This window comes from Saccostrea echinata, unplaced genomic scaffold (genome assembly GCF_033153115.1).
Source record: "Saccostrea echinata isolate AGI-Se365-2 ecotype Australia unplaced genomic scaffold, CSIRO_AGI_Sech_v1 ptg000030l, whole genome shotgun sequence".
Classification (NCBI taxonomy): domain Eukaryota; kingdom Metazoa; phylum Mollusca; class Bivalvia; order Ostreida; family Ostreidae; genus Saccostrea; species Saccostrea echinata.
In genome coordinates, this window is record NW_026889779.1 from 34,593,847 (window position 1) to 34,738,025 (window position 144,179).

The window sequence follows — 144,179 nt, forward strand, 5'->3', positions numbered from 1 at the left end:
AATCTTTAAAAATTCTTATCATTAAAAATCTATTTTCTATTTTCAAGAGAATAAAATTGTTATTGGTTTGGACTTTGACATGAACATAATAAGAGATGCTTTTCTGAATCAGAAAACTCCAAGTTGTTGCCATCATGGATCCAAGTGCAAAATGGCTGTCCTAATCAATTATAAAACCTTTTCATTAACAGCTGATAATAAGAAACTTTCAGACTTAATGGTAAAGTGGACGATTTCATTTATTGTCATCAGGACTTTATTAAGATCATACATGTGATATGTACAGGCGGTACGCAAAATGTACCGTTTTTTCGAGCCCATTCATCGTGTACCGGCAGGACACCAAAATTCACGGAATATGAAAATTTGTACAGTATTTTGAATTTCTCGCTAAATGCCACCATTTTCCTCTCATTCTCACACTCGAGACACTGGAAAACGTCACCTGTGTTTGACACTTGACCTTCTGATAACTGTGTAGTGTACACAAACCATCGCGTGTGAAGGCGTGAACTGCCAATTGGGATAATTATCTTTAGGTAGCTTTATTTTTAAAGGGGTACTTAATTATAACTGTTAATGTTTCGTAACTTGATTGAAAAAAATTAAGCCAACTTCTAAAGTTGATATACATGACTTAATATACATGAATCTGACCCAGATCTCCGTAGGTATAAAATATACGATGTTTATTACCATGATTACGATGAAATAAAGGATATGGTTTTTATGTGCTGAAATTTATGTATGATTGTATTTACTGCTGTTATTTAGCATTGCTGATGTATATATCAGTAATATGAACAAGATGTAAATTGGAGACATTGACTCTCACGTTAATACTATATAAAGCTGGCAAACAAACTATCATCTAAACTAGCTTAATTTATAGTTGATTCATAAGAACATTGTGATTATACAACACAATATATGAAATTTTAAAGCATTCAAATCTCCATTACAACTTTTAAAATAAGACATTTGCACCAATATATATTTGTTGGTTTAGAAATAAGGTGCCTTATCATCAGAATTTAAGCGATATTTTATACCATTTATTGTACCGTTTTTTGATAGGCAGTGTACAGTTTTTTCACCCAAATTCCAGTTTTTTTTTATGGCTGCTGTACAGTTTTGTGGTCTTTGACTTATCACATGTATGAATGATATACAGTCAAACCTCGTTATCTCAAACTCGAAGGACCTAGAAAATACTTCGAGATAACCAAGGATTCGAGATATCCAGGGTAAAATACTTAAGGAATAAGCAGCTGGAACTTCAAAATGACTTTGTCATATCAATGGTATTTGAGATAATCACGTTTAAGATACCAAAGCTCGACTGTAGTTTACCAGTTTTCGTATTTGGGGAGCGGTGTGAGGACTCCCCTCTCTATCAGTTTGTGTGTGATCTCCTCAGCTTCTGCATGGGACCCGTCACAGATATACAGCGCTCGGGGTTTACATTTATACACCTACAACAGAGAAACAATATTTAGCGCTCGTAGTTTACATTTATAAATCTACAGCAGATAAACAATCTACAGCTCTCAGGGTTTACATTTATACACCTACAGAAGAGAAACAATATACAGCGCTCAAGGTTTACATTTATACACCAATATACAGTGCTCGGGGTTTACATTTATACACCTACAACAGAGAAACAATATACAGCGCTCGGGGTTTACATTAAGATACCTACAACAGAGAAACAATATACAGTGCTCGTAGTTTACATTTATAAACGTACAGAAACAAAATAATATACAGAGCTTGGGGTTTACATTAATACGCCTACAGCAGAGAAACAATATACAGTGCTCATAGTTTACATTTATACACCTACAACAGAGAAACAATATACAGTGCTCGGGGCTTACATTTAGACACCAATATACAGCGCTCGGGGTTTACATTTATATACCTACAGAAGAGAAACAATATACAGTGCTCGGGGTTTACATTTATATACCTACAGAAGAGAAACAACATACAGCGCTCGGGGCTTACATTTATACACCAATATACAACGCTCGGGGTTTGCATTTATACACCTACAGAAGAGAAACAATATACAGCGCTCGGGGTTTACATTTATACACCTACAACAGAGAAACAATATACAGTGCTCGTAGTTTACATTTATAAACGTACAGAAACAAAATAATATACAGAGCTTGGGGTTTACATTAATACGCCTACAGCAGAGAAACAATATACAATGCTCGGGGTTTACATGTGCATTTATAATCCTACAGCAGAGAAACAATATACAGCACTCATAGTTTACAGAAACAAAACAATATCCAGTGCTCATGGCTTACATTTATAAACTCGCATAATAAATACAACGCTCAAGGCTTACATTTATAAAAACAAAACAGTGCTATGTTTCACCTATTCAATAATTGGTTTGTATTGGCAGATTTTTTTATTACAACATGGAAGGATTTTAAGATCACTGTTGAACATCACACTAAGTGAAGCAGACAAAACATCTCATCAAGTACAAAAGAAGCACCATTAATTAATTGGTTTGTAGCTGTCACTGAATGTTACCATGGTTACAAAAGAAGGAGTGATAATTAAACAGCTTGCATTTCTCAACATGAGACTTCTTTATCTAATGATTGTGATATTAAAGGATGAAGGAATGATTCTGTTAATACTCACCCATTTCGCTATAAACTTCTGAACTTTTTTGGGGAGCATGTGGAAGTCCCCCTTGACAATGGGGACATGGCCAAGCTTCTGGATTACTATTTCATGGACCTCAATGAATTCTGGTGCGTCATCCTCCATTGTCAAACCAGTGGGAATTAATCAACCTGTTAATTAATAAATCTCTCTGATATACAACATTTTCTATCTTACTCAAACCTTCGCTATTGATTTCCTGGTTAAAAATAAAGGTTACATAATGTATCTCACAGCTACAGACAAGATTTAGAGGCTTTCCATGTCTTTTCAGGATTACCTGTTCTAACCAACATAAATCTGACGGAATGTCTCGGGAAAAATGGGTTATAGAGTCCTGGTAATACTGAGCAAATACCTACTGCACGTCAAAAAGTACTTATATTCTTTATGGTATGCAGTCATTCAATAGCTCAGAATTGCAATCTACAAAGTTGTAACCACAGAAATGTCAATTGTTTTTCTCGCTGCCGGGATTTCAGAGAGAACCAACTGTAATCACAGTCAACAGGAATTCCCTGATATCAACACGTTTCCCTTTTTATTCTTCCTATATCAAATGTCTCCTTTTTATACTATTTGTACATGGATAAGAAAAATACTTCCCTTTATAAACAATTCCTTTTTTGTATAAATCCCCAACAGGAAAATAAACACAGTAATCATTTTTAAGTCACAACTAGCTGTGTAGGTCTAAAAACACTACCTTAACCTTACCATGTTTAAAAAAATATTTTTGAAACAAACAGAATTAAAATCATTTACAAGTATACGATCAATAGATGGTTGCTGTATCAGGTACATGTAGAAAAACTGAATTAAAAATGTTTTTGTGTGGAGGGAAAGAAAACTTCACATGCAACATGGGCGGATCTAGAGGGGGATGGGGTTTTTTTTTTTGGCTTGTCAAGAAATTTTTGGGTTGGAATTTTTTTTTTTGACTGGGGTGGACCCCCCTGGAAAAAGTTCCTGGATCCGCACCTGTGCAATACAATAAAGATAAGTAAAACATATTTCACAGTGGTTTGACTTTCATCAATGATACAGCAGCAGTTATATTTCAATTAGCATTAAAATTTATACAATACACTCAGATACTCTATACATGAATTTACATTCCACAAATATTTTGCTTACAAGTTTGTGGAAAGCTTTGGCATTCAAATCACCTTAACACGGATGATGAGGTCAAAAAGTTACAACTTTTTAGATCACAAACATTGAATGCTGTGCAAGTGCAATGTCACTGCATTATGCCATTATAGGCAGGGAAATTCCCCGGCCCCTTGGTCTTAGGGACAACTATTATTTAGCCTAATTTTGCAAAATAAATGACAAGAAATCCTCAGTGAATTCACCTGTGTGCAAAACGAATTCATAACTCTCTAATGCGCGTTACTGTTTTTGCACACACCATTACAATAACTCGCTAATATGCGTTAACTCAATTCGTGCACACCAATGCAGTTAAGAGATCAGTGCTTATATTTACATATTTTAACTCCCTACCTTGTTTGCAAACATGATTTACTAGTATATTTCAAAATCCCTGTATTATTCTTCAGGTAAGTTACAATTAATGGAAGGGCCATTGCAACAGCTAACAGACATTAAAGCCATACTGTTAAATATGAAATTATTTTTGATTTTCGCTCACAGTGGTTATTCTGGTATTCCCCTCAAACCCCTCTTAGGCATGTTAGGGATAGGAACCTCAGACCCCCTTCTACTTTGTTAATTCCCCTGCTATTTCAATTCTTAGGTACATCTCTGCTATCAGTACTGTAATGCCCTACAACATATACTATATATATATTAATCGAGTAATTCTTTGTCATATAGTAATATAAAATATTGATATGACGCATTTCCCCTAGTGTTTCTTTCAATTACACCTAAATTATACGTTTGTGTCATATACAAGTGAAGATAGACAGCCTACAGCTGGTCTACACGCAGTGTCCTGGCCTTGAACTACCCCCAATATTGTAGTCCAGATAAATCACCCAGTGAGAGGCGGGTCATTTAAGGTCACGATGATCTTCCTTGCTGGATCGCCATAATCTCCATTTTAGAAATCTACGCCTAATTTTTTCATTATGCAATAATTAAAACTGCTAGATATAATGCAAGAGAATTATGCAAATCGACATAAAAATTTGCAGACACAGCTTTATCATATTTCTCCGGCGGAAACTGGGTCATTACTTTCCTGTATATTTTTCCACAGTTCGCAATTACAATATTTATGATTATTTAGATATAATGACAGTGTATTACATTACCTCTTTTCTTTTGAAATCGGAAATAAATGACAGTGACACCTACCTATACAGCAGAATTACGATGGAGCAGCTTAAACTGACGCCGGTCGGTTGAAAAATGTTTTGATCAATGACAGCTTTCCTCTGGATTTTTCATATAGAATGTACTGGAAGGCGAGGTTTTACGATAAACACCGAAGTGGTAAACAAGAAGATAGGACAAACAAGGTTAAAATAAAGAGCTATTTTCTCACTGTGATGTTCTTTGGAACATTATCGGAAGATAATTTACAGTGGAATTCAGCTTACTACGTAGAATATTTTTATGAACTTGAAGGAACAAAGCATGCCGAGGACAAATCGGATAAATATAATTTTCATGTGCGAAAATGCACGTATAATTAAAAAATATATATTAACCATGTCACGGACATCCCTAATTAAACTGTTAAATTGATCAATACCCATACAAAATCAGTGATCTTTTTTGCTCAGTTCAGTTGGTACACTTAGCAAATGTCATTATCTACAGATCTACATTTAGCATAGACCTAAAGCAGTCTATAAAACACGCTAATTTATTTCAAACTCCGATTCAAATGTGTGAGTACCATGATTATTTTTCATGGGTGCATTTTTCTAATTCACATTCAATCCGTTATCTTAGAACAATTAAATAATGATAAGAAAAATAATTGGTAAAGCGTAAAATTAGTTCAAAATAAGATTTGACAGTTTTGATACTCCTCCCAGACAGACAGACAGACAGACAATGTATTAATAATGATCTAGAGTAATTTTTTACAATATGTTTCTGTCAATATGCACTCTGTAGAAACTTTTCGCAAGAGTGTTGAGGGGTTCGACGCGTTACAAGTAGTCATTAGTTTCACGAGTGGACTGCTACAAAAACTTCGTACTGCAATTGTCCTGTAACTTATAAATTTCTTTAACGAGTGCACAGATAGAATAGAAAAAAGGCTTTTCTTCGAACAATAAGGGACTTTAATTTCGAATGCATTTAGAATTTACCAAGACACGCTCAGAAAAAAAGAAAAGAAAAAAAAAATGAAATTACAAGACGAAATTTTCAACAACAAAAAAAACAAACAAACAAAAAAACAAAAAAAAAACAAAAAAAACAAACAAACAAACAAACAAAAAAAAAGAACACTTCAGTATTACTTTCCCACCTTTCTTTTATATTTTGCTCTTCGTGTAATTACGAAACACTGGAATAATTTAAGGGGGCGATCATTTGATTCTAAGGGGAGGGGGCTCGCAATTTTTTTTTTATTTTCAAGATGATCGTGGGCAGATTTGTAACAAAATAGCTCAAACAATATAGATTAATTTTCTTATTCACGGAAAAATGCCCCCTCTTTAAAACTCTATTTCGTGGGGTGGGTGGGGGAAGGTAGCACTTATTTATTTTCAACATTTTCGAGGACAAATTACTTATTTCCAAAATCAGCCAGAATCCCCCCCCCCCTTCAGATTTTAATGGTCGTCCCCTAAAGAGATAAAATCTTAAATTGATGCATCGATGACGAGTAAGAAGCATATTTTGTTATGTTAAAAGGTTAACAACCTCGCGTTGACCAAAAAAAAAAAAAAAATAAAGAAAAATAATAATAATAAAATAAAATAAAATAAAATACCAGTACATTCTATATAAAATACATTCACTCATACTTTCGACTCGACAAATCGAATGTAACTGTATTGCAAAACCATATTGCGATCAATATTGTTAGGAAAAACAAAGTCAAATTTCATGATATCTCAAAACTTGCGAATTAACGCAAGAAATCTTACGAGGGTAAAATTAGTGAATCATTCACGATACACAACGGGACAATTAAAGGAATGACCAGGCCAGGGGTCTGTACTGCGGTTGGTAGTGGCGATTTTCTGATTGATAACGAGGTCGAACTAAAGAAAAAAAATTCGAGTAAAAGTTTTATTTATGCATCGAAACTCGTGTTGCTTAGCCCTATATTATTTTTATCTGAATCGTTTTGTGATGCCAGCAAAAATATATTTCTCCTTTACTACCAAGTGTACAATTGTTGTATATTTGTTTTTATTTGTCTACCGAAAATTATTCTCCCATGATGACTTTCTTTTTCCTTCTCAAAAAAAATATTAAAAAAAAAAAAACAAGGTCGTACACATTAGTCACAAAGGGCTAAAAGTTAAGTTTAGAACTTAGAGAAATCAGAGAACCCCGATGTTATTATCTCTCATCGTACAAATCTCGTAAATCATGATATACTAATTAGAAAACATAAATGCTATCACTTTGATCCAGTATCAATTAAATGGTTTCAATCATATTTATATGATCGAACTCAAAGTGTAAAAATTGGTGCATACACATCTGAATTACTGCCAGTCATAGCAGGTGTGCCACAGGGCTCTATTTTAGGCCCTTTATTGTCAATGATTTCCCATTATCTGTTGAACATTGTAATATTGACATGTTTGCTGAAAGCACTACAATGCATTTTCATGGTAACGATATTTCACGTATTAGTATCAGGAATTCCCAATCCCTAGAGCAATATTTAAAAGTAGTGTTGAAAATTTTTTACTTGCGAAACTGGCTCTACATTAAAATATGTTCCCCCCCCCCCTTCCTTTCCTCCTTTTAATGATTTTTGATGTTTTATTTATTGTGTTGTATTATAATGTTTATATTTTATTGTCTCCAATTGTGATTTGTGTTTATTGTATATATACATTGTATATGTGTTATAAAGAAGGCCCTGAGGAAGACTAATGCTTGCACTAATCGAGTTACCTTCTATAAATTATAAAGTATTTTATTATTATAAATCAAAGTAGACAGTGTATAAATTCAGACGAAAGAGTAGAATAGGATAAATTTCTCTTACAAATTGCATTATTTTGATTTCAGTTATTAGGTTCTTGTGATCGCTTAAGCAGATTTTAATGAACCCATCTACGTGTAAATTTACCAACCATGTATTTTGACTACTCAGACAGTATTTTACATCTATTTGGGAAAAAACACCAATTTTATCTTTTGGCAGTTTCTATCGGTACCATTCATTTGTTCACCTACTACTCAGTTCCTCCAACAATTCTGCCTCTCGATTCCCAGAAAAAAAAAACAAAATAAGGTCATATTCTTTTTAAATAAAATTGTATTTCTTTAAATTGTAGTTCCCTCTCTTGGGCAATTCTGCCCTAAAATATTGCTAAAACATGTTTTAATCAGCTGTTTGACAAGAATTTACACATAATAACAGTATGCCACCGGCAGTGAACAATATAACTTCCCATCACATCTTGTGAATTTCTAGTCTAACATATACATAATCAAATAAATGGCAATTTATCACAGTCATATTTTTTTGTGCATACCAATATGCCACTAAATGGTTTTACAATCTTTGTGTGAATGTCCCATGAATGAATATGATTCAGTATACAGAGAGGATGATAGAAGCATGTGATTCGTTTTGTTTAAACCCAGCAAATATAAGACTACAACTGCCATCTTACATGCAACATAATAACAGCAGTGTACAAAAACAGGAAACAGAGAGTGAGATCATATCAGCTCGACATGAAGAAATGCTTATTATACAAAAAAATTCAAGAATGATAATGTCCATTGCACTTTCTCTTCTGTTAAGCATGAATAAAAAGAGTCATTAATAAATCACATATTTCATTAAGATAATACAAAATAAATTACACATTTCATTAGTAAAATAATACACGATTGACAAAGGTTACAGAGATCATATGAATCATAACAATGAAAAACTCCCTCTGAAATACCTGTAAAAAAATGGCTAAATTTTCTAAAAATGAACTTAAAAATCTTAATCTCCTTACATAGTAAGTAAATAAATGTAAATCATTGAAAAATATGGCAGCAAATTATTCTCCCTGTAGCTGAACAGTCTACTTTTAAGTGTAACGGAAGTGACTGTAAGTTACAAGGCATTCACACGGGCCTCTAGTCCTCTCAGTTCTTTCATTATCTCAGGAGGTAAATCCTCGTGCACTTGCTCGTCAAAGTATTTCCCAATGTCCCTGACTTCCTGCTGCCAATAGTCTTTTGGAATACTGAACAAAGCGTCCATGTCAACATTGTCCTGGAGTCCCTCCAGATTCAGAGATCCTTTCTTGGGAAGATTTCCAATAGCGGAAGGGACAGCGCATTCCTCGCCATCCACCCGCCTGAAGATCCAGTCTAAGACACGGGCATTCTCTCCAAATCCAGGCCACATGAAACGACCATTTTTATCCTTCCTGAACCAGTTGACATGGTAAATTTTTGGCAATTTATTACTTTCTTTTTCTTGGAAACTTAACCAATGTTTCAAGTAATGCCCAAAGTTGTAGCCAAAGAATGGACGCATTGCAAAAGGGTCATGCATGATCACTTTCCCTGCAAATAGTAAATCGATGATTAGTTACTCCTAAAAGTAGTCATTCATGGAAAAAAAAAAGAAGACAAAAATCTTTTTACTGAGGAATTGCGTTGTTTAAATAATACCTTTATGCTCTGCTGCTGCTGTTGCTTCAGACCTCATAGAGGCCCCCATATATACTCCATGCTGCCAGTTAAAGGCTTCATAGACCAGAGGAATACCTACAACACACAACAGAATATTAACCATAATGCAAGAGAGATAACTCCTGACTAAAACTCATCAGTGAATATAATCCATTTTTTAAACAGTGTTAAAATTTACCTTCAGGTCTACGTCCCCCAAAGATAATGGCCTCAATAGGGACACCTTCTGGGTCCTGCCATTTCTCGTCCATGATAGGACACTGAGCAGCTGGAGTACAAAATCTGTAAACAACAGAACATGAAAATCAATCACCAGAGACACAAAATAATGTGTCAGCTTAAAGTCTATAATTTAACAAAGCCCACATGTTACAAGTCATTAAAGGATTTCTCCTTACTAAACAAAATCACGATTGATTTATGACATGATTAGAGGTCTTTACCTTGAATTGGGGTGAGCTGCCTGTTTTCCCTGTTCTGGGTGCCAGTCTTCCACTCCCAACCAAGACTTGATTTTTGTGGTTCTTGGGATTTCTCCCTCCAAACCTTCCCAGAAGACACCACCATCAGACGTCTCCGCCACATTGGTAAAGACGGTGTTTCTAGAAATAGTTTCCATAGCCATGGGATTCGTTTTCATTGATGTACCTAAAATGTAACAATAACAATGTCAAAATGGTTATAACCTCATCAATTTAATAAAATTTCACACAGTGAGCAATGAGCATTTTTAGCTCACCTGGTGCTACGCCAAAGAACCCAGCTTCTGGATTAATAGCCCTGAGTTTTCCATCTTTATCGAATCTCATCCACGCAATATCGTCTCCTACACAGGTGATCTTGTACTCGGGAAGAGCAGATTTCATCATTGCCAAATTCGTTTTCCCACAGGCACTTGGAAAGGCAGCTACAAAGTATTTCTTAATGCCTTTGGAATTTTCAATGCCCAAGATCTACAATGAAAAAAAAAACATTCAGTTTAAAAAGTTTGTATTTCAATCAAAGAAAATAAAAAAAGTTCAATTTGATGCTTAACAGTTAAAAAAAATTCAATTTGGTGCTTGATAAAATTCTGAACTGAACATACCAGCATGTGTTCTGCTAACCAACCCTCTCTTCTCCCCAGAATTGATCCGATCCTGAGGGCAAAGCATTTCTTTCCCAGGAGTGAGTTTCCACCATAACCACTTCCATACGAGCAGATTTCATTTCTCTCTGGCAAGTGTGCAATAATGGTGTCCTTGGGGTTGCAAGGCCAGTTGCTAATCAATGGTTCTGAAAGGTAATACACATTATTACAAGCACTCTTCCTTTTTGTGTGACTGAAAGTTCAAGGTAAGTCTCCATGAAACATATGAAATTAACAAACCTTTAAGAGGTAGTGGTGCTCCAACAGAATGCAGACACTTAACAAAGTCTCCATTTCCCAAAGTTTTCAGCACTTTGGTCCCAACCCTGGTCATTATTCTCATGCTAGCTGCTACATATGCAGAGTCTGTGAGCTCGATGCCAATCTTAGAAAGAGCTGAGCCAACCGGCCCCATACTGAATGGTATCACGTACATGGTTCTGCCCTTCATACAACCAGGGAACCTCATGTTGAGTTCCGTGTCCATATCGTCAGGGGACATCCAGTTTCCCAGTGTTCCTGTTACTCCATTTTTTACGACTGGAATTGTATCCCTCATTTCCTCTGTGGCAATGAAGGTCCGACTCTCTACCCTAGCTACATCTTTGGGATCTGTTCTGGCTAACCAACTGAAAACATATTGAAAAAAAAATCAGATTATTTCCACCTTAAAATCAATGTCCTGCTTCTTGATTAAGTAATTATTTTCAAACAAGTAAAAAAATTATATTTGAACTTTTGAATTTTTTTTATTATTCTTAAAATCATAAATTCTTACTTTCCGACCTGATCCTTAAAATGTAAATTACAAAGAGCTAGAATTACCATTTGTTTTATTTTGAATTCTCACCAGTTGTCCATCTTTGGCAGAGGTTTAATCATGCCATCCCTCTGCAAAAGGTACAACAACAATTCATTCTCGCGATCCGAGCCATCGCAGATGTGGATTGTATCTGGCTTGCACAATTTAACATTGTCCTCAACATAATGCCGGACTTTCTTTGGTAGGTCATTCAATCGTCCGTACAGAACCTGTGATGCAATGCTCTGATAGGGCCGGTTGAAGGCATTGTTACCTATGATCTCCTGTGAAATCCGACTGGAAAAGTTTGGCCTGCAAAATGTAAATTAGAGAGACATTTACCAATCTGCTTGACAAAAATAAACACATTGATTTGTGTCTGCCCATTGACTTCAAAACATCCATAACAGGATCATAAACTGCTATTATTATCCCATATCCCAATATTAGGACGGAGTGTGTCAATGACCTTGTCTACAGTTTGTCGCCGAGTTATCTTTTCGATTAAGTCCTACTGACTCCTCAAGATCAGACTGTCTTATCAACTCTGCAATACGCCTTATCACAAAGCCTTGTTTGTCCACCATATATTCTTATTATTATTTAGGTTGAATTGACATAATATTAACCATGACTTTTTCTATTACATATTTTGGAGAAGAAGAAAAAATTCTCCTGTTTCTCACGATCGTTCATTATTTTAAATACAATGGCTTGACGGCCCTTTATCGATGCCGTACATCCGGCGATCAGCTGTTCGCTTCACGTGGGAAGCGGAGAAGCGGATCATATATTGAGCGTCACGCCCTGTAATCTAAGCCTTTCGTGATATTTCTATCCTGTCTACACATTCTCGTACAAAATATTGAAAAACTACGTCTTTTATTACAGATGCAGTATGGACTTTTGTCTCTATAACACGGTCTTTCTCTATAACACGGTCTTCCAAGACTTTTTTTTTTAAATAGAATCGAAAGTGCAGGGTTTCAAATAGTGAGATGATTAAAGTACTTACTTTAAATGGCCACACTGCCTCACTAACTTTGTTAAAGTATACATTGTTTTAAACTCTTCTTAATCCCTGTCAAATAAAGTCCATCACACAACTAATCCGGCGCAATTGACAAAGCTGACCCCGTGAGCACTTTGAAATATTGACCTTGCGTATGAATATCAAGTATGGTTGAGAATTATTCACACTGTACAATATATTTCTTGCAAGTGGCAATAATTAATCTTTCCCTGTGGGTATGATTAACCAACTATGTCCCTTTTGTTGAACACCCGAAGACTTTATAGAGGGACTACTTTCTTATATACAGTCACACCATGCTTGAAGGCGTTTCCTAATGCTGCATTCTGATTGGCTAATACGGACAACGCCTTCGTGGCATCAGGAACAAACACATACTCTATTCAAAAATATCGATTTTATCCTTTTTCTGGAACTATAACGGATGGGAAAGAAATACACACATTTTCATACATTCCTTTCCCACAATTTTCCAGCAACAAGACAAAAACTTTCATTCAAAATAGTGGTAAAACCCTTGCTCAAATGTTTGGTGACATTTCTACCTCACCAAAAAAAGTTACCCAATTTTTCAGAAAAACGAGAATCGCAGGATGGTTTACTGAATATTCTGAATATTTTCACCTATACACAATTTTTAAGTGTTTCAAAATTATCACAAAACCAAATACTAGTAAAACTTCTGACAATATAGAATTAAACAAAAAAAATAAACTCACCCATCTAACTCCTTCAGTTTTCCCTCTACTGACAATCTTTTGGTTTTGATATCTAACGACCCCATCTTCACTGATACAAGACGTTGTGTATGTATTTAAACAGTAAGCACACAAATACATTTGTTGGAACCTCTCATCAACTCTCAGCTGTAGTATGAAAAAAGATGACGAAACGTGGGTATATTTATACTAGCTAAGGCGCAAATTCGTCATGCGCATTGACGTTCGAAGTGTCTAGTATATGGCAAGATCAAGCTGCGTAATACTGGGTAATACTGATTTCAGTCTGGAACAGGGGTGATTGACCTAAAGTCATGAAAGGCACTGTATATCAGAGGCACTGATGCATGAAATTAATCTGGAGAGGTATCAAAAAGCCGATTTTTCACAACTGAATATAATTTCATAATTTTTGGAACTTCTATGATATGTTCAATCACGCCACTGGTCAAACAAATCTTATCATTAAAAAAAAAAAAACTTATGTAAATCTTATTTAATTACAATTAATTTATTAATCCCCTTTAAAATGCTTTATTATATATATTGTGAAACAATTTAAGTGTGCGTTATGAAATACAATCAGAATAGATTCTACCTAAGTTCAACCAGGAGGCTGAATTGCAATAAAAATGTGAGCACATGTATACAGAACTACTGAACGGATGATTTCCAAAGCCTTTCTCATACTAGGTGCGCCAACTGAACTGAATATGTATACATTTTCTGTAGCAAATGTAGACTTGCCTTGAGATTATAGTATATGAATGCATCATAATGGAAACAGAATTGTTGAAATATTTATAAAAGGGCATTTTTCATGAGAACTAGTGTATTGTGGAAAAAAAATTATATTTTGGGTTCATTTTATTCCTCTTTCATACGTGGCATACATACATCATAGGCTACTTGCAGCGGCCATGAAAAATAAATTGATTTTCTTTTTCTGCAAGACCGAAAAATACACTGTTGCACCAAGCAATCATAATGAAACCAAATTACAGACATATTAATTAATTGAAAAATACACATATAATCGGTGAACATTATATAATAAATCTTAGATTTCAATGAGATCAGATCCGTACACACGTTAGTATAGATTTACGTGGTCAGCGTTCGTCAACCAGGAAATTCAGCTGGGAAAGGAAAAAACACGAGCTATATAGATGAGTCAGTGTGCTATTCAGTACATTCACGTTAGACAATAATTGACAGTATATAAGAAAAATCAACATTACTATGCGTTTTTTTTTAGATAGAAATTTAATTAAATTCAAAAATGGAAAGCTTCCTTTTTGGCTCTGTCAGTTGAATTGTCATTTTCATTTTTTATTGCAGCAGTAATTAATGTCAAACTATTCATATTTCGAACAATGTAGTAAAATTCTGGGGATACTTATAACTTCGCAAAATTTAAAGTTTAAGCAAGCAATTAGTCGTGTAAAACTTTTATAAATTGAAATATATTGAACTCGACAGGCTATAAGCTAAATATATACTTGTCCTATATCTGGGCTTTTAATTATGGCGCAGTGTTTTTTATGCTGGGATGAAAAATAAACCCCATTTGTGTTTTTTTTTTCAATTGTTTACCACATATTTCTCAGCTGAGAACGTGATGCAATCTTTCGTCAACAAAAACAAATGTCAAGGTTACCCTGTGGGTGTGTGAGAACAACGCAATTTGATTGGATGATAGGGACAACGCCAAATAACACTAACCACGTTGCTTATGGGCCGACTAGTAAACAACTCAATAATTATAGCATTTCTAGATTAATCTCTAGGGCAAAGTACAATAGAGAAACAACACATGAAAGCACAATAGCCTAAAAACTTGCAAATTTAAGCATGTACATTAATTATTACTTATTCTAAAGCGTATAAGTAGTTAAATATGTCAAAACAAGTTATGCGTTGTGTATAAACCGGTTTAGCCTTCAAAGAGGATACGATCCATAATTCAATCAATAAAGTTCTCCATGCTTAAATCTTGCGTAAGTCTAGTAAGAGAATCTAACTAAAATCAATATTATCATGTTTCTCAAAAAAACTTCTTTTTTTGGTTTTGACTGGTGATAATTTAAAAATTTGGACGATTCACCCCCCTCCCTTCTCTTTCTTTATTATACGAGAGTTTTATTTAAGGGGGTGCAATCCCGCTCAACACCGCTCGTGTATTCGTTGGTAGAGAATTTACCACCAAGAAATATTTGATAAAGGATTCATATGAACAATAAAAAATAAGCCATACAGGAAATTATTATCATTCCATTACATCCTGAAGGCATTTTTAAAAAGGCCGCACTTAAATATATCTTTCATCATTCAAAATTGATTTGAACAGTAGACTCATAGTCTACAACGCTCAATGGGAGAATCAGACAGAAATCCAAACTAGAATAGTCTTTTTAAAAATGCTGTTGTTTTAATTTGTAAATTTTCATTTAGACGGTGCATGCCAACCCACCCCCTGTTTTGTTGCTGTTACGTGGAACTCTGACAAATTCCCGCATTAAAAAGAAATACCGAAAAGTTGAAGAAAGATATCACCCACGAAATAGGATTTGAGATTTTGGGCAGTTTACGCCTTTAAAGGGGGGGGGGGGCTTGTCAATTTTTTGGGAAGTTACCCCGTATTACCCTTCGAAGTATCTTATATAAATATTGCATGTAGTTGAGTGTAACATTGAAAATTTTCACCCCAAGAAAACCATTGTCAACCGAGGCGCAGCCGAGGTTGACAATGGTTTTCGAGGGGTGAAAATTTCTAATGTTACACTTAACTACATGCAATATTTATTATATTATACTGAATGTTTTATACAAATACATATAACAGTGAACCTTGCGCGCATAAATTCTGCACAGTCACTATATTTTGGAATATCACCCGTCGTCAAGCAATGTTGCCTGTTGCTACGCTGGAGGGCGTTGCTTCATCATTCAGCGGGTAATAGTATACACTTATCCACTGGTGGTGAGTGGGATAGCTCTTTTATCAAACCCGCGACAGGAACTTATTCCCCGAGGGCTTTCCCGAGGGGAATAGTTCCTGTCAAGGATTTGAGGAGAGAGCTATCCCACGCACCACCAGTGGATAAGCGTTTTATTATACTGATGTATATCACAATTTCTGAGGGTTGAATTACCTGATGCTACGTTTCATAGGCGAAACATGAAAACTTCAAAAGAATAGTTATAAAAGTTTTGAGCAAGCATTTGGAGTAAGATTATAACACTACAAGAATGAGCCTGAAATCCTGATGACGTCACAATGCTACTGAAGTCATAATGACATTATCAGTCTATAGATTGACTACAGGAAATCAAAATTGGCGGCAAAAAGTGCATGGACATTTTCTGAGGGGTGGATAGCACAAACTATACCCCGGGGTATAGCTTTGCTATGCGTGGACATTTTCAGACTATAAAAGATAGTTATTTTACCTTCTTAACTTTATGTAGGAAACATTTTAACAGAAGTATAATAATATACATTTATTGACTGGGTTCGAGGGCAACATGCGTTTTGTCGGACCCAAGAACCAAACTGTTTGCCTGAGGCCGTTAGGCCCGAGAACACAGTCAATAAATGTTTTGTTATGCCTTTTATTTATTTATTTATTTATTTTGACATACATGGATGTCGAACACCAACGAATGCAAATGAGATTTAGCTGACCCCGCCCATTATGTGACGTAAGCGGTCCAACATCTCATCGACAGGTCCAATATCTCACTCCGCGGTCGAACATCGATTTTTTTATGCCCGCTCAGTAAAACATTGGAAATGTTAGACTTTTGTTACTATTGATCTATATAGGAACAATTTTTTAAAGGTATAACAATTATTACTTTCAACCGCTCAGTAAAACATTGGAAATGTTAGACTTATTTAGTGTAGATTTCTATAGGAAACAGATTTTAAAGGTATAACAATATATTATGTATTCGTTGTGTATGTTAGCTAAAGGTATTTCCACCCTTACGAATTTATGGGTTCAAAATAGACAAGAGGCCCATGGGCCACATCGCTCACCTGAGTAACTTTGGCCATTCATTACCAGACTTCCCCTCTTGTAATACCTATTGTGGCCCCGCCCTACCCCCGGGGGCCATGATTTGAACAATTTAGAATCTACACTACTCCAGGATGCTTCCACATAAGTTTCAATTTTTCTGGTCCAGTGGTTCTTGAGAAGTTTTTAAAGATTTTTCCTATATATTTCAATGTTTCCCTATTGTGGCCCCGCCCTACCCCCGGGTCATGATTTGAACAATTTACAATCTACACTACACCAGGATGCTTCCACATAAGTTTCAGCTTTTCTGGCTCAGTGGTTCTTGAGAAGAAGATTTTTAAAGATTCTTCCTATATATTTCAATGTAAAACTTGGATTCCCTATTGTGGCCCCGCCCTACCCCTGGGGGTCATGATTTGAACAATTTAGAATCTACACTATCCCAATATGCTTCCACATAAGTGTTTCAGCTTTTCTGGCTCAGTGGTTCTTGAGAAGAAGATTTTTAAAGATTTTTCCTATATATTTCAATGTAAAACTTGGATTCCCTATTGTGGCCCGCCCTACCCCCGGGGGTCATGATTTGAACAATTTAGAATCTACACTATCCCAGGATGCTTCTACATAAGTTTCAGCTTTTCTGGCCCAGTGATTCTTGAGAAGAAGATTTTTTAATGACCCCATCCTATTTTTGTCTTCTCTTGACTATCTTCCCTTGTAAGGGGACTTGGCCCTTTATTTTAACAAATTAAACTCCCCTTCACCCAAGGGTACTTTGTACCAAGTTTGGTTAAAATTGGCCCAGTGGTTCTTGAGAAGAAGTTGAAAATGTGAAAAGTTTACAGACGGACGGACAGACAGACGGACGGACGACGGACAACGGGTGATCAGAAAAGCTCACTTGAGCTTTCAGCTCAGGTGAGCTAAAAACTGCATTTATTTTCACTGAATATAGTTTAAATTAATTAATAATCACCAAAAATGTACAGTTTGCCATATTTTTTCAGACGTAAGACATACATTAACAAGAAGTATATGTCAGCATTAAAAAATTGTACATATTAGTAAACAATATTACAAAACTTATGTAAAAACTGGTTCAAATACATAATTTTGATGCTGAAAGTTCCAAAATAATTGTTATTTTATTAATATGTTTGAATTGTAGTTATCAGGGAAACCATTTTACATTAAAAGTACAATATAGAAAATGCCTGAATGAGGATACATCAGCAGGAGTTACTGCCCTTAGCAACCTTTTTTTAAGGATTAAATAATTGATTAAATAAATATTCATTTTTTAAAAACTTTTTTACTTTACAATATTTTTTATTACACCCATTGAAAAACATTCTTTTGAAAGATATTTTTCTATTGGGTATGAATTTAAATTAATAACGGTTTTTGCTTAAACCTATGACATCACAAGAGGGTGGAATTTCCTAAACTCTGCTAATATGTCGTTAAAACAATTTCCTTTAGATTTTCAGATTATAACAGCGTGTTTGATAAAATGTTCATACGTCGGTATAGTGTAGTTATTCAACGTAATTTGTGTGACAGGATCTTTCTGTTAAAATACATGTAAGGTTTTCAAAGGAACATCAGATGTACAACTAGAACTGTCCAAAAGGGACAAATACCCCCGCAGCATTTTCAGAGAAGGTGTCAAGTCACTAATACTAGTATTTGATAGATCGAAGAGGTGTTCACAATTTGTTTAAATATTTAGAGTGAAAATTTACTGGTAATTGCTCATTAAATCTTTTTAATGAATGAAACTAAGGCGCAGCCTAATAAAACATCAATACTAATAAAAGTCTTACATTTTCAATGTCTTCCTGAGTGGGCATAAAAAAATCAAATTTGACCGCGGAGTGAGATATTGGACCTGTCGATGAGATGTTGGACCATTTACATCACATAATGGGCGGGGTCAGCTAAATCTCATTTGCATTCGTTGGCCTTCGACATACATGTACGTCAAAAAAAAGGGATAAAATATATAAATAAAAGGTAAAACAAAACATTTATTGACTGTGTTCTTGGGCAAAATGCGTTTTGTCGACCCCTCGAACCAAACTGTTTGCCTTCGGCCTAACGGCCTCAGGCAAACAGTTTGGTTCTTGGGTCCGACAAAATGCATGTTGCCCTCGAACCCAGTCAATAAAAGTATAATATTGCAATACACTAAAACTTGTACGTATCGCGTGACAACACCATATATTTCAAACAATTTATGTTATTTTTTTTCAGTTTAACCAAATATAAGTGCTTTTCTTTATTTACTTATGCTGTTTTTTTTTGTGTGTGTTAAGAGTTTATTAAACATTGTATAATATATACGTTAATTTGATAAAATAATTCACAACTTTCCATTGAATGTGTAATAGATGTTTATTCATTTCAGAACAGAGACACAGAAATTATGTTAAAAATATGAAGGGTGAAATATCGTGATAAGTGTCATGATACAGTCCCATACATGATAGCATCATGATACATTTTAGCTGTATCGTTACACCCCTAATTTTTAATGTATGACAAACTCATCCCTGCATTTTGGCCAAGGGGACGAATTTCACAACTTTGGTGGAGGGATAGCAGCTCATTATAATCATGTCAAAAACATGGCCCTGACATGAATTATACATCTTTTCAGTCACTCACATTAAACTTGCCCAAATAACCTGGGTCAAGGTCATAACACACTCTCATGTCAAATGCAATCTTTGTGTCAAGTAGGAGCTTCAAATGCTCACTATTACAAAATATAGACAAGAATTATACATTTTTCATGCAACTGTCACCTTGACAAAATATCCTTGGGTCAGTCTTGACACACCCTCGTCATAAGTAATCTTTCTTTATATTAAGGTCAGACAGCACGTTCCTCGATAATATATTATTTTTTCCAAGAATTTGTCATTGAAGTATAAAATTCCTCATAAAAAATGAGGTACCTTACCAAACATTTCTGCAAGATACCAGATGTTATATTTGCTATATAATCCATTGGAAATAACTACCACTGCCAATATTACAAATTTTGGGTGTCTTTATCTACTAAGCCATTTTGAACCACAAGATAATGATAATTATAATTTATTTGAACCACAAGATAATGATAATTATGATTTATCATCCTCACAATGTCAAGGTTTTGTGATTTCGGAACTCCACACAAACCTTTGACATAAGTCGTTATTTAAAAGTTGGGCTAGAAAGCTACCATTTCATTTATTCCTGATCTTGGACTGGAACCAATCAGAAAACAGCTTTTATTGTAGGTAAGTTTTGTAAACATATATGACTTGTCTTTCAAATGGAAATTGTCGATATTGTAGAATTTGTGACTATTTACATTAATTGAAACATCGGGGATTAATTTTTGGAAGATCGTCCTCCTAACAGTCACAAAAGATATGCTGTGGAGTTGGATCATTTGAAAACGACGGATTTGAAAAATATATTCTCATTGGTTAGTTTATAATTACCCATTACGCCATGTGTAACCACAAACCCAACTTTTAAATAACGACTTATGTCAAGGGTTTGTGTGGAGTTCCGAAATCACAAAACCTTGACATTGTGAGGATGATGATTTATTTGTTATATAGAGTTTCCAATGTTTTTTCATTAAAAAGTTGTGGTCCAGATATGATTGCAACAGATGGATGGACAAAGTATTCCTATCCTCCCTCCCTTAGGGAAAAAAATTCTTTGCCCAAGGAGGATGTCTTGTTAAAAAGACTATGAAAATTGCATGAATTTGGGGGGGGGGGGGGCTAAAACAACAGAATTCAATTCACAATTCTTGTTTTCCTTTGCCCATATACATATTAAAAATTGGTTAAGCAACTTAGAGAAGATGCTGGAAAGTTAATGAATGATGCCAAGTGAAGGATGAGAACCTATAGCAATAGATCACCTGATTAAATCTCTATTTAGTGTTTGCATTACAGCTATGTTATCTGATCAATATTACATTATGTAAATTCTTTAAAAATTGTAATATTACAAATCTAAAAATTCCATATTTTGAGTAAGTGAGCTACAATATTTGGAGCTGTTATGATTCAGTGTCATAAATGACAATCTGCTGACTTGGATGATTTTGTAAGAATGTTAGGCAGGGACCACTGCATATCAAGTAGTTGATCAGGATTGAATTACTCTGGTACAAAGTCCAAGGTGAACAAAGCTGAGTCATTCTTCACATATCTCTTTTATTAAAATTTCTACGTATAACAATTTTATATCCCTTTGTGTCATGCAGTAACATACACTTCAATCATTCTCTAATAAATACCTATACACACACAATCATTAGTTAGAATAGAGTTATGCACTTTTTTAAAGAATTCACTATTGAAATGTTATAAAATAGGAAAAGACATCTATATCAATACATGTCTTCTAAATACTACATAACTGATATTTAACTTATTGAATTCAATAAAAATGATTAAGGTTTTTGGACAAGCACAGAACTCACAATTCCTAACTCATATAAGTAATACTTACAAATAAACTTGGAATCACATAATCTTACTCTAAACCCCCCCCCCCCCCCCCAACTGCTCCCCCTCTCAAAGAAATTGTACTCCTGGATTATTGTTCATCAAACATATCAGTAATGCACAGAAAATCAGTCATTTAGCTGATATATTCCCAACTTTTCACAGATTAACAAAAATGATGCCCATCAGCCCCTGAAATCTACATCTCTTTTTTAATGCCATTTAAAGGGATATTGTAGAACAGATACGTTGTTATTACATGTATATCAGAAAAGCTGTCTTATGGGAGCTGTAACAATGTATTCTAGTTCAGTCCATATTGTTTCTAAAAATAGCCATTGATCATATGTGACTGGTGCAATATCTTGACAAAACCAGATTAAACAAGGGATGGTTTTACAGGATTACTTAAAACAAGTGAAGAAAAAAACAGTAAATTATACATCAATTGTAAAGCAATTTTACACTGTCAAATATAACGGATGACCAATAAATTGGTTTAAAGTTATAACACACCATCTGACCTTAGAGTTAAATTTGTATCATTTATAATTGTAAACTTCTACAACCTGTATGTTATTAACTTATGATCCAGACAAAACTTTAATATTTTCATTAACTTAAAGAAAAAAAATAGGACTAGAACTATTCATAATCAGCTAGCAAGCCATAGCACCATTGAGCCATGGTGAACCAGCAAACCACAATGATCCAGATATGCCTGTGGCTCCAGATGGATAAGGCAAACCACTTCTGGAATTTTCCCATCAATAAGCATATATGTGGAGCTTTGTCATCATTAACAAACCGATTTTATTTGAGCTCCATTATGGGTAACCAGTTGTAGGTATGTTAGTCGTGGCCCCGGGGATACAAAACTTAAATGAGCTCAGTTTTGACCCCAATGTCACCTTTCTACTATCCAGCTATCCAGTTTAAATAGATTCGATTACAGCTCGGCCATAGCTCTGGTCAGACATGAGTTCTGTCAAGGTTATTACTGGGTAAGTTTAAATCAGATCTGACTGGAGCTCAGCCATGGCTCTGGTCAGTCGTTTCACCCTGTCCTCCATTGCTTTTTTATTGGCCTGAGTTTCTTGAAGAAGTTCCCTCATTTCATCCTCAACTGCTGCAATCTGCAAAAATGAATTTTTCTTATTTGATATATGTTCACTACCTTTAATATACTGAGAACACCCTGTAAATATGTGATATACAAAAGTGCACTAAAAACTCATATCATGTAAAGCCCAGAAGTCAACAGAGAAACAAATATATTACAACGGGAATTAGATCTCTCCTCCCTCATAATGTACTACATGTTTCTTCTCTGCAGTACAAATTATACATAAAACTGACATCATCTCTATATTTAGAATCATAATTTGACAATAATTACACATTAAATGCAATTGTTATTCCTTTCAAAATCTGAACATTGTCCGTGAACTTCTTACATAATAAAGTAATGTCAAAATAATAACCTCGTTTGAAGTTGTTAAACAAGGAGACACTAGAATTGATAACTAAGGACATTTAAACTGAAAGTTTCTTGCATTATACTTAGCTATGAATAATTTAAACTTGCATGCATTTTGATCAAGTATAAAAGAAGGAATCTGAAAACTCTCTTATCTTTGGAAATACAATGTTTTATCACATCTTATAATTGACTATTTTTGGTTCTGCCTGATAATGTTAAAATGGCTTCAACCTTAGGCTTTTTCTAACCATGCTGTATGAAGTGAAAAAGCTTTAGAGATTATTAATTAAAAAAAATTCCTTCAAACCTTACTTTAGGAGATGGAAAATATGCATGGTCATTAATCCACAATAGATTCCTTGATAAAATCTTGTATATTTTCTTTGTATTTAGGAGGGAGAGGGGGATTGTTACATGTATATGTATAAACAAATTAACTAGTTACAAATTAGTCTTCAGTTTCAAGCATCTGTTTGTTTCACACTTTATTCTATAACTAGAAATATGTCCATAGGACATGAATGCCCCGCCGAGGGTATATTAGTAATGCAACATTTTAACACAAATTGAGAAAAGTGAGGTCAAGGTCAAAGGAAAGGTCTAGGTGAAAAAATATTGATGCAGTTGAATAGCTTACATCAGTATGTATCAGCATATGAAGTTTGACACTAATTTAAGAAAAGTGAGGTCAAGGTCAAAGGAAAGGTCAAGGTCAAAAAATGTTGATGCAGTTGAAAAGGTTATATCAGTATGTATTAGCATATGAAGTTTGATAAAAATATTGTGAATGGTTTCTTTAAAACTGAGCTAAACACTAATTTAAGAAAAGTAAGGTCAAGGTCAAAAGAAAGGTCAAGGTCAAAAAATATTGATGCAGTTGAATAGTTCTCATCAGTATGTATCAGCATATGAAGTTTGACACTGATTTAAGAAAAGTGAGGTCAAGGTCAAAGGAAAGGTCAAGGTCAAAAAATGTTGATGCAGTTGAATAGCTCTCATCAGTATGTATCAGCATATGAAGTTTGATAACACTATCTTGAATGGTATCTTTAAAACTGAGCTAAAACTTATTTCAGAAAAGTGAGGTCAAGGTCAAAGGAAAGGTCAAGGTAAAAAATATTGATGCAGTTGAATAGCTCTCATCATTATGTATCAGCATATGAAGTTTGTTAAAAATATCTTGAATGCTTTCATTAAAACTGAGCTAAACACTAATTTAAGAAAAGTGAGGTTAAGGTCAAAAGAAAGGTCAAGGTCAAAAAACGTTGATGCAGTTGAATAGCTTACATCAGTATGTATCAACAAATGAAGTTTGATTACATTATCTTGAATGGTATCTTTAAAACTGAGCTAAACACTAATTTAAGAAAAGTGAAGTCAAGGTCAAAAGAAAGGTCAAGGTCAAAAAATGTTGATGCAGTTGAATAGCTTACATCAGTATGCATCAACATATGAAGTTTGATTACACTACCTTGAATGGTATCTTTAAAACTGAGCTAAACACTAATTTAAGAAAAGTGAGGTCAAGGTCAAAGGAAAGGTCAAGGTCAAAAAATGTTGATGCAGTTGCATAGCTCTCATCAATATCTATCAGCATATGAAGTTTGATAAAAATATCTTGAATGGTATCTTTGAAACTGAGCTTTGAACAGAGCTAAACGCAAAGTGTGACGGAAGGACAGACGGAAGGACAGAAGGACGGAAGGACGGAAGACGGACATGACAAACACTATATGCCCCGGCCATATTCATGGCGGGGCATAAAAATGGGGGGGGGGGGGGTGTTACAAAAATTGTTGTAGAAAATGATGGATGATAGAGAAGTCTGATCCTCAGATTCCAGCACCTGTAAGTATCACACTTTATACTTACTGCTTATGGATGATTTCAGATTTTAAAGTGTGAAATTGTTAAGTCATTGTCAAATCATTCCCTTTAGTATGTGTAGCTCTTTGATTTACAGAAATGACACATTCACTGATATGCCTTATCTGAATCAGCATAGCTAATGAACAAGTTCAAATTAAGTTTAATGATTTGGTAAAATTCCTTCTCAAACCAATTAACCTATAAGATCAGTTGTAAAATGTGCCTGTAACTTCCATCTCATCACTCAATGACTTATTAACACCAGAACTATTTCAATCAGCTCTTGTTGTAAGTGATGACACAGAGGCATGTGAATTGTACTACAACATACTACGGTCACCAACAGGACAGCACATGTACTACCTGTCATTGAAACATAAAGCACTGACTATATCACTCAGCAAATATGCTGAAAAAATAATCAATGTCGAATACACATAATCGTAATTAATTAAAAAACCATACTTCAACTGTAAGTGAATTAATGAATGTTTTGGAATATATTACAATTTGGGCATGTTGGGTGTACAGATAGAATTCCATGTAATAAGAGCTCATACTTCATTGTACACCAGGATTTATCTCTGAATACAAAAATAAAAGTATCTGGAATGAAAAGAACCACTAGTGTGTATTAATATATGTCATGTTCAGAATTACCACCAAAATACAAAGAAAGAAGTGATTTAAATATCAATTCAAGGACAAATACATTTATCAACACCAAGTGCACAGTAATGCTTCTTTTGAGGGACACTCCTGAACTTTGAAATGCTTGTCATTATATTCACAGTCCTTTAAAATTCATTTTTCTACCTTCTTTTTTTTATTTTTTGAAAGGAATTAATCACCTGGCAAGTAAAATGATTCAGCTTGAACATGTTGAAACTCAAAAACATATATATTTTGTCACTTCCTTTTAAATACATTATATATACTTCCTTTTCTTGAATATATTAGCAAAAATTAGTTATTTTTACAAAAAGTTAACTTTATAGTTTCTTATATTAAAATACAGTAACATTTTAAATAATATTTTCAGTTAGGTACTTTATTGTTGACATTATTGTTAAATTGAAAATCTCTTGAACAACTTATTATACATATTAAAGTTCTCCCAAATATCTAAACAAGCTAAATAAAATGCAAAATATTTTAGCAACCTCACGGAGACTTTTTAAAACTTCTTTGATATTCGAGAACCGGAAATATTGAAACAGTGATTTTGTTTTAATTGATTCTTTTATTTTTAAATTTTTACCCTAATGAATGATTCTTTTAATTCTGAATTCTCTTCCCAATTTAGCTTGTCTCTAAAATGAAATTCTGATTGGCTGATTAATTTCCTACCCTTTGATTGGCTGATTAATTTCCTACCCTTTGATTGGCCTGTTCTAGTTCCATCTGTTTTTCCTCTTCCAGTTGAGCCATATCCTCTCTGTGTTTCATTTCTTTACTCTCAAGCTGGTGCCTGAAGGCATCATCCACTGTCTTCAGCTTCTCTATAGCAATACTGGAAAATAAGTCAAACTTCATAGAATGCCAGTTTATAAATACAGAGAAAACTGCCTTAACTAACACCTGTGCAAGCCGTTTCACTGTGAATTTCAACCTTCGTTTTGATTGCCATTTTACTGTTTTCAATGTTCTTTTCACAGTGTAAACAGAAATCCTGTCTATTTTGAAACAAAATTGGTTCCCAGTGCATGTTGGATTATACAGGTTTCACTGTAATTAAGGAATAACTGCCTAATTTTTTGGATTCATGATGTGATCAATTGAGTGGCTTGCGTGATAATTTGCATAAACGCCGAAGGCAATTATGCATAAAATTATCACGCAAGCCAATCGATTGATCATCGTCATGAATCCAAAAAATCTGACAGTTATTCCTTATATTTACATGCTCCTGATTCTGCAAATTCCCATGCTAATAGCCCCGCTTCTGTCTCTATTTGTCCCTCCCCGCACATGATTTTTTTTTAACCGCGCCTATCGATGAACCAGTAGATTTACGTAGAAATAAAGTATTTTTACAATTTGTAATTTTATCTCGGACAAAGACATTGGAAATGTAAATATTACCACATACAGTAAAACACAGTTATAATGAACTAGCTTATAGCGTTTTTTTACAAATTCACTTTGTTCCCAATACAGGTATAAACAACCTCGATTATAAGGAAGCAAAATTTTAGAACCCAGTGCCTAAATGGCCTGTTTAAGGTAAATGTGCTTAACTTCTTGTATTTATAAAATTCAAACTAGAGCTACACACTTTGAAGTCTTTCAGGCTTTATCATTTTTTCAAAAAAATGTCCGTACAACTGTACTACACTAACACTACATACTTAGTTACCTGTATTGGCTGCCTGTTTAGATTTGTTAACACTAACACTACATACTTAGTTACCTGTATTGGCTGCCTGTTTAGATTTGTTAACACTAACACTACATACTTAGTTACCTGTATTGGCTGCCTATTTAGATTTGTTAACACTAACACTACATACTTAGTTACCTGTATTGGCTGCCTGTTTAGCTTTGTTAACACTAACACTACATACTTAGTTACCTGTAATGGCTGCCTGTTTAGCTTTGTTAACACTAACACTACATACTTAGTTACCTGTAATGGCTGCCTGTTTAGATTTGTTAACACTTACACTACATACTTAGTTACCTGTATTGGCTGCCTATTTAGATTTGTTAACACTAACACTACATAATTGGCTGCCTTTAATGCTCTGTTGACACTAACACTACATACTTAGCTGTATAGCTTTATTGACAATAACACTACATACTTAGCTGTATAGCTTTGTTAACACTAACACTACATACTTGGCTGTCTATTTAGCTCTGTTAACACTAACACTACATACCTAGCTGCCTGTTTAATTTTCTTAACACTAACACTACATACTTATTTTCTATAAGCTTTGTTAACACTAAATACTTATCTGAAAAGCCTTGTTAACACTTTTACTACATAGTTAATTAGTTGTGTGTATAGCTTTGTATAGCTTTGTTAACACTAACAGTGCATACTTAGCTGTATAGCTCTGTTAAAACTTATGCTACATAATTACTTAGTTGTATGACATCGTTAAACTAATAGTACATACCTAGCTGCCTATTTAGCGTTGTTAACAATAACACTACATACTTAGCTGTATAGCTTTATTTTTGTTAACACTAACACTACATACTTAGCTTCTGTATAGTTTTGGTAACACTAACACTACATACTTAGCTGTATAGCTCTATTAACACTAACATTACATACTTGGATGTATAGCCTTGTTGACACTTGCACTATATACTTAGCTGTATAGTTTTGTTAACACTAACACTACATTACTTAGCTGTATAGCTTTGTTAACACTAAAACTACATACTTAGCTGTATAGCTTTGTTAACACTAACACTACATACTTAGCTGTATAGCTTTGTTAACACTAACACTACATACTTAGCTGTATAGCTTTGTTAACACTAACACTACATACTTAGCTGTATAGCTTTGTTAACAATAACACTACATACTTAGCTGTTTAGCTTTGTTAACACTAATACTACATACTTGGCTGTCTATTTAGCTCTGTTAACACTAACACTACATACTTGGATGTATAGCTTTGTTAACACTAACACTACATACTTGGATTCTGTATAGCTCTGTTAACAATAACACTACATACTTAGTTGTATAGCTCTGTTAACAATAACACTACATACTTAGCTGTATAGCTTTGTTAACAATAACATACACTACATATTTAGCTGTATAGCTTTGTTAACAATAACATACACTACATACTTAGCTGTATAGCTCTGTTAACACTAACACTACATACTTTGATTCTGTATAGCTATGTTAACACTAACACTACATACTTAGCTGCCTGTATTGCCTTGTCTCTCTCCTCAGTGAGCTTTTTCTCCTTGCTTTCCCAGTTATCCCTCATCTCAGTCACCTGTTTCTCCAACTGACCAATCAGTTGAGACTTTTCCTTCCATTTATTGTTAAGAATGCTATGATAATAATAAATTCAATATATATTTTCTAACTGTACATCAAATTGCATGTATTTAATTTACACTGAAGCTTCCTCTAAGTGTTTTTTGAAAGTATACTTAACTTTAAATTGGAACAATAAAGGTTCCTATGAAGTTGGTACCTCCCCCCCCTTCTTTCCATCTTCGCTAGCCAAGGGTTTCTGATACGCTACTCTCCTCATAAACCCTTGGCATACGGTGCTGACAAAAGACGGGATTGTTTTTGTCACGTGATCATGATTCTTACCAGGTACGCACAGATTGCGTCATCGACAGAAATAAAAAGCGTATTTAAAAAAAAATTGTTTTTAAAGAATAATTAACAAGAAGGTATCGAGTTATGTTAATTTGTTATCTAAACATGTAAAAATGCAAATCTACATCTTCAGTATAGATTCTTAATCACATATTTTGCACGGATGACACCATATAGCTATTCATAGAATGGCATGCTATCTTACGGATCATTGTTTACTTGCGTTTTACATTACCGATATTAAAGAGTCAAGATATATCCCGAACACAAATATCGTCATTTACAAAAAAACAATTGCTGATTGGTTGAACGATGTCGATCAACTCCAATCACAACTTGAGAAAAAAATCCCAACTTTTTTTAACACCGTATGCCAAGGGCTTATGAGGAGAGTAGCGAATCAGAAATCCTTGGCTAGCGAAGATGCCTTCTTTCAAGAAAGTTAAACAAATAATAACTTATCATGTAAATCACATTTAAACATTATCCAGACCAAAAACTGTATATAAACAAGTACCTGTATACCTAAGTACCTGTATACCTATGTGTGAACAAGTACCTGTGAGCCTTTTTAGAATCCTCTAGTTCTGCTTTTAGATCCAGAGTTTCTTGTTTAAGTTCTTGTTTGCGTTCCCTTAACCTCTCCAAAGTTTCCTGGAGACAAAAAGAACAATTAGAAGAAAAAATCAATTTTTCCTGTTAGCTGTACTTATCCCAATCTTCTCATGTTTTATCTAAATCTGTGCACAAGCTGTACTACTCCAAATTTTCTAGTACTTTCTCCTAAAATGTTAACCAGTGTGTATCTCAGCTGTTCATTGCCTTATCTTCTGTGTACATCCAAGTTTTACATTACCTGATTTTGAGAGCACACCTGAACTGCACAATACCTCTGTATATTTTGAACTGTACAATACTTCTGTACACCTGAGCTTTGCTTTCCCTGTTCATACCTGAGCCATACATTACTGTGTACACCTGAACTGTTCATTAAATGTGTACACCTGAGCTGTACATCACCTGTGTACACCTGGGCTTTACTTTACCTTTGAATACCTCATCTGTATAATTCCTGTGTACACCTAAGTTGTACATTACATGTGTACACCTGATCTATATAATACCTGTGTACTCTGAGCTGTACATTATCTGTGTACACCTGATCTTTATAATACTTATGTACTCTGAGCTGTACACTATCTGTGTACACCTGAGCTGTACATTACCTGTGTACACCTGAGCTGTACATTATCTGTGTACACCTGAGCTGTATATTACCTGATTTTCCTGCATAGTTGCCCTTTCCTCTGATAACTGTTCCTCTAGATTTCTCTGGGTCTTCAAGGCTTCCTCACGAGTTCTCTTAATTTCCTCATCTCTCTCCATCACAGCCTGGCAAGTCATACATTAACTCAAATTAGTAAGTCTCAAATGTTTTTTTTTTTAAATTAAAAAAAAAAATTAAAAAAAATTGGAATTGAAAGCATGTTTTTACATGTATGCTACAAGATTCTGTAAGGTATCAGATTTAATATTTATAAATAATATTTATTAATTTCTTTAGTCGGAGCAGAAGTTCATTCATTTCGTACTTCTCAGATTTAAATTATTTTTTTTCAGTTAATATTTCTGGAACCAGTAGAAAATTTTCATTATCTTATAAAAAGTTAATAATGCTACAAGTACATAATTTATGGAATCTGATCTCACCTCCTTTAATTTCCTAATAGTCTCTGTCTGATCTTCCAGCATTTTTGTTTTTATCTTTAAAGCATCAGTCTCTCTCTAAATAAAAAAAATTAAATATTTACAAAATGCATATAGAAAAAAAAAAGACAACTTACATGTAGAAAAAAAATGACAGGAAACTTCATTAAAGTATTTTTTTTAAAATTAGTAACAAAATAAAATAAAGGTCCCTGTACTGATACATCACTTTATTTCATAAATTTCTTGATATCCAGTAAGGATGGATTCTTGTCTGGTTTCTGACTAAATAAAATATTCAAGTATATTTGATTAAATGTCTTTTATAGTTGGGTGTTAGGGAAACTGAGTTTAAAATCCAGGAAGGACTATATTTTTTGGCGGAATGGTGGCATATTAAAATCTTTTTTGCTTTTCAAATTTACTACAGAACAATGAACAATCAAAGGCTTGGAGGAATTTTCTAAAGAAAATGAAATTTATTATTCAGGGACTTTAGTTTTAGAATATATCAAATAAATATAATTTTCCAAACAAAAAAAGAGCTTCCAATCTAAGAACTTATTTCAGCAAAAAATCAGTAAAAGTCTCTTTCTCTCTCTTATTAAATAATCAAAACTTATTGTTTTTGTATAATTTTATACATTTAATATGACTATTTCACCAAATCTAAAAATAAGACAAATGACAAGATAGGCTAAGACCCCTTTTTGTCCCCTGTTTTGGGGTGTCTTTTAGAATGATGCAACAGTTTATCAATGAAAACCTGTTGTCACCCCTTCCACAAAATGAGTATTGATTCTAACTTATGGGATACACAGAGGTCACAGGAAGGTCAGAAAATATGTCAATTTCCGAATTTTCTCATTTTTATGTGAATTTTCATCGATTTTGCAGCATATTTTGTTTCAGAAACATAGAGCACAAGCTTGCCTATGTACCAAATTTATATATTTCATGCTCTAGTATCAGATGCATCTTGTGTATAAAAATCCCAGATAGGCAAGCTTGTGCTCTATGTTTCCTGAAGTGAAAAGTATCTTAAATTTGACAAAATTCCACCAGAATTGAGGAAATTCGGGAAAATGTCTTACTTCTGCACCCTCTTGTGGCCTCCCTGTAAACTTTGAATGAAAATTAGTGCTGGTTTTAAACTACAAAGTATCACAGTTTTGAATGTGTTCCGATTTTCACATCAAATAACGGGCCAGATTCTGCTAATTACCATACCTTGTCCTTTTAATGCACAAAGCAAATAAAGATAAATAATATTCCCTAAAAAAATTAAGAAATATAGAGGAAATACAGGTTAGCTGATATCTACTTTAGTTAAATTATTCATTTTGGTAGCATCCTCTGATAGACCCTGACTATGTTGCATTGTTTTTTTTTTTATGCAAAATGAAAAAAAAACTTTGATTTTTTGAAATAGAAGTAGGAATCACATAATTGGCAACAATAATTTTGATTTTTTATGTCAAGGAAAAAGATGACCTTGACCTGACCTTGCTTCTAAAATAAGACAGTAAAATCTAATCTAGTTGATACCAACACTTAGTGATACTGTCTTCCTGAATCTGTGAATATTTCATTAATTTTTTAAGTATGAGAAGAGGAACTAGAACAAGCTTACAAGAGTTATCCTCCTTGACAATCTTACCTCTAGGTTTTTCTTGAGGATTGTGACCTCCGAGTTGAGGGACTCGATCTTAGACTCCAGTCTCCCTCGATCCTGGGCCAGAGAAGAACCTGACAAATTACATAATACAGCACTGTAAATCAGGGAAATCTCAGACAGAATACACAGTCTGACAGTAAAATCTTCAGTTATCAGAGATCTATGTGTAAGGTATTGATAACCTCCAAGTCATAAATACATGTTTAATCCCTTTCACAATGACGCCACTGTAATAAAAGGTATACAAGTACAGAATTTATCTTTTACAAAGTAATCCTAACTTCTAACTCATATCACAGTTTTTTTCCTGATACTTTGTAAATATGGATCTATAGGGGTAAATTTTGATTACATCATGGAACACACCTTTTTTAGTTTAAAAGATAATTGAAAAGAAATTTATACATCTAGACTTTCTAAATTCTAATTTTGCTCATACTGATTTCATTATGATTGACTAATGAAGGCTGATGACCAATTCAATAAGAATTTCAAAAACATTATATAAACACTGATGACAAACTTCATATTTGCTCCGATTCAAACGTATGGGAAAGTGAAATTATACATCCACAAATTTAAACCTTTATACAATTTAGTCTTAATTCATCTTCATCAAAATTACATGCAAAATCTTTTATATTTTTGCCAAGTAATTCTCTTATGAAAGCATAGTAATAACCCCAGGTATTCCTAAATCTGAGACAGAAGGGTCTGGATGCTGTAAGTAAAATCTTTAATTCCGATTCTTGGCCATGTTTGACTCATACCTTGTTGTGCTAGTTCCTGGCCCCATAATTTCCTCTCAGCCCTCAGACCACAAATAACTGACTCCTGGGCTTCTACCTGTGCCAGTAATTTGGTCTTGTCCTGTTAATAATAAAATAATAAAACATGTAGAAATATATGCAAATAAACTCAAACAGAAAGTTTTAAAAGCCCTCAATTCATACTGTGTGTCATGTAGACTGAGGAAAAAATGTGCACCATTTGAATTATGTTAGTCTTAAACATATAAAGTGATCTCTCTTGATACATGTCATGAACAAGACATCCACTGCAAAAAAAAAAAAAAAAAAAATAACCTCCTTTCTTGAACTCTACATTGTTGTTAATTTTGTTTTCCCCTAATTGGTTTTCTCTTCATTTCTTAAGTAAAGTCTTTATTTTGGCTTGTATCATAGTTGCAAAGTTCAGAGATTTGCATTTGCTTGAAACATCAAAAATAAACCTGCAGAAAATCAAAGCTGTGTAAAATAGTTTGTATGTATGTACATGGTATGTATTGACCTGTGAATGAAAACATGGTATTATTGACCTGTGAAAGGAAACATGGTAAGTATTGACCTGTGCATGGAAACATGGTATGTATTGACCTGAGAATGGAAACATGGTATGTATTGACCTGTGAATGGAATTATGGTATGTATTGACCTGAGAATGGAAACATGGTATGTATTGACCTGTGAATAGAATTATGGTTTGTATTGACCTGTGAATGGAATTATGGATTGTATTGACCTGTGAATGGAATTATGGTATGTATTGACCTGTGAATGGAATTATGGTATGTATTGACCTGTGAATGGAATTATGGTATGTATTGACCTGTGAATATAAACATGGTATGTATTGACCTGTGAATGGAAACATGGTATGTATTGACCTTTGAATGGAAACATGGTATGTATTGACCTTTGAATGGAAACATGGTATGTATTGACCTGGTACCTCTGTAATATCTTTTGTCCAGAGTTATTGTCTATGTCCAGTAACTGAATTCATTTTGTACAAAGCTTAAGAATGACATATAATATATAACAACATATTTAGAGTTATTTCTCTTGAGCTATTATACTAATTGGAGAGAGAGAGAGAGAGCTGTCTTAAAAAGTTTAAAATGACCTATTTTATATTTCTGCTTTGTATGATATAGTACTGTAAAAAAAGAATTGTCCTTCTTGACATAAATTACTTGTACATGTATTTATATACTGAATTTTATAATTTCCCTAATGTTTTGTAGCAGAATTATTACCCTTGACCAATTACTTTATTAGAGAATTTGAGAACTTTTATTATTTAATCTTCTTGTCAGGTATACATGTATGACAATTATATGACAGGTAGCTGTGATATCTTACTTGGTATCAGAGAGTCGGTTTGGTCATCAGTTTGGGTATAACTGGTAACCTGCTTATTTGAATTGTATTCCCAAAAATTTAAAAATCTGGTTGATTATCATTACAGAAAATTATTTTCATTCATTTCCAATGTAGCTGTGTTGTGCCAGCATTATATTCCACTTTATGCAATTTTTCATGTTGAAGATTATAAACATTTTATTTCAGTTTTAAAATTACTTTATCTTTGAAATTGTGCTGATAATAAATTTAATTCATTAAAATTACCTTGCTCAAAATTCTCTTTCACCTCCCAATCGTGGGGGGGGGGGGGAGGGGGGAGGAGTGGGGAAACAGTACAACCTGGTTAATAGAAGGGGTTTTAAAGATTAATTTTGGCGTAAATGCTATTACATACCTGTGCTTTAGTTTGATATCTTACCTATGTTTAAGAGTTATTGCATACCTATGTTTTAGTTTAATATCTTATCTGTGTTTAAGTGTTATTGCATACCTGTGTTTTAGTTTGATATCTAACCTATGTTTAAATGTTATTGCATACCTGTGTTTTAGTTTGATATCTAACCTATATTCAAGTGTTATTACATACCTGTGTTTAAGTTTGATATCTAACCTATATTTAAGTGTTATTGCATACCTGTATTTTAGTTTGATATCTAACCTATGTTTAAGTGTTATTTCATACATGTGTTTTAGTGTGATGTTCTACCTGTGTAAAATCATCCCTATATTTTTAAGTGACTATGATGTTTTTACCTGTGTAATGTCATCCCTACATTTTTAAGTGACTATGATGTTTTTTCCTGTGTAATATCATCACTACATTTTGAAGTAACTGTGATGTTTTTTACCTGTGTAATGACATCCCTATATTTTTAAGTGACTATGACGTTTTTACCTGTGTAATGTAATCCCTACATTTGTAAGTGACTATGATGTTTTTACCTGTGTAATGTCATCCCTACATTTTTAAGTGACTGTGATGTTTTTACCTGTGTAATGTCATCCCTACATTTGTAAGTGACTATGATGTTTTTACCTGTGTAATGTCATCCCTACATTTTTAAGTGACTATGACGTTTTTACCTGTGTATTAGCATAAGTCACTTGATATTGAGATTTCACCTGTTTGGGTACATCTCTTATTTCAGTAAGCTTATCTGTTCCCTAAGCTCTATCTGTTACCTGTTATAAGTGATATTAACTTCCTATTTGTTACAGCAGTTCTATCTGTTACAGTGATATAAACTTCCTGTTTATTACAGCAGTTCTATCTGTTACAGTGAAATAAACTTCCTGTTTGTTACAGCAGTTCTATCTGTTATTGAACTTCCTGTTTGTTACAGCTTACCTGTTTCAGAAGCTCTATCTGTTACCGGTGACAGTGATATACTTCCTGTTTGTTACAGCTTATCTGTTTCAGCTCTATCTCTTACTGGTTACGGCAATATTAACTTCCTGTTTGTCACACCTTACCTGTTACAGAAGCTCTATCTGTTACCTATTACAGTGATATAAACTTCCTGTTTGTTACAGAAGCTCTATCTGTTACCTATTACAGTGATATAAACTTCCTGTTTGTTACAGAAGCTCTATCTGTTATCTATTACAGTGATATATACTTCCTGTTTGTTACAGTTTATCTGCTTCAGAAGCTCTATCTGTTACTGGTTACAGTGATATATACTTCCTATTTGTTACAGCTTACCTGTTTCAGAAGCTTTATCTGTTACCTGTTACAGTGATATATACTTCCTGTTTGTTACAGAAGCTCTACAGTGATTTTAACTTAGTGTTTGTTACAGCTTACCTGTTTCAGAAGCTCTAGTTGTAACATTCTTTTTCTAGCTTCCTCCACATGGGCTTCAAGCATCTGAATCCTGTCCTGTTACAATGACAAACATAGGTAATCAAAGATTACGAAACTCAACAAATAAGTGTAAAAGTATGGCATATCTCACACCAATTTTTTTCCTAGTTATTGTACATACTGAGATCAATATCCCTGCAAGTTTGGTTTAAGTAGGACATACGGTTACTTGGGAATGGAACTGCTCCTGAAACTTTAACCTGTTCACTCATCCAGAAAATATAGTGTCCATCCCTAGTTGCTTCATCCATGAAGATTTAATCATAACAGGCTACATAGTTAAAAAGCTACTCCAAAAACATTAACCTGGTCACTCATCTACAAAATGTAGGTAAGATCTAGCATCCAAAGCAAGTCTGGTAATGTTCATTCCTAGATACATCATCCATGCTAGTTTGGTTAAGGTTGGGCTAAGAGTTCCTTGGGAATGAACTTGCTTTAAAAACTTTAACCTGTTTACTCATCTGGAAAATTTAGGTCAGATCCAGCATCTGAAGCATGTCTGGTAATGTACATTCCTAGATGCATCATCCAGGCAAGTTTGGTTCAGGGAATATAGTTACTTGGGAATGGACCTGGTCCAAAAACTTTAACCAGAAAGCCAAACTGATGCTGACTGTATAGCAAAAGCTCATCTCGACTTTGTCAAGGTGAGCTAAAAACATAATCCCATAACACTTAATTCATGCCCTCATAACACGACTTGGCTGGCTAGGAAATTAAGTTTATATTGTATAATCTGTGCCACATGTCACAATGTCTGTATCTATGTCATAATGACTTGCATCAAAAACATATGGATCTGCCTGATGTTTCATTTAAAATTTGTAGAATTTGAAGGCATTTTCAAGGGAATATTGTCTTATTTTTTACACTTATAGAAAATTGAATTATAGGGAATAAATTTAACAGCTACCCAAGTTACAGGTGTTACAACCTAGGTTGACACAATTTATGCTTTTCTAAACTGCTTCATGGTTTTTAAAGCATAAACTGTCCCAACCTAGGTTATACAATATAATTTGAGTAGCTATTAAATTCACTTATCATTGGGTCTATTTTGACTGACATATTTCATACAAATTGTTAGGCCTTTGTTTTTATACTTAATTTGACTACAGAATATTCTACCTAATCAATACATAAGGCTCATGGTGAGGGTGACAGGTTGACAGGGGATGCTTACTCCTTTTAGACACCTGATCCCACCTCTGGAATTTCAGGGAGTCTGTGTTTTATGCCCTGTTCACAGATTTGTATTATTTGTTTTTCATAAGATCGATCACTGCTCGTTTTCTTCACATTTTTCATTCATTCTTTAAATATTTACAAGTGTGTTGTAGGTAACTGTTGTAGGAAGTAAACTTCATGTAAAATATTCAGTATTCTTATGATGATAAGTAATAAAATATAAGACCATTGTGTCCCTACCCTGTATTCCACTGCCTGTTCCTGTTTGGCTTTAGATAACTCTGCTATTCTACCTTTCTGCTCCTTGACAAGCTAAATACAAAATAAATGAATCATCAAAAAATATGCATGGCCTTTAAATTAGTTGTACAAAAAAAAAAAGATATCATTGAGATTCTGACCATCTAAAAGTGACCTGCTTTCTTGCATTTTTTACAAGTTAAAAAGAGAAAATTTTAACCCCCCTCCCCCCATTTTTATTAAATTTTTATTGAGGTTTATGACTACCAGAATTTTGTGAGCTGAAAATAATCAACCCTTCTAGAATTTTACAATGGGTCTGTTTTGGTATTGACATTTGTCTTAGATTAAACACTGCACACTCTTTATCCAATGTCCTCTGTGGGTACAGTGTAAGATTTATCTATCTAATAGCTAAAGTTTCACTGTTTCAAGTTTATTTTTCTATATAAAGCAAATTTATGCACGAGTTCTGAACTTGGTATGGTTAAAATGCTCTCATATTTTCATTAACAAATTAATATAGCAGTATCTCAATTCTTGCATGTTTTCTATATCAATTAGGCATTTGAAATGTCTTAATTTGTTTCAAATTGGTTTTCTAAGAGTAACTGTTAGCCCACATCATCCTGGATCCCATTCATATGAGCATTGATAAATTAGGAGTTTGATTCAGCACTAGATCCTGGAGTCTTTCTAACTTGAATGTCAACATATGGCATCTACAAGCCGTGATAATACAAATAACATTGACTTAAATGGAAAGGAAGTAAACGAACATTTCATGTAATAGATTTTACAAGTACAGGTTCAGCAAATATGATCGGATCCTAAAGTTCACCATTTTATACAGAGCAACTTTAGTTTGTAAAGTCATAATGGACAACATGGGCAATGCCAGTGTTATTTTACAAAATGTTCAAATAAATGGCCTTTAGAAAATCCACAACTGAAACAATGGAAAAAGATGGGCCTCTAAAGTAGAATTCCCTGTAATTATGACTAATATCTAACACAGAAAGGAGACAATAAATGAAGTTTATTAGCAAATTAAATTTGTGTATACTGTAGATCACCAAATTTTTCACAACCTCTTATTTTAGTGAGATGATTATTTGGTATTTATAAGCAAGAAAATACACATAATTTTTTTTTGGTACAAATTTTGGTTATTGTTGTATAAAATCTTTATAAAATGTATGTGAACATGAAATTTCTACTAGCAGAGAATCTAGAATAATCATGTAAAAAAAATGAAATTCTTGCAAATAAAAAGTTATTAAAAGTACTATAATACCAGAAAAATCATTGCTGAACATGAAAAGCTTCATTAAATGGAGTAATTTAGAGTTATCCCTCTTAGCAAGGGTCATTCCACCTTAAGTTACAAAAACTTTCTCTGTATGGGAACAAATGCTTTCCAAAACTGGCCTTAACACACCTTGGAGAGAAAAATGACTGAATTTTTTTATTGCAAAAATGATATGTGCACAAGACCACAAATTAACACATATTCTTATTGCCTAATGAATTTGTAAATTATAGAATGCAGATTTTTACCAGTGAAAATAAAAAGACCCAAAAAACATAAGTACATGAATAAAGCACTAGAACAACTATTTCTTCATTGTAGACAGTTTGCCAGGGACAATGGTTTCATGGTCGCCTGCATGGCGCAGTGGTTAACACTCTAATGTCATGGAGTAAGAATAGGTTTCTTACATCGCAGGTTCAAATCCCACTGTGGGACATGAAGACTGGTATCTAAGAGAGGACTCTAGAAACCAAGGTCAAGTGTCATGGTGCAGGGTGCTGGCACAAAAATGATACCTCATTGCTCAATGGTCATAAGTGCCAAGTACAGGTCTTAATTTGCAGCCATCAATCGGCAATTAGTGATATTCCAATATGAGTGAAAGTAGGTCATTGTGGCCTCATTTCAGAATGTTATGGCTATACATAGTCAAATAGTGTCCTGATCAAAATTTGCACACTGTGAGGTCTAGAATCACCACACTTTGTAAATAATTGTTAGAAGATAATCATTTCATCTGGCAATTTGTTGTTGTTATACAAAAATACAAAAAAGCAAAGTTACATACACTGCAAGCTTTCAGATTATTTGATACATATTTCAGGGCTATTAAAGAGCTTTAAACAAAAATGAAAACTTCCTGGATTTAAAGTCTACACAATGGACCTGAAGTACCTTCCACTTTGTATCAAATTTACTGATTATGTGTTATTGTTGTGGGTTAATCTACATTAAACGACATATTAACTGAATTATTGTATGAGCCTTTCAGAATGTGGGCCACAATCAAATGGCGGTAAAGATAAAAGAAGCTAAAGTGTATATCACATGAATCCCAATTACTGTTTAAAAAATAATGAAAAAATCAGAAAAAGTTCCCAAACCAACAGGATTGCATTGTAGTACTAGTGTCACTATTATTAGATCAAATTTGTGGTCAGAAAAATATCAAAGAAAGCATGGGGAGCATATGATTACTGCAGTACGCAACACAACAGTAAAAACATTGACGACCTGTGATGAAGCAACCCAAAAATGTCAGACCAGTGGGGAAAATGACGCAGATGGAAATTGTTGTGAAAGGAGAAAACTTTCCGCTGCTGTGAGAGAGTCAGGCATCGCAGGTGACAAAATTATCTCCCTTATTTGTCACAATTTATGGCCACCGACAAAACAACTACTTTCACAGTAAGATCAGAAATCTCTATACCTGACCGAGTACTCAACCCTATGATAGAAATTGTACATCTTCAACTTAATAAACAATAAAATGGTATCTTCATACCAGACAACAGCTAAAAAATACTGTCACAAACAGGCATTCAAAAGGTCAACACAGAAATTAATTTCCTCTGTGTCTTCTGATTTAATACTGTGAAGTAATTATTTGAATCTTGTTCTGGTTAATTTGGCGACAAATATCTTTTGAGAATTTTAACTGCAAGATCATTCCATGTTTTGAGTTGTTTGAGATCATTAGCCTTTGTAAGGATCGATTACTTTATGCTCTTTTGTTGTACTTCATATTGGTATAGGGTATACATGGTAATAGTGCAAATGAAATTAAAATTTAAAACAAAACAGAGTATACCAAATACTGTGTATGCTGTTGATAGAATATTTGATTGTGGAGTTTAAAGTATTCAATGAACAGTTTTTCCATTATTTTACCCCAGAACTCTTCACATTTTTAAGCTTAACCAATTTTCCACTTCAGAGATTGTTGTACTTTTTTCCCTGCATGAGGGAGTTCAATTAAAGATGTAGCATCCTGGCACCTGACACAGGAAGTGATCTCAACCAATCAATAGATAGGATGATAGACTTAATCCCCCAGGTGTGCTGTGATGTCATCAGCGGTAGCCGTCGGAAACATAGACTAACTTAAGCAGACACATAAACATCTACTTCATTAGAAACAAATTATTAAACCATTATTTTTGCTTTTAAAAAAGTCAAAGTTGAATGGCCTTATTCTGTTGGTTTTAAGGCGTTACTTTTATATTTCAGTGTTAATTAAACAAACTAATTTTAAAGTTAGATGAATCAGAGTTAGAACGGTGGTCCATCTTTTTATCAAGATACATGTATACCCCCCCCCCCTCCCCATAAATGGGGATCAAAGAAAATTACAAAAATCACTGTAACATTCTGTACCTTAATTAAATCTGATAACACTCATTTACAAAACAGCTTTAAATGCTCTTTTCCTCCAGTATACACAAATTTGATTCATACTTGTGAATTCAACAAGATGCCCATGGGCCACAATGCTCACCTGAGTTACATCACTATCAGAGACCCCTTTTATGGTTCCATCAAATCTCTTGAAGCATGATTTGAAAAGAAATGAATTTACACTAAACATCACACCTTTTCCATAAGTTTTGTTTTAAATGGATCAGTTCTTCCTGAGAAAAACACTTTTAAATGACATAACCCTGTTTTTGTTATTTCTTAGCTATCTCCCCTTAAAAAGGGCATGGATATTCATTTAAGCAAACTTCAATCCAATTTACTTCAGATGCTTTTGGCAAATTTGGGTCAAATTGGCCAAGTGGTTCTGGGAAAAGGTTGAAAATGTACAAAGTTTAATCACAACAGACAGAAAGTTTGATCAGGAAAGCTCACTTGAACTTCTGGCTCAGGTCAGCAAAATAAGTTCTGTTCCACAAACCAGTACCAATGATGAGGACAGAATCAATGGTCCCACTAATGAACAAGTAAATAAGCCAAATCTGCTATTTCCCTGTTTTGCAAATTGTCTATAAATGTGCTATAGAGACAACAGGACTCTGTGTTTTAGGAAAATTAAAATCAGATTTATGTCAAAGGAATTTCTGCGGCCCACTGAATTATGAAATTAAACAATAAATTTTCCAGATTATTATTTTTTTTTTGGCTTTTAATTAAAACTGTTGTGATTTGTTGAGCATTCCATTGAGTCTGTCAGGATAAGAACACTGATAGAATGGGTGTCCTTCAGTAGAACCTGATTTAAAGACACTAAACATTATTGTTCCTATAAACCTTAAACTGGTCATAAATTAAAAAAACAAAACAAGAGATATTTGTGAAACACTTATCCCCCCCCCCCCCCCAATAATTGGATATTTTCTAAGTCCAAGGGGCATAACTTTGTCAAAAATTGCTTGATCGTACCTAAAACAAAATTTGACTTAGATATTTTTATGATAAATCTGTATACCAAATTTCATTTCAGTTTGTGCAACCTCTGCAAAGAAAATGAACGAAAACTGTTGGTGGACTAACAGACAGACCGACCGACAGATAACAGCAAAGCAATATGCCCTCCCTTCTTCGAGGAGGGGCATTCATATGCATAGGAAATTCTATTGATATTTTTGGACTGAAAGAAAACTGAAATACTGTGAAAGTAGAATTTGTATAACACAGATTAATTACAATCTGACCTGGTGAATCATTTGAAATAAAAACATAGTACATCTCTACAATGAACTGACATTTTTCAAGTTTAAACAAAATGAAAATAAGACAGGAAAGTTGTATTTTTTAATTGTATTATCAGATTTTTCCATAACTTTTGAATTCAAAATATCAAATTGTGGCCTAAGATATGAAAATGGAATTGATATGAATCATAAGGTACCTAAATCCTTGAACCCTACCAAACTCCCCATTTTCTAAGTGACTGTTAGCAACAGAATTTCAGTATTTTGTCAAATTTACTTGTGTTTTAACACTAGACCTGCTTTTTACATTTTACTTTTTTCAAAGTTAAAAAAAAAAGATAATAGTAAAACTTGATATCACCAAAATGAGGGTAAACATGTTTAAAAGACTGTTATCCAAATATTTAACATGTGATCACCCGTGATAAAATATGCAACTTTGTTAACCTTAGATATAGATCTAAATATTTCCATGGAAAAAATGGTATGTAAACAATTCAGATTTTGAGAAATTTTCAAAAATAAGGTATTTTGTGATTCCCCCAATTACTACCATTTTAAAGTGTAAATCTACAATAAAGTAAACACCTTTCAGAAAAAAAAAATAAACAGTATAATATGCTGATAAAAATCTTCTGCATGATTAATCTCAATTAACACAATTTCCATGACAATACTTAAAGGGAGATAATTTTAGCTTTACAATATCTAAACAGCCATCTGACATACAAGATCAGTAGACTATTTAAAGTACACAAGGTATTAGACTCTGCAAAAAGTACAACTAAATTGGAATAAAACACAAATATACAGTGATTACAACGGAACTTAATCCAGGGCTGGTACCATTCACAAAAGTACACGTCATAGATCATTAATTATATATAAAAAAAAGTCAGTGGTTGGAGCTTCATTGATAAGCTGATCTTTGCCTTATTTTACATGAACAAAGACTGGTTATTTCTAATTGTGGATACTTTTGATGATTAGAATCATTGTATTTCGGATTATACAAATAAACACTCCACCGAGTTTTCGAAGTATAAAATCTGTCTCTCTACCAGAACTGACTTATTTTCTTCTTCGAAGCTGTCAGTTAAGCACAGTACATTATGTTCTTAATTCCTGCTTTTTGAATGCTGTTTAGTCCAATGATACACCTGTTATGGTGAAATTCTTAATTGATCTCCCGAGTTCTCTAATGATTTTTTCTATATTTGTATATATATACATTTTAGAGATACATGTATAATCCTATTTAGTATAGGACTTCTAGTTTGTAGGGAGTTATAGGCCAAAATGGCTTTACTTCATATATTTAGGCTACTCTACAAGTTTAAACACAATGCGATCTGTCTGATCTTAGTATGCATTTCAAGTTAAATATACTTGGCGGGTAGTTAGCTGTTTTCAGTGCATACCATCAGGTAAGCGTATCCCAGCATTTACCTGTGAAAACTCACAACTGTATATACTCACCTATAAGTCGGTTTGCTTATAAGTTGGTTGTATTTTTTGAAATTATTTTGAAGGAATTCAACATTGACCTGCTACTAATTTTTTTTTTACTTGAAACAGTTGCTTATTTTAGATGAATGTTCTATTTATTTGAGGTACAATGTCTATACTTCATCATTTTTGTGATGTTAACAATACATAAATTAAATAATATACATTTTATACAAACCTAAAATCATTAAATTCTATAAGCACTGCATGCATACTGCATCATTCTTTATGAGAGAATCTTAAAAATTTCTCCCACTTGTTGTCAATGATCATGTTGATCATTGTTGTAGAACTTTAATATATTTCATCGCCAGAAAAATAGGGATGTTTCTAGGACTGGCTTATAAGTCAGACACAGAGTTCTGGACTAAAATTTACCTCCCAAAAATCTGACTTATAGATACAGTAAATCTATGCTACTAGTTAAAAACGCTTGGCCAGGTATTTACCTCGATGTATTCAGTATAGAGGTGAGCTAACATTTACCTGTCTGTATTCAGTATAGAGGTGAGCTAACATTTACCTGTCTGTATTCAGTATAGAGGTGAGCTAACATTTACCTGTATACTTTCAGTATAGAGGTGAGCTAACATTTATCTGTCTACTTTCAGTATAGAGGTGAGCTAACATTTACCTGTCTGCATTCAGTATAGAGGTGAGCTAACATTTACCTCCCTGCTTTCAGTATAGAGGTGAGCTAACACTGACCTGCCTACTTTCAGTATAGAGGTGAGCTAACACTGACCTGTCTACTTTCAGTATAGAGGTGAGCTAACATTTACCTGGGAGAGCTCACTAATCATGGCTGCTGAGGTTTCATCTTTCTGCTGAGCTGCTAACAAAGCCTGCTTGTTCTCCGCATTCTCTTCACTTATCGTCTGGAATGCATGTTGAAGCTGTGGGGAAAACAATTATACATAAAAATGTAGCCTCACCAATATACTAATAAATGTATTTGTATAATTTACAACTTTTTGGGTAAATTAAAAGCTACACCCAGTAAGCAATGAAAAGATCCCTGCTAATTCTTGTTTTGCTTAGTAAGCAAAAATAAAACTTATAATTATCACCACAAAAAATGGAAAAAATATCATTAATTTGAAGTCATAATGATTAACCATATGTACAACAATAAACTCTTTGATATCAGTAACAGAAGGGATTGTACAGGTTTTTCTAACCAAACCTAGATCTGTCAATTTAAATAGTAGCCACCAAAAGGATAGTTTGGTCTTCCCTTTAGTGAAATAAACTGATTTCTACATTACTGATTTCCTGGACGATCATAAACAGAGGTGAATGATGGAGAGCCTAGCCCAGCGTGTACTGGTTGTGTCGATCTATAGTACATTCTTTCATCTTCTCCATTAACGCAGATTACAGGTATTATACAGGTATTATACAGGTAACAAGAGTTATTGGAAATAGACAAGACAACAAAAATCAGGCCATTACATTAATCTCCTACCACAGTTGACATGTATGCTTCGACATGCTTTGGATTGCCTTTTTGATGACCACAAAACCAAATATTTTAAAGATAATTATAGGTAACTTTGATATGACTTCTGTAAATTTAACTTATACTTCCTGTGTATGAAAATCACCTTCATCAGGATAGAAAAATTGTAATAGCTTGTCACAGTTTCATAAATGTCTTCAAAATTTTAAACTACACATTACATTTCAATATATTAAACTATGACCTATTTGGCAGTGGAGCACCTGAAGAATTTTGCAGTTTGTATGAAGCAGTGTTACATCAATGTCATACAAGAACCCTGGGGCCACAAAGATCACCTGATTCATCTTAGCCGTAGTTCTTTAGAAAATCTTCTCAGATATTTTTCCACTATACTGCCATGCAAATTTTGGACACCATTTGTGGCTCCATCTAGCCCCAAGGGGTCATTACTTAACCAAACTTTACACAATATGAAGATTCTGTATATCAATATGACTAATGTGATTTATTGTTCTGGAAAAGATTTTGGAAAGATTTTTCTCTATATACATGAATTATGACAAATTTGTTACTTGAATTTAGTACAACCCCAATCCTTCCATAATTTGGAACAAAAACCCATAGGTAATCATATTGTCATCTTTAAGTAAGGTTAAGTCCCACACTAAACAATATGGTAGTGTGCATCCCTAGATGCAACATTTATGCAAGTTTGGATTCGACAACTGGGTAGGATTTTTAGTTACTTTAGAAAGGACTTACTTCAAAACTATTTCTATTCCATCACTCGAATAATTTTAAGAAGATTCAGCATCCAAAGTCTGATAGTGTGCAAATCTAGATACATTATCCATATAATCTAGTTACCAAAAAGCTTATAGGACTTGGGAATGGACCTGCTCTAAAAACTTTAACCTGGTCACTCATTTGAAAAATGTAGGTCAAATACAGCATCCTAAGTAAGTCTGGTAGCATGTATCTAAAACCTCTAACTTGGCCATTCTTTGGCTGAAAATGCAGCATCTGAAACCTGATTGGTGCAGTGAAACATACTATTGTTCATGCATCTCTGATTAATATAGGGCATAGAAGTACTTGAAAAGAAATCTCTCCAAAAACTTTAACCTAGGATACCATTGCCAAAGATATTATATAGCTACATAAGCTTCCCAAACTTTATTGAGGTGAGCTAAAAATGTAAACAGAACTCTCAGACGAGACTGTAGCTCTACTGGTTTGTACTTTTAAAGGAAGAGAAAAATAGCACTTGTATTTAAAACTATGCAACAGCAATAATTAGAATAATGGTCCTTAGTTTAGTCTCTTTTTGTGGCAAGATTTTTGCATTCAGACTAAAGCTCTAGGAGGAATTGTCTTTTGAAAAAAATTCACAGAAATTTCTATTTTTAGTAACCATGGCAATACCATTATTTGAAATCAAAAACTAATACACAAAATTATTTATTTGTAGTGATGTACCAATTAATCGATTAAATCAATTATCTAATTGAAATGGTCCCCAATTATAGATAATCGATTATAATTTTGATAATTGATTACTCAAAATATTAGTTAAAAGCAAATTATTCCTTTTGATTTTTGATTCATTCTTCTTTGAATTTAACTAAATCCTAAATAATAATCTAATAAATGAATCCAATGATACAAAATATATCAAAAATGCATTCTAGAAATCACTCCAGAAATTTTAACCACTCTATTCTTCATTTAAAAAGTGAACATTTTATATTTGAAATCAATTGATTATAAATCGATTAAAATGCATCCGATTATTCCGATAATCGATTATGAAAAAAATTCCGATTTCTCATCACTATTTATTTGAGTTTGAAATCTCCTTGTGTGCCAAGTTATAATATAATTAGACCAAAACTCTGGGAGGAGTAGCGTTTTAAAGAAATTTCAAAGAATTTCTATTTTTAATAACCATGGCAACACCATTCATTAAGATAAAAAAACCAACTATTATTTGTGTCATCTTTTATTTGTGATTAGTCAGTTTAAAATCAATCCATGACAATTAATTTTTGCGACTGAGGAAACATTCCCTACAAATACAAAGCAATTAAAATAAATGGTTCACGGCGATTAATATTCATGAGTTAAAGCAGGTCGCGAAACTTGCAAATATTTTTCGCATGCAAATAAAAGTTGGTTTACAGTAGCTTAGTGTAGTCTACTTGTGTGCCAAGTTATAATGAAATCAAACCAAAACTGCAGGAGGAGTAGCATTTTGAAAAATTAATTGTTTACAGACAGACGGATGGATGATGGACACCTTACCATTGCATAAGCTCTTCCGGTCTCTGACGAGTAGAGCTGAAAAGTAAACTAACCAACAAATGGAAGATGGAAAAACTTAATCAGAAAAGCTCAACACAGCCTTTGGCTCAAGTAAGGTATAAAACTGTTTTATTTTAATTTTAAAATGGTTAATTTAAAGCTGACATGAATTCTTAAAAACGCAACATTTGCATCAATGTACGACTTGTTTCATAACTATTCCGCCATATTTCTTTCAGATACCTTGTCTTATTGTAACGATATATACCCGTGCCCTCGTTACACTTGAGTGAATTTTTGGTTTGGCTATCGACGCGTGCACATCTCCGATAGTAAAGTATTTGGGGAACACATGAATTGATGAAAACATTTTAAAACCAGAACAGATAAAAACAGTCATAACGGTAATCATGAATAATATTCGTTTTGAATAACATAAATGCAAGTTTGGAAGAAGAAACATCTATTAGTTGCGCGTGTTTTTTAAAAGCATACCAATATATGCACAATAAACTTGAAATAATACACAGTAAAACTCGTACAAACAATTTGCAATAATCTATCGTAAGAATGGAACAAACCATCACTCCACCAGTGTATATCCTATGCATGTCCATATGCATTCAAATACAATTGATGCATATCGAGAGAACACGTCGAACACTGTAAACTTATTCATACCTGGAAATAGACCACTGTACCTGTTCGAAGATGTGCACATGCCGAATAATTTACACCTTATATTCCATTTATTGAAATATGCATCACAAAAAGTAATAAACTCCATAAATACTCAACAGTAAACACGTTGTCACTTCATCGTACAGCCTAGCACTCGAATACGCTTAGTCCGTGCTGATCAGATTTTGGTCGGGGAAAATATCAAAAGTAAAAAAGGGAATTAGTATTTGCGCGACTGGGTAAAAAATAAGAAATCACTAAAAAAAAAAGTCTGATTGCTGATTATCTAAAAACTAAACTGAGTAATTTGGTGTAAAAAAAAAATTATTTAGAACACGACATAAGAGCATTTAACCAGAACACAAATTAACAAATATACACATACGTGGAGCCGGGGGGGGGGGGGGGGGATTCTCCCTTTTCTCAGAGTGTCTTTCAGGCACGTTGCATCTAAGAAATGATTGACACTTTAATTTACCTGAAAAATCTTTGACAAGCAAAAAAATGATAATAATAATAATAATTAAAATTATAATAATAATAATAAAAATAAATAAAAAAATAAAATAATATTTAAAAAAATCTCCAAAATCCTATTTTGTGGCGGGGGGGGGGGGGGGGGGGGGGGGGGGGGGCAACTTTTTCGAGGATTTGACTATAGTGCAACAAAAAGTGGTGGAGATCAGCCTTTGATTGTGTATTTCATACTAAACAGTAAAACATTATGCTCGAAAAAAGGGGGGCATCCCCCAACCACGCGTTCGACAGGGATTTTTTTTATTTTAAGACTGGCTGCCCCCCCCCCCCCCAACTCTTATCCAACATTATTGTACATTGTACTCAAATATTTTTCTGCCGAAAATGATAGTATGAATTTAATGGAATCTGTCCCTCCTCTGACTACGGAGTTTTTTTTTAAATGCCTGTTTTCCTTCTTCACTTCCCCCAATTTTTACGTGCCTAAATTTTTTTTTACTTGTCAATCATTTTACTGCCCCCGCTCCCCCTCGCATACACACATTTTGAAAAACGGTGCTATGTGCCTGTTTTATATGCATGTATAGAAAGTCTTTCCATATTGGAGAGTTTCCGCAGGTAGTCTAAAATTTGGTACCTATTCAATTTCTTGTATTTTGAGAAAATCTTAAAAGATAGTTTAAGGATTACTTAAAACCTAAACCGCAAGATTATAGATAAATATTGTTTGCATTTTCAATACAAGTAGATGTATACTCTCTCTCATGTGTAAGCATCCATACATGTAAGAGCAATAATGCATATAAAATCTGATGTAGTAAAAATCTTGGGAAATGATATAGTCTTTAAAAGGGCAGATCGAGGAATTTTTCTGGGGCAGGGTGGATCAAACCTGCTGAAAAAATTGTCTCCTTTTTTGACAAGCCAAAAAAAAAAGGAAAAGAAAAGAAGAAAAAAAAACCTACACACCCAAACGAGAAGGGAACAAAACAATTGTGAAAACTATATTTCACGGGAATGGAAACATGTGGACCCTTCTCATGTACTTTCCAGAGAAAACAAATTCAGTTTTTTGTTTCTTTATAAGAGCACAGAGGGTTCCTACCAAAAATTTTTTAGACAAGAAAAAAAAAAATAACCAGTATCAAAACAAAAAAAAAACAAAAAAAAAACTTGTGGGGGGGGGGGGGGGGGGCACTGTCAGGGGCACATTGTTTTCCTTTCCTATCAACTTTGACTATTAATTATATAATATTTAAAGAAATAATACACATGCATGCAACCATATTGTAATCATTCAGTCACATCACAAAATTTCTTTAAATATCTAAAACGTGTAAATATGTGTAGTTGTTAAAAAAGAACTTATGTAATGTAAAAATTAGTACTTTTGCATCGCCTCGTGATATCTTTGGCAATGCGTGCTTGTAATTTGTGACGCCTAAAAGGGTCATTATTTGAAAATAATCTGTCTACAGAAACAAATTGTTCAGTTTGTGTAAATTTAAGATATATCAGTTTTTTTTATCTAAAATAGTTGAGGCCAGTTCATTGCAAGTATTTAATTATATTTGATCAAGGAAAATTCGACCTTTTTCCGACGTTTGTTTAAAATATATTGAAAAAAAATGTATTCTACATATTCCACCCCCCCCCCCCCTTTCATTTTCTTTAAAAGATGTAAGATCCGTAACAAGAATGTATGTTTATATAATAAATTTGTTGTAATGAAGCCACATTCATGAACATATTTACTACATGAACCGACAACAGTTAGTTTCTGAAACGTTTTATTTGCGTGACTATATTGTCTAATCTGGCAAATACCAGTTTCATTTCCACCTTCGATATTTTCCCTGACCAAAAATGCTGATCGGCAGGGACCACGTGTGTTCAAGTGCTTCTGACAATTTGTTTACCGTTGAGTTACAAATGGAGTTATTTCTTCTGTGATGCATATTTCAATAAAAGGAAAATAGGAAGTAATTCTTTCGACATGTGCACATCCCTGTAGCGATAGCTGTATTTCAGGCAGATGAGTATAAAGCGTTCGACGCGTTTTCTCGGCATGCATGCATGCATTACTTCAATGCGTAAGTTGCATAGTATGTGCTTATACCGTGTAGCATGCATAAAGCTCAACAGTACAGTGGTTTTTTTTTTTTTTTTTTTTTTTTTTTTTTTTTTTTTTGAAAAAATGCATGTGGTAGCTTCTTTATTGTTCAAATATATATGTAACATATATCAAACATGCATTTGCCGTTTTGATTTTTATGCATTGCATCAAAATTATTCAAAATTTATATAATCCTTTCCAGTTTTCAGTAAAATTCATAGTTTTGGTAGGATTGTTAGATTTATTGCATGTTCCAAAACTGCTTTATCGATGTGTACAGGCCTACATGTTTTCGGTCAGTTCATGACGTGTTCCAAAACTTTGCTATCGGAGATGTGTACATGCCGACAGCCAGGCTAGAAAATCACTCAAGTGTAAAAAAGGCATCAGGGTTTATATAGCCGGTAAAATAAGTGAGCGCATCTGAAAGAAATATGGCGGAAAAGGGAGTACGGGAATGAAATAAGTCATACAAGGATGAAAATATCACATTTTTAAGAGTTCATGTCAGCTTTAAGGTCTCTCTTTACATATTTTAAAATATATGCCATATTATAGTATTTATCAATGAATTCATATCTGATAAATCATGGATACTGTAATTAATTAAAGTAGATTTACTGTTGATCAGAAATGATCAACTGGACTCGCTTGTCCAGACTAACCTCTTTAAATCTATTTGCCTCGATCTGAAGAGCCATTCTAAATTCATCCTCCAAGTCGGCATACTGTTTAGTCAGCAGATCCACCCTACAAAAAATTAAATTAAAAACTAAAAATATTCCCCATCCAAGGCTCATTGGTAATGCAACATGAAAATAGGGAGAGGGCTAAAATAGGCTATGCCTGTTGTCTAATCCCATTCACTTCATGTGAATAAAACTATGTATAAATAAATAAAAAAAAAACATGAAGATTTGTATTAGTGTATGAAGACTGATGAAAATACCTTGAATAGTTTCTTTAAAACTTTAAAAACTGAATTTAAAACACAATAAATAGTAAAGTCAAAGGTCATTGGGAAGGTCAAGGTAAATAAAATAGACAAAGTTGATAAATTCTCACCAAATAATGCATCAGTGCATAAGCGTACCTAAAAACAAGGGTCAAAGAAAAAGATCAAAGTCAAAAATGTTGATGAAGTTGAATACCTCTCACCAATATGTATCAGCATATTACGTTTGATTAAAATATCTGGAATACTTTCTTTGAAACTGAGCTTAATACCATTTTAAGATAAGTGAGGTCAAGGTCAAAGAAAATGCCAAGGTAAAAAAAAGTTAATGCAGTTGAACAGTTCTTATCAACATGTATAAGTATATAAGATTTGATCAAATATCTAAAGTGTCTTTGAAATTGAGTTGATCATTAATTTAAGAAAGTTAAGTCAAGGTCAAAGAAAAGGTCAAGGTCGAAAGATATTGATGCAATTGAAAGGCTGTCAACAATATGTATCAGCATATATAAGAAGTTTGATAAAAAAAATCTTGAATAGTTTCTTTGAAACTGAGCTAAATGCAAAATGTGACAGAAGAACAGAGGGATGGAAGGATGAAGGGATGGAAGGATGGAGGGATGGAAGGATGGAGGGATGGAAGGATGGAGGGATGGAAGGATGAAGGGATGGAAGGATGGAAGGATGGAGGGATGGAAGGATGAAGGGATGAAGGGATGGAAGGATGGAGGGATGGAAGGATGAAGGGATGGAAGGATGGAGGGATGGAAGGATGGAGGGATGGAAGGATGAAGGGATGGAAGGATGAAGGGACTGAAGGATGGAGGGATGGAAGGATGAAGGGACTGAAGGATGAAAGGATGAAGGGATGGAAGGATGGAGGGATGGAAGGACGGAGGGATGGAAGGATGAAGGGACTGAAGGATGGAGGGATGGAAGGATGAAGGGACTGAAGGATGGAGGGATGGAAGGATGAAGGGATGGAAGGATAGAGGGGCTCCGTTACTGTTTGGCTCTATTGGGGGAGGATTTCTCAGGGGATCATGGATTATGGTGAAGCACAAAATTTATTCCCTTATTAATGGTAGTTCCTGAGAGTGTAAACTTTGAAATTGTTTCGAAGGTTAATTAATGGAAAACATAACTAAGTGATGTAGATGGTTTTACAAGGGTATTTATTGCTGTTCTTTACATACAGTTTCCTTATGCTCTTTAAAAACACTAAAACACTTAAGGATAGGTCTGTGAAGTAATATTAGCTCCGAGTGCCAAAGTCAACATACTTCACAATCAAATTATAAATCCACCATATAAAAAGTTGAATCCCCATCATTTCATGAAGGAAGGATCACCAAAAAAGCTGGGCTTTATTGCCACCCTCCACTTCATTTAAATGACCTAAGAGACATAGCCTTATTTTGGATTATTCCACTTAGCACTGTATGTGGGAGATGGTACATTTTAATCGGTCACTTTGACAGCTGTGTCCAGCAGAAGTCCATTGTGTTTACGTTGCATGAACTCAAGTGTCATGAATTAATATAGTTAATTATCATTAATTCTGGGTATTAAAAGGTCCATGGTCTTTAAATGGAGATCACCTGATTATTAAGTTTTATAACTCAACAAATGTAAAGAGGATTACTTTTTTGAGAAAACATAGCAATAATTTTGGGTTTAATTGGTGACTATGATTAATTTCAGTTATTCAAATGATCTTTTTGTTATTTAAATTTAAAGAACTTTGTTTACATATAAATGCTGACATTTAAAAAATTATGAATCAAAGAAACACTATCCCCTTCTGTTGATATCTGGGGTGAGAACTTAAAGCCATACACAGGTCAGTTACCTACTTCCTTCGGGTGGTAAAATGGGGGACAAATTTAAAAAAATATATATATACATTGCTTTTCTAGCATGGTCTAGTACTGTAATAAAGATTCCCTGATATCTATCTAGTGTGTACAGCATGCAGTGTGAGATTCTTGTGTGTACAGCATGCAGTATGAGCTTCTAGTATGTACAGCATGCAGTATGAGATTCTATTGTGTAAAGCATGCGGTGTTAGATTCTAGTGTGCACAGCATGCAATATGAGATTCTAGTGTGTACAGCATGCAGAATGAGATTCTATTGTGTACAGCATGCAGTATGAGATTCTAGTATTTACAGTATACAGTATGAGATTCTAGTGTGTACAGCATGCAGTATGAGATTATTTTTTTTTTGCAGTAAGTATTTGGTGTGAATCACCAAACAACAATAACAAATATGATAACACCTTTATGCAATATCACTGAATGCCGTGTATAAATAATTTCAGTATCAGAAAACTAAGTATATGAATTTATTGATATTTGTCAGTAATACTTGTATAGTCATATATTTGTATTGTTTAGTCATACTGTCTCTAATCATTGAATGGTTTCAATAAACAGTTAGAATGAACAGTATGGTAGAGAAATGAAGTTAAGTAGCATGAAATGCACCTCTGGCAAAGTAGAAATTAGTATGTAAAAATCAGCATCCCTGACATAAAAATACAATTAGACAAGAGATAATAGTTTGGTGTCTAACTCCACAATTTCTATGGCTCCTGGTATCCTAGACAGGGCAGAGAAAGTAGCCATCCCTTAACAAGTGCTTCTCCATTCTCCAAGCAAACAGATATTAATGTGTTTATCTTACATAATTACCCAAACAAACACAATAACAAGGGATCTCTCATACAGGCTTGATGGTGATGGGTACAAAAAATGTAACAGAATAATCTAATTAGAGGGGTCAATTAAGCAGCATTAATTGCTTGTATTTGTTTATTAGCTCTCTAATAATATAAGACAATGTATATGTATTCTTGCCAACATATGCCCTGTTACTGAATGATCATCCCCTGCAATTAACTTATATGGGGATGGAATACTTAACAATTGCTAAATAAATCAAGGGGAATAAATTTGACCATAACATTCATGGACCTATTCATTCTGGGGGGGAGGGGGGTCCTAATTTACTACCTGAGAAGCAAAATTTACTTTTAATTTGTCATTTTCATTTTCTCAATCCTCGTTATCTCGAACTCGATGGGACCGAGAAATAACTGAGATATCTGAGGATTTGAGATATCAGGGGTAAAATACTTATAAATTAAGTGGTTGGGACTACCAAATCACTTTGACATATCCATGGTATTCGAGATATCATTGTTCAAGATACCGAAGTTCAACTGTATTTCAAAATTATTCATTTTTACTTCTACATGACAAACTAACTTCCATTTTCATGCATACTTTGCATTAATTTCTTCATCAATACAGGTATCTTTTCTGTAAAAATTCATCTTCATTAAGACGAAAAAAATCTATGTTGCTTTAATTTTAAAATTTTTATTTTTATGAAACACAATTTTTTTTTACTTGAAACAATTTCCTTTCTCTCTCTCCTATTACCCCCCTCCCCCTCCCCCACTCCTTCATCAGTACTCCTTTCTCTCTCTCTCCTATCACCCCTCCCCCACCCCTTCATCAGTACTCCTTTCTCTCTCTCTCTCCTATCACCCCCTCCCCCACCCCTTCATCAGTACTCCTTTCTCTCTCTCTCCTATCACCCCCTCCCCCTCCCCCACCCCTTCATCAGTACTCCTTTCTCTCTCTCTCCTATCACCCCCCTCCCCCTCCCCCACCCCTTCATCAGTACTCCTTTCTCTCTCTCTCTCTCCTATCACCCCCCTCCCCCTCCCCCACCCCTTCATCAGTACTCCTTTCTCTCTCTCTCTCCTATCACCCCTCCCCCACCCCTTCATCAGTACTCCTTTCTCTCTCTCTCTCCTATCACCCCTCCCCCACCCCTTCATCAGTACTCCTTTCTCTCTCTCTCTCTCCTATCACCCCCTCCCCCACCCCTTCATCAGTACTCCTTTCTCTCTCTCTCCTATCACCCCCTCCCCCACCCCTTCATCAGTACTCCTTTGACCACCTCTTACTTTTCATTCTGAGATTTGACCTCCAGGCTGTAGTTCTTTTCGGCCTTTTTCACGTGATCTGCAATCACTTCCTGTAACTCCTTGCTGTCCAAACTATATCTCTTCTTCATTTCTTCCCTGTAATATAATTACTAGGTTTATTCATGACTATACTCTTATATATAGTCAAACAAAATCAAATAACCCAATCTCAAACTCAATAATGTACCGGTAAGTGCACGAAAGTTAATGTTATTGTGAGTAAATTTCAGGTGTAATATTGCACTATTTTGTACCATTTAAATAAGCTATCAAAACACTATTTTAGTGTAATTTTTATATGCACAATGATAAAACTATAAATTAATATATTTTTTTCACAATAAAGAGAAGATGAATTAAATACATTTGATGTGAAGCCTAAGGACTATAAAGTATTTCATTCTAAATGCACCGAGCCACAGCTCAGTGATAAAGACAGCATTTACTAACAGTGTGGAAACAGTGTGGCATTAAAACACATTAAAATAATGAATATGAAGACAAAAGCATGTAGTGAACTGCGTATGAAAAGATATTTCTGCCAAAGAAACATCATAGCACAAAGCGATGTGCTAGTCGGATTATATATCAATATTTAATGACAAGGAAAATAATCCCAGCTAGAGGGGAGCACTTCTATTTTGTGGTTAAACTACATGGGACATAATTTGATTTAATGCACTTCTTCATGACAGATAGAAATTGACAAATTTCAAAACTCGGTAAATGCTAGTCGGTAGTCACAAAGAAAATCTTCATCCTTCAAACTCCTTCGATTGGCTTGTTGTATTTGTATGTTACATCCAAGAAATGGACAAAGATGTATTGCAGAGCAAAAACCTTGTTAATCTAACTTAATTCTGCGTAAATGTATGATACCAAGTGACTAGCCCTACTCAATGAAGCTAAAAGCCACCATTACTGGGCAGTCTGTAACATGGTGGGCAATAAATTTACATACTTCTCAGCTTTACCGCTTGATGAACTAGCCATGGAATGATTTTAGCAAATAAGCTTGGAGAAGAGTTTTTCACTTCCCCTCCACTATTTCTCTACAGCAGTCAGCCATTTGTAATGACTTTACTTAGAATGGTTGATATGAGTAATGTCTAATTACAACCAATGACTTGTGATAAATTGTTTAAATATACAAAAAAAGCATTGGTTACTTCAACCAAAGATGACATGTAGCAGTTGTGGAACTGCTCCAAATTAATACAGATCAATTCAGATATCCTTAAACATATCTACTAGACATCAACAGGTCCAGAACTTTATTTAGAATCATTATGGCATATCTACTTTTATGAAACAATAAAAGTGAATCTGACCGGTCTGATCAATAAGAGACCTGGCTGTTTATTATTGAATGGCTGGCATCAACTTAAGCATGCCGGAAATACCTCTGCTAGAAGAATGGGACACAAGATAACTTTGGTGCAAATATCTGAAAATTAAGTTAAGTGATCTAATTCAATAACCTTGACTAAAAACAAAGAATTTAATTAAAGAGAAAATAAACCTGACCAGTTACGTCTTGTTCAGAGCATCTTTTTATATTATACATGTAATTGATAGTGATACAGCTAAGTGATACAGGACGTTGTGCCAAACAGAAAACAAGGATACCTCGTCTTACAACCATCAATAGTCACATACAATATCATCAGGCTTATACACTGACCTAAATTTAGCCATTTAATGAGACCTTGGCAACTTTATTTCATTCATAAAACCTTCATATCCTTATTACTAATTACACAACCAATTCTCTGGATTTTTGTGCTGATTATGGGGTCAAGTATTGAACAAACTGCACACTAATATTAGAGAAAGGTATCTATTTTCCCCCAATCTCAGGTGAATAAGGTACAATAAAAGGTAGCCTGTCTGATGATGATGTCTCACTCCACTGTGTTGTTATTCGTCCCTTTTTTGTTATCTATGTTGTTCTCCCTTTGAGTTTCCTGTGTTGTTCTCCCTTTGTGTTACCTGTGTTGTTCTCCCTCTGTGTTACCTGTGTTGTTGTTGTTCCCCCTTTGTGTTACCTGTGTTGTTGTTGTTCTCCCTTTGTGTTACCTGTGTTGTTGTTGTTCTCCCTTTGTATTACATGTGTTTTTGTTTTTCTCCCTTTGTGTTTCCTGTGTTGTTCTCCCTCTGTGTTACCTGTGTTGTTGTTGTTCTCCCTTTGTGTTACCTGTGTTGTTGTTGTTCTCCCTCTGTGTTACCTGTGTTGTTGTTGTTCTCCCTTTGTGTTACCTGTGTTGTTGTTGTTCCCCCTTTGTGTTACCTGTGTTGTTGTTGTTCTCCCTTTGTGTTACCTGTGTTGTTGTTGTTCTCCCTTTGTATTACATGTGTTTTTGTTTTTCTCCCTTTGTGTTTCCTGTGTTGTTCTTCCTCTGTGTTACCTGTGTTGTTGTTGTTCTCCCTCTGTGTTACCTGTGTTGTTGTTGTTCTCCCTTTGTGTTACCTGTGTTGTTGTTGTTCTCCCTTTGTGTTTCCTGTGTTGTTCTCCCTCTGTGTTACCTGTGTTGTTGTTGTTCTCCCTCTGTGTTACCTGTGTTGTTGTTGTTCTCCCTTTGTGTTACCTGTGTTGTTCTCCCTCTGTGTTACCTGTGTTGTTGTTGTTCGCCCTCTATGTTACCTATGTTGTTGTTGTTCTCCCTTTGTGTTACCTGTGTTTTTGTTTTTCTCCCTTTGTGTTTGTTTCCTGTGTTGTTCTCCCTCTGTGTTACCTGTGTTGTTGTTGTTCTCCCTTTGTGTTACCTGTGTTTTTGTTTTTCTCCCTTTGGGTTTGTTTCCTGTGTTGTTCTCCCTCTGTGTTACCTGTGTTGTTGTTGTTCTCCCTTTGTGTTACCTGTGTTGTTCTCCCTCTGTGTTACCTGTGTTGTTGTTCTCCCTTTGTGTTACCTGTGTTGTTGTTCTCCCTTTGTGTTACCTGTGTTGTTGTTCTCCCTCTGTGTTACCTGTGTTGTCATCCCTCTGTGTTACCTGTGTTGTTGGTCTCCCTTTGTGTTTCCTGTGTTGTTCTCCCTCTGTGTTACCTGTGTTGTTGGTCTCCCTTTGTGTTACCTGTCTTGTTCCCCCTTTGCTTTCCTTATTGTTGCTCATCTTCCTTTATGTTATCTGTATTGCTACATTGTTGCTGTTTCAGTAATTTTGCTGTCTCCAATGTTTTAGGTTTTGTTGCCCCCCCCCCCCCCCCCCAAGTTGTTGTTTGACCTATCTAGCAGTTGCTTGACCTATTTAGGTATTATTTTACCTGTGTTGCTGTTCCCTATTTGCCAACAATTCTTGGAGCTGTGAGATCTGGCCTTTCTGTTTTTCGGCTGTGGCTTTTGTCAGCTCTAGTTCCCGAGCTAATGCCGCTGCTTTCATCTGAGCATCCTGGGCCTTCTTTTGCTACAAAACATAGGTAATCAAAGATTACGAAGCTCACCTCGACGAATGTTATCTACATGTAAGGCAAATTTCACATCATATTTTTTTCTAGTTAGGGTACATCCCAAGATCAATATCCATGCAAGTTTGATTTAATTATAGATCTGCTCAAAAAACTTTTGACCTGTTTAGTAATCAAGAAAATTTTGGTCAGTTCCAACATCCAAAGCAAGTCTGGAAGTTTTCATCCTTAGATGCACCATCTATGCAAGTTTAATCATAACAGGCCATAATATTATATAGCTACTCCAAAAAATTACCCTGGTCACTCATCTGGAAAATGTACATCAGATTCAGAATCCAAGGCAAGTCTGGAAGTATCCATCCCTAGATACATCATCCATGCTAATTTGGTTAAAATATGGCTAAAATTCACTCATGTGGAAAATCTAGGTCAGATCCAGCATTCGAAGCAGGTTGGTTAGTGTACATCCCTAGATGCATCATCCATGCAAGTTTGGTCCAGGTAGGGCTTATAGTTACTTGGGAACAAGACTCCTCCTAAATCTAAACCTGGTCTCACATGTGGAAAATCTAGGTCAGATCCAGCTTCCGAAGCAAGTGTGGCCATGTCCATCCCTAGATGCATCATCCATGCAAGTTTGGTCCAGGTAGGGCTTATAGTTACTTGGGAATGGACCTGCTCCTAAAACTTTAACCTGGTCACTCATCTGGAAAATCTAGGTCAGATCCAGCTTCCGAAGCAAGTGTGGCCATGTCCATCCCTAGATGCATCATCCATGCAAGTTTGGTCCAGGTAGGGCTTATAGTTACTTGGGAATGGACCTGCTCCTAAAACTTTAACCTGGTCACTCATCTGGAAAATCTAGGTCAGATCCAGCTTCCGAAGCAAGTGTGGCCATGTCCATCCCTAGATGCATCATCCATGCAAGTTTGGTCAAGGTAGGGCTTATAGTTACTTGGGAATGGACCTGCTCCTAAAACTTTAACCTGGTCACTCATCCGGAAAATCTACATCAGATCCAGCATCCGAAGCAAGTGTGGTAGTGTCCATCCCTAGATGCATCATCCATGCAAGTTTGGTCAAGGTAGGGCTTATAGTTACTTGGGAATGGACCTGCTCCTAAAACTTTAACCTGGTCACTCATCTGGAAAATCTAGGTCAGATCCAGCATCCGAAGCAAGTGTGGTAGTGTCCATCCCTAGATGCATCATCCATGCAAGTTTGGTCAAGGTAGGGCTGATAGTTACTTGGGAATGGACCTGCTCCTAAAACTTTAACCTGGTCACTCATCCGGTAAATCTAGGTCAGATCCAGCATCCGAAGCAAGTGTGGTAGTGTCCATCCCTAGATGCATCATCCATGCAAGTTTGGTCAAGGTAGGGCTTGTAGTTACTTGGGAATGGACCTGCTCCTAAAACTTTAACCTGGTCACTCATCTGGAAAATCTACATCAGATCCAGCATCCGAAACAAGTGTGGTAGTGTCCATCCCTAGATGCATCATCCATGCAAGTTTGGTCCAGGTAGGGCTTATAGTTACTTGGGAATGGACCTGCTCCTAAAACTTTAACCTGGTCACTCATCTGGAAAATCTAGGTCAGATCCAGCTTCCGAAGCAAGTGTGGCCATGTCCATCCCTAGATGCATCATCCATGCAAGTTTGGTCCAGGTAGGGCTTATAGTTACTTGGGAATGGGACTTGCTCCTAAAACTTTAACCTGGGACGCCGACGCTAACGCCGACGCCGGGGTTATAGCATAAGCTCATCTCGACTTCGTCGAGGTGAGCTAAAAAGATTAACATGCAGTGTATAATATAATTTACAGATATAATCATCTCAATGTCATAAATTTTACTCTCTTTAATATAATTTCATGTGAATTAAAACATTGTCATTCAACTAAAGCAATGGGGAAGACTTCAAATCCTAAATACACGTCAAAACAAAACCAATTGATCATTCTTCATTTTAGATATGCTAAACATTTGTAATTATTTTCATTTATTTAGTGTAAATGATTTTGACACATTCTTTCACCATTCCTGCAAAACTAAAAAGTAAGGATCACCTTTGGATGTCTGCAATTTTCTTGATATAGAAAAATAAATTTCATTAAAAAATAGAAAATTTTGGTACAATGTATCTGATTATTATTAATTATTTAAGAACAAATGCTCTCTTCCTTGCCAAATTATGGAGGAAATTTTCAAAAAAGTCTCATTAATTTTGGATTATCTGTTTCATAAAACTTAACTTTTTCTGTACCAAGATTTTCTTCTTAGAATATCTCACACTATAGTCAAGATATACGATTTTTTCTATATGGATACCTTAGACTGGAGCCTTAGCAGTTACAACATCCCCCTTTTTATTTATTTTTTTTATAACTGACTATAGCCATTGCCATCTTTTAACAATCTAAGCCTCCTACACAAAGAATACAGAAATCCTGTAGATATTTTTGTTAAGACTGCTGTGTCTTTGCATAGAAAAGAAACATTGATTTAATAATAATCTTTAAGTGAACTTTAATGACATATCAGAATTAGTGATTCATTACAATAGAAAACTGCAAATTCTGGAGAAAAAAAATATTTGAAAACTATCTGTTGTAGACAATTACTTCTTGCTTCATAAATGCAGCCTGTCTAAAAAGACCTTAATAACAGCAAAAATATCTCCATCCAAATCTAGTAAATCAAATTCTACACAATTGTGGAAATCCAATAATTCTGTAGCTGTTTCCGATAGGAGATAATATCACAAAAAGGCAGCAAAAAGGATCAAAGCTTCAATATTAACATCACTCTGGTATGGAGTGGATTTCCAAACTCTAAGATTTATGTAAATGCTGATTTCAATTACAGGAAAAACTCATCAAATTATTCCTATTTACCGACTGACCTTGAATAACTGGCATTTCATGTTAAGTTAGAGTTATCTTTCCCTGGTATGTACTTTTTGACTGTTGTTATAATATTCAAGATCACCTTCCTGTACAATTAGTCAAGGCAATCAGTTGGCATTCTACACAGGAGCAAATTCGTACAAATAAAAATCTCACATATTACTGACATCTTCAAACATTTTCCCCCAAAGACTTTCAGGTTTTATTCAAGTCTTGGCAAAGAGTCAATTTAATATTAATTTTTGGTGTTTGATTTTTAACTTAACACCTCGTTACTTTGAAGATAAATGTTAACTTTAATCCTACAGGAAGGAGATTCACTTCCTCCAAAAATTTGCTTGCATAGAAAAATTTTATGGTTTCATCAGCAAAATATTTTTTGATACTACAAAGCAAACATAAATGATAAAAAAGCCCAGCAGGGGTATTTGTGATTCTGAATTCTTATTTTGCTACTGTCTGGTTTTCATTACAATAGTGTTTCCTCAAATAGTGTATTAATTACAGCATTTTTATTGTTGATGTTATTTACAATGACTTCACTGCTGGGAGGAGAGACAAACTACAAACAATAAACAGATCACATGGATAACAAAGGAATACAATATCTATAAATTAAGTTTGTACAATTCTGGCCTATCTACCTATGTTTTAAGGCATTCTACTGTATAAAATAACCATCTTTTAAAATAAAATTCATTTTATTACTTGATCTTCTCAATATTATGACAGAATTTATTCTTTAATATCCTTAAAATTTCCCAGAAAAACAATTCAATATTTAAAACCTTAATATGTGCAATAGAGAAATAATAAAAACTTTTTTTTCTAAAGTTTCTTCAGAGTGAAGATGCTTCCTAAGAGTCTAGAGATTCCTGTTTGTCAACCATCCCTACATTAAACCAAACTGAAGAGGAAATGCTAAACTTGTTAAGATACATTATAAAGATATGAGTGTCATCATGCAAAATTTATACCAACTTTGTCTGTCTGGGAAAAGTGAATTCTTTTCACTGAGTTCCTTATTTTTATTTTTATACTTGGAGCTTCAATCTATTAATCTATCAAAATCTGAAATTCTCCAGCCATTAGATTGTTAATGATCATTATGTTGTAAGCAGCAAGTGCTGAACTGGCAAAACTTAAAATGCAAAACCGACATTTCTCAACAAGTTGACAGTAAGGTAGCTAGCAAGTTCTTCTGTCTTTGAGTTAACCAATCAGAGTGCAGCAGTGATAGTCTGATGGGTATTCAATGTGGACCAGAAAGCACTTTGGAAAATTTAAGTACCATAAGCAATAAAAATTGTAAAAGTTAAGAAATTTCACTCAAATACTGATAAAACAAAATTCTCACTATTTGTATAAAAATATCCTCTAAGAGCATCTTGCACAAAAGCCTCAAAGGTTCTCCCTTTAATAGCCTAAAATTATTTTTAACAAATGACATGGTTTTAATTAAGTCTTTCTTCCATTTACAATCTCTGTCTGCATACTGATCCCTGTTCTTAACATTGGAAACAAAGTTTTATGCAAAAAAGTGAGAGTCATCTGATACAAAGCCCAATGTATTTCAATAAAAGACATTAATCAGTTAGTGTGTTAAGTAAATAGTCTCTGAATGGTGTAAGTAGGAAATGCCAAAGGACATGCAACCAAAACACTGCTTCATTCATTTGGGCTACTCAATGAAATAATCCAAATAATAGTAACATACAAAATAACACATTTTTTTGCTTTTATTGTAACCCCAGGTAAATGAGTCAGCACACCCTCACAATGAGAACAGATCAACAGCCATTGCTAATTACAGACATATTCTGGAAAGTAGCAATTCCAGTCCACAGAATCAGATTAGAAGGACCACAAAATGACCACATTGTCTCACGTCATTGATTACTGACTTCCTGTTATTGTCAAAGATTATTTTTAGCTCTACTGGTCAGAGACCAGAAGAGCTTATGCGATAGTAAGGTGTCTGTCGTCCGTCCGTCTGTCTGTCTGTCTGTCTGTCTGTCCGTCTGTCTGTAAACAATTTTTCAAAACGCTACTCCTCCTACAGTTTTGGTCCGATTTCAATATAACTTGGCACACAAGTAGACAACACTAAGATACATAATTTAGTGCATCGATTTTTGATTTCAATGGACGGTGTTGCCATGGTTACTAAAAATAGACATTTCTGTGAAATTCCTTTAAAACGCTACTCCTCCTACAGTTTTGGTCCGATTTCAATATATCTTTGCACACAAGTAGACTACACTAAGATACATAATTTAGTGCATCGGTTTTTTGATTTTGATGGTCGATGTTGCCATGGTTACTAAAAATAGAAATTTCTGTGAAATTCCTTTAAAACGCTACTTCTCCTACAGTTTTGGTCCGATTTCAATATAACTTGGCTTACAAGTAGACAACACTAAGATACATCATTTAGTGCATCGGTTTTTGATTTTGATAGACGGTGTTGCCATGGTTACTAAAAATAGAAATTTCTGTGAAATTCCTTTAAAACGCTACTCCTCCTACAGTTTTGGTCCGATTTCAATATAACTTGGCACACAAGTAGACTACACTAAGATACATAATTTATTACATTGGTTTTTGAATTCAATGGACAGTGTTGCCATGGTTACTAAAAATAGAAATTTCTGTGAAATTCCTTTAAAACACTACTCCTGCTACAGTTTTAGTCTGCTTTTAATATAATTAGGCATACAAGAAGACTATACTAAGATACATAATTTATTGCATTGCTTTTTGAATTCGATGAACAGTGTTGCCATGGTTACTTAAAATAGAAATTTTTGTGAAATTCCCATTAAACGTTACTCCTCCTACAATTTTGGTCTGATTTCAATCTAATTTGGCACACAGTTAGAATACACTACGATACATAATATGTATTTCTGTTTTTTTTTATTTGGGTGAATGGTGTTGTCATGGTTACTAAAAATAGAAATTTCCCTGAAATACTTTCAAAACGCTACTCCTCCTACAGTTTTCATTTGATTTCAATATAACTTGGCACAGAAGTAGACTGTGTACATTAAGATACATAATTCTATTTATTGTTGCATGTTGCAATGTTTCAAATCCAAGTGCTACTTTTCTTTTGTTATACAAACAGACCAGTAGAGCTACAGTCTCATCAGAGACTTCTGGTTTATGAAGTCATTTATTATGCTAATCAGGTATTATTTGCAAAGGAAATCTTGACAAAACAGTGACAATTTTTTACAGGATGGAGTGTTTCTATGAGGGCTAAATTGTTAATTTTCAAGCAATCGTACAGAAAATCACCAATTGCAATATCAAAGATTGCTCCCTCTCATATACAAGCTTAATATGCTATAGAGGTATGTCTCTACTTGTATCTATGGAATACAGTTTTCCTGGTAACTTACAATTACATGAACGACCCTACCTTGAAATAATTCATTTTAAAATGTACAGTAAAACTTTGTTATAAGGAAGTGACTGGGACTTTGTATTTTACTTCCTTAAAACCGAGGCTCTTTATATCCTAACTATAGTGAAAAGTTGTCTACGGGATTCATAAAAATTCCTTATAACTGAGGTTTCCTTAAAACTGACTTCTTTATAATGGAGTTTTACTGTTTGATTCATATCTCTGGCAATGATACTGACTAATGGCCATTACTGAAGTTTACTTCTCTGCAACGTAAATCACAAGACATATTGTAAGCATTTTGTCTGTAAAAATGACCTTACAATGACTGTGCATTTTGAAAGTTTAATTGTTCAATGTTTCTGTGAGAACACTGAGCTGCTATTTTATGTGTCATTTAGGGTACATGCAAGTGAACCACCAATTTCTTATAACTCTGGGTCTGTTGTTGCTTTTTAAATTTTAGAAGGGTTGGTCCGTCCTTTGTTCTAGAGTAACGACTCTGACCTTGTGGGTCTGTTGTTGCTATTTATAGTAAGAATATTTTGTTGGGTTTGTTGCTGTAACTGTGATACAGTAATGACACTGCCCTCGTGGGTCTGTTGCTGTAACTGTGTTACAGTAATGACACTGACCTCGTGGGTCTGTTGCTGTAACTGTGTTACAGTAATGACACTGACCTCGTGGGTCTGTTGCTGTAACTGTGTTACAGTAATGACACTGACCTCGTGGGTCTGTTGCTGTAACTGTGTTACAGTAATGACACTGCCTTCGTGGGTCTGTTGCTGTAACTGTGTTACAGTAATGACACTGACCTCGTGGGTCTGTTGCTGTAACTGTGTTACAGTAATGACACTGACCTCATGGGTCTGTTGCTGTAACTTGTCCCTCTCCATTTTAGCTGTAACTTCTTCTAGCGCCCTCAGACTCCCCTTCAGACTTTCCTCTGTCTCCTTGGCAATTTTTAACTGCCTGTTTAGCTCGTGAATATGCTCTTTTAGTTTCTCGACATCATTCTGAAGTCTTAGCTTGGCCTCTCTCTCATTCATCAGAGCTTGTTTAAGGCGAGACGTAGCCTCTATTGCAGTATCCTTCAGTTCGTCCCCTTCCTTAGCTGCAAGTAAAACATTTCTTACTATTGGTTATGTGTCTCATCAAAAGAAACAAATCATCCAGCCTAAAAAAATTACATTGTTGCAATCTTAGGCATTAAAAATGAAGGACACATTGACAAGTAAAACACTTAATATTGTTTACTAAAAAGGCTTTCTCTTGTAAATAAACAACAAAATACATGATTAATCAAGTTTTCAATCATACTTGGCACAATCAATACGTAGCAATTCACGTCTTTAGTGACGTGAATGCTAAATAATTTTCAATCACGGTCACACTTCTTCAATAATTAAGCTCATCTAATTTGGCCAGCAGAGCACGTAACAACTGATATTAACAATGCGTACCAGTGACGCAAAGTATATTGTTTGTTTTCAGCTTTTACCTAATTCAATTACATCTTAGCAGACTTCAATGAGATCTAATCATTTCTGAATTCAGCTATCAACAGAGAGGAAAACAATGTGAACTTTCAACTAAAACTTTAACTAACCACTTATCTACAATACCTTAAATCAATAAAATAGTAAGGAAAAAATTAAATGTCTGTGAAACATCTAATGCTTTGTATCAGTCTTGTTTCACAATGTTATACTCAGGTTTGTATCAGACTTGCCCCACTATGACTGTTATACTCTGGTTTATATCAGTCTTGCCCCACTGTGTCTGTTATACTCTTGTTTATATCAGTCTTGCCCCACTGTGTCTGTTATACTCTGGTTTATATCAGTCTTGTCCCACTGTGCCTGTTATACTCTGGTTTATATCAGTATTGCCCCACTGTGTCTGTTATACTCTGGTTTATATCAGTATTGTCTCACTGTGTCTGATATACTCTGGATTATATCAGTCTTGTCTCACTATGTCTGTTATACTCTGGTTTATATCAGTATTGCCCCACTGTGTCTGTTATACTCTGGTTTATATCAGTATTGTCTCACTGTGTCTGTTATACTCTGGTTTATATCAGTATTGTCTCACTGTGTCTGTTATACTCTGGTTTATTTCAGTCTTGTCTCACTATGTCTGTTATACTCTGGTTTATATCAGTCTTGTCCCACTGTGCCTGTTATACTCTGGTTTATATCAGTATTGTCCCACTGTGTCTGTTATACTCTGGTTTATATCAGTCTTGTCTCACTGTGTCTGTTATACTCTGGTTTATTTCAGTCTTGTCTCACTGTGTCTGTTATACTCTGGTTTATATCAGTCTTGTCCCACTTTGTCTGTTATCCTCTGGTTTATATCAGTATTGTCTCACTATGTCTGTTATACTCTGGTTTATATCAGTCTTGTCCCACTGTCTCTTTTTTACTTTAATTTTTATCAGTATTGCCATAAGTCGAAGTCAGGTTTGAGTTAACATTGCTTTTTTTTTGCCTTTTACAATCAAGCCTGGGTTTGCCATGATCTGCTGGTTGTTTCTATTTTTTGCATTCAGTTTTTGTGTTCAGTTTTTCTCATTACCCCCCCCCCCCCCCCTCCCCAGTGAAGGAAGAAAATTAGTTTGGAATAATTGCTATCTGACATTAAATCTTGTCAAAGTCATATCAAACCCTAGAATGAATGACTTTAAATGTAAGTGTGCTGATACCCATGTCCTAATGGTGTGTCATGATTTGATCACTGAGACAGTGAAATGTTGTCCAAGCTATAACTCTGGTTTCCTTCATTGGAATGTTGAGTATATTGTTTCTAATAATAGAAAGATGTCTTATTATCTTGACTCAAGGTCATATATCAAAGGTCAAATCACTGAGAAATAAGTAGTTGAAATTATATAATGCAAAGATAATAACACTGAACTATTGGTTAGAAATTTTTCATAACCTTTAATTTGTTGGAGATGTTTTTGTATTGATAAAAGGATAAATTGTCTTTATATTGATAAAAAGATAAATTGTCAAGGTCATAGAGTGATGGCTAGGAAGTAAGAGACACTGAAAAGGTATCAAAAATTATCTATCATTTTGTCTTTTAATCACACATAAAATATGGTTTCCTGTAAGTGTTGAATGTAATAAATACTTCTATAGATAACACTTATAGTGAGGAAATTAAACTGTTTGTCTGTGTTTCTCATCCTGACTTCAGTATTTATTTATTTGTTGATTGTATTCCAATCAAATCAGAAGACCCTAAAGTCTTATACAACAGGAAACTCCATCAGAATATGGATAGCAATAATTAGGGGGCATCTATCATTACAAAGGTCATCCCAGGGTCAAGGCAGGTCAGAAGTCAGGGAATGCTGAGGATAGATTTAGGAGAAATGACCTACATATAATGTATAAGGTGAGTTTGTGTGTTTGCTATTTCTTGTTTAGATAATTGATATCTTTGGTATTGACTTATTTTTCCATAGAAAGTTACCTCTTTAAACTACACTTAGTAAATGATAGTTGTCTAATTGTCCCCTGTCAAACTACACTTGGTAAATAATAGTTGTCTAATTATCCCCTGTCAAACTACACTTGGTAAATAATAGTTGTCTAATTATCCCCTGTCAAACTACACTTGGTAAATAATAGTTGTTTAATTATCCCCTGTCAAACTACATTTGGTAATACTTGTCTAATTATCCCCCGTCAAACTACACTTAGTATATTATAGTTGTCCAGTAATCCCCTGTCAAATTACACTTAGTAATGAAAGTTGTCTAATTATCCCCCATCAAACTACACATACTAGTATATTATAGTTGTCCAATTATCCCCTGTCAAACTACACTTAGTAATGAAAGTTGTCTAATTTATCCCCCGTCAAACTACACTTGGTAAATTATAGTTGTCCAATTATCCCATCAAAATACACTTTAGTAAATAATAGTTGTTTAATAATCCCCTGTAAAACTTCACTAACACTTAAAACATTTGCAATCTAATCTAATCTTTCCTGATAAGTTTACCTTTTTATTGTTAAGTTTACATGTGGCACAGCTCTTTCCTGTTAAGTTTACCTTATTTTTTTTTAATCGACACTTAGCACAGGTCTTTCCTATTAAGATTATCCTTTTATTGTAAAGTTTACATGTGGCACAGGTCTTGCCTGTAAAGTTTACCTTTTCCTTGTAAAGTCTGTATATGGTTCAGCTCTCCCTGTTAAGTTTACCTTTTCCTTGTAAAGTCTGTATATGGTTCAGCTCTTCCCTGTTAAGTTTACCTTTTCCTTGTAAAGTCTGTATATGGTTCAGCTCTTTCCTGTTAAGTTTACCTTTTTCTTGTAAAGTTTGTATATGGTTCAGCTCTTCCCTGTTAAGTTTATCTTTTTCTTGTAAAGTCTGTATGTGGTTCAGCTCTTCCCTGTTACGTTTACCTTTTTCTTGTAAAGTCTGTATATGGTTCAACTCTCTCCTGTAAAGTTTACCTTTTCTTTGTAAAGTCTATATGTGGTTCAACTCTTCCCTGTTAAGTTTACCTTTTTCTTGTAAAGTCTGTATATGGTTTAGCTCTCCCCTGTTAAGTTTACCTTTTCTTTGTAAAGCTTGTATATGGTTTAGCTCTCCCCTGTTAAGTTTACCTTTTCTTTGTAAAGTTTGTATATGGTTCAACTCTCTCCTGTTAAGTTTAGCTTTTTCTTGTAAAGTCTGTATATGGTTTAGCTCTCCCCTGTTAAGTTTACCTTTTCTTTGAAAATTTTGTATATGGTTCAACTCTCTCATGTTAAGTTTACCTTTTCTTTGTAAAGTCTGTATATGGTTCAGCTCTTCCCTGTTAAGTTTACCTTTTCCTTGTAAAGTTTTTATATGGTTCAGCTCTCCCCTGTTAAGTTTACCTTTTCTTTGTAAAGTCTGTATATGGATCAGCTCTTCCCTGTTAAATTTACCTTTTCTTTGTAAAGTCTGTATATGGATCAGCTCTTCCCTGTTAAGTTTACCTTTTCTTTGTAAAGTCTGTATATGGATCAGCTCTTCCCTGTTAAATTTACCTTTTCTTTGTAAAGTCTGTATATGGATCAGCTCTTCCCTGTTAAGTTTACCTTTTCTTTGTAAAGTCTGTATATGGATCAGTTCTTCCCTGTTAAGTTTACCTTTTCTTTGTAAAGTCTGTATATGGTTCAGCTCTTCCCTGTTAAGTTTACCTTTTCTTTGTAAAGTCTGTATATGGATCAGCTCTTCCCTGTTAAGTTTACCTTTTTCTTGTAAAGTCTGTATATGGTTCAGCTCTCCCCTGTTAAGTTTACCTTTTCCTTGTAAAGTCTGTATATGGTTCAGTAATTTCTTGCTTGCCTGCTCAGCCTTCCACCTTCTCTCTCTTTCTGATTCCAATTCCTTCATTAGTTGCTAAAGAACATAAAATACATAACTTTAATATATTTTTTAATATTGTACTTTTTATATATTAATACAAATCAAGCTATGCATGCCTTTCTTTGTTACCATTATAAAATTTGTTAAAGAAAGCAATGAAGCAACATTTAAACAATTAATATTTTCTGGATATTTATGGAATGAATTGTTCTCTATGCAAAGTGTTTCTTCTCCTCCATAAAAGCTTACAGAAAATAGAATCATAGAACTTATTTGCTTTTGACCTTTACTTTCATCTCTCTCTGTTCAAGGTCACATAGTCCCACAAAATCATGTTTTTTGTGTCCTTTAAGCTATATTTTTGGTCCTTTAATAACGCTAAAGTGATCAAATTTTGTTGATGTTTTCTGGTAATTGACAGTGTCTGAGATATGGTGGACATTACATAAGACATTAAACTGGTTCCTCAGGCTACCACAGGAAGCAGCATCAATCATGGGAACCGTACAGATCTCATTTCTGTGTCAGCTTACTACAACATCCTCACACCGACAAGGTGTGAAAAATAGGATACGGTCAAGATGACAAACATTTTATAAGGGCATTCTTTTGGAACATATTATTCTTGGTCACTATGGAATTCATATTTTCACAAAATACATAAAATAGATTTACAGAATGAATTTGCAACATCCCCAAGGATGCGTACTGAAAGAGTTATGGAACCATACTATTGGTGTTGGAATTCGAATGGGCACATATATCAGTACCTTTAAGGCAAATTAATAACTAGCTCTGGAGGAGTACCAAGAATGGAATGAATAATGAAACTTTGAAGTCTCCTGAATTGTAGCTTAATGGTTTGTTGTTATGATGCAACTGCTATTTACAGCAAACAAGGCAGAAGTGATTCACCTACAATTTTAATTGCTTCACCTTTTCAAAGGCATGCTTATGGCATATTTTCATTCAGCTAAATTCTAAATATTATAAATATTTTCAAAAATCATCAAGGTCAACCAGCTATAAATCAAGTTAATTTGGAATAACACAATTACCTTTAGAAGAGTGTTTCGAGGCAAGTCTATCAAAATATTTGTTTTCATACATGTTCTTATTAGATAAAAAAGATAGTAATAAAGACAAATGAAAAGTTACACTCAAAACAACAATGAACATATATGTACAAGGACTACATTGCTCGCTGACATATATCTCCACCTGAAAGATAAGTATGAGAGGGACAAACCTGTGGACCTTACCTTTATACACCTGTAAAACTTTAATCCCACTTAAACATCTCACACCCAATATCTCCTACCCCAAGATTTGTTAATCATTAATGGAAAAAATATGATTCAACGCCATATTAATATTCTTTAAACTGATTTGACAAGCTGTGTCACAGTTGATATTGAGAGGGTTTTTTCTAAGATGGCTCCCAGATAGTCCTATGCAAAAAGATCTTTCAACTGAAACCTCGTGTCAATCCCAGTGCCATGATTAGAACATCAATCTTTACAACAAAGGGATGCTTGTACTGTAAAAACACTTTTGTGATGTCAAATTTTGTGGTGTGAGGATAATTAAAATATTGATTTATGGGGATTTGGTTTTTTGGTTGAAGAAGTGTAGATGCTATATATTTAAATTGAACATTTTGTGGAGGATATGAATTTGTGGGTCTCTTCATTCCATGAATCCTCCCCCAAATAAAAAATAGTTTCAATTTGATCCCCTAATGCTTTGCTGTTCCTAAAATTAATGTTTTTTTTTTAAGATTTGCTTCCACATATCTATGTAGAATACTGACACACTATCACAGCCCATCCAAACCCACAGGGCCAACATAAGTTTTCTTGGAATTGGACAAGTATTGAAATTGAAATTGTGATAAGCCCAGGGATCGACATTAGCGGTTGTTCGATTGCACGGGACAAGTAAATTATCAGTTTGGGCAAGTGAAATTGTCGACATACTTGTCTGATCGGGCAAGTGAATTTTTTTCATACAAATGTACATATTTATTTAGTTTACATTAATTTATAAATAAAACAATAAATTGAACACTTGATTTCCGCAACGTACCTAACTGACAATGTTTTTGCATTCGGAATTCCTTTCTGTGTTATACCGTTCATTCAAAAATCAGGTTTGTTATTTTCTTTCCTAGTAAATACGCTCTATGTCTAACAAAATTTTGTTAACTTCTTATTAGGAAATTAGATTATTTATTCACGCACAGAATATAAGTACAGTGTAACACGGTGTATCCTGATCAAGATAAGATGTATGTTTCGTAGCAACTATCTTCCTTTAGCGTTGCTTCAAAGTTATCTCTGAAAATCACGATTCACAAAAGGATCCTACTGAATATAATTTTTAAAAAAATTAATTTTATTAAAAGGAAACGGAGGGTTATTGCTGCATGGCAGTGTGTGTTAACAGGTTAAATTTACAAGTACAGTGGTATACATTTATGTACAAATGCAGCATCGAATTTTTTTCAGGTAGCTCATCTTGCCATATTTGGTCACATTTTTTCTTATCATAATGTTTACAGTAATAAATAATTTTCTTCTCAAGTTCTTTCTTAATTTTGGGCAACCAAGTTTTGCATTTGGACAAGTAAAAGTTTGAGATCACTTGCCCAAAGAGCAAGTGAATCTGAAAGTTACTGTCTATCCCTGTAAGCCATCAAGCATCTTTGGATCAGGTGGGCTAAAAACCTTACAAACGCTTTCAATGAATTGAACATCAACAATTTTAAATAAGCAAAATTGACATCTAAATATTAATCTTTGAAGAATTAAACTTGACGATATTAATGTCTTTATATTGGAATTGTTATAGCTAGTCACATTTGCATGTGTGATATAAAGTTTTAGACACTTTCTTTTTGAACAGATAAAGATGCACAGAGTTAATCCTTAGATGAAGATAAGCTGACAAAATCCTTTTTCTCAATACCAATACTGAACATTAAATGCCAGCGCTATAACCATTATCTGTTGTATAATTTAATTAATGACACAACCGCTTTCTTTGATGTGTGGGTACCTATACTTTTGATGTTTTCGTGACAATGCATAGTAAAGTGAGCATTGTTACTGCTATTTGAAGAAATATAACTATTTATTTAGAAATGTGTGACCTAGACCAATTAACTTAAGGAGTGGGTTTTAAAAGAGTGAACATATCTTCGGTTTCTTAGAATGTTCAGAATTTGAAAATTAGTTACATGTATAGTTGAATGATCAGAGGCAAAAAGCTTAAAATTAATTCAATGTATTTTTGAAAGTGATAAAAACTTGTTTTGAAATATCAAGTATCTGAAGACACAAGATAAAATTTAATTAAATCTATTTCATCGAAAACAGAGCATTCTGGCTTAATGCTGCAAGCCATTCAATTATCTGAACACAGCAACGCAAAAAGACCAGTCACCCAGAGCATACAACCATCTCAGTAAACATGGAGAAATATTCCTCAATTTAAAATAAGTTAATTGAGCATTTTGTTTACCTGTTATTCATTCTGTTTTTGACAACTATTGATAGTTGTTTATGTGAAGAAATTACAGACATGCATGTCAAATTTATGTACAGAAACAAAAACAGTGCAGCTCCCTCATCTCTGGGATTAACCAATGAACAAAAACATTTCCTACTTCATTAATACTCTTGTTGAAAACATAGTTTGAGAATAATATAAAAAATCGAAAAAAGTACACTAATGCCATCAAATTCAATAGACCAGGATATTTCTTTCTTAAATTTCTATCAACAACAGAAGGGGCTATTTGGGTCATGACAATGAACTTGGGCTTAATTATTATACTGTGCAGATATATCTATTTTGAATTTCTATCATCACTATCTTTAATTAAAATGATTAATTTCTGATAAATCTAAAGAGGCAGAGAAAGCCGGAAGTAAAATATGGACCAGTGAAGCTCACTGTGAGCTAAAAACAACTCTCCAATCAACTGACACTAATTATAACTACAAACAGGAAGTCAGATAATCAGGAGCTGAAGAAGTATATTTAAAGCACAGTAGACGTAAAGACTGCGACATCCCCAGACTGCTCTGTGACCTTTTGTATATATACCTGACAAATGTCACACCTGTTCAGGTATATTTGTATATAGCTCAGGTCTATCTGTATATAGATTTCCAGAAGGAAAATATTTAATTTCTGGAGAGAATTTCTGTACCAAACATCATTTTTTGTCATCTTTTGTTAAATATAACTTTGATGAATGCCAGTAAGCTGACATTCTCAAGCCAAAGATTCTGAAGTCTAAACTAAAAAGTATCTCCCACCAACACATTTATGCTTTCTCTCAATACCAATACCATAAATAAATATTTCTGACAATCATAGTAGTTTTTAATTGTCAGTTCAAAACAATAATGAATCACCAATTGTCATAGCTTTGTAGATTTTTTTAATTTCAATACTGTATCATATGTATTGGGGAAAACATATTCCTACTCTCCAGTTGGAAAAGGAAAAAGCTGTGAATAAGTCATATATACAAAGTTTGGTACATACACATCACATCTCTCGATTGTCTATAATGTGAGTTGTTCAATTATTGAGGCCCCATTCCAAATTCCAAAAAGGTACCTTTTTCCCCAATTGAATGTTAATTTTCTCAATAATCATTTCTCCCATATATTAAAGAAAATATAGTTGGATATATAATAACTAAACTTGCTATTTATACTCCTCTGTAAAGCAAAAATTTAGTTGATAACAAAGCCCAGACACCCCAGGTGCGGATCCAGGAATTGAAGATAGAGGGGACGCCAAAAGTAGGCAGGGGTTCTGGGGGCCGCCTTGAGGCCCCCAGTGGGTCCAGGGTGAAGCCCTGGTGGGGGCCAGGGGGGGGGGGGGGCGAAGCCTCCGGAACCTCCTGGATTGTAGAGATTTCGTAGGGTAAAAATGAGGTCTACCGAGTAGACAATTTTTACATTTTCTCGATGCAACTATGATTTACGCTAACTTTGACAATTTTAGGGGGGCGCACGCAGGGTGCGCCCCCCCTTAAATCCACCACTGCACCCAATATATCATGACTGTAAAGTATAACAGTTATCCCAAAATTCCCCAAAAGGTCGTTATTTTCCCCCAGCCACATTCCCAAAAAGTGGTGTGAGAGCCCTGCACATCCAAAATAAACTTCTTATTTGCATGAATAATTCAAACTACTAATTGAAAAATAAGTGAAATTATAGATCCACACATCTGAACCTCTTTAAGGTAGTTGATAGTTTTTTGAAATACTGTTTTATTACATTAAAACATCATTCACACAAACCATACAGACCAGTGTTTAGCAGACACACAAACTGACTGATGCTGGACCATTTTGGATACAAGGCAAATTTTTCTTTCACTTAATTCTGTTCCGATTGACAGGGGCTAAATTCTGACACCCTATGATTAGCGATGTCAAAACAGGGCCCATCCAATGATGCAGTAAATCACCAAGTTAGATTGTTATTGATTTCAGGAATTAGCCCAATACATAAACTTAGTTACAGACCATCACACTAAATTGATAAAATACAACAAATTGACAGGGCCACTGGGAACACATTTTATATCTACATAAGGAATAACTCAGTTTCCTGTTTTTTGGAAATTTTACACTGACAAAAAAAAATGTTGTTGAAACAAAGTTTAACAAAAATCAAAAAAAATATTCTTTAATTTTTAAAAGTATTTCAAACTATACTCTAAACTACCTAAAAGAGGTTCAGATGTGTGAATCTATAATTTCACTTATTTTTCACTTGGTAGTTTGAATTATTCATGCAAATAAGAAGTTTATCACATAAAAGGATAGGTATAGAAGGAATAAAAAAGAAATTAAATTAGCCATTTAGTTTCCAATAACTGGGCTGATGGTGCTTAACATTTTTCTATTTCTACATATGTATGTTCTCAAACTTGTAAGCCCAAATACAAGATTACAGAAAGAAATGTGAAACAGTTGAACTTTGGTATCTCTAATATTACTACATTAGCATTTCTAGTCATTGGATATCTTAAAGTTTTTTCTCGGGCCCCATCGAGTTTAAGATAACAAGGTTTGACTGTATATTACTGTGATGCTGGATACAGAATGTTTAATATTTTTGACTATTTTGTTGAAATGAAATGTTCGAAATGAAGTTGAAAAAATCTTAAATTTAGAAGAAAGAAAAAAATCCCTGCCACACTGGTACAAAATAATTTTGAAGCAGATTTATTATCTTCATGTGCAGAGGAAAAACTTACAACATAGGTTGACTTAATGTCATCTCTCATCCGCGCTTCAGTGACCATCACAGCTGACGGACATTTCTGGGTTTTCCCTTTGTCACACTTGATTGAACTCTCTGCTGCATCATCACTAAAAATAATTATAAAGCAATAATGTAAAATTAAGGTACATGTAAATAAATAATTTTAAAAATACATTTCTATTTAACCAAAAAAAAAAAACCAAACAAACAAACAAACACAAAAAAAAACAGAAATACAGTGGAGATAATACTAGGTATTTCATGTTACATATAGTTTTTTTTATTTTTAGAACGAGTAGTTTTGACATTAATTTCCTTATTCCCTGTATAACTGAAGAGTCCTAATAATTGAAGGACCTTTTTGTGACTTAATATATTGCCTAAATATGTTTTACACATCTAAAACAAATTCTTTTCAGGCAATACCAGCTAATACTATATATTTGCCAATATTAATTTTTCTTTGAATTATGCAAGAACTTTCATCATTAAAAAATATTTTCATCATTAAAAAATATATATGACATATTGTATAGTTGTTGCAAGGTATGTTGCATATGATCTTAAATGGAGAAATAAAAAAACCCATAGCAATTGATACATTCATTACTGTTTAAAATCATAATATGAAAAGTTATTCATTCAATTAGAAGAGCCAGCAAATATCTACCCTATCCACAACCATTGTCTGGCAAAATATTTCACACTCCATGGATTACAGATGAAGTTCAAGTAACTGACAATTTAAATCACAATGATAACATGTAAATTACTTATCTAATAATAGTTACTCATATCATACTCTATATCACTAGAATTAGGTCCATATCAGAACACCAATGCCCTGTCTAATGATACTCATATCATACTCTATATCACTAGAATTAGGTCCATATCAGAACACCAATGCCCTGTCTAATGATACTCATATCATACTTTATATCACTAGAATTAGGTCCCTATCAGAACACCAATGCCCTGTCTAATGATACTCATATCATACTCTATATCACTAGAATTAGGTCCATATCAGAACACCAATGCCCTGTCTAATGATACTCATATCATACTCTATATCACTAGAATTAGGTCCATATCAGAACACCAATGCCCTGTCTAATGATACTCATATCATACTCTATATCACTAGAATTAGGTCCATATCAGAACACCAATGCCCTGTCTAATGATACTCATATCATACTCTATATCACTAGAATTACGTCCCTATCAGAACACCAATGCCCTGTCTAATGATACTCATATCATACTTCATATCACTAGAATTAGGTCCCTATCAGAACACCAATGCCCTGTCTAATGATACTCATATCATACTTCATATCACTAGAATTAGGTCCCTATCAGAACACCAATGCCCTGTCTAATGATACTCATATCATACTTCATATCACTAGAATTAGGTCCCTATCAGAACACCAATGCCCTGTCTAATGATACTCATATCATACTTCATATCACTAGAATTAGGTCCATATCAGAAGACCAATGCCCTGTCTAATGATACTCATATCATACTCTATATCACTAGAATTAGGTCCATATCAGAACACCAATGCCCTGTCTATAATGATACTCATATCATACTTCATATCACTAGAATTAGGTCCCTATCAGAACACCAATGCCCTGTCTAATGATACTCATATCATACTTCATATCACTAGAATTAGGTCCCTATCAGAACACCAATGCCCTGTCTAATGATACTCATATCATACTTCATATCACTAGAATTAGGTCCCTATCAGAACACCAATGCCCTGTCTAATGATACTCATATCATACTTCATATCACTAGAATAAGGTCCCTATCAGAACACCAATGCCCTGTCTAATGATACTCATATCATACTCTATATCACTAGAATTAGGTCCCTATCAGAACACCAATGCCCTGTCTAATGATACTCATATCATACTCTATATCACTAGAATTACGTCCCTATCAGAACACCAATGCCCTGTCTAATGATACTCATATCATACTTCATATCACTAGAATTAGGTCCCTATCAGAACACCAATGCCCTGTCTAATGATACTCATATCATACTCTATATCACTAGAATTACGTCCCTATCAGAACACCAATGCCCTGTCTAATGATACTCATATCATACTCTATATCACTAGAATTAGGTCCCTATCAGAACACCAATGCCCTGTCTAATGATACTCATATCATACTTCATATCACTAGAATTAGGTCCCTATCAGAACACCAATGCCCTGTCTAATGATACTCATATCATACTCTATATCACTAGAATTAGGTCCCTATCAGAACACCAATGCCCTGTCTAATGATACTCATATCATACTTCATATCACTAGAATTAGGTCCATATCAGAACACCAATGCCCTGTCTAATGATACTCATATCATACTCTATATCACTAGAATTAGGTCCCTATCAGAACACCAATGCCCTGTCTAATGATACTCATATCATACTCTATATCACTAGAATTAGGTCCATATCAGAACACCAATGCCCTGTCTATAATGATACTCATATCATACTCTATATCACTAGAATTAGGTCCATATCAGAAGACCAATGCCCTGTCTAATGATACTCATATCATACTCTATATCACTAGAATTAGGTCCATATCAGAACACCAATGCCCTGTCTAATGATACTCATATCATACTTCATATCACTAGAATTAGGTCCATATCAGAACAGCAATGCCCTGTCTAATGATACTCATATCATACTTCATATCACTAGAATTAGGTCCATATCAGAACACCAATGCCCTGTCTAATGATACTCATATCATACTTTATATCACTAGAATTAGGTCCATATCAGAACACCAATGCCCTGTCTAATGATACTCATATCATACTCTATATCACTAGAATTAGGTCCATATCAGAACACCAATGCCCTGTCTAATGATACTCATATCATACTTTATATCACTAGAATTAGGTCCATATCAGAAGACCAATGCCCTGTCTATAATGATACATATGAGTAACATATATGTACACATGTGCCAGTACCTTCATGGTATTTTTCATGCAAGTAAATGAATATTTCTAATAAACTGTGAATTTTACATTCTATAGTCCCAGCCATAAACACAGTGGGACATGACAAATACTATAGTCCCAGCCATAAACACAGTGGGACATGACAAATACTATAGTCCCGGCCATAAACACAGTGGGGCATGACAAATACTACAGTCCCGACCATAAACACAGTGGGACATGACAAATACTATAGTCTTGGCCATAAACACATGTGGGACATGACAAATACTATAGTCCTAGCTGTAAACAAAGTGGGACATGACAAATACTATATTCCTGGCCGTAAACAAAGTGGGGCATGTCAAATACTATAGTCCTGGCCATAAACACAGTGGGACATGACAAATACTATAGTTCTGGCCATATTAGTGGGACATGACAAATACAATAGTCCTGGCCATAAACAAAGTGGGACATGACAAATAGTATAGAGCTAGCCATAAATACAGTGGGACATGACAAATACTATAGTCCCGACCATAAACACAGTGGGACATGACAAATACTATAGTCCTGGCCATAAACACAGTGAGACATGTCAAATACTATAGTCCCGACCATAAACACAGTGGGACATGTCAAATACTATAGTCCTGGCCATAATCACAGTGGGACATGACAAATACTATAGTCCTGGCCAAAAACACAGTGGGACATGACAAATACTATAGTCCCAGCCATAAACACAGTGGGACATGACAAATATTATAGTCCCAGCCATAAACACAGTGGGACATGACAAATACTATAGTCCCGGCCATAAACACAGTGGGGCATGACAAATACTACAGTCCCGACCATAAACACAGTGGGACATGACAAATACTATAGTCTTGGCCATAAACACATGTGGGACATGACAAATACTATAGTCCTAGCCGTAAACAAAGTGGGACATGACAAATACTATATTCCTGGCCGTAAACAAAGTGGGGCATGTCAAATACTATAGTCCTGGCCATAAACACAGTGGGACATGACAAATACTATAGTTCTGGCCATATTAGTGGGACATGACAAATACTATAGTCCTGGCCATAAACAAAGTGGGACATGACAAATAGTATAGAGCTAGCCATAAATACAGTGGGACATGACAAATACTATAGTCCCGACCATAAACACAGTGGGACATGACAAATACTATAGTCCTGGCCATAAACACAGTGAGACATGTCAAATACTATAGTCCCGACCATAAACACAGTGGGACATGTCAAATACTATAGTCCTGGCCATAATCACAGTGGGACATGACAAATACTATAGTCCTGGCCAAAAACACAGTGGGACATGACAAATACTATAGTCCCAGCCATAAACACAGTGGGACATGACAAATACTATAGTCCTGACCATAAACACAATGTGACATGACAAATACTATAGTCCCGGCCAAAAACACAGTGGGACATGACAAATACTATAGAGCTAGCCATTAATACAGTGGGGCATGACAAATACTATAGTCCCCAACATAAACACAGTGGGACAGGATAAATACTACAGTCCTGGCCATAAACACAGTGGGACATGACAAATACTATAGTCCTGACCAAAAACAAAGTGGGCACCAAAAAAAAGTTAAAATTCATTACACCTGCTTATGGAAAAACCAATATTAAATACAAATGATTTTTCCCTGTTTTAATTTTCTCTATAACCACATCAAGCAGCAGATCCCCCTTTTTTTCCTTATATCCCAGCCTACACCGTTAGATTCTGTTCATCTGACGTAGAATCAATACAATCCTATAAGCTCCCGTGATTCTTTTTATAGATAATTGGACATTTTATTGGTGTGACCTATTCGAGATATTCACAACAATTTCTCATCAAGGATAAAAGTGATCACAACGCCATGTTTCCTATGACATCACAAATTACTTTTTAATTATATAATCAAGTCACCATTCACATCCAACAAAATCCATTCAAACTAGAAATGTTTTCATTCAATAATGGGGAAGCCTGGCTGCCACAAGATACATGCTCACCTGACAATTTTTCTATCTATTTGTTTGATACTATATATATTTACATTTAGTGTACCCAATTTTCTTTATGAAATTCATTGGAAATCTACAATATTATGATACATATATGAAACCTTGTCATGGCAGGGTAGAATACATAATAGGAACTACATACACTCTTAATACATTAGGAACACCAAACTGTATATTAATTGTTTTGGCTTAATTAATCTAATTAAAAAACAAGAGGCCCAGAGGCCACATCGCTCACCTGAGCACTCTGGCTAGGAAAAGCAGAAAGCAGTTCAGTCTTGAAAAGTTTTGATATAAAAGCGGTTCGAGGGGGTAGGGGGTGGGGGGTGTTGATTTGAACTAATTTGAATCTATACTTCATAGGGATGCTTGTGAATTAATATGACAAATAATGGCTTTGCTGTTCTTAAGAAGACAATTTTAATTGATATATCATTTGTATTCCTTTGTATGACTATGATCCCCTGTTATGGCCCCTCTGTTCTCCTGGGGGTTCATGATTTGAACAAAATTTGAATCTACATTACCTGAGGATGCTTCCATTTAAATATGACCAACCATCGCTTTGCTGTTCTTGAGAAGAAGATTTTTAAATGATGCCATTAATTTTTCACGAATTCATAATTATCTCCTCTTGGAAGAAGGCGTGGCCCTTTATTTGAACAAACTTGAATCCCCTTTACCGAAGAATACTTTAATTGTGGCAAGTTTGGTTGAAATTGGCCCAGTGGTTCTTGAGAAGAAGATGAAAGTGTGAAAAGTTAACGACAACGACAATGACGACATAAAACGGACAAATTTCGATCAGAAAAGCTCACTTGAGCTAAAAAACAAACAAATATCCTATTAAATTGTCGTAAAAATATAACAACTGTACATTTGTCATTTTTTTCCCTTGCAATATTCATTTACATTACATGTATTTAACTTTCCACATCATAACGGCTCTTACATCTCTTATCCACACCAGTTCTAAAAGGTGCTATTTTAAAATAAAGATGAATGAAAGAGAAAATATTAGAGAAAGTAAATATAAGCATTGAATTCTTATTTTTGGTTGTCATCGGTCATACAACAGAACCTGTCTGTGCCGACAAATTATCATACTGTGCTAATGCGTGGTATTCAATTTGTTGGCACGGCCAGGTGCTGTTAAAAGACTGATGACAACCAAAAATAAGAATTCAATGCTTAAAATAAAATCAAATTGAAGATTTGATGAACCTAGTAATTCTATTGATGATGCAACTACCATGGTATTCTACAAATATGAGCAGTTACATAATATCTTACACATAGAATGGAGACATCACAGTTTATCAGGTTTTGAGTAGGGTTGTCATGCCAAGGGTGCTTGATGTCTCCTTTCTAAATAGTCCATAATAGTTTTACTATCCTGAAGAATCTAAATTTTATAAAATAGAGTAGAAATGCTCTGATTCCATACTTTCAAAATATGTCATCAGACAACTTTAACTTCACCATTAGAATTTATTGTTTACTGATGAGTTGCCTCACATCTTATTTTCATCTAAAAGGGAGACAACACAGTAGTCACCCTGCACACTCACTTGCGCTATTCTTTGTCATCTGTGTGTGAGGGAGACATCATGAATTGCCTCCCTGCACATGACATGCTCTAAACCAATCAGATTGAATGTATTATTCTGAAAGAAATAATGACAATTACATCTCATTCCAGCAATAGGCTAAATCAAACTGGTATCAAAGTTTATATACTCTGGTCCTTCTTGTTTTGTTGTTATTTTTTTCACCTTTCTTTGGGGTGGGGGGGGGATTGACATGATTATGTCATTGGAGACAGGTTCAGCTATATTAGCACAATTTATACACATCAGTCAACTATATGAACCAGAGTATTCTACATTAAGATTCGACTGTACAGATTTAATTGTTTTTCAAGTATACTAGCTCTGCATTTCTGAAATCAAATGGTTTTCCATATTTCATTCTAAATACTAAATTAATAATTGCATCAACTTCTAGAATATTGCCTTATATCTTCATAAATATTAATTTTCATAAAAATCTAAAGCTGGTATAGAATCAATGTCTATACCATCTATTGTTTAAGCACTTGCTCATAAAAAGTTATGACTTATTTTTCTCCAGCTACTTTTCTCTTTTTCTGTCAAGGCATTAGATGCTCAGATTAAATTGACAAACCAGAGATAAATTTCTCCCAGCTGATAGACAGCTGACTATATTTCCTGATATGTCAATTTCTTGGTCCCCAAGAATTAAAGTAAATAAAACATAGCGCCCATTCATTGTAGTAAACACAATCAATATCTCAGATTCCATATTTGTCAGTCTTCATGACTTGTTTACATACATTGAGTCAAAGACCAAAAGAATTGCATTTATTTCAATTTCTCATCTGATCGATTCTAAATCTTATAAAATTCAAACCCTAGCTCAGACCTTATGAACAAAAACAGAAAGTATCAGCTAATTAAGATGAACAGTTTTCTTTAGCAAAATCTATCTCATCCCTTTATGGATGAGCAGTCATTAAAATGAGTAACAGAAATACAGTCAATCTTTGTTATCTTGAACTTGATGGGACAGAGAAAAAACTTTGAGATATCCAAGGATTCAAGATATTAGGGTAAAATGCTAAAAGAATATGTTGTTGGGACTTCCAAATCACTTTGAGATATCCATGGTATTTGAGATATTGATGCTCCAGATAAGGAAGTTGTTTGCTATATGCTCAAGAGTAAAGGAGACTTGAAAATTGCATCAAATTTGAGGGTTATAATGATGGCTTCACCTCTCCTTTAGATAAAAGATGGTTAAGGAGAAAGACAGCATCATTTTTCTCCTATTAACTTTGTGTCATATCTAAAATTAATGATTCAAAGTCTGATTCCCTGCTTTTTCTAAGAAGCTGAATATGTCCAAAAGTTGACTGATCCACAGACCAAAAAATCTTTTACAAATTACTTTCTATGTCAGAACTCTTCTGCAAAAGAGAGCAGGAAAGGTAAGGTAAAATGCACAAGGGAAATAACCCTAATAAAAACATTAAACAAAACACATACAAAACTGAAAATAATTTAAAATTTGTGTTCATGTGGAGGTAACTTAATTAAGATGAACTTAGAAAATATTTTTTGCTGATTGAATAGGCAGAAATGAATAAGATTTGTCATGTCTTTAGAAGTATTTTTAATCTTATTTACAAGATTCAGTATAATTAATTTAAGGTTTGATTTTTAAAGTTCCTTTTCACAGATTATCAAAGACAAAAATGTAAATGTTTCATTAAAATTTCAAACAATAATTAAATAAAAATGTTATTGCATTTTAGATTATTATTACTTGCATTTTGAAGTTATAAGTTTGCATTTTGCATGAACTATTTATAGTTAGATGCAGTTACAGAGTTAAGAGAAAAAGCAGTAACTGCCAGTGCATGTGCAGATCTGGGGGGGGGGGGGGGGGGAGTTATCAAAAGTATATAAAAAAAGTAAATAAAAATGACTTTGGAACCACCCCCCCAGAAATCGAAGACCTCACCATCACAAAATAGGTGTTTTTCACGTTTGGGAAATGGATTTCAGTTTTTTTTTTTGTTTTTTGTTTTCAAAATTTCAAAAATCCCCCCCCCCTCCCGGAAAAAAATCCTGGATCCGTGCCTGCAGTGCCATTGAACTTGTTCAAATAACCTTGAAACTCAAGGTCATGACAAACTTTTAAGATTATATCATTCTTTGTGTCAACTATAAACTTAAAATGTTTCTATGTCAAAGGTATGGTTCAAATTTGGATATTCAATATTTTTTGTCTATAGCCTAGAACTTGGTCAAATGATTTTTGTCAAGGTCTTAATGCAATTTGGAGGACTTCTGTCTTTCTTAGAGTTAAAATACAAAAATAAATCTATAATCAAGGTTTAGCAGAGGACAATGTAATTCCTATACACCAGATTAGAAGTATGTACACAAAGTGTATCAGAAGTATGTATACATTGACAGCACAAGATTGTGTATGTAATGATATACAAATTACATCCAAAATGCACTAATTTACAATTTTTGTAAAATAGTGCATCTCTAATATGTGCTTATTGGAAAATGTACTGAATTTTAATTGTGCTTTATGTATCTTAGGTACAATTTGCATCAGCTAAAGTTGGAGTTTGACATTCCTGACTTTTTATGATAATTAGCTGTTGTAATCAATCAGATAATCATGTTTAGCCTTTGTTTTTCTTTTCCAAAACATAAGGTTTAAGGCTACAGATGGTAGGTCCTTAGGGTGCTTCCCAATTGGAAATAAGGAGGAATGACCTTCAATTTCCTCATAAATTATTAGCCACACAAGAGCTTTCTTAATTGACAGAAATATAAAAACTTCAAAATAATACAAAATTGTGAGGGTATACATGAACAACATTACTGGGGGCTATTCTTCATTGTTACAGACCAAAATGACAGAAAATCTTTTTTTTTCCTAGTTGGTTGATATTTTGTGTTAACTGTCAACCACAACAAGAAAAATGAAAGAACTAGCATGAAATAAAGTTGTATTCCATAAATTAATTCCCTAACATGGAATTTGCTGCCCTAGAGTGGTCAGGAACTCGTAAAGTCATGAAAGAACAGAATCTGGAATTATTCAAAGGCCAAAGAAAAAAGCTTTCATGCTAATATTTCATCTTTATAATGTAACCAGCAAGAATGAATTCAGTATAAATCAGTTTGTTTTGCAATCATTAAAAAGGAATGAAAAAATATCAAATTGAATAAAAAAAACATAATCAATATATAAATATGAAAGTTTTCTTTTTCACTGGTAAAAGGAACAAGCTATGTCTTTTGAAATCAATAACAAAGATCTGATCAGTTTCCACCAATCAAACACCAGCATTAACTAGATGGCTAAAAGCTTCTCACGGATAGGTGCAATTTGAGGGATGCCCCTATCACAAACAGCAGGTCCATAAATACATCTGATTGACTTACTATCTATTTATACTAGTATCTGTTGCTGCATTGTAAAAACATTTGTATCTTTTTTATGGGTTTACGATGATGCATCACCAAGTGCAACTTATTTGATTGTTTTTCTGGAATTCTTAACCAATGAGTAGTTCTTCCTAGATAATTTGGTAAGTGTTTAATGTGTGACTTATTTAATTTACTTTTGCAAAAATATTTTATTCTGTACACTTTTATAAAATTTCTTTTTCAGTTTCATTAATTTTCAATTTCTGTATAATCTCCCAGAAATGCATGATTAATTTATATTTTTACTTATTTTATTTAAGAAATGAATAAAAACTGGCTGCATGAAAGTTTTTAAATCAAAGTCATTTTCCAAAGCCATTTTAGCAAATCTCAGTCTTTCATGATTTTTTTTCCCCCTGAAGATTCTCTGTAGTCTTCAATAATCCACCACAGTGCATTAGCTTCTCTTAATCACAATTAATTTACATCACAAAGACTCCACAAAATCCCAATATTTCATTTTTATTTACATATATCTTGAATTTCTCATCTATCTTCAGGGATGTCTGACATTCTATACAGATTTTTTTTTGCTTTGTGTTTCTTGTGACAAGAGAGAAACTCATTAGATACAACGGCGGCTATACAAATGTTACATCTCTAGTCCTATTAAGAATCTGGTCAGTTGCCGCTATCAAATGAAACTAAATTCACGACTTCTCAATCACATGACAAACGAGCTTTTAAATAAAGCCATCTGATAAAAAACATCACATCTCAAAGGAGTACAAAAGGATTTTTCAACAAAAGTTCCCAATTCATAAATTATCAAATTTTACCTGCATTGACTTTGGCAGAGATAGAAGGAAGATTTTGATAAGATCAAAATAAAATTAAATCTAAATTAGGAAGCAAAAATTTCATTATTTATCACATGGATGAAAAAAGTAAAAAATTTAAGATAAAAAGTAAAACCAGCCAGGATAGGGTTCGATCAGCCTCAGAAGGAAAATCAGATCAGTTCCATCTTGGAGGAGTGAATTGAATTTAATCTACTTTGATGTCAATATATTTATTTCTGGAAAATAAGACAGAGTGTCTCTCTCTACACATATTGCATGGTCATAAAGATTCAAAACACTATCCTTAAATCCGGTACTCTTACATCATCCATTGATGAGAAATTCCACAATAACTGGGTTAAATATTGCATATGTAATAAATATAAGCCTGCTGAATTCCCCTTGTGAGAATATAAAATCAAATATAATGGTATTTATCAAATAATATAGACATCAATTAAGTGGCTACTAATGTATTTAGTGTGTTTCATTCTCAGCGGGGCTTTCTGCTATACTAGAATCAAATTTAATCTTCAAAAACAATTTGCGTCAGATTTTTGTGATATATTTCTCTCTCAATAAATCGTACAAACAAACAGCAATATAAATCATTTATACCATCATAAAATTGACACCTCTTGATGACTTTACGAAATAAAGGATTTTAAGAGTTTTAGGAATTAAAAGGTTTAACCTTAATCCTCAAATTAATCTAGTTTGATGGCTTTTTAATAATGTCCATTCCAGCCATTCCGGCGTCTTGGGTCAGTGAAGCGATTCCCTTACTTGTATGCCAGGAGCTAGAGCCAGATTCTTGCATTAAAAGAATTAAAAGAAAAACTACTTCTGTATCTGAATTAACAAGCTTTAATGTCTATTAATCAGCCAATTACCTGTGTGTATCTTCACATCTGACCTTACGTTTTATGATTCAAGGTTGTGTCTAACAGTTTGGCTTTGATTGAAGTTTTGTGCTTTTATGGTAAATCATCATTTGTCAAAAACATTTACGTTTGGTTTTATGTGGTCAGGGTCAGGTTGTAAACCAAAGAAAAATGATTTCACCTCTGGAAATTTCAGCACATCAAAGTGGCCCAATTTAAAAAAAAAAAAATTGTGGTCATTCATAAAATTATTTTATGTCAAAAATCTTGAAGGAAATCTACAAATCTTGATTGCAATTAACCACCAAATTTTTTAAAATTATTATACAAATAAGTCCTATATCATACTTTTTATTTATTATCAAAATTTACTTGAAAAATTCCAGAGGAAAGAGAAGTATACCGGTAATTTATTTCATTAAAATACAAAATTATCTATCCTCTGTTTTGCAAACTTCACAAATATTGAAATAAAAATGAATTGCTGTTGTACCATAGTAAGTCCACCTGTCGATTATAAAAATACGATTCCCATTTTTTGCCTATAAATCACTCCTTCTTACATGGACCTAAAACTGTCAATATTTTCCTTTATTTAATGATTATAAGTGATAGTGAGGCAGATGCATGACATTCTTGTGAAATATGATCTCTGACTCCTGGGGAGCCACAGATAACTCCTCCAAAATACATGTATCATCATGGTAAAAAAAAAAACCTTGAAAATAAACCATAGGTGATTGGACTTCACATATTTCATCCCTGTCATTTTATCAACATGCATTACCCGTTCAACATAAACAACAACCTTTTAATTGACTACTGCTAAGTAATCCCACAATTTTTTCCCTATATTCTCAAGTTCTGATAATGCTATTTTTTTTAAACATTTTTTTCTGTACTTTAATGGTATGAGGGTTATTGATACAGTACAGGTAATTTCCTGTCTAATTCCCCCACTGCCTCCCAGATCCCTCAATGTGATCAGGCCATTTATATCTGCAATGAATTCCCCATTTAGGGCTTGATTTCATTATGCCTTTTCTCGGTCCATTAGACACATGGTAAAAAAAAAATCTATAGCCGCTTAAAAAATGTTAATGCAGGATTGTGGTGGCGAGATTGAGCTGTCCTGGTGTCCGAAACAGCTGGAAAGACAACAATCTGATCCTCGGAGGTCCTCAACTTCCTGTGTATCTGACGTGGAAAACTGTCAAACAACCTTCAACAACCAATTACTCTTATTGATCTCAAAAATCATATTATTACAGAGTAATGCACTTTTTGATCAATTTTAATATCATCATATTTTTATCAAATGAATCCTTAAGCAGTTATGAGTATGTACATAGATAAGATAAAAAGAGGTATAAAATGTTTCAGATTCAGATGTCCAAATTGTCACCATCTTCAATTTATCATAAATATGCTGCTCTTTATAATAGAAAAATATGTTAGGTATATCAAAATGTACAGGAACTGTTTTCCCTTCCTCTTATGATGAAACTGTGTTCTTCCTTTTTTCAAAATATAAAACACACTGCCCTATTACTTTTTGACAAACAAGCTAGCTGGATTAAAATAATTACTGTAACACCTCTTTCATAAAAGCTTTGAGTTTTATGTTTTTGATTTATAAATTCTTTTTTCTTAATTACTAAATCAATAGTTTTTTCATTCATTTTATTACCCTACATATTGAATCTAAAAGCCAAGACTGAAGATGCAAGAAGCAAAAAAAAATCTCTCCTTAATAAAATGATTAAAGCTCAAGAATCAATGCATGATTGTCTTCAAATTGTTCCTTGTGATGAATTTGAAGCAATAGGCCGACTACTAAGGAAGCCGTTCTTTCCATGACAGTTCAAGGAAAAACTGAATGTCTAAAGTAGGGAAAACTCACAGCAAGCAGTGGCCGATGAAATCGCGACTTCCTTCCAGAAGAGTGATGCTGCCTCTCTAGCTCATGTTCATGCAGATATTGGCAACCATTACATGCTATAGGTTTTCTAGCTTTCAATCATGTGTGCTCAATTTCTCATTCAGCTTTTGTTTTGCCTACATGTTGTACACATTCATTTGATTGGAGTCATGCTACCTGGATTTATTTTGTACACCTCAGGATTCAGACAAAACAGCTTTAGAAAATAATAGAAGAAAGCGTAATTAATGGGAGGTGATGAATGGAGTGGAACTTTCCTGGAATTTGATTGAGTTCTTTGACCACATAAGATAGATGGCTTAATTCCTGCTGATCAGCCTTGCATGCTACTCATTTTCCTTTAAATGAAAAAAATCAACTATTGTTTATCCCTCAAAGAAAACGGCCTTCATTAATGATGCAGATTCACACCAATGCCATGTCAATTTCATGCAAATGCTGTGATACCTAATTTGCAGCAAATGCACAAGTCCCCTAAAGCTAAGCAATCAAATCCAAGACTTATGACACATTTAAATACTTTGATGTGAGAACTGATATAGTCATCAGCTGTATCTAAATACTTCGATATGACCTTCTGTAACCCTTTGAACATTTTTATTTGGATGCATTTGCTGATGTTCTGATAATTATCTATTTTATGTGACTTTCTCTTAATCACTTTTAATGGTTTAACTCAGCTTTCATTTAATACGTATACTAATAAAATTAATGCCAAGATTAAAACATGACTAATTCTGCTTGACAGCATACGGGAAAGATAAAATAAAAACCAAACAAACATAACTGTTAAGTACAAATAATTATCTCTTTAAGTGTTTTATGACAAAGTGTAGACAACAAAAGAAATAGAGATAGATCTCAAGTATAACTGATGAAATTCACTGCCAGAAAAATGTAAATACTTCCACAAGTTAGCATGTAAAATGGTGCACCGAGTGGCAGGAGTCTGATAGGGATGGGAATATGGATTTGTCAGTGAAGCGTGAAGCTGCGGAGGTCGACTATGGCTCTGACACGTCACACAACCTCTGGGTGGCTCCCAGGGATGCGGTTCTCCTCTGGTAAATAAATCATCACCTAAAACAGGTGGGCACCCACTTGTCAGAAAAAAGATGGATGGAGATCTCATCTAACACTGTTTACCTATATTTAATGAAAACATTTAATTCAGGTACAAATGTTTGCTAATTGGAGTACTTGTACCACATCCTCAAAACACTGTGTGATCTGGGGGTTTTCATCAGGTCAATAACTTTACCACCTAGCATATTGACTCCTCCAATTAACCAACTTTAATACTCATAATCAAAGGATATGTATTGAAGTTGTTAATATGCAGCATATCTTTAATGACTTTAAAAAATCAAAAATATTAAAAGCAAAAAAATTAATTTCATTATTTTTTTCTTGACTGATCTTTATAGAGCATTATCCATATATCCTTGAAATGAACAAATTGAAAAAATTGCATCAGTTTCGAGTGGATAATTAACGCAAAAAAATCTTGTCTTCCATAGTTAACAGTGAAAAAACTCGGTCTTTGGCCTCCTTCAGAGATCAATCAATCTGAAGTAGTATTAGAGAGAGCATCTAAACTAGATTACACCAGGGCCCATAACAGTGAAGGGTTTGGAGATTTAGAAGTTATCAGATTAGAGGGAACCAGACAAAGCAGCCATGTCAGGTGTTTGCCCGATTTCACACAGGTTCCATTCCAAGGTTAAAAACTTTACTGTACATCTGTCTACAAATCATGCACAAGAGATTTATCATATTCAGTTAGTTAAAATTCCAGATTTGCCCCGTTTTTTCCAAATAATGACCAACATAACAGCTCAAATGCAAAATTGCAGTATCAATAATAAGACAATATAGGAGCATCAACAGATTATTTGTTCCGATATCTGAGGTTCCATTTCTAAGAGAGTGAAAGCCTGAAGAAATAGGCAGCTTAATCTGCTATCTCTCTGTTCCGCGTACCAATAATATCAAGTGGTGGACTGGGAGACCAGGAAATCCGGAACTGATGGTAGGGGGATCAACTCATCAAGGCATACTTGTCACGGAATACTGCAGTCCACACATACTACACTACATCATACTTCACTATCCCATGGCTAGGAAATTTGATTTCTTCCATATACATGTATTCATATTTTTTGGTAAAGAAAAAGCTCACCATAATTTCTATTAAAAAAGGAAGATGCTGGCTATCACTCTTTTTATAAATTAGAGCAGTTAATGTCATCTCAAAGGAAGTTTTACAGTTAATGACAACTAACTAAAGTATGAATTGAAGCTTTAGGCTGTCCAAAATTAATTTTGTGTTTAACATCACCAGCACGCAGAGGTTTTGGAGAAATTGGCACTTTGGAAAAAAACAAGCAAACTGGCAGATTTAAAAGTTCCTATTCCACTCTGCTTTTAATTAACTTTTAGCAACTAAAACTGCATTCTGTAGAGACAGACAACATTTGGGCTCTCTGTGAGGTATATTTGAGCTGAGTCTTTCATTTAATTAAACTGACAGATTTACTGAGAATGATCATTAAACAATAAGCCTAAATTATCAAGCAAGCCAACTGCTTGATCATCATCATAAAACCAAAAAAATCTGAGTTATACCTGATATTTACATGCTCTTGATTCTATATATTCAGGTGCTACAAGCCCAGCCTACTTCTCTTTCTCTCTTATCTTTCTCTCCAATGTCAATGAAATATCAGTTCAAGTTTTTGGCAAGCATCTCTTTTTGATCTTTTCTGTCTACATGACTGTAAAATTTTGATTGTAGTTGTCAGTATGGGTTATTGCTTTTTTGTTTACATTTGCAGGTGATATCTAAACCTCTTAGATGGAAGAGGACACACTGCAGCCAGTTCTAACCATTAACATGACCCAGCCAAACATGACAAATAGTACCCCCGAAGGAGGCCCCAAGGACTCGTGCTTTGAAATCTACGATAAAGCCATCACATTCCAGTTTTACACCTGGGGAATAGTGGGCAATATCATAGCTGCCTATGGCATCATTGGAAACATCTTGGCAATCCTGGTTCTGCGGCACCGTCTGATGAGGAGCTCCACATCGTACTACCTGATTTCTCTTGCCGTCTACGATACTGGAGTTCTGCTGGCTATGATTCTCCTGTTTGCACTTCCTACGATTTACCTAGAAAAGGCACAACTAATGGACTACTTCTTCGCTTCTAAATACATGAACCAGTATCTGTACCCTCTGGCTCTGGTCGCTCAAACAGGAACTGTGTACACAACAGTGGGCTTCACAATAGAGCGATATATTGCAGTATGTCATCCGCTCAAGGCAGCCAACACCTGTACTAAGTCTCGGACCAAGAGAATTATTATTTTGATTTTTGTCTGCTCAGTTATTTACAATGTGCCTCGATTTTTTGAATTCACAGTTGTGGAGACTTGGAACCCCAATCTGAACCGTTCAGTGCCAGAGGTAATGACTACGACCCTTGGAAATAACAAAGACTTTAGAAAAGTCTACTTCATCTGTCTGCATCTGATAGTCATGTTCCTCGCGCCATTCGTCCTAATATCTATACTGAACATTCAGCTGATGAGAGCTGTGAAAAATGCCAAAAAGACTCGTAATAGAATGAGTACAAACGCAGCCAAGGAGGCTAATCTGACCATCATGTTAATCGCTGTGATCGTCGTCTTTCTCATCTGTCAACTCCCCTCCATTGCCGATAACATTCTGTTTACTATCTTTGATCAGGGAGTGTTACAGTGCAGTCTGCATTATGTACACTTGACTTCTATCAGTAACCTGATGGTGACAGTCAACTCTGCAGTGAACTTTATTTTATACTGTGTTTTTGGAAAGCGCTTCAGACGGGTCTTCATCAAAATTGTGTATTATCCATGGAAACGTAAGAGCACACGCTACAAGTACACCTTATACGACAGTTCCGGAAGTCGGCGAGGAAATAGCATGAAAGTTTACAATACAGAGAGCACCTTTCTTTGAGTGAATGACAAACTTCATGTATATCTTTTGTGTTATTTATTTTTTTCATTCCACTTCTTAAAAGAAAAGACAAACTATGTTTTTTTGGTCTAAATTAGCTGCATATTTTTATGATGAATCATGAATTTCGCTGTAAATATTTCATACTTTAAATTTAATCACACATTATAGGTAACTTAAAGCCATGACCTGACCTCAAGGTATCAGTCAGTATCAATATCAATGTGACTAATTCTGATCAGGAAAAATGTTCCATTTCTGGTTTGACATTAAATAATTACCTTGCATACTAGTTTTGTAATTGCTGTATGATTCATTGATTCTACTTCTTAGAAATCATCTACAGAGTGAAAAAGTCTGATGGACTCCCCTAAAACATATGCTGTTCAGAATTAGTGTTATAATGGTGGCCTGTACAGAGCCCTTGAGAACAGCTAATTGTGACAAAGTGACTTCTATAGACAAAGATGAACAAATGAAGGCAGAAAACAAGAGCCCGGTGCCATTCCTCTAAAGTCTCTATCCAGGCTAATGACATCAATGTCTTTTCTAATTTAGAGTCCCTAAAAAGGTGACCTAATTACCTTAATTGATTGTCATCAGTACCTCACAAAATTTTTGCACTTTAACCTAACTGAAATTTTTCCAACCCTGTCCAATAATTCACAAAAAGAAAGAAGACGCAGCACTTGTCATTTCTCTTCTGCCGACAGACAACATTCGCTTTGAGTCAGCTCTCAACATGATGTTTGTACATAAGATCTTAGCATTAACTTCTGTGTAAAACCACAACATTTTATCATGATAATGTTCCAAAGCCAACATTAAAGTTGTCTACAACAGCTGCAGGTCACCTCCAGGGCAACACTTACCACAGAAAAATGGTCACACAACCAAGGCGGGGCCAGGTTTCCAGGGGGGTCAATAGAATCCCCTGCTTCCCTGGGAGTTTACTGGTAAAACAGACACGAGGAACATAGGTTTCAAGGACAGTTTTGTAAGTGACCTTGACAGAGGCTAGCAAGTGAGAAAAGGTGACAAGATTTTACACCAAACATGACACACAGATTTCATACCAAACATGACACATGTACAATGGGATTTTCTTCACAACTGACAGAATTAAATCACAAATTTTTTTAACTGTAAGTTCAAAATGAAAGTTTTAGAGGAAATCTCCACAAATTATTATAGCAAATTTATGATAATTACAAATTACATTAGATATTTCTTCAAAAACTAATTGACAAAAATTTGAAAGTCTATTTCATTTCTTTCATTATTCATTAACGTAATTCCACTCTACTCAGTGATATCAATGACCAGTGACAGTAAGTATGTCCTCTACACAGACAAAAATAAGCCTTCATAAATTCTGGAATACAGAGACACTGCATCAAAAAACATTCTCCCTGTGTAATCTGTTTTCAAATCTTTGTCACTTTTTATAATAACACATGACATTTATGCATTTACAGAAGTACAGAGAAATTAAACATTAGGCCTCAATTCAATTTTTTCCCCTGCGTAACCTTCATATTCCTAGTTTGAAGGATGCTTCATTCAGTTTTTTGAAGTAAACTGTTTCTCTTCTTCTGCTAAAGTGCAACAAACAATAATTGACTGTAAACTTTTGTAGTTTTAAACCTTAGGGGATAAATCACTTTGCACTGAGAAACTTGATAAATGCTAGAGGGGAAGCATAAAAGTATATATCAATGGGAAAAATGGGAAAAGTACAAAAAACTATCCTTTTATTTAATAATATTGTCAAGATGCTCATTCATGACTTCTGATCTATAGAAAGAAAAATTGATAAAGGATTTCCTCATCACATTTGACAAATTAAAAAAAATAGAAAAGGTAGATGTGTATATCTACAGTCAAACCTGTCATAGCGACCACATGCTATTTAGTGACTTCCTGTCATATGTGACTACTGATTTTCTTCTGAGAATTTTTCGTTGTATTTTAGCTGCATTCAGCAACTCTCTGTTTACTGTGACAAACAATCATATTTTCCGTTCTAAAGCAGTTTAAACCCTGAATTTAGCAACTTTTAGACCTTCTTCTAATAACAGAAGTGAAAAGATGCTTAGTTTTGCCTCCCCCCCCCCCCCTCAATATGCAGAAAAATATATGCAAAAACATACTCATTAAATAGAATATTTCATAGTGTGTAATCTGGTTTCAAATAGAGACATCAAAATAAAAAAAACATATTAAAAATATAACCATTAGATTATTGTTGATATTGTTTTGACAAGAAGTGTAAATTTGAGTATACAATTGAGCATTAAAAAATCCTTGGGTTTTCTTTAAGTTGTGCTTTTTCCCTTTTGAGCATAATTGTGTCAGAAACCTTTTTTCATCCTTAAAGTTGTGAAATATGATAAAAACAAATTTATTTTGGATTTTATTTCAAAAATTAAATTTACACTCAACGAATTAGGAATAAAAACAATTTGTACGAACAAACATTTATTGAATATATTTTTATTTAATATCAAGAAGAGTGAAAACAATTGACCATAGGGAACTGGATAAAAGGTACATGGATTACTATTTAGTACTTATGCATGTTCTTATATGAAGTGAATATGATTCCCTGCTTTGAGAGATTACGGGTCATATGTGACCACTGATAGGTTGTTTAATATAGGTTTGACTGTATACATGTATCTATTTTTAGAAACTTTTAAATGCTAACACAGCAGATTAGGGTGTTGTATGTTTATAAATAGACTAATTATTCCCCCACAGGTAGATATCTTTTAAACTACCACCTCACAGGTTGCCGGCTACTTAACCAGACACCTGCTAAATGTGATCTATGAATCAAAATTAAGAAACTCTACCAATGGCGGTCTGTGACCAGTAGCAACTTGGTGGGTACCATGTTTATGGCCTCAGAAAGCTGCAGGATATCTTGTTTATGGTAATAACTAGGGAGGGTTTTATGTATCCATTCCAACCTCCAACTCAGTAAATTATATCTCATGTTTACTCATGATTTCAAATTATAATCAAGATCCTATCAACAAATAGCTGAGTGCCATGGCTTCTGTAAACATATACAATGTACATGTTTTTATCCTCTACATTAAAGAAATATATATACATGTATATATAACAAACTGAACTGATTTTGATTAGTCTGCATGATTCCAATTAATTAACCTGAGTAATCAACCAAGTCAGAACACCACATGATCTCTGTACAGAGGTTATCTTCAGAGATTCTTTTGAGTGTCTAACTCAAATACATAAATTTATATTCATTTAATAAAGATGAAATAAATAATATATATATATATATATAAAAGAAAATTTGTAACACAAGGATACCCACTACAGCCCCAACCCTGCGGTTGAATTGTGGACCCCGTCCACTTTGAAGAAGCAACACAGATATTTTATATGTTAGTGTAATGTAATTCCTACCGACAAAAACATTTTGAACATGATGGAATTTCTGCCAAAAAATGAAAGGTGAATATGTTCATATTTAACAAGAAATCTGTGTGCCCTTGTTTCATGTTAGGGTCACATTAAAGTACAAACAAACATTATTTTACAAAATGGTTTGTATGGATATGGATTTCATTGAGTGCACTTTACTTTGGAATTTGATGTTAGTAACAAATGATAAAATTTGCTTGGAATTTGTACCTATATATATAAAGTTATTGATAAAACAAGACGATCAAATATATACACTATTAAAATGCACCATATGTAATTGTAAAGTAAGTATATTTTGAATTTAAAAGTACAGTAGCTTAGCATGTTTCTTATTCGAGTTCCATGTAATAGATAACATAATTTCAGTCTAATTTCAGTATGTTCTGAGGAAATATTTTTCATTGTGCAATGGTAGTCGTTTCATACTAAATTCTACTTTATTCCTCGGTATACAGTTGAACTTTGGTATCTCAAACACTGATATCTCACATAGCTTGGATATGTTGAAATGATTTGGAAGTCCCAGTCACTTTTTCTTTTTGTATTTAAACCTTGATATCTCAAATCCTCAAATATCTCGAAGTTTCTTCCAGGTCCCATTGAATTTGAGATAATGAGGTTTGAGTGTATATCACATTTCATGCACAAGTATAAAGGTGTTCTGAGAAAATTGACATTCACAGAATTGAAATATTGTCAGTTTATGTGTTACTTCTTATACAATCCAGCCTTGTACAGATGAGCTTAGTTAATCTGGACACCAATAATCTGTATCTTTTGCCTTCCAGACAAAATATGTAGGGTAGTGATGGGAATCGGTAAGAACTCCATAATCGATGATCGGGCTACTGTAACTAACTAATTATTAATAATTATTATAATCGGATATTTACAAAGTCTGTCAATTTAGTTTATTAAATGGTAAGAATGGGTGAATAACTACTTTCTGTGGTGGTCCAGCTGTAGTCAGAATAATCTGTGTCTCAGGACAAGCCCTAGTCCCTAGGACAATATTATTTTAGCCCTAGTCCTTAGGACAATATTATTTTAGCCCTAGTCCCTAGGACAATATTATTTTAACGATAAAACGTTCTATCAAGTCCAGCTGGTTCTTCGTTCATTTTGTAGAATCCAAAGTACGTCCATACCCGGGAATGAGCATTGTTACCCGAGCATGAATACAATGTCTGTTCATCTGTGCCATTATGATACACAAATAAGTTAATAGATAAGTCACGGCTGGAATATTTGGCTTAAAACTATTACGCTTGTAAAATAAAAAAAAAAATAACCCGATTAATCGAAACAAAAATTTTGTAATCGAGCGCTTGGATTATGCCAGCAATCGACTGATTTTCAAATATTATTGATGATTGAAACACTACTAATGTAGGGTACGATTTATTTTTAGATATACCAAAGATGTTCAGTAATCCAAACGCTTCATTTATCCGGACGATTTGCTTGGGAACACATGTCCGGATTAACAAGGCTCGACTATACATGTATTTTAGATATTCCTATGATATTAACGTGTTACTATAACAGTAATTCTCCCCTATAATGACACATTGTTAATATCAGGATTGAGCTCTCTATACAGAATGTAGTCATGTCTCTAATACATTCATGCTTAAAATTTTGATAACCTTTGCTACATACTCTACCATGTTTTTCATTGCATTTTTATCATCCCAAATAAATGCTTTTAATTAATGCAAGAAGTTAAGATCACAATGCTACGTCCAAGACATGACAAAAGGATATTAGAGAGGAAATTACTACTTATCCCACATTAAATAATCAGGTCAAACACAACTTTTATGTGTATTGATATTTATATGTCTGTAGACAAAAGAGAATCATTTGTCTACAACAGCTTTGAATGCAGGTAAACTTTTGATTATGTTTAATAAGAAACAGTCCTGTTCATACCAGTGCTTAAATTAAAGGGACATAATTTTGTTTTATATTCATCTTTCAATAGGACATTTCCGGCAATAGGAAATGAAGACAATATACAGGTGTTTTTTCCCTCGTATAACTAGTTCCAATAAACAGTACCATTTCCAATACCAAAAAATGTTGATTTTTTTTCCAATTTTCAGACTAAAAATTCCCAATTCAACTGACAAGAAACAAACAGAGTGTATGAAATGACTAATTTTTTTCACTTCCCTTTAAATCGAAAGTAGTTTAGATGTGGCGAGACACATTGCAGACAACCCAACGGCATATACTGCATGTCTGATATTACTGACCTCTTTACAAACTTGAGAACAAGAGATATTAATATATAAAACAATGAATTCATGTTGTTTATTCTTTAAAGCATACATGAATACTTATTAATTTAAGGACATATGACGTCTGTTAATATGATTGAAAATTCCCATTTTGTTTATTTCAATGTTATTTTTACCTAATTGAATGGGTAACAGTAACACTCCCAATTGGTAGAAAAAAATAAATGTCGATATAATTAATTATAGAAAAAACTAGAAATATGTCCATAGGACATGAATGCCCCGCCGAGGGTATATTAGTAATGCAACATTTTAACACAAATTGAGAAAAGTGAGATCAAGGTCAAAGGAAAGGTCAAGGTGAAAAAAATATTGATGCAGTTGAATAGCTTACATCAGTGTGTATCAGCATATGAAGTTTGACACAAATTTAAGAAAAGTGAGGTCAAGGTCCAGGGCTCGACATTAACTTTTTTTCTTACTTGTCCATTCGGACAAGTGACCAAGACATTTACTTGTCCGAACTTCAACTTCACTTGTCCGAAAATTTTTCAATAAAGATCTAATACTGTCAACTTGAAAACTAAAATAAAGTCCATTACACATGACATGTGCTTGATTGATTCGTGATGTCATTGATATTTACAACAAACACATAAAACGAAATTTTATCTAGGCTTTCTGTCCTGACAACATAAATGTCCACAAGTGAACCAAGTGAACTTCGATCCCGAATCAATGTGAACTCAATTAGTAGCGATTCCTATCGGGATCGAAGTCCGGATTTTATGTACAGCTTCCATCTTGAAACTACTGATTATCTTTCACAGTCATTCTTATTATTAGTTAGAGACTCCTTTACATTAAAATGCACTTGTCCAATCGGACAAGTACCCAGCAATATTCACTTGTCCGTATTTTTTTTTCACTGGTACCGGGCAAGCGGACAAGCGTTAATGTCGAGCCCTGAGGTCAACGTAAAGGTCAAGGTAAAAAATATATTGATGCAGTTGAATCTCTTACATCAGTGTGTATCAGCATATGAAGTTTGACACAAATTTAAGAAAAGTGAGGTCAAGGTCAAAGGAAAAGTCAAGGTCAAAAATTGTTTATGCAGTTGAAAAGGTTACATCAGTATGTATTAGCATATGAATTTTGATAATGAAGTTTGATAAATATATTATGAATGGTTTCTTTAAAACTGAGCTAAACACTAATTTAAGAAAAGTGAGGTCAAGGTCAAAGGAAAGGTCAAGGTCAAAAAATATTGATGCAGTTGAATAGCTCTCATCATTATGTATCAGCATATGAAGTTTGATAAAAATATCTTATATAGTTTCTTTGAAACTGAGCTTTGAACAGAGCTAAATGCAAAGTGTGACGGAAGGACAGACGGAAGGACAGAAGACGGACATGACAAACACTATATGCCCCGGCCATATTCATGGCGGGGCATAACAAATGCCGATATAATTAATGAAGTGTCTGCCTGTTATTTATTGGACTAACCTGTTAACTGCTGGACTGTGACTGCTTGTTTCTCGGCTAGGACTGCTTGCTTCCTTACGAGACCTTGAAGCCACTGTACTTTTACGATAACTTGGAATTCGGGACTTCCTTGTTTTACGATTTCCGGGAGATTTACTCCTTTGACAGAGAGAGTCAATGTCACTTTCATCTGTTGTATCTACATCTAAACAAAAAAAATTTATTAGATTAGTCATTATGATGAAATCTTGAATGCTCTTTCTTAATTTTAATAATACGTGTACACTAACACAGGATCTTGACTGTTGATTACAATTACCAAGATAAACTTTGAATGTAATAAACTGCACAGCCATGGCTCACGATGCATCTCCTATTCTGCATTTATTTATAAGAACAAATAGTTTTTTTTAAATATCACCTTATTCAAAAGTCACAATGACCTTAATGTGATACAACTTCTTCCTAAGACGCATTAACTGACCAAGTTTGATGATTCTAGGTCTAATAGTTTTCCAGTTATGAGCAGGACAGGGTCTGCCATATTTGGCCTTATCATCTTAATTAAAGGTCACATTGACCTAGTTTAATGTGCGACACACCTTCTACCCAAGATGTATCAGATTCAGATGACAAAGTTTGATTATTCTAGGCCTCAGAGTATATAAGTTCTGAGCCAGACAGAAAACATAAGTAATCTGAGATTACAGAGCTCACCTCAACGAATGTTGTCTTTAAGTAAGGCAAAGTCCCACACTAAACTAATAATCTAGGAGTGTGCATCCCTAGATGCAATATTTATGTAATTTTGGTCTGATAGGACTTGCAGTTACTTGGGAATAGACTTATCTAAAAACTTAAAACTAGTCACTCATCCAGAAAATGTAAGTCAAACCCAGCATCTGAAGCAAGTTTGAGAGTGTTCGTCCCTTGATGCATCATCCATGCAAGTTTGGTTTAGATAGGCCTTATAGTTACTTGGAAATGAGATCTGCTCCAAAAACTTTAACCTGGTCACTCATCCAGAAAATGTAGGTCAGATCCAGCATCCAAAGCAAGTCCAGTAGTGTGCATCCTTAGATGTATCATCCATGCAAGTTTAGTCGATATAGGGTTTATAGTTACTTGGAAATGATATCTGCTCCAAAAACTTTAACCTGGTCACTCATCCGGAAAATATAAGTCAGATCAAGCATCCGAAGCAAGTCCAGTTGTGTGCATCCTTAGATGTATCATCTATGCAAGTTTGGTCAATACAAGACTTAAATTTACTTGGAAATGATATCTGCTCCAAAAACTTTAACCTAGTCACTCATCCAGAAAATGTAGGTCAGATCCAGCATCCGAAGCAAGTTCAGTAGTGTGCATCCTTAGATGCATCATCCATGCAAGTTTGGTCAATATAGGGCCTATAGTTTCTTGGAAATGAGACCTGCTCCAAAAACTTTAACCTGCTCCAAAAACATTAACCTGGTCATTCTTTTGCTGAAATTGCAGCATCTGAAACCTTGACTGGTACAATGAAACACACTAGAAGCATCCTCCATGCATCTCTGATTAATATAGGCCATAGAAGTACTTGAAAAGAAAACTGCTCCAAAAACCTTAACCTGGGACGCGACACTGACGCCGAGGGTATTACATAAGCTCCCCCAACTTCATTGTGGTGAGCTTAAAAGCTAAAAGAAGATGAAGTAACAGATGAACAGAAATGAATGCCATAAAAGAATGTGTCCTGTCTTAAGATAGGCATATAACCAGAAGTCTTTGATGAGACTGTAGCTCTACTGGTTTGTACTTAAAACAAAGGAAGAGAAAAGTAACACTTGCAACAGCAATGAATAGAATAATGATTCCTGGTTTAGTTTCTTTTTGTGGTAAGATTTATTGCAATCAGACTAGAACTGTAGAAGGAGTAGTGTTTTTTAAGTATTTTACAAAAATTTCTATTTTTAGTAACCATGGCAACACCGTTCATCAAAATCAAAAACTGATAAATAGAATTATGTATCTTAGTGTAGTCTACTTGTGTGCAAAGTTATACTGAAATGAGACTAAAACTGTAGGAGGAGTAACATTTTGAAAGTATTTCACAGAAATTTTTATTTTTAGTAACTATGGCAACACCATTCATCGATATCAAACACCTATAAAATTATGTACCTTAGTGTAGTCTACTTATTTGCCAAGTTATATTGAAATCAGACCAAAACTGTAGGAGTAGTGTTTTGAAAAATTGCTTAGAGACAGATGGATGGAGGACGGACACCTAATTATTGCATAAGCTCTTATCATAATACAGTCTGGCAAAAGACCTATGGGCCAAATTGCTCACCGTCTTTATCATTCTCTTCCTGACAAATGAACAAGTAGATTTATGAAATCTTCCAACTGTGGTCACAACTTTTCAAACATTTAATTTATAGAAAATAAAGCTTTTTTAAGTTTACAAACTGTAGTCTGAAAAACTGTTGTGGCCCAAACAAAGCCTCAGGGGGCATCCTCTGAACAAAACTGAATCTACATTACGTTGGAATGCCCACATGTTGGTATCATTCTTTGGGTCCTCCTCTTCCTAAGATTTTAGAAGATTTCTATACTTACAAAAAACCTTAATTCCCCTCTCTAACATGAGGGCCAAAATTGAACAAAACTGAATTATTTCATGAGGATAATTGCACATGAAACAGACAACTAGTAATTGTGGCCCTTCTTCTCTCAAAATTCATAAAAGGTTATTTTCATATATATTCCAAAATAAAACTTTGATATATTCTCATGAACAACTTTGACCCCATATTGCAGCTCAGTCTTAGCCCCAGAGGCCATCATTTCAACCAACCTAAATATGAATGTAATTAAGCTACAATGAGATTTAACTAACTACAACCCTTCTGCTCTTGAGAAAAATATTTTTAAAGATGTTCCTAAATATTACTATGAAAACCTGGCCCCCCACTGTGACTCCACCCTGGCCCTCTAGGCTAAGATTTGAACAAATTTGAACCTACACTCAATAAGGAATCTTTCAAAATTTTTTTTTCTCTTTTGCTCAAGTGGTTCCTGAGAAGATTTTGAAATAACACACATCATTTTCACTATACCTTTATTATCTCCAAAGTAGAAAAGGATAATGCCTAATGCATTTTATGAAAATAAGTGTTACCTATTAAAAAACAGGTAAAACCTATTCTGTCCATTCATGTTTACTTCATTTTCACGGAATTTTCTATAATTCAGAAAACTTTCATTAATGCCTTAAAATTATTCTTCAAATTATCCCTCAGTCATAAAGAATATTGTGCAAAATCTCTTCACTTCAAAATCAAGACAATCATATGGAATACAAAAATGTATACATCTGTAGTGTTTCAAAACACCTAAAGCTTGAAAATAATTCAGGCTAATATTATATTTCTCAAGGTAACTCAATTTTTTTGCCCTATTAAATCCAAACTTGTTATATAATCTTTCACTGACATAAGACAATATATATAACATGAATCTTGTCAACTGAACCTAAGTTACAAGAACAGTTCATGCCCATTCTGATTTTCAATTCCCATATATCCTACAGGATCCATTATTATCAGATCAACATTCTTGAAGAAGTTTTTCTCTAATGCCATTGTTGGGTGACTGACCACATTAATTTGTCTTGTTTATAAACAAAACTGACACAAATAGTTCTGGATCTGTGACACATGAGAACAGCTCCTACCAGACATTATATATAACTACAGAAGGGACTGACTTAACGAGGCACAACACCACTGCTGTCAATCAGACATCTAAAGAACTAAGGGAGGCCACTCTTTTATGCCTTCCTGTAAAATGTGGTCAGTGGTTCTTGTTCACATGACTTCTATTACTTTAAATCAAAACCATGAAAGAAGACTGGGAGAGTTTCAGAAAATCAAAGCTTTATAACATTATGAGAATTTTGTGTCCTAAACACTGAATTTAACAAAAGTAGAAAGTGGGTTAAAATCCGGCACACTGTTAATATGACAGTTTCCTGTACAAACCTCTCTTTGCTACATGTACAGTCACAGGTGTTTTCCTGTCTTCTGTCACCTGAAACAGTAATAAAGTTCTCAATTCATTTTCAGAACATGACATTAATTTTTGACTTCAAAACAAAGCAATCACCAAGAACATGGGAATGAGAAAGAAACAGTATCCAGTGTCATTTCAAAAGAAACACAGCATCACACATTTCCATCCAATTCTTATTCACTCAAGATTCATAAAAGACACCGTTTCATTCAGTGACAAACCTTTGACCCCTGGATCAGCTGTGCGAGTTGTTGTTCTAGGAATCCTAGCCTGGTCTCCTGGTCCACCATAGACTGCCTACTTTGAATCTAGTATAAGATATCTAGTTGTCAAGGCATAGAAACACAGGATTCTCATTCTTCATACAAATTATACTACGGGGTACATGTCTAATTTTATTTCATTCTGAACCAAGATTGCAAAAACCACTCAAAATATTTATTCTGTGATGTTTAAAAGACAAGACATACTCCACATATATTAATAATTAAGTAAATACCTGGAGAAAAGAGATTACATGTGTTTATAAGAGATTTATTTCTGATTATGGGTACCCTGTTGTTCCTGACTTTAGGTTCACTAATACTTACAGAGACCCCTGTACTTGTATCGGCATCTGACACTGCCATGTCTGTAGTAGATAGATTCCCTGATTTCCTTTGTTTGAATTTCTCCAAAGCTTCATCAATCTTAGGAGTAATGACATCCATAGTTTTGCTTTCCTATTCAAGAAAAATATACAAAAATATGTCTACAAAATTTCAAAATAAAATGAAAACAAGATGCATTTGTCAAAATAATATTAACACCCCTCCTCCACCACTATGTTTGTTAATAAAAAGATATCCATAATTGATTGTATGTATTTATGTTTTAAATTTCCATATTATCAAATAGAGAGATATCTAGTTCAGAACTTTGAGTTATAGGTATATGGAAAGAACAATAACTGTTATTTTGAGTCACTTACAGAGAGAGATGATGAAGACTGAGAAACTAGGAAATCCATGTAGTCCTCTAGTCCTGTAAGTACAATACTAATCACGTTCTAATAAATCCAATCTGCTTTTCCAGGTGAAAATTGTGTGATGTTATATACACTTGATATATATTATGTTTAATAATTTAAAATATTTTGGCTATGGGCGAATTGTTCTCAAAATCCCCATCAGTTTCAATCTGTATTGTCAAGTTTTGTGTATACAGGTTTTTTTTTCCATGATAGAATCAAACCTTCATGACATTTACCAAAACTACAAAAGGAATTACTCTGTCAAAATGTACCTGCAATATCTTATAGAAAAAATTATGCTAATCAAAGACAGCTTTTCCACACTTTATTACCTGGGATATCTGATAAGACATCAAAGCTGCTAACAGCTCCCCCCTGCCTATTAACTCCATCTAGAGCTTCTAACTGAGTAAGGGCAGATAATAACTTGGATCTATACTGATCTACAACAAACAAGTGCGGTATATCAGAAACAGCTGATCATCAAACCAAAAAAAAATTAAAATCTCAGTCATACAGGCGTATCCGAGCTAAAAAAAATATAATGATACGAGATTGTGTGTTGATTTACATGATATATTTTATTTATGTTCAAATTAAAATTTTCACCGATTTTTAACTTGAATAACCTCACCTTTCTATAGTTAAATTCACTCTGAAATTGTCCGTTATTTAAATGTGGAGTCGGTAAATAAATTGGTTATTGTTTTAAATTATTGATAAGTTTGAAGTGCGACTGATTTAAATTGTGTAATTTAGAGGAAAGTCCTATCTTTATATAAAGTAATAAAAGAATTAAAAAGATCTTTTTAGTTTTGGTTACCTGAACTTATCAAAAATACACCATATATGACTTTAAAATTTAGTCTCCAAAAAAAATATTTTTCTTAGAAAAGGAATCAAATTACATGTATCACATACACAAATTTTCTACCAGTGTTTCAAAAATACAATTACAACAGAAATAAATAAAGTAAAACTCGCTTATAACAAAGTGCCAGGGACAGACGATTTTGCTTCGTTATGAACGAAATTCGTTATATCCGTTAAGATCACAATATATTTTAGAGGCACGGGGAATAAAAATCACTTCACTGTACGCTTCAATTCATTATAAGCGTGTTTTACCGTTTACCATAGTGTAACTTATTTAATATATAGACAGCTGTTGTGTGAAAAAATTTTTTTTAAAAATTGCAAACAGTAAATAATTTACCTAGATCTGAACATAGAGGGTTGGTGGAGCCATCCATATTTAGTGTTAACTGTCGTAAGTTTGAGCAGCCAATGAGGGACTTGATTACGTGCTGAAGAGAAGTAAGCTTGTTTCCATGGAGCTCTATATGTGACAGTTTATAATCAGTTCCATGAAGAGATTTAAAACCAGATATGTCACTGATCTGGTTATAACTCAGGTTTATCTTTACAAGGGACCTTGAAAAAAGAAAATGATGCAGAATTAATACAACAGAAGATTATGATGATTCTAAAAAAGTAAATTATAAAGAACATATTACACTTTTACCAGGTAATATTTAGCTCAGCATTGACTTTACCTCAGTCCAGCGAGTCCTTTTACATCCCGTAAAAGATTGCATGACAAATTGATTGTTCTGAGATTTCTGAGACTCTCAATTCCTTCAATTTCACGGATCTGATTTGCAGACAAATCTAGGTGTTTTAGATTCTTTAAATGGATGAGGTTTTCAATTCTGTGGATGAAGTTACTGTGTAGATTTAGAACCTGAAGTTGAGGTTTCAGGGGAACTTTTTGGAGGGACTTAATGCCTGAGTCAATCAAACAGAGCTCAGGTCCATTAAAGTCGATATTATTCATACTGCTAAGAACAAATACAGTTACTGACTCATTTACATTATGGAACTGTCATCACCTGAAAGAAAAAAAGAAAAATTGTCAAAACAGGTGACTTAAAACTACATGTATGTTTCAATATGGATTACTGTGCCAAAATTATATATCAATGCAAGTAATAAAACATACAGAAACGTTATATCATTAAGAATTCAAAGATCCTTTTACATAATCATACACTCCACTTGGATGGAGATGCTTCCCATAATTATATAATTAAGCAAGAACCACTGCATATGAAATTGTATATTCTGACCTTTTCTCTTATGAATTTACCAAAATTTTATGTATGTATACATGTTCTTATAAGAGTATCTAAGACATGAACAAAACGAGTGAACCTTATAAACTGTTTGAAATAGATTAGAGCTCTACCTTCACACCTATCTTAATTTATTTATTTTTTCTTTTGTTTCAGAGATCCTGAGCCAAATATTTGTTATCTAAAAACTTTTAAAAAAACTTGTGAGAATGACCACACAACCCAGTCTTGTTGAATATGTGAATATCCATTCAAGAAGATGAGCCCCTTTTTATTTTTGACTTTTTGATTGGTTATCATGAGAGCATAGTTTTCAATTCACAAAGGATTGAGGGGACTACTTCACTCTGAAAAAAAATTCAAATCAATCAATATGTCCTAATTTAACATCCCATTTTTTTTAATTCACATTGGCATTGCTGAAAGAGCTAGCAGTACAGGTAGTGTTTTGCTCCACTTACTGCAATGATAATAATCATATCACTTAAGAAATAAAGTCCGCATTATCGTGAATGTCGCAGGATAACCTCCTCGGTCTCGAAACGTTGTCTGAAATATAAAAGCCGAGGCGTTAGCCGAGGCTTTTATATTTCAGAGAACATTTCGAGACCGAGGAGGTTACCCTGCATCATTCAGGACAACAAGGACTTTATTTCTATTCTACTAACAGCTCTAAAATGTGGCTGATCGTTTCCTCTATAGAGAAATGAATTAGGTCACCATGTCGCGATTTCGCTGTTCCATTTAACACCAGAGTCAATTTGTTTGTTTGCTTGTGTTCTGATTGCATAAAATGCAGACGATTTCAGCTTTTGCTGGATTAAAAATATTCTTTAATGATTTATAAATTTGTTTGTAACATATATTAATTAATTAATTTTTATGAATGTAAAATAACAAAATCAGTTGTCTATTTCATTGCTTTATCTGTAAGATCACGGAGTATATATGTTGTTGGGAGGTCCGTGGAACAGCCCCACTTGGCTATAAATAGGATATTTATCAGCTGTTTCAGGCAATACACACTAACTATTTAGACTGCGTAAGACGACACATCGATATGGTCTAAATAAGTATTAGATTCTACAGTGAAATATTTATTTCAACTGTACAGGTTTGACATGTGTTTCTGATCTGATAATATTTTGATGACGTTTGTGATTTATTGGAGAATAATGTCCGCAGCATTTCTTTGATCTCACCAATAACTGTGGTAGCATTTAAGATATTTCTTAAAAGTTTAACATTTTAAAATAAAAAAAAGCTGATTGATCGAGCAATCTTTTCCCCTGGATGTCTACAGTACTTGTACATTTATACATGTAAACATGGGTGATATTCTTGGTATAGCACCTTTAAAATATAAAATGTCAACAGGGCCTATAATAAATAAATACAGCAGGAAAGGTTTATGCAGTCAATTATCATGATTGTTCATGGTAAATAATACCAAGTAAGTTATCATATGATCAGATCTGAAAGTGACAGAACAATTTACTATCTCATGTAAAAACTACTAATATTCAATTATCATTCATAAAAAACCTCATTCATGAGATAAATTTGTAAAACATCTTTCAGCACATTTAAAAACAAAAAAGAGTAAATTCGGAAGAGAGACAGTGCATACACTTATCATCGATAGTCCCTCTTGCATCGTTTAAAATTAAAAAAAAAACAACATATTTCATTAATAAATTAGTCAAGAAACTGCGTCTCATTTAAATAATATCAAAAGTACCTACAGCGAGGATAAATGTTATCTGCAGTTTCTATACAAACTCCAACCAACAGTGCAACTGCAAGTTCGTACTTGCCGCGCCACTGTCGTTCTCAGCGGAGACGTTTTTCGAATATCGTAAATATAATTTAGGAAAATACATGGACCATAATAATACATTAATACATTTCAAAAAGTTTTTGTTATTTCATATTTTTCTATGAATAATAATGGAGTAATCTTCTTTTTTTCTTGATTATTAACTACAATTAATTTTAACAACAACCAAACATCGAATCTCAGTCAAGGAAGAGAAATGGCAAATGCAGATTGCGAAGTAACGTTGATTGCATGTTGCTTTCTTAGTTGACGTCAGGTAAATGTCACCAAGTCAGGATTGTTATAATAAAACATTGAATATTTTCTCTTTTATTGATAAGGTATAAGTTTTTAATGAAGGGTTAGTAATAACATTTTTTAACCTAGGTCTGGTACAATCACTAGATTTAGCTACGTAGCTTGAATTACCTACTGTAGCTTTACTTAGCTACTTGATGTACTTCAGGTGGGTAAATAAAGCTATGTAGATAATTCAAGCTACAAATCTGCGCCAAAAGTGAAGATAATTTTTATTTTTTCTCTCTATATATTTTATTGAACACCACATATAGTTAAATATAGGCAAATGGTCAATTTTTGTCCAATTTTAGTATTTATTTCAGTACTTAAACCAGAAAATGTGTACTTTTCTTTTTCTAAAGAACATTACATATTTAGTTTTTAGAAAAAGATAGTTCATCATTTGCATCAGTTTTAAAAATTCAAGATCAATGTTGACTATATAATTCATTGTGCGTATATGACTTAAATTTTCATGTCCCACTTAAATTACAATATTTTTTAAACACCGATGCTGATCAGATATTAAAAACTATTGTTTTTATCAAAAATAACAAATTCTTGAATTATCAAGAAAATTGTGGTAAAATCTGTCAAGAAATGCTTTCATTCCAATGATTTTACAAAATGTTAAACATGTTAACAGCATTCAAGCAAGTCGACATGCCCTGTACCAATGATTTCATATGATTAAAATTTGATGCATTTATTCATGCTTTTAAACATTATAGGAATAATTAATGGTGACTGTGAGGTCACTAATTTGATGATATATGTACAACTTTTTAAAAAAAATCCAAATATTTTCAGAGATACGACATGTAGTGGAAAAGAACAAAGCATAAATTTGAAAAAACAATATGAGATTTTGGAGACGGTCGAGGCAGTCTAGGCACTTTAGTACCTTTGAGGACAGTAACGCTAGAGGGGTTACAGAGTTAGCTGGAGGGCATGGCTTGAGTAATCTCCGATGGAACCCCTTCTATAGAGTGAGCCGTGCAGGACGTTTTCATCCCTTTCACTCGGTTATCAACCCATTTCTGCACCAGACACAAGAGCATGTGCCAAAATGTTTAGCTCTTGTTTCACACTCTGAGATTCTAAGGGGACAAAGCGTGGAGAATTTTTCTCATGAATGTTGGCTTCAAAACCACTTACATCAGTTTGCACATTCATCTGTAAACAATCCTTCAAATAACAATGTTGATCTGACAGAGGAGGTTGAAGACACAGATGATGTTGACGATGATAGCCCAGTGGGAAGCGATACAGAGAGACACTCTGTCTCATCTGTCAACAGCTTTGAGTTTGATGATGATGAGGAGGATGATTTGCAGGAAGAAAGATCAGAGAATCAACTACCACCTGACATCTTTAACTACACAATGGCCATAGAGCTGCCACCTTATAACAATGAACCACCGCCGAGTTATGAGGAAGCTGTCGCAGAGGACGCTAGGAGAGAGAGGCAACTTAACTCATCAACTCGATCTCGAGATGCTTTCCTGTGGTGAAACATTGAGTTTTTGAGTTAGATTAAACCTATAGTGGTGCATCGCTGTTCTGAATTGATTTGCTCTCTGTATTGAGATTGTGATGTATTATTTGTTTCTTTGGATTGATTTTTTGCTATTATCAGAAGAAAAAAAAGTGTTTTATATGGCTAGTAGATATATTGTCAACAGATGTTATTAGAATATAATATGTATTCTCTATAATTATATTCAGTATTGTATGTTAGTTTTACTCATGAACAGCTACTGATAACACTCTTTATAATATGTATAATTATATATACATGTAACTATAGTATCTATTGGACAGCACATATTTGAAAGAAAATTTTACTCATCCCCGACATTTCATTCACAATACTCCCGGTCTAAGATAACAGTTTTGTAGGTGCCTGTAACAGCTCAGAATATGAGGCCATCTTTATTTGGGTGAATAATATACTGAATGTATACCATATTTTTTCAGAGTGATATCAGTGAAATCTAATTGCCAGATTTATTGGACTTTGTTTTATAGCAAGAGTAAGGCCATGATCATAATTTACCTAGGAGAAATAAAGTGCCTTATAGTGATCTGTGAGTGATTAGACCCCTGTGATAATACAAAGGTAAGATCTGTAAGTGATTAGACCCCTGTGATAACAAAAAGGTAAGCTCATTTACCGACTCTATTGTGGACTACTGCTGCTGTTGTACTTCATGTAGATTTAGAGATTTTTTTGGATGTACTAAGACTATGCTGTGTGCATCATTTATGAAAATTTTGTATAATCCATGATTATCAACACACATTTGTGGAAATCTGATTTGAAGAAAGTTATCATTATTATAGGGAATTTGATATGAAAATACATGTAATTCTTATTGCATGGTCGATGGAAGCTCTATATGTATCAAATGGATTACAAATATATGAATGTTCAAATTTTGTTGTAGTTTGAAGAAAGTGAAGTTTTATAAATCCTTGACAAACTTTTTTGAATCACTCTATTTCTGGAAATCTTTTCCTCCTTGCAGTGTTAACAATTTTATCTTAATTCAGATTAGCCCTTTTCAGTAGTGTTGGTTGACTTACATGTATATTTAACCCCTTTATGAATTTAGCTAAGGTTAAAATTTGATCATTATGAAGGTGAAAATGGGAAAATATAATCAGGATAAAATGCTGCATTCCTGTTTTTCTGATGTAGTACCATACATGTATATATAAAGTATTATAGACTTGACATACCTCTATAAATCATATACTCATTCCTCTTTGCGTCCCACTATATTTTGAATTATTACCCCCTCCCTTGTACATGTCACTTATACATTGATACACATGTAGATTTTATGATGTATTCTGTGTTGCTTCACATATAGGCTTGGTAATTGTTTGTTTTTATGTAGTAAACCTTACTCTTTGGTATATATTCATTTTGTTATAGCAACTGTATAACCATCATGATGTAATCACTAGATTTCAGCATGAAATACATTAAATATCATATTTTTTTCAGAGAAGTAGAATTTAAACTACAATGTAGATGAGATGTCAGATCTGCTGTAAACATTAATATAAATACAATGCTTTTTTAGTTCCCATGCATACTTCTATTTATGTTGGTTTTTTTCCTTCTTTTGACATACCTGTATATGTCATGCAAACACAAACTAAAGCAAATTTAATGCTTAATTTGAAACCAAATAGGTGAATTTCATATGAGCCTTTCCATGATTACAAAATATAAAGGATGTGACACCATGACATAGGAACTTTAGCCTTTTGACTTGTGCATAGGAACTTTAGCCTTTTGACTTGTGCGTAGGAACTTTAGTCTTTTGACTTGTGCATAGGAACTTTAGCCTTTTGACTTGTGCGTAGGAACTTTAGCCTTTTGACTTGTGCTTAAGGTGATCTGTTATTTGTCAGAGTTTACTTGTGCTCTATAAACAGGTACTGTAAAATCACTTTATTTTAGTGGGGTCAATTTTTCATAGTTTGAGGAAAAAATATTGATTTGAGGGGATTTATTTTCATGATTTAAGAAGCTTAATATTGCTTTGATTAGAAATTTTAGCTTTGGAGAACAGGAGTTCATGGGTCTCTTCAACCATGAAAACAACAAAAAATAAAACCCCTAAGCAAATATGTGATTCACTGTACATGTATGTAAATTCACAAGTTGATGTTGTTGACTCCGATGGCATTTTATTCGGGCAGCATTTTTTGTGAGATATTGTTAGAAGGTGCACTTTGTTTTTTGTACACATTGTTAAAAAATTATATCCTTAAAGGAAGACAACATAAGCTTCTAAATACAAAGATTCTGAATCTAGACAGAGTTTGTTTCAATCTGATTTAGAGAAATTAATTAATTTTGTGATGGCAGATTGTGGGTTGTTTTGAAGTTATTTTTATATCTATATACATGTAGATAAGACTTGTTTTAGGAATGCTTTACATGTATATGTTAGGTTAGTGTTTGACTTTGAAAAACACCACTGTGATTTATTTTGATAGAGCTAAAAATAAACAATTGAAAGTAGTTTACTGTAAAAGGATAAATTCATACACTATTATTCATATGTAAGTTATTATATAACAATATAGTAGGTATTTAAAAAGAATAAAATGAAAACCTTTATTTATGTGATTTTTTGATTACAGCAAACATGAGATGAGATGCTGTCAAAGGACAGTAATTCACACACCTAAGTATACTAAGCTTTATACCTGGACAGTAATTCACACACCTAAGTATACTAAGCTTTATACCTGGACAGTAATTCACACACCTAAGTATACTAAGCTTTATACCTGGACAGTAATTCACACACATAAGTATACTAAGCTTTATACCTGGACAGTAATTCACACACCTAAGTATACTAAGCTTTATACCTGGACAGTAATTCACACACATAAGTATACTAAGCTTTATACCTGGGTAATGAGCAAAGAAGCCAATTTACAGAAATATCCTTGTATCAAATTGAACATGCTCAGATGAGTGTGTGGCCCTTGAGCTGTTATGTTTCATATAATAGTTAATTCATGAGCTATCTGAAATAAAAGGATTTAATGAAGCATTCAATAAAAAGAGTTTGGGATAGGTGTCATATTTTTGCCCCCTAATTGACGTCCAAAGTGAAAATTCCGAAAGATTTTTGTCCATATACAGGACACCACCAGTCATATTCAAAAAAGATGAATTAGATTCTGTATAAAATGTAAGAACAGTTCTGGGAACCAGGCTTTTGTAGAAAATCGTCCTTCTCAACTCCCAATTGGACCCTAGAATGAAAAATTTAATTTTAATCCCATTACTTTTTTGCACTTTTACAATACAACACCAACCTTATTCCAAAAAAGATGATATGGCTATGACTAATAAGCAAAATCAAAGAATTGTGGTCCCCCTCTTTCGGTTTCTTAGTGAATGGGATGCCATTATTCATAGCATATTGTAACTTTCTTGTTTGTGCGTACTGTATTGTCTATGCATCTTACAAAAAGACATAAATTATTGAATAAATAACAGATATGGCAAAGATTATAGCTTCTCAAAACTACATCAAACTTCAAAATCAAGGTCATGAGGTCAATGAGTTCAAATATCATAATACAATCCGAAATGTCTTGACACAAGTAATGCACATATGAAAAAATATCAGAAACCAGAGTATACAATCGGAAAGGTCTTGAAACAGGTAATGCACATGTCATATGTAAATGCCATATCTTCTCTCATTCTAAAGTATCAGCAATGTTAAATTTTTTTAAAATTAGGTCAAACTTCAAGGTCATGGGGTTAAAAATCATAGTACATTTGGAAATGCTTGTCGCAGTTAATGTACGTGTCAAATATGAATGCCCTATCTTCCCTCCTTCAAAAGTTAGCAACACTGATAAAATGTTTGAAAATTAGGTCAAACTTGAAAGACAAGGTCACGAGGTCAAATATCATAGCACATTCGAAAACATTTTGACACAGGTAATGCACTTCTCAAATATGAATGCCCTATCACATGTCAGTCAAAAGTAATCACCAAAGTTAAAATCTTTGAAAATTAGGTTAAACATGAAGATCAAGGTCAAGGGGTAAAAAATCATAGTATGCCCAGAAACATCTTGTCACAGGTAATGCACATGTCAAATATGAAAGCCCTATCTTTTCCTAATCAAATGTAAAAGATAAAATTTTTGAAAAGTATTTCAAACTTCAAGGTGAAGGTCACGGGGTAAAAAACCATAATATGTTTGGAAAGGTCTTGTCACAGGTAATGTACATATGTAATATCAAAGCTGTATCTTTTTTTTTTCATTCAAATTTTATTACTAATTTAATGTTAAAATTTTTGAAAAGTAGTCCAAACTTCAAGTTCAAGGTCAGGGGGTCAAAAACCATAGTATATTTGAAAAGGTTTTGTCACAGGTAATGTACATGTCAAATACAAAAGACCTATCTTTTTTTCAATCAAAATTATAGCCAAAGATAACATTTTTGAAATGTAGGTAAAACTTCACGGTCAAAGTCATGGGGTCAAAAGTCAAAATATATTTGGAAAGACCTTGTCACAGGTAATTTTACATGTGAAATATGAAAGTCCTATCTCTTCTCAGTCTAATTATGACCACGGTTAAAGTTTTTTTGTGACAGACTGACAAGCGAATGAGATTTAATGTGCCCTTGCTTTCGCGAAAGCGGGGACAAAATTACCGTCAGGTTTTTATAGAAATCCCCCGTTTTCTACCCTAAATTGGCCATCAGAAATTCCAAAACCTTTTTGCAAATCTAGAGGACACAAACAATCATATTCCAAACGATGATTTAGTTAATTTATTATAGTTAATTTATATCACTCTCACTTTTTCCACTATCATCACTCTCTTCACTCTCTCTGATTGTTTTCATACTATATATTTTAGAAAAATATTGGAAATTCATGTAATAAATAATGTTTGAAAATCTCATGATATTATCATGGTATTTTTGGAAAAAATTATATATTATGAAACAGAATTTTTGGCGATACCCATCCTACTCTTCTTATCATTGTTTGTTCTTTTGTTAAATTTTGTGCAGAATTAATTTGAAGATTTACGTTACACTTTGTATCCTTTGTTTGATTTTAAAAGATACGAAGATTTTTTTAGGTTTTATTTTTGAAAAAAAAAATATGTTTAAAAATAATAAATGTCTCTCTTGAGTTATAATGGCATATTTCACGTTGAATTTTTTTTGCAGGTTAATATATCTTCATTCTTTGAAATAAAACATTCCTTTTGTATATCAAGCACTTTAAAATATTGCATTTTGTATTTTGTATGCGACAAGAAGACTTAAGTTTGTCAGAGTGGATTAAGTGTTTTAGAAATATATTAAAGAATCGTATTAGAAAATTAAAAGGAAAAATGCGAACTATCTACCAACTGCTTCTCCCGTTTTTTAAAACTAAACTGGAAGTGATATGAAAGAGTTAGATCGACTTCACGAAAAAATATGCTATGGTTTCAGCAGACAAGGAAGGTATCAATACTGTTTTTGTTTGTTATGCTCATTATTATAATTGTATTATGGAAGAACTTGGTTTTAATTCTCTGTCTGGAAATCCTACATACTTTTCAAAGAAGAAATTCGTCAAAGTCATATTTCAGTGTTTAATACATTTAATATACCAGTCAACCGAGGTGAGTTCGATCTACCCTATCTGTACTAGATTCCTACACTTCATAAAAAGATACATTGCTGAGTCCAGCAAATGCTCTACCAAGCCCTTATCTATACTCGTTACAAAAATATTAACTGCTGTAAAGGAGAATCTTAAGTCGTACTGTGCTACAGCTCTTCTAGAAGTGGTGTTAATCAGATGTGTATCCTCAAAAAACTCGAAAGAACTATTAGAAAATTTAAAATCACCAAATTTTTCAAAAGTCTATTACATCAAAACTTAAGACTTTTCTACACTTTATACAACAATTCCTCACGATAAATTATAAAAACTAGACTTTTTGATATCATAGACAACGGCTTCTTAAATAAAAACGAAACTCGGAAACTTTCACATCTGGTGATTGGTCATCAGCAAAATTACTTAGTTAAAATCACTCTGATTGTACACACAAGTACTCTGAAGTTGATATTAAAAGGATGCTGGAGTTCCTCATTGCCAACATATATGTAGTCTTCGGAGACCAAAATTTCCAAAAAACTGTTGGAATTTTGATGGACACTATTTATGCTTCTTTATCAGCTGACCTGTTTTTATATTCTTATGAAACAGAATTTATTCAAAAACTGTTTCATGAGAAGAGGAAAACACTAGCTATGGCCATCAATTCGACATTCAGATATATGGACGATGTTTTATCAATTAACAATAGTTATTTTCATTCGTATGTCGACTCTATATATCCCAGTGAACTTGAAGTAAAAGACACCATAGAGTCTGCCACATCATATTTAGATGTTCTACTGACTATAGACGATAAAGGCCAATTAACAACTAAATTGTATGACAAACGAGATAACTTTAGCTTTTCCATCGTCAACTTTCCTCTGAGTACGAACAATTTTTAAAGCGAGACAGCCTACTCACTGATAAGTTGATGTTACAAGGATTTCAACAGCCTCGTTTAAAGTCAGCATTTCGTAAGTTCTATGGTTGGTATGATGACCTTGTCAGCAAATACAACCTATCATTTGGTCGTATTTTGGCTGACTTGTTTGGCCTTTGACTTTGTACTGAATTGACTACGGATAGTTCCGTCTACCTGATCAATACATAGGACTCACGGCAGGTGTGACCGGTCAACAGGGGATGCTTACTCCTCCTAGACACCTGATCCCACCTCTGGAATTCACAGGGGGTCCGTGTTTTATGCCCTCTTCACATATTTGTATTGTTTATGCATTTTCTTTTTAGATCAATCACTGTTCGTTATCTTCACCTTTTACATTTGGCACATGTACAACTGAACTGAATTTGGACGACCGTGCTCCGCACTTTCTACAGATAGTTCGAATATATTGTCGTTATCCGTCTGTCACAATATCTTCGTCAACAAACGCTTAGATAATGATTTACGCCGTAGCCATATCATGTTTTGGAATATGATAAGGTGGTGTCCTGTAGACGTGCAATAAGGTTTTGGTATTTTTATTTTCTTTAAAGGTTTGGAAATCAGCAATAACTATTTCCGAGAACTCATCTTACATTTTACGCTGTAGCCATGATTGGTGCCATTTGGTGGTGTTCTATAATGTGCAATACGGATTCTGGATTCTCTTTTTCATCACTGGGGTCAATTGAGGGTTGTAAAAGAAATTTTTTCATACAAAAATCTGATTCACAGGAGTCCACTTAAATTTTAAGCAGTAGTCAAATCATCTTTTGAAGTGGACTTCTGATGTCTAATTTATTTGCAATAAGAATGCGGAATTATCATTTCATTTTAGAGGCTAATTTAACCCCTTCCCCTTAACATAGAAATCGTCTAACCAAAAATCCTTTTTACCAGACTGATGCTCCATTTAATTCTTTAATTAGACTTGTCATTAATTTATTAGATTAAATAAAAAGAAAGGGTACCCGTTGGCCACATGCTAACATGAGCATTTTTATGATCAGTATGATGATACCGGTATGCATATTTATGTAAATTATAGAATAATGATGGTATGTATATTTATGTAATTTAAAAATTATATTGTGACTTCTTCGCTAGTCATTAAGGTAGGAAAGCAAACACTACTGTCTCATGACAGTATCTAGTTTCAATAAAAATTAGTACAGGAAAAATCTTCAAGATGGATATTTCTCTAAAGTGAAAACAAAAATAAGTGTTACATGTTCCAGAGGCTACTTTTTCTTCCACTATCATAAGTTAAACTAGTAGAGCTACAGTATCATTAGAGGCATTTAGTTTTACTCATTCAGTGGAGGATTTATGAAAGATTGATTGATTGAATTTGTTTAACGCCGAGTCGGCAATATTTCAGCCATATTTCGGCGGTGGATTTATGAAAGAAGATGGAGGGGAAAACCGATGTGTACAAGTACAGTATAACATTCTTAAAAATCTTTTATAGGCATTTTCATTTAAACTTGAATCTACTTTCAAAACTTCCTGGATCCCTGGATCTCAAATTTCCAGTTCGCTCTGATAAGACGGGAATAAAAAAAAACGGGGGCGGATTTGAAACCCCTGGTCTGCGTTAATGACTGTTCTCTTAGGGGTATTAAAATTAATTCCTTTTGTTTCTTGTCCTCGCAATCAAAACAACTAGACTGAAGCTAGCAGCCAATAACAGCAGCCATTAAGCCCGTAGAAGCTAGCAGCCAATAAGGAAATTCATCAAAGGACTGAGAGTACTCTGACGCAATACTGTTTAATGCCTCATTTTCGACAATTTATAATTAATAATTAGATAATTAATGCAACACTTTATTATTTAATAATTCAAACACTTGGAGGCAGTTAAGCTCACCTGCATAAGGAAAATTATGCGGTTTCAAAACAAACACACAAAAAAAGAGAAAATGTCACCATCTTTGACCGCTAAAGAACAAACCAACATTGGAAATAGGTTAAGTACTTCCGGGAGAATCCTTTTTAAGCTCTTTTACGGGTCTCAGGAACATGATGGTGCCAAAAGGCTAACCTGAAATTTGCTTACTCCTAATATTTACATTGATAAGGGTTTGAAGGTAATTTAATCTATTTTAAGTTATTATCCTTGAAATGTGAATCGAACAATTACTGGCACAAAGTAAAGGGTCCACAGGGCTATTATATACGGCCATGAAAATTAGGCTGAAGTGGTACCACCAAGTGGTGCCAAAGGTGGGTTACATATTTCAAGCAGCTATCATACCTCTTATCTTATAAGAGTGGTGTGCTTTAAATCATTACTGTGGCAAGATAGATTTCTAGGACTATCATTTCCCGCAATCGGTATGAGGCTGTAGTGGCACCACCAAGTGGTGCCAACGGTGGGGAACATATTTCAAGCTTTCATTTTTCAACCATAATTGACCACTAGAACAAACTAACACTAAACTGGAAAAAAGTTAAGGGCCTTAGGGAGTATCCCTTGTCAACTTTTTGACAGGTTTCAAGGACTAGAAAAGGCCAGTTAGGTAACCTGAACTTTGTTGTATTTTACTTTGTCTATTGATATATAGATTAAAAGTCAGATGTTATTCCCCTTATCTTTGAAGTGTGCTTCAAATCATTACTGGGACAAGGTAGAGGGCCCCTAGGACTATCATTTCCCGCTATCAGAATGGGGATGTAGTGGTACCACCAAGTGGTGCCAAGGGTGGTGGACGTACTTCAAGCATTCATTTTGAAAGCATCTTTGGCTACTAGAACAAAGTAACACTAGTGAAAGGTTAAGGACCTTAGGGAGAACCACTTGCCTGTTTTTGAAGGGTGCCTGGGAAAAAAAGGGTCAGTAAGCTAACCTGAATTTTGTTGTTTTTTCACTTTGTGTTTTAATATACAGGTTAAAGGTCAGCTATTATACCCCTTATCTTTGAAGTGTGCTTCAATTCATTACTGGGTCAAGGTAGAGGGCCCCTAGGACTATCATTTCCCGCTATCAGAATGGGGCTGTAGTGGTACCACCAAGTGGTGCCATAGATGGGGACCGTATTTCAAGCATTCATTTTGAAAGCATCCTTGGTTACTAGAACAAAGTAACACTAGTGAAAGGTTAAGGACCTTAGAGAGAATCACTTGCCTATTTTTGAAGGGTCCCTGGCAAAGGAAGGGGCCAGTTAGCTAACCTGAACTTTGTTGTTTTTCACTTTTTGTTTTAATATACGGATAAAGGTCAGCTATTATACCCCTTATCTTTGAAGTGTGCTTCATATCATTACTGGGGCAAGGTAGAGGGCCCCTAGGACTATCATTTCCCGCTATCAGAATGGGGCTGTAGTGGTACCACCACGTGGTGCCAAGGGTAGGGGACGTATTTCAAGCATTCATTTCGAAAGCATCTTTGGCTACTAGAACAAAGTAACACTAGTGAAAGGTTAAAGACCTTAGGGAGAACCACTTGCCAGGTTTTTAAAGGGTCCCTGGGAAGAAAAAGGGTCAGTAAGCTAACCTGAACTTTGTTATTTTTTTCACTTTGTGTTTTAATATACAGGTTAAAGGTCAGCTATTATACCCCTTATCTTTGAAGTGTGCTTCAATTCATTACTGGGTCAAGGTAGAGGGCCCCTAGGACTATCATTTCCCGCTATCAGAATGGGGCTGTAGTGGTACCACCAAGTGGTGCCATAGGTGGGGACCGTATTTCAAGCATTCATTTTGAAAGCATCCTTGGATACTACAACAAAGTAATACTAGTGAAAGGTTAAGGACTTTAGGGAGAACAACTCGCCAGGTTTTTGAAGGGTCCCTGGGAAAGGAAGGGGCCAGTTAGCTAACCTGAACTTTGTTGTTTTTCTCTTTGTGTTTTAATATACGGATAAAGGTCAGCTATTATACCCCTTATCTTTGAAGTGTGCTTCAAACCATTACTGGGGCAAGGTAGAGGGCCCCTAGGACTATCATTTCCCGCTATCAGAATGGGGCTGTAGTGGTACCACCAAGTGGTGCCATAGGTGGGGGACGTATTTCAAGCATTCATTTTGAAAGCATCTTTGCCTACTAGAACAAAGTAACACTAGTGAAAGGTTAAGGACCTTAGAGAGAACCACTTGCCTATTTTTGAAGGGTCCCTGGCAAAGGAAGGGGCCATTTTGCTAACCTGAACTTTGTTGTTTTTCACTTTGTGTTTTAATATACAGGTTAAAGGTCAGCTATTATACCCCTTATCTTTGAAGTGTGCTTCAAATCATTACTGGGGCAAGGTAGAGGGCCCCTAGGACTATCATTTCCCGCTATCAGAATGGGGCTGTAGTGGTACCACCAAGTGGTGCCATAGGTGGGGGACGTATTTCAAGCATTCATTTTGAAAGCATCTTTGCCTACTAGAACAAAGTAACACTAGTGAAAGGTTAAGGACCTTAGAGAGAACCACTTTCCTGTTTTTGAAGGGTCCCTGGGAAAGGAAGGGGCCAGTTAGCTAACCTGAACTTTGTTGTTTTTCACTTTGTGTTTTAATATACAGGATAAAGGTCAGCTATTATACCCCTTATCTTTGAAGTGTGCTTCAAATCATTACTGGGGCAAGGTAGAGGGCCCCTAGGACTATCATTTCCCGCTATCAGAATGGGGCTGTAGTGGTACCACCAAGTGGTGCCATAGGTGGGGACCGTATTTCAAGCATTCATTTTGAAAGCATCTTTGGCTACTAGAACAAAGTAACACTAGTGAAAGGTTAAGGACCTTAGAGAGAACCACTTTCCTATTTTTGAAGGGTTCCTGGGAAAGGAAGGGGCCATTTTGCTAACCTGAACTTTGTTGTTTTTCACTTTGTGTTTTAATATACAGGTTAAAGGTCAGCTATTATACCCCTTATCTTTGAAGTGTGCTTCAAATCATTACTGGGGCAAGGTAGAGGGCCCCTAGGACTATCATTTCCCGCTATCAGAATGGGACTGTAGTGGTACCACCAAGTGGTGCCAAGGGTGGGGGACCGTATTTCAAGCATTCATTTTGAAAGCATCTTTGCCTACTAGAACAAAGTAACACTAGTGAAAGGTTAAGGACCTTAGAGAGAACCACTTGCCTATTTTTGAAGGGTCCCTGGGAAAGGATGGGGCTATTTTGCTAACCTGAACTTTGTTGTTTTTCACTTTGTGTTTTAATATACAGGATAAAGGTCAGCTATTATACCCCTTATCTTTGAAGTGTGCTTCAAATCATTACTGGGGCAAGGTAGAGGGCCCCTAGGACTATCATTTCCCGCTATCAGAATGGGGCTGTAGTGGTACCACCAAGTGGTGCCATAGGTGGGGACCGTATTTCAAGCATTCATTTTGAAAGCATCTTTGGCTACTAGAACAAAGTAACACTAGTGAAAGGTTAAGGACCTTAGAGAGAACCACTTGCCTATTTTTGAAGGGTTCCTGGGAAAGGAAGGGGCCATTTTGCTAACCTGAATTTTGTTGTTTTTCACTTTGTGTTTTAATATACAGGTTAAAGGTCAGCTATTATACCCCTTATCTTTGAAGTGTGCTTCAAATCATTACTGGGGCAAGGTAGAGGGCCCCTAGGACTATCATTTCCCGCTATCAGAATGGGGCTGTAGTGGTACCACCAAGTGGTGCCATAGGTGGGGACCGTATTTCAAGCATTCATTTTGAAAGCATCTTTGCCTACTAGAACAAAGTAACACTAGTGAAAGGTTAAGGACCTTAGAGAGAACCACTTGCCTATTTTTGAAGGGTTCCTGGGAAAGGAAGGGGCCATTTTGCTAACCTGAACTTTGTTGTTTTTCACTTTGTGTTTTAATATACAGGTTAAAGGTCAGTTATTATACCCCTTATCTTTGAAGTGTGCTTCAAATCATTACTGGGGCAAGGTAGAGGGCCCCTAGGACTATCATTTCCCGCTATCAGAATGGGGCTGTAGTGGTACCACCAAGTGGTGCCATAGGTGGGGACCGTATTTCAAGCATTCATTTTGAAAGCATCTTTGCCTACTAGAACAAAGTAACACTAGTGAAAGGTTAAGGACCTTAGAGAGAACCACTTTCCTGTTTTTGAAGGGTCCCTGGCAAAGGAAGGGGCCATTTTGCTAACCTGAACTTTGTTGTTTTTCACTTTGTGTTTTAATATACAGGTTAAAGGTCAGCTATTATACCCCTTATCTTTGAAGTGTGCTTCAAATCATTACTGGGGCAAGGTAGAGGGCCCCTAGGACTATCATTTCCCGCTATCAGAATGGGGCTGTAGTGATACCACCAAGTGGTGCCATAGGTGGGGACCGTATTTCAAGCATTCATTTTGAAAGCATCTTTGGTTACGAGAACAAAGTAACATTAGTGAAAGGTTAAGGACCTTAGAGAGAACCACTTGCCTATTTTTGAAGGGTCCCTGGCAAAGGAAGGGGCCAGTTAGCTAACCTGAACTTTGTTGTTTTTCACTTTGTGTTTTAACTTCTGGTTAAAGGTCAGCTATTATACCCCTTATCTTTGAAGTGTGCTTCAAATCATTACTGGGGCAAGGTAGAGGGCCCCTAGGACTATCATTTCCCGCTATCAGAATGGGGCTGTAGTGGTACCACCAAGTGGTGCCATAGGTGGGGGACGTATTTCAAGCATTCATTTTGAAAGCATCTTTGCCTACTAGAACAAAGTAACACTAGTGAAAGGTTAAGGACCTTAGAGAGAACCACTTTCCTGTTTTTGAAGGGTCCCTGGGAAAGGAAGGGGCCAGTTAGCTAACCTGAACTTTGTTGTTTTTCACTTTGTGTTTTAACTTCTGGTTAAAGGTCAGCTATTATACCCCTTATCTTTGAAGTGTGCTTCAAATCATTACTGGGGCAAGGTAGAGGGCCCCTAGGACTATCATTTCCCGCTATCAGAATGGGGCTGTAGTGGTACCACCAAGTGGTGCCATAGGTGGGGGACGTATTTCAAGCATTCATTTTGAAAGCATCTTTGCCTACTAGAACAAAGTAACACTAGTGAAAGGTTAAGGACCTTAGAGAGAACCACTTGCCTATTTTTGAAGGGTCCCTGGCAAAGGAAGGGGCCAGTTAGCTAACCTGAACTTTGTTGTTTTTCACTTTGTGTTTTAATATACAGGATAAAGGTCAGCTATTATACCCCTTATCTTTGAAGTGTGCTTCAAATCATTACTGGGGCAAGGTAGAGGGCCCCTAGGACTATCATTTCCCGCTATCAGAATGGGGCTGTAGTGGTACCACCAAGTGGTGCCATAGGTGGGGACCGTATTTCAAGCATTCATTTTGAAAGCATCTTTGGCTACTAGAACAAAGTAACACTAGTGAAAGGTTAAGGACCTTAGAGAGAACCACTTGCCTATTTTTGAAGGGTTCCTGGGAAAGGAAGGGGCCATTTTGCTAACCTGAACTTTGTTGTTTTTCACTTTGTGTTTTAATATACAGGTTAAAGGTCAGCTATTATACCCCTTATCTTTGAAGTGTGCTTCAAATCATTACTGGGGCAAGGTAGAGGGCCCCTAGGACTATCATTTCCCGCTATCAGAATGGGACTGTAGTGGTACCACCAAGTGGTGCCAAGGGTGGGGGACCGTATTTCAAGCATTCATTTTGAAAGCATCTTTGCCTACTAGAACAAAGTAACACTAGTGAAAGGTTAAGGACCTTAGAGAGAACCACTTGCCTATTTTTGAAGGGTCCCTGGCAAAGGAAGGGGCCAGTTAGCTAACCTGAACTTTGTTGTTTTTCACTTTGTGTTTTAATATAAAGGTTAAAGGTCAGCTATTATACCCCTTATCTTTGAAGTGTGCTTCAAATCATTACTGGGGCAAGGTAGAGGGCCCCTAGGACTATCATTTCCCGCTATCAGAATGGGGCTGTAGTGGTACCACCAAGTGGTGCCAAGGGTGGGGGACGTATTTCAAGCATTCATTTTGAAAGCATCTTTGGTTACTAGAACAAAGTAACATTAGTGAAAGGTTAAGGACCTTAGAGAGAACCACTTGCCTATTTTTGAAGGGTTCCTGGGAAAGGAAGGGGCCATTTTGCTAACCTGAACTTTGTTGTTTTTCACTTTGTGTTTTAATATACAGGTTAAAGGTCAGCTATTATACCCCTTATCTTTGAAGTGTGCTTCAAATCATTACTGGGGCAAGGTAGAGGGCCCCTAGGACTATCATTTCCCGCTATCAGAATGGGGCTGTAGTGGTACCACCAAGTGGTGCCATAGGTGGGGACCGTATTTCAAGCATTCATTTTGAAAGCATCTTTGGCTACTAGAACAAAGTAACACTAGTGAAAGGTTAAGGACCTTAGAGAGAACCACTTGCCTATTTTTGAAGGGTTCCTGGGAAAGGAAGGGGCCATTTTGCTAACCTGAACTTTGTTGTTTTTCACTTTGTGTTTTAATATACAGGTTAAAGGTCAGTTATTATACCCCTTATCTTTGAAGTGTGCTTCAAATCATTACTGGGGCAAGGTAGAGGGCCCCTAGGACTATCATTTCCCGCTATCAGAATGGGGCTGTAGTGGTACCACCAAGTGGTGCCATAGGTGGGGACCGTATTTCAAGCATTCATTTTGAAAGCATCCTTGGTTACTAGAACAAAGTAACACTAGTGAAAGGTTAAGGACCTTAGAGAGAACCACTTTCCTGTTTTTGAAGGGTCCCTGGGAAAGGAAGGGGCCATTTTGCTAACCTGAACTTTGTTGTTTTTCACTTTGTGTTTTAATATACAGGATAAAGGTCAGCTATTATACCCCTTATCTTTGAAGTGTGCTTCAAATCATTACTGGGGCAAGGTAGAGGGCCCCTAGGACTATCATTTCCCGCTATCAGAATGGGGCTGTAGTGGTACCACCAAGTGGTGCCAAGGGTGGGGGACCGTATTTCAAGCATTCATTTTGAAAGCATCTTTGGTTACTAGAACAAAGTAACATTAGTGAAAGGTTAAGGACCTTAGAGAGAACCACTTGCCTATTTTTGAAGGGTCCCTGGCAAAGGAAGGGGCCAGTTAGCTAACCTGAACTTTGTTGTTTTTCACTTTGTGTTTTAACTTCTGGTTAAAGGTCAGCTATTATACCCCTTATCTTTGAAGTGTGCTTCAAATCATTACTGGGGCAAGGTAGAGGGCCCCTAGGACTATCATTTCCCGCTATCAGAATGGGGCTGTAGTGGTACCACCAAGTGGTGCCATAGGTGGGGGACGTATTTCAAGCATTCATTTTGAAAGCATCTTTGCCTACTAGAACAAAGTAACACTAGTGAAAGGTTAAGGACCTTAGAGAGAACCACTTTCCTGTTTTTGAAGGGTCCCTGGGAAAGGAAGGGGCCAGTTAGCTAACCTGAACTTTGTTGTTTTTCACTTTGTGTTTTAACTTCTGGTTAAAGGTCAGCTATTATACCCCTTATCTTTGAAGTGTGCTTCAAATCATTACTGGGGCAAGGTAGAGGGCCCCTAGGACTATCATTTCCCGCTATCAGAATGGGGCTGTAGTGGTACCACCAAGTGGTGCCATAGGTGGGGGACGTATTTCAAGCATTCATTTTGAAAGCATCTTTGCCTACTAGAACAAAGTAACACTAGTGAAAGGTTAAGGACCTTAGAGAGAACCACTTTCCTATTTTTGAAGGGTCCCTGGCAAAGGAAGGGGCCAGTTAGCTAACCTGAACTTTGTTGTTTTTCACTTTGTGTTTTAATATACAGGATAAAGGTCAGCTATTATACCCCTTATCTTTGAAGTGTGCTTCAAATCATTACTGGGGCAAGGTAGAGGGCCCCTAGGACTATCATTTCCCGCTATCAGAATGGGGCTGTAGTGGTACCACCAAGTGGTGCCATAGGTGGGGACCGTATTTCAAGCATTCATTTTGAAAGCATCTTTGGCTACTAGAACAAAGTAACACTAGTGAAAGGTTAAGGACCTTAGAGAGAACCACTTGCCTATTTTTGAAGGGTTCCTGGGAAAGGAAGGGGCCATTTTGCTAACCTGAACTTTGTTGTTTTTCACTTTGTGTTTTAATATACAGGTTAAAGGTCAGCTATTATACCCCTTATCTTTGAAGTGTGCTTCAAATCATTACTGGGGCAAGGTAGAGGGCCCCTAGGACTATCATTTCCCGCTATCAGAATGGGACTGTAGTGGTACCACCAAGTGGTGCCAAGGGTGGGGGACCGTATTTCAAGCATTCATTTTGAAAGCATCTTTGCCTACTAGAACAAAGTAACACTAGTGAAAGGTTAAGGACCTTAGAGAGAACCACTTGCCTATTTTTGAAGGGTCCCTGGCAAAGGAAGGGGCCAGTTAGCTAACCTGAACTTTGTTGTTTTTCACTTTGTGTTTTAATATAAAGGTTAAAGGTCAGCTATTATACCCCTTATCTTTGAAGTGTGCTTCAAATCATTACTGGGGCAAGGTAGAGGGCCCCGAGGACTATCATTTCCCGCTATCAGAATGGGGCTGTAGTGGTACCACCAAGTGGTGCCAAGGGTGGGGGACGTATTTCAAGCATTCATTTTGAAAGCATCTTTGGTTACTAGAACAATGTAACACTAGTGAAAGGTTAAGGACCTTAGAGAGAACCACTTGCCTATTTTTGAAGGGTTCCTGGGAAAGGAAGGGGCCATTTTGCTAACCTGAACTTTGTTGTTTTTCACTTTGTGTTTTAATATACAGGTTAAAGGTCAGCTATTATACCCCTTATCTTTGAAGTGTGCTTCAAATCATTACTGGGGCAAGGTAGAGGGCCCCTAGGACTATCATTTCCCGCTATCAGAATGGGGCTGTAGTGGTACCACCAAGTGGTGCCATAGGTGGGGACCGTATTTCAAGCATTCATTTTGAAAGCATCTTTGGCTACTAGAACAAAGTAACACTAGTGAAAGGTTAAGGACCTTAGAGAGAACCACTTGCCTATTTTTGAAGGGTTCCTGGGAAAGGAAGGGGCCATTTTGCTAACCTGAACTTTGTTGTTTTTCACTTTGTGTTTTAATATACAGGATAAAGGTCAGCTATTATACCCCTTATCTTTGAAGTGTGCTTCAAATCATTACTGGGGCAAGGTAGAGGGCCCCTAGGACTATCATTTCCCGCTATCAGAATGGGGCTGTAGTGATACCACCAAGTGGTGCCATAGGTGGGGACCGTATTTCAAGCATTCATTTTGAAAGCATCTTTGGTTACTAGAACAAAGTAACATTAGTGAAAGGTTAAGGACCTTAGAGAGAACCACTTGCCTATTTTTGAAGGGTCCCTGGCAAAGGAAGGGGCCAGTTAGCTAACCTGAACTTTGTTGTTTTTCACTTTGTGTTTTAACTTCTGGTTAAAGGTCAGCTATTATACCCCTTATCTTTGAAGTGTGCTTCAAATCATTACTGGGGCAAGGTAGAGGGCCCCTAGGACTATCATTTCCCGCTATCAGAATGGGGCTGTAGTGGTACCACCAAGTGGTGCCATAGGTGGGGGACGTATTTCAAGCATTCATTTTGAAAGCATCTTTGCCTACTAGAACAAAGTAACACTAGTGAAAGGTTAAGGACCTTAGAGAGAACCACTTTCCTGTTTTTGAAGGGTCCCTGGGAAAGGAAGGGGCCAGTTAGCTAACCTGAACTTTGTTGTTTTTCACTTTGTGTTTTAATATAAAGGTTAAAGGTCAGCTATTATACCCCTTATCTTTGAAGTGTGCTTCAAATCATTACTGGGGCAAGGTAGAGGGCCCCTAGGACTATCATTTCCCGCTATCAGAATGGGGCTGTAGTGGTACCACCAAGTGGTGCCATAGGTGGGGGACGTATTTCAAGCATTCATTTTGAAAGCATCTTTGCCTACTAGAACAAAGTAACACTAGTGAAAGGTTAAGGACCTTAGAGAGAACCACTTTCCTGTTTTTGAAGGGTCCCTGGGAAAGGAAGGGGCCAGTTAGCTAACCTGAACTTTGTTGTTTTTCACTTTGTGTTTTAACTTCTGGTTAAAGGTCAGCTATTATACCCCTTATCTTTGAAGTGTGCTTCAAATCATTACTGGGGCAAGGAAGAGGGCCCCTAGGGCTATTATTTACGTCATCAAAACGGGGCTGTAGTGGAATCAGCAGGTAGTGCTTTGGTGGAGCTTTCCTTTTGCAGTGCTTAGAAAACCTCATTTTTAGCAACATATCAGGTCTTATCCAGCTGTAGTTGTGTTTTTTTTTTAACAGTATCTCTTGTTTTAATAGGAATGACGATAATAATATTAATAATAATAATAACTAGAGCGAAGCTCGTTGCAAAGCAACGAGTAAGTCTTCCGTCCGATTTTCAGTTTCACAGGTAAACCTTGAACGTTTATTTTAAGTTCAGTGGGATATGTCGAGTTGACATATGAATGGATGGATGTCACTTTTCTTCATTGATAATATGTTGTATATATATCTTACTGTAGTTAAGAAGGCCACAGCAAGTTTTTTTTCTCATCATGTATAAGGTTTTGTTTTTTTTATATATTCTGTTTCATATTTATACAGATGTAACAAGTGTTGTTCGATAATACGTCGTCGATATATCTATACGTCGAGTTGAAGGCCACAACAAAAGATTTTTCTTTTTCTCATGTATATGATTCTGAATTAATTCTGCTTCAAATGAATAATAGAATAGGTCTGCTAATAAGGGGGCGTTATTGGTACCTATGGAAATTCGTACAAATTGTTGGAAAACCTGATCTTTAAAATGTACACAGATATCAACCAGAAACTCAAGCATCTTTTTAAAATCAATTTCATGGAGCTTGTGTGTACAAGCAGAATGTTTTTAGCAAAAAATTTTGCAAATGACCATTGACTAGGTAACTAATATAGGAATTCCATTTTTATTGAAAAAGAAGCTGTCTATGACGCCAAAAACCCGGGACTTTAATTCATCATTGGAAATTACTGCAGCTGATATATCATATTTTCCAGCATTTAAAGTAGTATTTATTACAACTAAGTAAAATGTTTGGTCAATTTGATAAGTATGGAGGCCAAGTAGCTGAAGAAATATTTTTGTTACCTGTCTCTTAATTTCTCATATGTCTGCCATATGTTCCCCATTTTCTATTACTTTTTTCATAAACTTCTTGTCACGATTCATGTCCATAATAGTTTCTATATGTTTTATTAGTATATCGTTTTACAAATATTTATTGTCCAAGTTTTTCTCCATATGTTCTAGCTTATTCAGCAGGTTTTACCCGGCGATTTAAAATTCCATTCCATCAGAAATCAGAATGGCAGTTGATATATATATATATATTTATTACATGTTCAGCAGTGAAAAACTGTGTAATTTATTTACTGAATAAAAGTGATATTTTGAAACAGTGTGAAAGGGTATCAAAATGGTATTCTCACAGTGTGAGAATATCAGAAGTGTGGCAAAACGTACGATTTCCCTTCTCCTAACGAAGAGTGTTTTTTTTAATCCCTGGTCTGTTATAAGATAGAGTTAATGAGCCAGCCTGACAGAGCCTAATAGTTATACTGACAAAGTTTCTCCAAATATGTCGTTAAAATCTATGCTTACAACGTTTTTTTCAATCTCGCAATCGCTTATAGCTATGACGTCTCAACCGCTCAACTATGACATCACAGCCTATGACATTTTGTTATGAAAAGACAGAGGCAAAGGAAAAATCAAAGAAAATGTAATAAACAGAAAATTCAATGTTTTGTAGATGGATAGGGAATTTATTTCACTCGTGAGACAGGATTGTTTGATATTTCCACTCGTGCATCGCACTGGTGAAAATATCAAAAAATCCTGTCCCACTCGTGAAATAAATTCCATATTCATCTACAAAACATTGAATATCCTCTCTATATAATTTTTAATATGGCCAGAGTTAACATTTTCTAGGTAAGTTGTATGGGCCGTCGACCATAAAAAGCGTGTGTTTGTAAAGAGATTATAAATGAAAAACCCTATTTAATCTTTATGTTAACAAAACTGACTTGTGTTGTTGGAAGCTGCGAGTCACCTTGTGGCACTTACTTACTCATTGAGACCAATGTTATTCAATTGCCAAATTAAAGTATATTTTTAAAACTTATTTATTCCTGTGCAGTTTTCAAAGACTTTACCTTCTGTTAAATTTTCATTATAATTATTCATTATTTGTTATCAGTTCAAAAGGTTGATCCTCACCTAATTATATTTATAAAACTTTTAACAAGTGTTTTCGTGATCATAGTTCTGAACTTCCCTTATCTGGGTTTATCATTATAACTGTAGGTAGTTTAACACTTAAAGCAACTTTGACATTTTTCTCTAAGAAAAAGTTCTATTTCAGGTTACATACTGTAATACCATATTAAAAGAATATTTTAACGTTAATTTATATAATTTGTGTGGGGGGAAGGGGGGAGGGAGGGGTCATGACAAAGATTTGTGTGAATGTTAAATGCAAATTATACATAATACCTTATGTTATGAGATTCGATGAGGTAACATGTATTCATAATCATGCGTTTTATAAAATAAAAAGAACATCGAAAAGTCGGTGAATGAAAAAAACCAAGTTTAAGAGAAGAAATGGAATGAAAATTAGAAGAAGTCTACACTGACAAATCTGCGAGTAACAGTAAGTATTTATTCAATTTGCACAAATGAGTGAAACTTATAGAATTTACATTGCTTCCTGTATTATTAAAAATCATAATTCATTTCTGTAAATGAGTGGCAATGTTATCCCAATAGTGCTAAAAGATGCATTGCAAAGTTCCTTAGTGTCAAGTGGCAAAGGACTATGGGAGCAGGAAAAATGCTGACTCATTTTGGATGTCATTGATGATGCACGAGGATATTCCGAATATAGAATATAAAACAGTTTGCTAGCGTTCCGCTGTCATTGGAGAATAACTATGAGAGAGAATGGTGTGAACTTGTAACTGACAATGTATTTCTTAGTTTGATTACACCTACCTATAATTGTTTTATCATAAACACGTTATAACAATTAAGACCTTTCAGCAGGCATGTCAATTATTAAAATTATTTGGAATGATAGGATTAAAAATGTTGAAATATGTATTTGAAAAAGTGCTTAGTTCAGCAGTATTTCATCCTTGTTTATTTCAGATGTTCATCTGCAATGGATATTAGCAAAAGCCATATGAAAGGTATTTCTCAAAATTCGAATTAAAAGAACCCTACCAAGAAACTCCCTTACTATATTTACTAATATCCAGGATGATTCACGCCTTAAAACATTCATTCTTTTTATATTAATGCGTAATTGCATTCTTTTCAGGCTTACATTCTTTACGGCATCTACTTTTGGAATGTGGTGATGTGGAGATTAATCCTGGACCAAGAACTGTAAGTAGAAATTGTTGATGTTTTGGGTAACTGAACATTTGGAATATTACTATTTGAAATTATATGTTTTTATTATGTTTATTCTTTAAAATTACTCATATCCGTAGGTGCCATCTTTATGAAATTTTTCATAAGAACTGGTCACAAATACGCAATATCTTTTTGGTTTTAAAATTAGGGTGTCAAAGAGTAGCCAGTTTCTCGAGTACTCGTCAAAATGTCTGAGTATTTGGTGTCTTTCCATTCAGTCAACATTTTAAAAAATTAAGGTACAACACCGGTTAATCTGTGTTGCTAATAGGGAATGGGGTGCAGGTGGAGAACAAAAGAATTTAATTACAGGTAGCCTAAGGTCTGTTTAAAGAAATAGCTAAATGTAACATTTTGTAGAATATATACATGTGTTTATAAATACATTTAGTATGGATTATGTATATTAAGCTTCTGTTCCTATAATAAGAAATGTTTTTTAAATAATACCTATGATTATGTTAAGAATTAAAAAAAACAATTTAGATTTTAAAGAATAACAAAATATTTTCTTATTCAAATCTTATATACTTTATTTAAAAATATTATGTATTTTCTTCTATTTCTGACTTTCATCATTGTAAAATATGAAAACTCATTTTAGAATTATTACAGTGCATATTTTATTGTAAGATATAGGTCTAAAGAATAATAAGTTAAAACGCATGTGGAAAGTAATATTTTATTAAAAATGTATACTCACATTGTTATAAGATACAGTAATAAATAAGACACAAATAAATTAAGACAATCATCTTAATCGTACTCAATTTTGAATCAGTATTGATCTATTCATACCCGCGTTTTTTATAATATAAACACAGCCATTCTTTTGGTGATTGATCATAATCATTGTTTTCAAATCATTAGTATCTTTAATTTTAATTTATTCACTAATCAAAATAACTTGCATGTGAAACAAATTGATTAAAAGTAATGCAGACATTTAAATTAATTCTATGTTTTATTTTTATTTATTTACTTTTACTTAAAGAGCTAGGTTTACTTTATCCATAAAGTGGTCCTGCAAAAATACCAATTAAGTGACCGAAACCAGATGTCCCACTTCAAATATCAATACAAGTAGAGCTTTTTCAAAAAGCTTACCATCTTTAGCAACAATCTTAAACAGTAAACTGACCTCTACCTATCAGGCCGTATATTTCTTGAAAATTTCTTGGCTTTGTTTTTCTTCATTAGTTTCTCTTCTGACATAAGCCCTACCAAGTGAAAGGTTAACAGATGCTCGGCTATCTCCGTAAATTTCGACTCTGCTGCCATGATCATTCGGCAAACCTCCGCTGATTCCGTCACCTTGTGATATGTAGATGAGGTACAAATCGGCCGAGGTGTGCCGAGTGCTGCCGAGATTAGAAAGACAGTGCAAAAGAAAGGGAAAAAGAATACTTACAAGCTGTAAAGTTTGCATGCAATAAAGATCAATTCTGTTAACAATGAAAACATAGAAACGTTTTATGGAAATTGTTATAAAAACTAGCATGTTATTTCGAATTAATTACTGCCAATTTCCACTGTTCGTTTTGTCATGTTTTTTTACGATTGAAAATCTTGAAAAATTGTTCAGTCGTACGAAAATTAGATCAGAAAATTATCTCCCTTGCCTTGAACAGCATTTCAACCAATGAAATAGTTGAAAATTTTCTCATCATGCATTTTCTACCATTCACAAAAGAGAGGATGTGCACAGTCCGAAGACTGTTAAATACTTCAGCTCTGTATATCGTCTTCCAATTAAGGAAGACAATAATAAAGTAGAGACCTGGTGCTTTCAATTCCAATAAAAAGATTCCTCTGTGTGTCAAGGTCGTAAAAACAGGCTTTGTGAAGTTGCAAGGTTGTTGAATTTTATAGAATACGGTTGCATTTTACTACCTTCAGCAAGGAAATAAAATATGATCCCACCTCTCCATCCAAAAAATAAAACACGTATTATGAGCACCAGAAACGGTTCTTTCATTATATGATTGTAAATTTTGGATCGACGATTGCAAACCTTATGATAAACAGTTTAATTTTTTGGTCTTTTTTGAAGAAATTTTTAGGATTTGAGGAAAATGACGCAATCCATGACGTCATAATACATTGGAAAGCGAAAAAATCACGTCATTATAAATAGATATGCAGTAATCAATGGTCCAAGTGACATCTAATGTATTTTCAGCTGAAACTGAGCAGTTTTAATTTCTATAAAAATTTATAGGGCCAAAAAAGGCCTTAAGTGAAAATGTCCTTCTGCACAACTGATATTATATCAACAGGTAATTTTCAGAATTTTTTATAAAGAAATAAAACGTAACATGTACAGAAATAAATTAATGCATAGATTAATGTAACAACTGTTGTATTTTATTTTCTTATTTTTATTTATTCTTATATATATATATATATATATATATATATATATATATATATATATATATATATATATATATATATATATATATATAATTTTTATTTATTCTTTATATATATATATATATATATATATATATATATATATATATATATATATATATATATATATATATATATATATATATATATATATATATATATATATAATTCATTCATTTTTATTTTGCTTAAGTTTTTATTTGGGATTATTTTACACTATCTTTTATAACGGAATTAATTCTCAGGTAAAGTATTGCAAAATACTCATACATGAAAAACAGACTTTAGCCTGCAAATCGTTCATGTGTAAAAATCATAACCTTGGCTATTTGGGAATAGGATTTTTCAAAATGTTGGCTAAATGGGAATAACCCATACTCATACATGAAAAAACAGATTATAGCCTGCTGATCACGGAGATATTTTAAATGATTTTATTCCTTGTTACATTTTTAATGCCAGAAAATAACATTTTTGAGTGCAGAAATGTCAAATACTTGACTATGCGGAGTAACTTGAAACATTCTTGTTGTCACAAATTTTAATGTGACTATTCAAGATGAAAAAGAAGGCTGTGTTTGTTTCCACACTTTATTTGGATGAAGAAATATTTGAGGAAAAACTTTGAAAAATTTATTTATTTGTTAGACGTAATTACAGTTGAAAGGTCATATTCAATGCTCCATAGCGCCAAAAGAAGTGCATTGACCCCCATTTTCTGTTTTGATTTTAAATTAAGCTGTGTGTAGATTCTAAAAATATACTTAATAAAAAAATTCAATACTTTTGATAACAGGATCCAACCTCCTTAATTTGTTGGACACATTCTATTCCACAAAAAAATATACCGCTATCGTACTTACAAAATTGGGTTTAAGACCCGTGATCTTTCGACAACAATAATTTTAAAGTCATAGTCGATGGCAACACAATGCTTTGTTTATCTACAAAGGGACACTCCATGATTGGAAATCAGTTGAATTAAAAAAAAAATATAATCCTAAATGGCAAAATTTATTCCATCTATATATGTTTTCAAGTAATATAAACGACCTGGTAATTTTAAGTCTTCTTGTTTAGCCGAATGTACTCAAATTGTAACCTACCTAGCTTAATGACTTAATGATACATGTATAGGGTAAACAGAAGAGAAACAATAGTTTTCTTTTTAAACTCGAGTGACGTCATCGATACTGTTACTTATTTGAAAATACGTAATTAGGAATAATAGAATTATTGTAAACTTTTAAAAATGATATTGTATTAATAGCAGTGCAGTGTGAATTGGATTTCATGGCTAAAGAAGTCTTGATCTTCAACTTTAAAAAAATGTTGCAATTGACGTATATACACATGCACTTTGTGCATCTTACATCGTCTTTTCATAGAGTATTTACAAGAATAACTAATTTCATAAAATTGGTAACGTATTTTTTTTTCAAATACAGACTCTTCTTGTTTATCAAAACAAACTAATGAAGTCATTTTATTTTTTTTCAAAAAAAAAAATGTTTCATTTAAAGTTTTCAAGTTGATGTTGATTGATTTTTCGGGGTATACGTGTTTTTTTAGAAGCTGTAGACAGATAAAAGGCCAGTGAAGTACAACATGTTTAAGTTCTTTAAACATAATAGATATAAATCTCATATTTTGAAAAGAAAAAGGTGTTTAACCATGAAATTCTAAAAATATGTAGGTAAATATTGTGATACTTTAAACTTTCCCTCTTGTTTACTTTTCCAACAAGTTTTTATCTTTGTTAATATATTAAAGAAAGTCACAATAATTATGAAATTTTAACATGAGAGCAGATAATTTGATACATTTTGAAAGTTGTTTAGCTGTAATTTTGTGCTTAGATTAACAAAATACTTTTTTACCTGAGAAAAGTGTAAGGAAGGAAGGAGGTATACATCTTGCAGAGTTTGAGGTGAGAAATCTGTCAAGATGTGTATTTTTGGGGCTTTTTCATAGCATAAGATATTATTCTGATGATTGAAGTAGAAAAATGTTACTTAAACCCAAGATATGCCAAGTAGGGACCTACCTTAATTCTCTTCGGATCAAAAAATTTTTCGGGAAACGATGATATATTAATAACGCCAGCCATTTTATTAAGACGATATGGTCGAAACACAACCATTAGATTTCATTGATATATAAAAAAAAAATAAAGTACTTTTGAATTACCATTAACAATTACAAAAATATTGAATTAAATGTCCTTTGTATTTTGTGTATTTATATTTGATAAGAATATTTCGATTTTTTTTTTCTTCCTTTTCTTTCATCTTATTCCATTTGTTGCATCTGCATTTTGATTCTTTAATAATAAAGCCATGAAGGACATTATATGATAATAACGATAGAGTAGTTTATATTCTGAATTTGAGAGGCAGGTGAGGAGTCCGGTTATTAAATGAGATTGATTTGACTACCCTATTTTTTCTGTAATCCAGATGAAAGAGGTATTTTTGTTTCGCTTGTAGAGCAGAGCAACACTTAGGAATCCCTTTATCCGGCGTCTTTTTGTCTGTCCGTCCTGTTGGTCCATATGTGACACATTTATATTTTGAAAAGTATTAGAGGTGTAGATTTCGAAATTTTGCACATATGTTTGCTGGGCACCATGGTTTTTATGAATAAAATGGTTATCGACCTCGTTACCCTTAAACTTCAACTTAGACCTACTTCTCAAAAAGTTCAGAGTACAGATTTACATCATATTTCTGACATTTTAAAGGTAAGGTGCTATTTAGCACGTCGAAGTTTGTCCTAAAAAGGTTGAAAAATACTACCTTTACAGAAAGTTTGAAGGACCAAAATCTCTTCCAAGGGAATATAATTAAAAATTGTAAGAACTGAGTGGAGGCATTTCAAAATCTTCTCAAGAACCACTAGCCATGAAGATGAAACTATTGTGAAAACTTTCTGACATAATGTAGATTCAAATTTGATCAAATCATGTCCCCTGAATTGAGATTCGGACCACAATTGGCGATCAAAACTTTATATAGGAATATGAAGGGAAACTCTTTAAAAATCTTCTTGTCAAAAAAGTAAAGGCATGACCAGTCAATTTTATTTGAGAGCATGATAGGTAGTGTAAACTGGTTAATAAGGTAGGTATATTTATTAGTTAGTCAATGATTTCTGGGGAAAATGCGTTAAACTTCATAAAAATTGAATGAAAATGAGGAAATTTGGACATAAACAATTTTGCAACCTTCCAGTGACCTTTGTATATCATATTACGTAAAGGAAAATTTTGGTAACAGGCATAAAATAGCCTTTTCATCGTGGAGTATTAAAAGATATTCCAAACCAGGGCTATAAAGGGGACTTTGCCTACCTTCTTCTTTTTCTATGGATGTCATGGACAAAGGAATTGTGAATTTCATGGTCTCTGCCTTTCTGTGGCCTGTGGGATGGGGTCACATCACAGGGTTGTACCATACATAAGACCCAGGGCTTCTTATTTTACTAATATTTACTTTCAAATGGTCAACATATCTTAAACTTTTAGTATCTATGTCTTTTACCAAAAGTTGATTTCTTCTTTTAAATTTTCCTCACATGAACATTTTTTTTTTATTTTGGAAATGTAAACAGTATTAACGTCCTTTCTATTATGCTTCCATCACAGAAATACAAAAACAAAGCGTATCTTCGAGGACATTTCTCAAAATTTAATAGACATGATATTTTGGAGGGATTTCGACAATGCTACAGAGATGATGACAATCTTACATCAGTTAGCAAAACAGGAATCTGGGGAAGACTATTGGCATATCTTGGGAAACCTTACACCAAATTTGCAATACTGAGTTTAAAAAGATGGTGTTTGAAAAATGATATTTTAGAGGACTTCTTCTTGAATGTAAATAACAGACAAGAGAGAAATGAAGTTTCTGAGAAAAAGTCAAAGTCCTTCGCGCAGGAAAGAAAATGTAGTTCTTCATCTGGGAAAATTTCAATAAATAATGATGATGTAAGCATTCATCTAGCAGATTCTATTTTGACTGAAAATTGTAAGGAAGTAAGCAAAGAATTCACTGACATTTCTGCCAATTCATCTGATGATGAAAATGCTACGGAAGCGCAGGTTTGTGATGAGGATGCCAGCTCTACAAAGAAAAATAATGTCTTCCATGAAACAGAAGACAAGCAAATCGTAAACGATTATTCGACGAGACTACGATTAGAAAAGAAGGGAAATGATCATGAAGTAATTGACACTGAGGACATTGGCATACAAAATATTACTTTAAGTTTCGTTGATGTTAATAGCGTTCATAATAACCTGAAAAATATGCGTTCAGGTGTTAGGGATTTCAAAACCTTCAAGTCTAGGTCGCTTGAAAGCATGGAATATTTGCAACTCAGTAACGAGCAAGAAGACATTGGTAGACATATGGTATATCAAAGAGAGAGGGGTGTAACACATGATATGGAAAAACAAGTCCCATATAATTTACGACCGGGGAGAAGTATACAAAGTAATAAGCGTTACTTCAATGAAACATATGACTACAGTACGAAAAGAAAAAGAACACAGCTCATCTATCCAAATAGTAAAATTCCTGTTCAACCCCAAAATTGCAAATACAAATCTGATACTTATTTACAAAAAGCGGACAAAGAAGTTTTCCAAGAATGTAATGATAATATTCAAAGTTGCACTCATGCAAATGACAAACATTTGTTAGACGTAACACATCCCATAGACGACGCATTAAACTCAAAGGACCTAGAGCATACCAAAGAAGGGAACCTTTTCCACGTTGAGGAGAATGAGAATTTCGACAAACATATAGAACAATGTTCTCCATTTGCAAAAACCTATCATATACAATTGAAAAACGGAACAGAACACGAAAAGGAAATGTCCTCCACGGACGTTCTGGACCATACTTTGAAGCAAGGAAACTCATTTTCTGAGGAAACCTTAGAAACTGCAGTTGGTGCATCGCATTTGGATCCATTCTTTGAAAAGACAGTGCCTAAGAGTGGCTATTTTTATATACCAGAAGTAAAATGGGAACAATTGAAAGGTAGCCAAAAGGGTAGATGTTTTTCTGATAGCAACTGGGAGGATATCATATGTGACGGAATCAAAGACACAAATCCCTTCTGCGTCTACATGTTCAAATGGCACAAGGTTTCCATTGCCACGGAGAGAGTATCTTCAACAAAACCTGCGTTTCGTGGAGAAGGCATTTGTAAATTTGAAGACTGCAAAAATGTTTTAAAGTTTGCCATGGATGGAAAAAGAAAAGTTCAGTACTCAATGAGCCCAAAGGTCAAGCATGCCATTACGCAAAATTTTTCAAGGCCATTCAGGGGTGACAGAAGACAGCAACTCCATACTAAATTTCAAGATGGGCCTAAACCTTTCAAATGCTATATGGATAAATTCAGATCAGTTGATAATGAAATAAAACTTGCAGGAAACTTTTCAGATTTTGGCAACTCTCCCCAAACATTTCAAAAAATAGCAAGCGAATCCAGATTCACACACACTCTAGAAAAATCAGATTTTGAAAGCTTACTGAGGGTATCAGAAAAAATGATAACAGAATCCACTTCAAAAAGGCTTCCAGGATTCATAAGACATATTTCCATCTATCCACCTATAATCATGTATTGGTCAGAAGCAGGTGTGAGAATCTGGCATGATATGGCTAAGGAGTCAACAGTTTTCTGGGACGCCACCGGATCCGTTATAAGTTCAAGACAAGACCGTCCTCATTTTTATTATTATGAAATGGCATGCCTCAATCCGACAAAAGATCAAAACATTATACCAGTGACTAGCCTCCTCTCAACATTGCACTCCACTCCTATGATAAGATTTTGGATAAGTGAATTTAGGAGAGGAGAGAAAAAACTGTATGGCCATGCCAATGTTGCAATTCCG

At 34.4% G+C, this 144,179-nt stretch overlaps 5 protein-coding genes across 6 annotated transcripts in view; 2 read left to right on the forward strand and 3 right to left on the reverse strand.

Annotated features, from left to right (window-relative positions):
• Positions 1-5,087, reverse strand: part of LOC133197761 (phosphoenolpyruvate carboxykinase [GTP]-like) — a 16,942-nt gene extending 11,855 nt beyond the window's left edge. Inside the window, 3 exon segments of the mRNA XM_061333964.1 lie at positions 1,354-1,475; positions 2,677-2,847; positions 5,046-5,087. Coding sequence (XP_061189948.1) covers positions 1,354-1,475; positions 2,677-2,805 — 251 coding nt within the window. The 5' untranslated portion in view covers positions 2,806-2,847; positions 5,046-5,087.
• Positions 5,088-8,119: 3,032 nt separating this feature from the next.
• Positions 8,120-13,369, reverse strand: LOC133197764 (phosphoenolpyruvate carboxykinase, cytosolic [GTP]-like). 2 transcript variants are annotated; one of them, XM_061333966.1, is made up of 9 exons: positions 13,209-13,369; positions 11,505-11,768; positions 10,895-11,283; positions 10,613-10,800; positions 10,265-10,478; positions 9,969-10,173; positions 9,704-9,807; positions 9,505-9,600; positions 8,120-9,396 (listed from the first exon to the last, which is right to left on the reverse strand). In XM_061333966.1, exons 1-9 carry the CDS (start codon positions 13,271-13,273, stop codon positions 8,939-8,941), a joined length of 1,983 nt encoding a protein of 660 aa, XP_061189950.1. In that variant the 5' UTR covers positions 13,274-13,369; the 3' UTR covers positions 8,120-8,938. The 2 variants fall into 2 exon arrangements, with proteins under 2 accessions (XP_061189950.1, XP_061189951.1); XM_061333967.1 differs by lacking the exon at positions 13,209-13,369 and adding an exon at positions 12,472-12,637.
• Positions 13,370-21,827: 8,458 nt separating this feature from the next.
• On the reverse strand, positions 21,828-110,004 carry LOC133197765 (leucine-rich repeat and coiled-coil domain-containing protein 1-like). The gene is made up of 25 exons (XM_061333969.1): positions 109,697-110,004; positions 109,357-109,574; positions 108,473-108,583; positions 108,099-108,151; positions 107,719-107,850; positions 107,350-107,436; positions 107,098-107,146; positions 103,091-103,274; positions 78,125-78,239; positions 71,764-71,863; positions 67,326-67,579; positions 60,002-60,141; positions 56,719-56,835; positions 52,445-52,529; positions 45,519-45,632; positions 38,260-38,331; positions 36,769-36,843; positions 33,585-33,684; positions 32,797-32,885; positions 31,140-31,214; positions 30,708-30,821; positions 29,989-30,083; positions 29,012-29,149; positions 26,489-26,624; positions 21,828-22,895 (listed from the first exon to the last, which is right to left on the reverse strand). The coding sequence occupies exons 1-25, from the start codon at positions 109,975-109,977 to the stop codon at positions 22,770-22,772; spliced, it is 3,060 nt and encodes a 1,019-aa protein (XP_061189953.1). The 5' UTR covers positions 109,978-110,004; the 3' UTR covers positions 21,828-22,769.
• LOC133197766 (FMRFamide receptor-like) lies at positions 94,708-96,150 on the forward strand. The gene has a single exon (XM_061333970.1). It carries the CDS (start codon positions 94,722-94,724, stop codon positions 95,868-95,870), a length of 1,149 nt encoding a protein of 382 aa, XP_061189954.1. The 5' UTR covers positions 94,708-94,721; the 3' UTR covers positions 95,871-96,150.
• Positions 110,005-112,294: 2,290 nt separating the features above from the next.
• LOC133197767 (uncharacterized) lies at positions 112,295-116,538 on the forward strand. Its single transcript, XM_061333971.1, has 2 exons — positions 112,295-112,371; positions 113,205-116,538. Exon 2 carries the CDS (start codon positions 113,255-113,257, stop codon positions 113,906-113,908), a length of 654 nt encoding a protein of 217 aa, XP_061189955.1. The 5' UTR covers positions 112,295-112,371; positions 113,205-113,254; the 3' UTR covers positions 113,909-116,538.
• Positions 116,539-144,179: the final 27,641 nt, after the last annotated feature.

What these genes read in the sequence shown, in the direction of transcription:
- LOC133197766 (XM_061333970.1), top strand. Translation starts at nt 94,722, where the DNA reads ATGGAAGAGGACACACTGCAGCCAGTTCTAACCATTAACATGACCCAG.
- LOC133197767 (XM_061333971.1), top strand. Translation starts at nt 113,255, where the DNA reads ATGAGATTTTGGAGACGGTCGAGGCAGTCTAGGCACTTTAGTACCTTT.
- LOC133197765 (XM_061333969.1), bottom strand. Translation starts at nt 109,977, where the DNA reads ATGAATAATATCGACTTTAATGGACCTGAGCTCTGTTTGATTGACTCA. An exon ending in ACATTAAGTCAACCTATGTT is followed by an intron (nt 71,864 to 78,124) that starts GTAAGTTTTTCC and finishes TATGTTCTTTAG; the next exon opens with CAACTAATGAAGGAATTGGA. An exon ending in CAACTATGCAGGAAAATCAG is followed by an intron (nt 30,084 to 30,707) that starts GTAATATACAGC and finishes TTTTGTCTCCAG; the next exon opens with GAAACTTTGGAGAGGTTAAG.
- LOC133197764 (XM_061333966.1), bottom strand. Translation starts at nt 13,273, where the DNA reads ATGGGGTCGTTAGATATCAAAACCAAAAGATTGTCAGTAGAGGGAAAA. An exon ending in AAACTGAAGGAGTTAGATGG is followed by an intron (nt 11,769 to 13,208) that starts GTGAGTTTATTT and finishes TACATTTTGCAG; the next exon opens with GCCAAACTTTTCCAGTCGGA. An exon ending in GTTCTTTGGCGTAGCACCAG is followed by an intron (nt 10,174 to 10,264) that starts GTGAGCTAAAAA and finishes GTTACATTTTAG; the next exon opens with GTACATCAATGAAAACGAAT.